Source organism: Ranitomeya variabilis, chromosome 2 (genome assembly GCF_051348905.1).
Source record: "Ranitomeya variabilis isolate aRanVar5 chromosome 2, aRanVar5.hap1, whole genome shotgun sequence".
NCBI lineage: Eukaryota > Metazoa > Chordata > Amphibia > Anura > Dendrobatidae > Ranitomeya > Ranitomeya variabilis.
In genome coordinates this window covers 192,036,291-192,180,469 of record NC_135233.1, presented here as the reverse complement: position 1 = coordinate 192,180,469, position 144,179 = coordinate 192,036,291, and the positions used below count along the sequence as shown (strand labels likewise).

General features: G+C 46.5%; 1 protein-coding gene across 1 annotated transcript; it reads right to left on the bottom strand.

The window, feature by feature from the left end:
• Positions 1 to 24,520: 24,520 nt before the first annotated feature.
• On the bottom strand, positions 24,521 to 112,942 carry LOC143804848 (adrenodoxin-like). Its single transcript, XM_077283347.1, has 4 exons — positions 112,713 to 112,942; positions 30,634 to 30,761; positions 30,375 to 30,504; positions 24,521 to 24,940 (listed from the first exon to the last, which is right to left on the bottom strand). Exons 1-4 carry the CDS (start codon positions 112,874 to 112,876, stop codon positions 24,823 to 24,825), a joined length of 540 nt encoding a protein of 179 aa, XP_077139462.1. The 5' UTR covers positions 112,877 to 112,942; the 3' UTR covers positions 24,521 to 24,822.
• Positions 112,943 to 144,179: the final 31,237 nt, after the last annotated feature.

The window sequence follows — 144,179 nt, the reverse complement described above, 5'->3', positions numbered from 1 at the left end:
CAGGACCTAGAAGACTTGCTGTGGTAAATGGAACCATGAATTCTACTGTCTACCAAAAATCCTGAAGGTGAATGTCCGGCCACCTGTTTGTGACCTCTAGCTGAAGTGCACTTGTGTTGTGTTGCAGCAGGACAATGATCCAAAAGCACACCAGCAGAAAAACAAAATTAAGTATTTGGAGTGGCCTAATCAAAGACCTGGCCTTAATCCAATTGAGGTACTGTGGCATAACCTTAAAAAAGCTGAAACCCTCCAATGTGGTTGAATTACAACAATTTTGCAAAGATGAGTGGCCAAAATTCCTCCAGAGTGTTGTAAAAGACTCATTGCCAAGTTATCCCAACGCTTGATTGCAGTTGTTGCTGCTAAGGGCGGCCCAACCCGTTATTAGGTTTAGGGGGCAATCAGTTTTTCACACAGGATTCTAGATTCTGTAGTTTTGGATTTCTTTTTCCCTTAATAATAAAGACCCTAATTTATAAACTGCATTTTGATGATTACTTGTGCTATCTTTGGTAATCTGAAACATTTATGTGTGACAAACATGCAAAATAATAGGAAATCAGGAGGGGTGCAAACACACAACTGTATGAACATGTACCCCTCTGCCCCCTAGTATCTATATTGTATATATTTATATATGTTTACTACATATTATCTGATCACCTATAGAGGACGCTTGGTCAGTACGAGTAGTGGACAGGCTACATAGGGGCAGTCGGTGAAGGAGCGGGGTCGCCATACCGTTACAACTTAGGGCTTGTGGCTCTTTATTATATCACTGGTTTCCTGTGTAATGTGTGTGCATTTATTTCTTTATGTATTGAGGATTTTAAACTAAATAAAGAGAAATTTTTTAAAGTTTTTTTTTGTTATGATTTACATGAATAAGGGCCCATTGATTGCTTTGGTTGTTGGTTGAGGGGGCTGTGTGGGGACTCATATTGTATGTAGGGGGCTATGTGGGGACTGATATTGTATATAGGGGCTATGTGGGGACTCAAATTGTATGTAAGGGGCTATATGGTGACTCATATTGTACGTAGGGGCTATGCGGGGACTCATATTGTATGTAGGGGGCTATGTGGGGAATGATATTGTATGTAGGGGGCTATATGGTGACTCATATTGTATGTAGGGGGCTATGTGGGGAATCATATTGTATGTAGGGGCTATGCGGGAGCTCATATTGTATGTAGGGGGCTATGTGGGGAATGATATTGTATGTAGGGGGCTGTATGGTGACTCATATTGTATGTAGGGGGCTATGTGGGGAATCATATTGTATGTAGGGGCTATGCGGGGGCTCATATTGTATGTAGGGGGCTATGTGGGGACTCATATTGTATGTAGGGGCTATGCAGGGGCTCATATTGTATGTAAGGGGCTATTTGGGGACTGATATTGTATGTAGGGGGCTATGCAGGGGCTCATATTGTATGTAGGGGGCTATGTGGGGACTGATATTGTATGTAGGGGGCTATGCAGAGGACTCATTGTATGTAGGGGGCTATGTGGGGACTGATATTGTATGTAGGGGGCTATGCAGGGGCTCATATTGTATGTAGGGGGCTATGTGGGGACTCATATTGTATGTAGGGGGCTATATGGTGACTCATATTGTATATAGGGAGCTATGTAGTGGGTCATACTTTATATAGGGGGATGTCCTCATACTTAATTCTGCTCAATGTTATGTCATACAATTATTTATAATTATTTTTTATATTATATTAATATTAAGCAGAATTCATTTCAGCCTATTGGTTCGGCCTCCACAATAGTCACAGTCTGTCATGTGGCCCCTAAGGAAAATTAATCTCCCATCCCTTTTCTATCTTGTATAGTGCTGCACATAAGGTAAAATTAGCGCTGCTTGCATCACTATCTCTGTCATTTTCCTTGTACGGATGTGCACTAGATCACCTGTGTGTTACTCGCATGACTTATCACATGATCTATTTGGAGGTTATGTGGCATGTCACATGATACAACAGGTACCTGGGGGGCCCTCATGACTTCTAAACTGCCCGAGGGCCCTGGCTACTCTTAATCCACCCCTGGGTTGGCCACTTACAATGTCTGGCCTACTGGACTATCAAAGCCCAGGGTGCACTTTTTAAAGCAGCACCTTTGCGTTGTCAGTGTTTAGTTTAGACTGGTGCGTTTATGTATACCTGAGATATATTGTCACTCAAAGTGCTTCCTTTATTGCCTTCAGGTTGCCTTTTCGGCAGGCTAGGGATCCCTGAACAAAGTTGCTGCCCGGTTTCAGCTGACTGTGGTTCCCCTTCTGTTTGCTGGTAATTAAAATAAAATTATTGCAAGATTTATTTTGATGTCTTAACAGGATTGTCCGGGACTCAACAATTCAAGCCTTATCAACAACCCTTAATACTTACGTTCCCTGCAGGGGTGGGCTTGTGCCCATGTGGGGTGGGCGGGCTGCTTAGCTCAGCTTGCAGCTGATTGGTTCTTTTGCTGCAGTAGGATTGAGCCTACTGCTATTGGTCTATTGAGCCGAGCCTCTCAGCTCAGACTTTACCAATAACTGGAGGAGTGAAGTATGGAGTATTTAAAGCCAACAGCTGTAATGCTAAAGGCGGTTAAGAACCTCGCTACAATACCGACTCATCTGAGAATTGGATTACTGCTTTGGCTAGGCCCTGATGATACAAGGCAGCTATAATGTTAGGATGTAGGGGCTGACTGGCCCAGGTGGCAAAGAGGCAAATGCCCCCCGGGCCGCTCCACCAGCAGCTGTTCAGGGCCAGCTGCCTGGTGGTGGCTACAGCCACACAGCAAATTGTGCGCAGCCGCATCACAGTTAGCACACAAGTCTGCACTGGGGCCAGGAGCTATGCTTGGCTGTCACCTTGACGGCTGCGCAGCTACTGCTCCCTTCATGTTCTCTATACTTCCAGGTTAGGTGTTGGGCATGCGCAATGGCGTCCTCACGCACACGCCGACATGACCCGGATGTTAGAAGCAGAGAGGCACTGCAGGGGAGCGACTGGTGAGGTAAGTATGAAGAACTTTTTTGTTTTCTTTATAAAATACATTTTATGGTGGGTAACTGCAAGTTATGAAGTGGGGGGTGTAAGGAGGCTGCACATGATGGAATTTGGGGGTTAAAGGAGACTGCACATGATGGAGTGAGGGGGTAAGTGGGGCTGCACATGATGAAGGTTGATTGGGGCTGTACATGATGGAGTGGGGCTGCACATGATGAAGGGGGAGTGGGGCTGCACATGATAGTTTAGTGGATAAAGGAGACTGCACATGATGAAGTGGGGAGAGTGGGGCAGCACATGATGATGTGGGGGTAAGGGGGATTGTGCATGATGAAGGGGGAGTGGGGCTGCACATGAAGTGGGGGTAAGGGGGACTGCACATGATGAAGTGGGGGTAAGGCTACTGCACATGATGAATTGGGGGTTAAAGGGGACTGCACATGATGAAGTGGGGGGGTAAGGTGATCTGCACATGAAGTGGGGGGTAATGGGGACTGCACATGATGAAGTGGGGGTAAGGGGACTGCACATGATGAAGTGGGGGGTAAGGGGACTGCACATGATGAAGTGGGAGAAGGGGACTGCAAGACTGCACATGATGAAGTGTGTCTGATGTGGGACTGCTCATAATGAAATGGAAGGGGGATAGGGGGGTGCAAATGATGAAGGGGCACTGCAGATGAAGTGAGGGGGTGATAGGGGACTGCAATGAATGAAGTAAGGGGACTTCAAATTAAAGTGGGGGGACTGCAAAATGATAAATTCAGTGTGAGGGACAGGGGACAGCAATTTAATTGAAGGTGGGGGTGGGGAGAGCAAATGATCAATTGAAGAGGGGGTGGGGAGAGCAAATGATGATCTAGTGGAAGAACAAATAATGAATTTTAAGGGTGGGGAAGTAAATGATGTATTGAATGTGGGGTAGATGAGTTGATAATGAATAGAGGGTGGGAGAGAAAGACATGACAATGAATTGGGGTGGGAGGGGCATGTAACTATAATGAATCGGGGTTAGGGTTAGAGTGGTAGGTACATAGTGGGGGGCGTTGAGGATGAAGTGACTGGTAATGAATTGGGGGAAAGAGTACAGGTGCTAATTAATTTATATATTAAATGGGGAAAGTGGCTATTTATAGTTAGTGGGTGCACAGTGGTGGATTATTATTTATATTTGGAATGGTCGGTTAATAATAATAATTATGATAATTTTATTTCTATAGTGCCAACACTTTACATTTTAGAGGGGACTTGTACAGACAATGGACATTAAGTATAACAATAAACACGTCTATGAGGCTGCATAATAACCAATTATATATTGTTTGTGTTTGTGGGTGCGCCTCTGTATTCAGATGTCTAGTGTACCCCATATTCCAAATTATTATGCAAATTGGATTTAAGTGTCATAAAGATTTAATTGTTTTGTTTTTCAAATAAACTCATGGATGGTATTGTGTCTCAGGGCTCAGTGGATCACTGAAATCAATCTTAAACACATGTGATCATTAGTTTTCCAGGTGATTCTAATTAAAGAAAAACTACTTAAAAATTATGTTCCACATTATAAAGCAGACCACAGGTTTCAAGCAATATGGGAAATAAAAAGGATCTCTCTGCTGCTGAAAAGCATTAAATAGTGCAATGCCTTGGTCAAAGTATGAAAACATTAGATATTTAACGAAAACTTAAGAGTGATCATCATACTGTGAAGAGATTTGTGACTGAAACAGAGCACAGACAGAGTTCATGCAGATAAAGGCATAATGAGGAAGGTTTCTGCCAGACAAATTCATTGGATAAAGAAAGCAGCTGCCAAAATACCATTACAAAGCAGCAAACAGTTATTTGAAGCTGCTGGTGCCTCTGGAGTCCCTCAAACCTCAAGGTGTAGGATCCTTCAAAGGCTTGCTGTGGTGCATAAACCTACTATTCGGCCACCCCTAAACAGTGTTCACAAGCAGAAACGGTTGCAGTGGGCCCAGACACACATGAAGACTGATTTCCAAACAGTCTTGTTTACTGATGAGTGTCGAGCAACCCTGGGTGGTCCAGATGGATGGAGTAGTAGATGGTTGGTGGATGGCCACCATGTCCCAACAAGGCTGCAACATCAGCAAGGAGATGGAGGAGTAATGTTTTGGGCTGGAATCATGGGGAAACAGCTGGAAGGGCCCTTTAAAGTACCTGAAGGTGTGAAAATGACCTCTACAAAGTATATAGAGTTTCTGACTGAAAACTTTCTTCTATGGTATAAAAATCAGAATTGTGCCTTCAGGAGCAAAATCATCTTCATGCTGACAATGCACCATCTCATGCTGCAAAGAATTCCTCATTTAGTCATTGGCTGCTATGGGCATAAAAGGAGATAAACACATGGTGTGGCCACCATCTTCCCCTGACCTCAACCCTATAGAGAACCTTTGGAGTATCATCAAGCAAAAGATCTATGAGGGTGGGAGGCCGATCACATCAAAACAGCAGCTCTGGGAGGCGATTCTGACTTCATGCAAAGAAATACAAGCAGAAACTCTCCAAAAACTCGCAAGTTCAATGGATGCAGGAATTGTGAAGGTGATAACAAAGAAGAGTTCCTATGGTAACATGTAACTTGGCCTGTTAGGATGTTTTGGAGTTAAATAGCTTTTTTGTTCAGTGAATGTGACCTCCTAATGCTGCAAATTCCACAAATGAGAATTTTCAGTTCTTTAAAACAGATCAAATGTTTAGAAATTCTACTGTGCCTAATAATTTGGAACAGTGCATTTTGAGTTTTTATTCATTTTGGAGATTATACTGTTATCATTGGGAGGTTTCTCCAATAAAATTCGATGTATACTCTAACGAGTGATGACTTTTATTAAACTGACTGTCATTTGCACCGACCATTTAGGAAAATCCGCGAAAAATATAATTTGCATAATAATTTGGAACATGGTGTAGAAGAAAGGGAAAAAGTGGGGAATGTGGTCTGGAAGCTGTGCTCTAGGTAACTGTGTTATTTTATGCAGAGACGAGCCCTGGCTGGAAGAACTGATGCCAGTCTGTGCTGGATGAAAATGAAAAGCAAAGATGAAGGACTTCAGCTAGAGACATCACTAGTGAGTCAGTGTATTACCTGTACACTGACACTATACACTGTATACTATATACAAAGCTCCTGTGTATAATGTCACTGGCAGTGGTGATCACTGTATTACCTGTACACTGACACCTTATACAGATCTCCTGTGTATAATGTCACCAGTGATCACTGTAGTATCTTTACACTGACCGTAAATACAGAGTTCCTGTATACAATGGCACTTAGTGTTTTTTAAAATTAATGATCAGTATTGTAGTATACTAGTAGTAAAAGTTGTACACTCCCTGACAGAAGTAATGTCGCTTATCCATGTTATGTAAATAAAAGCTTATAACCTGATGTTAAATTCATCCATTGGTTGTATAAATTATTCTTTTGAAAGCTGAAACCTTCCAAAATGTGGGTTAGGTTAAGAAAATAAATTGACATTAATGCAGAAATATTGATCAGTTAATGGACACAGAATGGTCAGATTTTAGCACGACAAAAGTTTTGTCGCCTGGTCATATAATGCACCCAATCCTAGTTTACATCCTCACCTGTGCTCAGTAAATGATTGGTTATTTAGTGTGTGTGTATATAAAGAAACCCAGCACCCCAGACCTTCATTTGAACTGCAACTTGAGCTCTTGACAACATGCCAAAAATCCACCCTGCGACCAAAGCCTGGATTATCAAGAGGCTGAAGACCAGATCCACTGCAGAGGTGGCGGGTACCTTTAATGTTTCTCAGCGTCAAGTAAAAAGAATTAAAAAAAAGATTTGAAGAGACTGGAGATGTGTTTGACTAGCCCAGGTCCGGCAGACCCCGCAAGACAACTGCTCAGGAGGAATGTTTGTTGGTTAGAAAATCCAAAGCAAGCTCCTCTTCCACTGCAGCAGAGCTCCAACAGGCCTGGTCACCTCAAGTCCTTGTGTCAACTAGTAAAAGTTAAATTCACCGCACGTGACACGCCGATCGTTAGCAAGGCGCGGGAGCGCCGCTTGTCATAACAGACACTGCAGGTCCACACTACTGGACAGGATCTTCCATAGGCGGACATTTAGATTACAATAGAGCTTATATTGCACCGCTGGGACTTTCCGCCTTCTCTGTATATCACTATCTTAGCTGGAACAAGCGATTACGTGACAAAGGCTCTGGTTGAGCCGAAACGTTGTATATAAAAAATCACAGATGCTGTAATATTATGTTACGCTCCCAGTTTATGTATAATAAATTTATTCCAGACTTTGCATAAGAAACCCAGAGAGAGTGCAGTGAATATAACTTTTACTGTTATTCTGGGCCATTGGTCCGTTACACCAGCACCTCGCCATATTAAGGCTGAGTGCACACCTAAACCTTTACCTGTGTCAACTAGAACAGTTTGTAGGATTCTGTCTCAAAATAGCCTCCATGGTCGAATCAGTGCCCAGAAGCCAGCACTAAACAAAAGGCAAATAAAAAACCGTGTGGCATTTGCAAAGTCCCGCAGCCTGCTAAACAGATGGACACTGGAAAAGTGGCAGAAGGTGGATTTCTCTTCAGTAGAATTACACCACAGCTGCCACAAACACTGCAGGAGACCTACTGGAGCCCGTATGGATCTAAAATACACGCAGAAGACAGTTAAATTTGGTGGTGGAAAGATCATGGTCTGGGGTTACATTCAGTATGGGGGTGTGCGAAACATTTGCAAGGTGGAAGGCAATATCAATAGTCTAAAATATCAAGAAGTATTAGCTACCGCTTATATTCCAAATCATAAAAGAGGTCAAATTCTGCAGCAGGATGGTGCTCCATCTCATACATCCATCTCTACAACAAAGTTCCTCCAGGCAAAAAAGATCAAGGTGCTCAAGGACTGGCCAGCCCAGTCACCAGACATGGACATCATTGAGCATGTTTGGGGTAGGATGAAAGAGGAAGCTTGGAAGACAAAACCAAAGAATCTAGATGAGCACCACAACTTCATTCACCAATGTTATGCAACATATATTTGTATCATAAGTTAATTATTTGTCTGTGGGCAACAAAAATGTTGTCTTGCCAAAATCTGACCATTCTGTGTCCATTAACTGATCAATATTTCTGCTTTGATAACAATTTATTTTCTTAACCTAAATCACATTTTGGAGGGTTCCAGCTTTCAAAAGAATAACTTATACAACCAATGGATAAATTTAACATCAGGTTATCAGCTTTTATTTACATAACATGGATAAGCGACATAACTTCTGTCAGGGAGTGTATGGTGGCATCATTGGTCTTTGTATAGAATGTAGTTTCATGTAGAGGTAATGGTGATATTATAATATGTATTCTCTGTGTAGTGGTGATAGTACTAGGCACTGTGTAGCTGTATTGTTGTGTGTATGTTTGTAAGTAAGCTCCGTTATGGCACCATATCTAAGCAGTAAGCTTGGTTCTGGTACTCTATCAATGTAGTAATCTAGATTATGGTACTGTATGTATGTCGTAATCTCAGTTCTTCTCCAGTTTCTATGTAGCAGACTTGGTTCCATGTAGTAGACTTATTAAGCTCGGTTCTGCTCCCTTATCTCTGTAGTAAGCTCGGTTCTGCTCCCATATCTCTGCAGTAAGCTCGGTTCTGCTCCCATATCTCTGTAGTAAGCTCGGTTCTGCTCCCATATCTCTGTAGTAAGCTCGGTTCTGCTCCCTTATCTCTGTAGTATGCTAGTGTAGCGCCCCCACCGCCGCAGGGCCGAGGGGTACCCGGTACCAGGCCTACGAGTCTCTGCTTCTGGGGGTTGTCACGGCGGCTAGGCCCCGGTCCGTGACCCTGCCGTGGGGCGCACAGTAAATAATAGGTGTGGATGTTGGTGGTGCAGTTGTGGGGTGCAGGTCGCGGTAAATAACGAGGACACCAGGTTGCAGTCTCTTTACCTCTTTACTGGAGATCTCTGAGTCCTCAGTCCAGAATACGGTTCACCAGGCTGCGCAAGTCCGGCCGGTCCAATGGCACCTCCAGAGTTCACTTCACAGGTGGAAATCGGTGCCTTCCTTCTTAGCGCTATGTGTTGTAGTCCTTCCCTGCTGTGCTTACGGAAAGTACCCCACAACCATTGTGTCTGTTTCTTAAGTTCCCTCACAACTCGATTAAATGATGTTCTTCTAATCTTCCGTCCCTTCCTGATATTACAGTTAGAACGGCACCCGTTTGTCGGATAGGCCTGGAGTTCTTCCGGGACCCTAGAGACGCCCCTCTCCCGCAATTGCCTCCCAAGACTTCATAGGTGATATGTGTTAGACAGCCCGCCTTAAACTGACTGTCCTGCCGCTGTTTAGAGTATTGCTTGAAGCTGGTTATTGTAATACTCCCTCGGCGTTCCGGCCACCGGTAGTGCGCCTCAGTAGGATGTTGCTCCGGTCTTACAGCACGACCCCTACTGGTATTCTCCTATTGCTTGATCTCGTTTCTCACTCAGCACAATCTATCTCGCTTCTAGTCCTTTCTTGGGTCCCGCCGCTTCCCGGAGCTGGCGCGGACCTGTTACGTTCTTTCAATGCCAAGCCTCTGTCAGGATCCCACCCCTGACAGAGACCCTACTGTCTCTTCCTCCACAACACCCTCTGCCACTAGGTGTTGCTTCGTCCAATCCAGTCAGCTTTCTGATCTAACTTCCTGCCTGACCCCCAGTTTACCCACTATGGTGGGGAGTGGCCTAATGAATAGCACCCTTAGCTCCCCCCGGAGGCCCAGCTGTGAAATGTATTGGTGTCTGTGATACCTGATCAGATGAACTCCTTCAGTGCCATCGGACGCACTGTAGCTCCCCATAGTGGCGGAGCCACAGTACTGCAACGACCAGGACTCTGGGGCGCTGCACTAGGTTCTGCTCCCATATCTCTGTAGTAAGTTTGGTTCTGCTCCCATATCTCTGTAGTAAGGTCGATTCTGTTCCCATATCTCTGCAGTAAGCTCGGTTCTGCTCCCATTTCTCTGCACTAAGCTCGGTTCTGCTCCCATATCTCTGTAGTAAGCTTGGTTCTGCTCCCATATCTTTGCAGTAAGCTCGGTTCTGCGTCCATATCTCTGTAGTAAGCTTGGTTCTGTTCCTATACCTCTGTAGTAAGCTCGTTTCTGCTTCCTTATCTCTGTAGCAAGCTCGTTTCTGCTCCCATATCTCTGTAGTAAGCTCGGTTCTGTTCCCCTATCTCTGTAGTAAGCTTGGTTCTGCTCCCTTATCTCTGTAGTAAGCTCGTTTCTGCTGCCATATCTCTGTAGTAAGCCCCATTCTGCTCCCATATCTCTGCAGTAAGCTTGGTTCTGCTCCCATATCCTTGCTGTTAGCTCGGTTCTGCTCCCATATCTCTGTAGTAAGCTCGGTTCTGCTCCCATATCTTTGCAGTAAGCTCGGTTCGGCTCCCATATCTCTGAATCTAGTAAGTTCGGTTCTGCTCCCATATCTCTATAATAAGCTCTGTTCTGCTCCCATATCTCTGTAGTAAGCTCTGTTCTGCTCACATATCTCTGTAGTAAGCTCCGTTCTGTTCCCATATCTCTGGAGTAAGCTCGATTCTGCTCCCATATCTATGCAGCAAGCTCCATTCAGTTCCCATAACTGTGTACCAGCCTGTTTTTAAAGCCTGTTATCTCTGCTACTTTAATGCAGTGGCCAGATATAAGCAGGGAAAAGGAGGGCCACCGCAACTCGAGGGCCACTGCCTTGTGATTGCCCCCCAGGCTGAAAATTGCCAGCCAGCCCCTGTTAGGATGAAATGCGTTATTGGTGAAGACAGATTTATTGTAGTGTGTTCTTTATCTTTATTCAGCTTTTCTCTATCAGTCTTTTCCTATCTGTGACTCGTCAATAAAAATGGCTGATAATAGCTAGTTAGCGATCACTTGTCAATAGAGAGGAAGAAATGGTGATTTATATATAAGAAGGCGCCATGTAAGAAGTAACAGACTGCTCTCCCATTACTTTTGACTTTATACATTTCATGCATTCTCATCCTGGTTAGCTTTTTATGACTTGAGAGACCCCTATGTAATAAATAGTGAGCCCCTAGGCAGTACACACATTGCATAGTCTTATCTGCCTTATAGTGCAAATATTTGTATGATCATTATACCTTCAACTTTGTCTTTAGATTTCTGACTCACTATGTACTCACATAAATAATAAGGGGATCCTGTCACCAGAAAAACATTATTAACCTGCAGATATGGGGTTATTCTGCAGGTCAATAGTGTTATTAGCTAGTGATGAGCGAATAATGAAATATTCGGATACGGGAAAATCGGCACAAATAATTTCTAATATCCGTGTATTCGTACCGAATAACGAATCCAATGCAAGTCAATGGGAAAGCCGAATATTTTTCTGCTCGACCCAACAAACAGGTCTGGGGGCCTGAGAAAAAAGCTGAAATGGATGGGAAAGAGCTAAAACTAAATGGGAACAGCATGGAGAAGATGCCTGCATGCCTTTCTGACTCACATATGGTATCTGGGAATAATGTTGTCTGAGTATTGCATCAGTTTTACAGATTTTTAAAAAGACCTACCAAACCAAACCTAATTTTTTTTAAAGAAACATTATTTCCTTCATAATTACATGTATATAATGCAAAATTAAAAAAAAAAAATTATCCCTCCACTTTAGCATATGTTCACACGGTGCGTTTTTCCTTTAGTTTTTCCTTTTACATTTGTGAGGGCTCTCACTCCTACATTTGGGAGGTCCCTCCCTCATTCCATATAGTTAGCAAGATAGTGGAATACATATTCCCCATCCCTTTACAATGCCATTTCAAATGTGTGGCCCCCCCAGGAGTCTGGTTGCCACAGTGGCATTGCCTCCCTCACAGGGAGTAATGTGATGCCTGGAAGCAAGGAGGGGTCTCCTTACAGGTGTCAGTAGGAGAGAAGTAGAGCAGAACCTGGGGAGTGGAGCTGTGATTAAACTCGCCCCAGAGCTGAGCACTAGGAACTGGATACCAGAGTCCATGGTTGCGTGGGTACTGAAGTCTCGGCAGCTAAATCCGGAGGGCCCCCTGCAGGTCTCCTGGCCCAATCTAATACGCGGCAGCACAGTAGCATACCAGAGCCTGGAGCCAAAACAAAGGTGCGGCACCTGTGATAGGCTCAAGCGGCCTGCCATGCGGAGACTGTTAACAGCAGGAGGGTGAGCTGTGAGGCAGCAAGGAAAAAGGGAGGACAGCGCAGAAGGAAGGCCTCTGTACCTACCTGGCCAGGTGTATCTAAAATTGCTTCTAGGCTGCCCGGCTTTCCATCACGATCTGTTACCAGTGCACCGGTCTGTACTATCAACCATCAAGTAAAGGAAAAGAAAACTACAGCCCTTGTGTCATTCAGTGATCTCTTGCGCCCTGAGTCCTGCACCACAAGGTACACGAAGCCTGACATAAATGGGACCAGTAGCTCTGGGGCCCCGCTCAACCTGTGGGGAGCAGAACCATCCCATCTGTGTCAACATCAGCCCCAGCGGTCTCCTTTAGCAGCGTCGGCCATCCGTTGCCGAACACCACAGGTGGCGTCACATTAAATCCCATATACATATTCCCCATTTTACGGCACAGCCAGGGCCATGGAGTCGGGTCACGGCCCCGTGACTTCCACAAAGAACTGTCTGACCCAGTTCCAAGTACCCCAAGGCCCTGGTAGGCATGTCACACGCCCATTTGAATTTTGGGCATCGCTTGCCACTAATACCATGTCCACCGCCAAGTCATGCGACCCTCGCTGACAATTAGCAGAGGGCCAGCAGGTGCTGTGAAACCTGAGTTTGGTAAGGGCCCTCAGGTGGCCCTGTATCATAGATTAGGGAGTGCTTACACTCCTACATTTGGGAGGTCTCTCCCTCATTCCAAATAGTCGGATAGTGGAATAGATATTCCCCATCACTGTACAATGCCAGATAAAACATGCCCATTTGAATTTTGTCCTTTTCCAGCCACTACCATGTCCACCGCCATGTCATCATGCAGTCCTCGCTGACAATTAGCAGAGTGCCAGCAAGTGGCGTGAAACCTGAGATTGGTAAGGGCCCTCAGGTGGCCCTGTATCATACATTTGTGAGGGCTTTCACTCCTACATTTGGGAGTTCCCTCCCTCATGCCAAATAGTTAGCCAGATAGTGGAATACATATTCCCCATCACTTTACAATGCCAGATAAAGCATGCCCATTAGAATTTTGGGCTTTGCCCACCACTACCACCATATCCACTGCCATGTCATTATGCGGCCCCCGCTGATAATTAGCAGAGGGCCACCAGGTGCTGTGAACCTGGCATTTGTGTACTCTAATGTCTTTGAGGTGGTACCGTACCTTCTGCTGGATTAAGCAGATGACATTTAATGGAGAATTTGTGGTATTCTGACCATGTCATCCGTCATTGGATTTTCTTATGCAAATACTTCAGAGAATAAAGCAAACTGCTGTCCATATGGTCAATGGATCTTAGTGTTGCAAGTTGCTCAATTAGTTCCAGTACTTGGGCTCCCAAATGCTGAATGTGCACAGATCTGGCACAGCGTTATGCACCTTCTATGGCTGGTCAAGGCATACAAGCTGTAGACTTGATGGCACAGACATTGATGGAGCTCATTTTCCTGATTAGAATGGCACAGATAACAGACAGGAATTCATGCTAAACAATCAGTGAACAAATACAATTCACTCCCTCCTAAATTCCTGGAAAGGCTTATACTATGTGCACATGCAGTTTTTCAAGGAGATTTTGGAACAGAAACTGAACTCAAAACTCCTCAGAACTTTCTGCTACAAAAACTCAGCAAAAAGCTCTGTGTGCAGATAGCCTAAGAGTTGTGCACCCACTACGGTGAACCCACCGAGTCAAGAAGAAGATGATTTCAGAAATCTTTTGCGCCATTTTCTCAGTCTTGAATATTTTTCTGCCAGTTTGGAGCAAGTGGTGTTTTTTGTAAGAGTCCTCCCATTGCTTTTTCCTGTCTATTTTTACTGTATTTTTCCAATAATTCTTTTTTCACTCTATATAATAATGAAGAAGCTGCTAGCGTTTTTTTTTTTAAAAACTATGTCAAACCGAGCACAATCAATAAAAAATATTTCATGTCCAATACAAAGATTTGAACAATAATCACCGGGAGTGACAAGAGCCAGACGCCAATCAATCTAATATCGATCTCCTATACCACCATCCATGTTTATGCAGCGCACCAGGGTCCTGGGAGAGTGCAGCGCCCCAGGGTCCTGGTTATTGCAGTAATGTCATTTTCCTCTAGTGGGGAGTGATATTACGTTTGGAGGCAAAGAAGGACAACTGAATCCAGGTATCGCAAACATGCAACACATTTCGCACTCCAAGCCACCAGGGGGAGCTATGCTCCTATTTATTAGGGCACTTCTCACACTTAGGTGAAACTGCTTGCCTGGGGAGGAAGTTAGTTAGTTGCTGGCTGAGCTTCGTAGTTGGTCCCTGACAGGGGTGGTATCCTGTCAGAGATCGAGACAGAAGGACACGGAGCTGTGCCTGCCCTGAGTGTGGCAGCTTCTAGAAAGAGACATTGAGGGAGAACTGTATTGTAGAGAGGGTGAAGAAGTCATAGCAAAGGAGTGGATATCAGAGGAGTTCTGCCCTGCACAGGCTGCCTCCTTCTGAGGCGCAAGATCCCGGTAGCCGGAACACCAAGGGAGCAACAGTCCTTTATGCCTTGCTCCAGAGACCGGCAGAACAGCTAATTTCACGTTACCTGTCCGCCCCTATACCCAGGAGGCAAGGTGGCACCCCTTAGAGGCTGGACCATGATAGAGTCCCTGTAAAACGCCTCAAGCCACCGGTCATACGGGTTTGTCCTATCCATCTGGGGGACAGAGAGAGAGACATAACATCTACAACATCTGTGAGGACCTTATGAGACGCTTAGCAGTAAGGTACTACAGCACCACGGCGCTAGAGGAAGGCTACTGATTTCCACCTGGATAAGGGGACTCTGGATTTGCCTCCAAACCGGCCAGACTCTACCTGCCCTGTGGTCTGGTACCCTGGACTGTGGATGCTGAAGGCTTCAGTAAAGGTAAAGAGACTGCAACCTTGTGTCCTCGTTCTTCACTGCGCCTCTCACCATCCACCATCTACACACTGGGAATCCTTGGGGACATACTTCACCTGTGGGAAGGTATACCATCTAGCTGCCATTACATCACCCCAGCGGACCCCTTAAAGCAGCGTCGGTCACCCTGACCGAATACCACAGGTGGCGTCACGAACGTTTCCCCTTTAAAGACCTTTCCCTTTTACACGGATGTCCCAGGGCCTTCGACCGGGTCAGCCATCGTGACATCCCCACTGCCTATGGGGGCGCTCCAGTTTTGGCATCATGAACTGGATCTACTTAAGCCTGAAAATCGGGTCATGTGCGCCTAAAGACTGTGCCAGAATTGTGCTTGAACTGTGATTTATTGAAGGACTGTGTATTGCAAAAGACCACCAAATATTCCTTCCAAAACTGCCATTACCGCACCACGAGGAGCGCTGGAGAAGAACGGCGTGCCATCGTGGGCGTGAGCTAACTGAGAGCGTGAAAAATAATGGCCGCCCAGTCTAACTATTTCTGTACCTTGAGGACATGTCTATCAGCAGCCGAGATCCGCCTCCTGATCCTCAATGGCGGGCAGAGACAAAGAAAGAGAAACCGCCCCCAGAGGAGAGAGTGGGAAAGGGATGAGGACCCAGCAAGAAGGAACATGGAGGACAAGATGGCGAGTGGCCAGGACCCGGAGCGTGGGGTGGAAGCCAAGGACTCCCCCAGCTACCAGGATGGAAGCCACAGCGAGCCGTCACCAGAGGTCTTGGAGTTCCTGAAAGCGGAGGTGGAAGAACTCACCGACCAACTTCTGTGGACACAGCTGAGCACCGTAACCGGGTGGAAGAAGACCTTCATCGGGAGCCTCACCAGACGTCCGTTGGCAGCCTCATCTGGTTCAGAGCAAAAAAGAAGTTCCGGTGCTCCGAAGCCAGAAAGCAAGGCCCTGCCGGAAAGCGAGATGCTGCAAACAGAAATGACAACGCCAGAGCACAAGGCCCTGCAACCAGTGTTCCAGACCCTAGCGGAGATAGAGCAGACCGGCACCAGAGGAACCACATCTGAAGCAGGTATGAGGAACGACCCTGTCCCGGTTGCCGACCCCGCTCCCGCAACTGCTCCTGCCACAGCTGCTGACTCTGTTCCAGTGACTGATCTTACAGCGGCCCCTGACTGTGCTCCACTGCAGGTCGACGAGTCACTGGTCGGTCCACTTCCAGCATAAGAGAAAGTAAAAGAAGCATCTGAAAATGACTGTATATAGTTAACTATTAACTCTTTGCTGCTACCGTTTTCAAGTTCTTAAACCCAACCAGGGTTTCTTCTTAAAGGGGTCCCTCATTTAAAAGGATCCTCTGTTTACAGAGTTTCGTTTTGCTTCAAGGACATTGGAATCATGGACAGTGAATGATTCACAAACTGTTTTGTATATAGTTTGCGCCTTCTTAAAGGTGCTTCCTACTGGTTTTACAACGGAGGCTTTTACAGAGATTGCCTCCAACAGAGACTGTTGCTAATCTTGTTGTGAGAACTGCTTTGTTTTTCAGAGACCTGAAGAAAAACCCGTTGGTGTGGAAGAATTCCGGGTCAGGATACACGCCTTGTAGCCTGCCCAAGCCAACGTTGGGGGTTCGTAATGGGTCCCTTTCATCACGTGACTTTTGTTGCTAAACTGACTTGAATATTGATGTGATTGATATTGCACTACCTCATTGAGTTATCAGAACCCATAAAGGGTTCAATCTTTGATAGCTGTACTTTGCCAGAAAATTAATGTATTACAGGGTTAAAATGGCAGATAAGGTTAAAAATTTAAATCTAGATAGAATTGTGTTTACATAGTCGATAGTATGTAACTGGCGATATAGAGAACGATAATAAAATTGAGATTGAGTTAGATGATAAGGAAAATGTTTAATGATGCACTTTTGAATAAATTGACAAAAATGCAGTGAGCCAGTGGGGTTGAGAGACTGTTCTGCATCTGAATAAAGTAAACCCATGGGGAGTGATATTATGTTTGGAGGCAAAGAAGGACAACTGAATCCAGGTATCACAAATATGCAACGCATTTCGCACTCCAGGCCACCAGGGGGAGCTATGCTTCTATTTATTAGGTCACTTCTTGCACTTAGGTAAAACTGGTTGCCTGGGGAGGAAGATAGTTAGTTGCTGGCTGAGCTTCGCTCTGGTAGTTGGTCCCTGACAGGGGTGGGATCCTGTCAGAGATCGAGATAGAAGGACACAGAGCTGTGCCTGCCCTGAGTGTGGCAGCTTCTAGAAAGAGACATTGAAGGAGAACTGTATTGTAGAGAGGGTGAAGAAGTCGTAGCAAAGGAGTGGATATCAGAGGAGTTCTGCCCTGCACAGGCTGCCTCCTTCTGAAGCGCAAGACCCTGGTAGCTGGAACACTGAGGTAGCAACAGTCCTTTATGCCTTGCTCCAGAGACCGGCAGGACAGCTAATTTCACATTACCTGTCCGCCCCTATACCCAGGAGGCAAGGTGGCACCCCTTAGAGGCTGGGGCATGATAGAGTCCCTGTAAAACGCCTCAAGCCACCGGTCATACGGGTTTGTCCTATCCTATCCGGGGGACAGAGAGAGACATAACATCTACAACATCTGTGAGGACCTTATGAGAAGCTTAGCAGTAAGGTACTACAGCACCACGACGCTAGAGGAAGGCTACTGATTTCCACCTGGATAAGGGGACTCTGGATTTGCCTCCAAACCGGCCGGACTCTACCTGCCCTGTGGTCTGGTACCCTGGACTGTGGATGCTGAAGCCTTCAGTAAAGGTAAAGAGACTGCAACCTTGTGTCTTCGTTCTACACTGCGCTTCTCACCATCCACCATCTACACACTGGGAAGCCCTGGGGACATACTTCACCTGTGGGAAGGTATACCATCTAGCTGCCGTAACTGTCAGGGGAAAACTAGGTGAGCGAGAGCTAAATACCCGGGCCCCTGCAGTTTCCCTCAGACTAGGGAAATCCTGACTGACCCTCTACCTGGAGTTTACACTGATGGTGTGCATGTCCAGGCCTCGAACCTCACCCTAACTCCTGTAATAACCCTAGGCTGATACCTCCGCCCTCCACCAAGTGAAGGGGTAATATTCCAATCCCCACAGAAAGAACAGACAAGGATAAAGGAAAATATTCACCACGCCGCAGTCACTCAGGAATACACTATAAATGTGCAGGGCAAAATAAATACAAATATAGGAAGGAGTAAATAAGACAGAGGAAAATACACCACCAGCAACGAATCTCCAAACCAGCTCTCCACTCCAGACCGAGATAACAACGCACAAGAGAGAAGCTATAATCGGCGACGCCCAATGAACAGGAGAACTATTTAAAGGCCATGGGAATGGCCCAGCTTCCAATCCGAGGATCAGGTAAATTAACCCCGGAACAGCTAGACAAAATCTAGCAGACGCCATTGAGCAAATAGTGGTCAACAGCGGAATTACCGCTGTCTGTCGGACGACCTAGTCTGAACAGCGTCCGACATGACAGTACCCCGCCTTCTACGAGGGACCCCAGGGCCCTCACGGCTTATAGGACCCGGCTTGTCTGGATGCCGACGATGAAAAAACCTGACCAGCCGATCCGCATGAATGTCCGAGGATGGTACCCAGGACCTCTACTCAGGCCCATAACCACGCCAGTGTACCAAGTACTGTAAAGTGCGACGCACTACACGAGAGTCAACCACCTTGGAGACTTCAAACTCCAAATTACCATCCACCAAGACTGGAGGTGGCATAGGCGCCGCGTCCACAGAACCCACCACCTTCTTTAGAAGAGACCTGTGGAACACGTTGTGTATCTTATACACCATAGGGAGCTCCAATCGGTACGCTACTGGGTTAATGACGGCGGTGACCCTTATATGGACCAATAAACCGTGGACCCAATTTAAGGGACGGTATTTTGAGTCTTATGTTTTTTGTGGATAACCACACCCAGTCATCCACACTCAGGTCCGGACCTGGCACACGCCTACTGTCAGCCACACGCTTGTACCTAGCACCCACACTCAACAGGCGCTGCTTAACTCTCCTCCAGACTGATGACAATTGTGTCCCCAACTGGTCCTCCTCCGGAACGCCGGAAGAACCCCTCTGACTCAAGGTACAAAATTGAGGATGTAGCCCGTAAACACAAAAAAATGGAGACTCCCCAGACGACTCCTGGCGGTGATTATTGATGGCAAACTCAGCCAAAGGAAGAAAAGTAGACCACTCCTTCTGGTTATCAGAGACAAAACAGCGTAAGTACTGTTCCAAATTTTGGTTCATACGCTCAGTCTGACCATTTGATTGAGGATGAAACGCCGAAGAATGAGATAACTTGATCCCCAGACGTGCGCAAAATGCTCTCCAAAATTTTGCCACAAACTGAGACCCCCTATCGGACACGATGTCAGATGGAACCCCATGAAGTCTGACCACCTCCTGCACAAATACCTGAGCCAGAGTCTTAGCGTTAGGCAACGAAGGCAAAGACACAAAGTGCGACATTTTAGAAAACCGATCAACAATCACCAAGATGACCGTGTTCCCAGCTGATGAGGGCAAATCAGTGATGAAATCCATGGAGATTTCCGTCCAAGGCTTACTAGCTACCTCAAGAGGAAGTAGTGTGCCAACAGGACGGGGGCGGGGCGTCTTAGCCCTAGCGCACATGGTACAAGCTGACACGTATGAGACCATGTCCTGTCGGATCTTGGGCCATCAAAACTGACGTGACACCAACTCCAAGGTATCTCTAAGTGGCCAGCCAGGACAGCATCATGATGCTCCGCCAAAACCTTTAGTCGGAGATGAAGCGGTACAAAAGATTTGTTGACGGGAAGCTCAGATGGTACCTCCTCCTGAGCCTCGGCAATCTCAGCCTCAACCTCGGTAGTGAGAGCCGAAACCACAACACCCTTTTGGAGGATGGGTACTGGATCCTCCTGAGGTTCTCCCCCCGGAAAACACCTGGACAGAGCATCCGCCTTAGTGTTTTTAGACCCCGGTCTGTAGGTGACCACAAAATTGAACCGCGTGAAAAACAATGCCCAGCGAGCCTGCCTGGGGGACAGACGCTTGGCTGACTCCAAATACAGCAAATTCTTATGATCGGTAATAACAGTAACCTGATGTACTGACCCCTCCAAGAAGTGTCGCCATTTCTCAAAGGCCAACTTAATAGCCAACAACTCCCTGTTGCCGATATCGTAGTTACGTTCGGCGGACGACAGTTTCTTGGAGAAATAGGCGCACGGACGTAAACCACTCAAAGATGAGCCTTGAGATAGTACTGCCCCCACACCAACCTCAGACGCATCGACTTCCACAACAAAGGGTTTAGATACGTCTGGCTGCACAAGAATGGGGGCTGAAACAAAACTGTTCTTAGGAAATTCAAATGTGCGTACAGCAGCCTTTAGGCCAAACTGAGAAATTGGTACCCTTTTTAGTCATGTCAGTTAGCGGTTTAGCAATGATGGAAAAATCCTTGATAAATTTCCTATAGTAATTAGAAAACCCAAGGAACCGCTGAAGAGCTTTCAGGTTATCAGGACGTTCCCAATGCAACACCGCCTGCACCTTAGCGGCGTCCATTTTAAACCCAGAAGCAGACACAATATAACCCAAGAAAGGCAACTCTTGAACAGAAAATACACATTTCTCAAGTTTAGCATACAGCTTATTCTCTCTGAGAAGCTGTAACACCTGCCTGACATGATCTAAATGAGCATCACAGTCGCAAGAATATATGAGAATGTCATCTAGATACACGATAACGAATTTCCCCAAAACATGCGAGAACACATCATTGATGAAATGTTGGAACACTGCAGGTGCGTTAGTCAACCCAAACGGCATCACCAAATTTTCAAAATGACCCTCAGGAGTATTAAGGGTACCGTCACACAGTACCATTTACATCGCTACGACGGCACGATTCGTGACGTCGCAGCGATCGTATGATTATCGCTCCAGCGTCGTAGACTGCGGTCACACGTTGCAATCACGGCGCTGGAGCGATGCCGAAGTCCCCGGGTAACCAGGGTAAACATCGGGTTACTAAGCGCAGGGCCGCGCTTAGTAACCCGATGTTTACCCTGGTTACCAGCGTAAAAGTAAAAAAAAAAAAAACGTACATACTCACCATCTGATGTCCGTCAGGTCCCTTGCCGTCTGCTTTCCGCTCTTACTGTCTGCCGGCCGGAAAGTGAGAGCAGATCACAGCGGTGACGTCGCCGCTGCACTCTGCTCTCACTGTACGGCCGGATCTCAGTCAGAGCAGGAAGCAGACGGCAAAGGGACCGGACGGACATCACATGGTGAGTATGTACGGTTTTTTTTTTTTTACTTTTACGCTGGTAACCACGGTAAACATCGGGTTACTAAGCGCGGCCCTGCGCTTAGTTACCCGATGTTTACCCTGGTTACAAGCGAACGCATCGCTGGATCGGTGTCACACACAACGATCCAGCGATGTCAGCGGGAGATCCAGCGACGAAAGAAAGTTTCAAACGATCTGCTACGACGTACGATTCTCAGCAGGGTCCCTGATCGCTGCTGCGTGTCAGACACTGCGAGATCGTAACTATATCGCTAGAACGTCACGAATCGTGCCGTCGTAGCGATAAAAATGCCACTGTGTGACGGTACCCTAAAATCCGTCTTCCACTCATCACCTTGACGGACTCTTATGAGGTTGTACGCCCCCCTGAGGTCAAGCTTGGTAAACCACTTAGCACCTGCCACCTGGTTGAACAAATCTGGTATCAGAGGCATAGGGTATGGATCACGAACCGTAATCTGGTTCAACTCCCTGAAATCCAAACACGGGCGTAATCCGCCATCTTTCTTCTTCACGAAGAGGAACCCTGCTGCCAACGGCGAGGATGACGGCCTGATGTGCCCTTTGCTCAAGCTTTCAGCAATGTAATCTTTTAACGCTTGTCTCTCCAGACCGGAGATGTTAAACATCCTTGCTTTAGGCAATTTGGCCCCTGGTTTAAACCTGATAGAACAGTCATAAGGACGATGTGGCGGCAACTCTGAACAACCCTTCTCAGAGAACACATCCACAAAATCCAGAAGTGACTCCGGAGCGCTTGAAGTCACCTCAGCCACACATGTGGCCAGGCAATTCTCCTGGCAGAACTCGCTCCACCGAATTATGTCCTGAGTTTTCCAGTCAATTACCGGGTTGTGCATAGACAACCAAGGAAAACCCAAAACCACCTGAGCAGGAAGATTCCTGAGCACCTTACACGTAACCCGCTCGGAATGTAGAACTCCTATGTGGAGTTTCACCTCAGCCACAAATTCAGTTATCTCCCCCTGAGAAAGAGGAGCAGCATTGATGGTGACCACGCGGATAGGATGAGACAGTCTTTCAATCCTAAAACCTGCTGTGCGCGCAAACTCCTCATCAATGAGATTTGTGGCTGAACCACTATCCACAAAAACAGTAATTGGCAGCTCACTGCCAGCAATAAAAACCTTAGCAGGGAGCATGCATTGAGAAACCACCATGGAGGATATACATAAGCTCAGATTCGACTCCTCCACACCCTCTGAGCCTAGCAGTTTTCCGCCGTTGCGTTTTTCTTAGACAGCAGAGGACAGATGTTAATAAAATGACCAGTTTTACCACAGTAAAAACAGGCTCCCTGCTTCCTGAGCTCAGGAGCTTGACACTTGACATGTGACACCCCTGCGATTTGCATAGGTTCCGTGGGCTCACCTGCAGCAACCTCACGTGAACCTAAACCTTCTCCCACATGCGGCGTCTCATGCTCCCCCTGCCGCAAACGACAATCTATGCGGACAACCAGACTCATGGCGGAATCTAGAGACACAGGAGTCTCGTACATCAGAAGAGCTTTTTTAACCCTTCCAGAAATCCCATGTATAAACTGACTCCGCAATGCTGGATCATTCCACTGTGTATTGATCGCCCAGCGACGAAATTCAGAACAGTAATCCTCTGCAACTCGCTCCCCCTGGCGAATAGTGCGTATCTTAGGTTCTGCTAGAGCCATTCTGTCAGGTTCATCGTAGACTGTCCCAAGAGAAGAAAAAAAACTCTCCACAGAGTCAAATGCAACAGAATCAGATGGCAAAGAAAACACCCACGCTTGGGGATCCCCGCTTAACAAAGACAACACCAGACCCACCTGCTGAGCCTCATTACCCGAGGAGATTGGGCGCATGCGGAAATATAGTTTGCAAGCTTCACGAAAAGAAACAAATTTACTGCGTTCCCTAGTAAATCTTTCAGGCAAAGGAAATTTAGGCTCAGCAACTCTTCCTGTCGCTCCAGCCTGCACATTAGCTACTGCTAGTCCCTGTTGCTGCACTGCCCCCCTCAACTCAGTGACCTGTAGGGACAGCGCCTCCAACTGGCGGGTTATGGAAGTCATGGGATCCATGACAAGACAAAAAAAAGAAACCCCTTTTTTTTTCTTTTGTTGTTGGGCCGATTATAATGTCACGGGGGAACTAGGTGAGCGAGAGCTAAAAACCCGGGCCCCTGCAGTTTCCCTCAGACTAGGGAAATCCTTACTGACCCTCTACCTGGAGTTTACACTGATGGTGTGCATGTCCAGGCCTCGAACCTCACCCTAACTCCTGTAATAACCCTAGGCTGATACCTCCGCCCTCCACCCAGTGAAGAGGTAATATTCCAATACCCACAGAAAGAACAGACAAGGATAAAGGAAAATATACACCACGCCGCAGTCACTCAGGAATACACTATAAATGTGCAGGGCAAAATAAATACAAATATAGGAAGGAGTAAATAAGACAGAGGAAAATACACCACCAGCAACGAATCTCCAAACCAGCTCACCACTCCAGACCGAGATAACAACGCACAAGAGAGAAGCTATAATCGGCGACGCCCATTGAACAGGAGAACTATTTAAAGGCCATGGGAATGGCCCAGCTTCCAATCCGAGGATCAGGTAAATTAACCCCGGAACAGCTAGACAAAATCTAGCAGACGCCATTGAGCAAATAGTGGTAAACAGCGGAATTACCGCTGTCTGTCGGACGACCTAGTCTGAACAGCGTCCGATATGACAATAACATCACGCCAGCGGACCCCTTAAAGCAGCGTCAGTCACCCTGACCGAATACCACAGGTGGCGTCACGAACGTTTCCCCTTTAAAGACCTTTCCCTTTTACACGGACGTCCCAGGGCCTCGGAGCGGGTCAGCCACCATGACATCCCCCTGTGAACTGAAGGACCCGGTACCGAGTACCCCACTGCCCATGGGGGCGCTCCATTTACAACCTGATTAATACATTTAATGAGCGCTGGAAAAATTGGTAAAATACAAGTCAGGAGGCTTTAGAGTGGTAGCAACATGTATTATATTCTATGTATTATAAGTCCACACACATAAATTTATCATACACATATAGAATAAAATGCACAGCGTGATAGTGAGCTCGTCCTACAGCGTATCTGCTACTACGTTCACTGATAATATAACATCTACGTTTTTCAAACACTTTTCACATCTTCCATATAAACTGCCTGGAACGGTCGTGTATAATGTCAGACACTGCGACAGAAGCGCTGGAATACTTGTCCCAATCAAGTAGAACATCCGCTGCAGACATCCACTTATATGTGCCGACATATTCCGTCATTAGTTATTGTTTGCTTTGCTGTTCAACTTGGTCTCTTCTTGCATCAGATAAATCTTTTGGAACTCGAACTGTAATTCCATCAAGGGCTTTGGTCATACATATCTGGCATCCCAGGCGGGACCTGTAACATAACGAAGGGACTTTATTACCAAATGTTAACATTATTTTTCTCAATGAATCGATTATTGAACACATTGATATAATGGCGCCTGTGCCGAGCTCACTGTATTCACACCTAAAAACACCACAAAAATTGTTTAGAAAACGCTCAAGTCATATTCATTTCAATGTAATCCTGTTAGTTGTTAAAATATAGATTTTTTAGTGTTTTTTCTTTACCTTTAGAGTTTGAAAAATTCTTGATGGGGGAAAAAAAATGTGCAGGTCTCTTTTTTTTTTAACAGGCTCCTAGTAGGCACCGTCCAATCAAAAGCCTGCAAAAAAACTTTGGGAATTTTTTTTTTTTCAAAAACGCTTTAATACAGCTTCAGTAAAAGAAAAACTCCTCCAAAAACTCCACAAAAAGGAGTGTTTGGTGAAGCAGTTTTCACTTGAAATACTCATAGTTTTTTCAATGCCTCAAAAAAAATCCATATGCACACAGCCTAATGGTGTGTAAGTGTATGTATGTGCAGCACCCCAGAGTCCTGGTCGTTGCAGTAATGTCGTTCTTCCATCAGGGGGAGTGATATTACGTCTGAAGGCAATAAAGGAGATCTCTTTACCAGGTATCACAAACCATACACTACAGTTTACACTCCAGGCCGCCAGGGGGAGCTACGCTCCTATCTATTAGGGCACTCCTCACAATTAGGTAAAACTGGTGGTCTGGACAGAAAGTGAGGCAGAAGGAAGGAGAAGGAGGGAAAAGCTGGCTGGAGCAAGTTCCAGTCAGATCCAGACTGCGGTCTGAGGAGGACGAGGGTCCACGGAGCTGCGTCTGCCCCACGTGCGGCAGCATCCTAAGAAAGAGACATTAGAAGAGAAGTGTATTGCAGAGGGTGACAAACGAAGTCATAGCAAAAAGGAGAGGAAACCAGAAGGAGTTCTGCCCTGTGAAAGGCTGCCTCCTTCTGAGGCGCAAGAATCCGGTGGCCAGCATACCGAGGGAGTAAGGATCTCTACACTTTACTTCAGAGACTGGCAGGACAGTTAATTCCACGTTAGCTGCCTGACCTTATACCCAGGAGGCATGGTGGCAACTTGTGGGGGCGGGGCGTGATAGAGTTCCTGTAAAAAGCCTCAGGCCACCAGTCATACGGGTTTGTCCTATCCTATCCATCAGGGGGACAGAGAGAAAGAGACTTAACATCCAGAATAGTTGTGAGGACCTCACCAAGAAGCTCAGCAGGGAGGTACTACAACACCCAGGCGCTAGAGGTAGGCTATTGAATTCCACCTGGATAAGGGGACTCTGGATTTGCCTTCAGACCGGCCGGACTCTGCCTACCCTGTGGTCTGGTACCCTGGACTGTGGACACTGAAGCCTTCAGTAAAGGTAAAGTGTAACAACCCTGCCGGCATCACTGCATGGCCTTCCATTCCCCACCTGCCTGTTACATCAACTCACTCACCCAGTGCCATGTTGTGAGATAAGTCTGCTGCCGGCTCCATGGCCGCTTGCTCTGTGTACACTTCCTGGCTGTGTGCATAGGGGGCGGCGCCAGCCACTCCGGATTCTTATTGAGACTGTGTGCACCTCCCTAAGGTGTCCCTGGCCAATGGCCTAGAGGCCTCTGATACTTAAGGCATCCTCACCCATTGGAGGATGCCTGAGCAAACTATTTCCCTCAGTTAGCACTTGCTACTGAGCTGCCAGGTCGTGTCTGTTTCCTGTCTCAGAGGGCTGCAGTTAGCAGGCCTTCATCTGTGTTCTGTTTGTGTATCCGTGTCTGTTCCTGTCTGAACTCTGGTCTATGTCCGTTCCTGTTCCTCCTTTGTCATTAGTCATTTCCCACTCTGCTGTGTGTACCTCCGCCTTATCTTTCTGCTCTATTCGCCACTGTCTGTGGCTCTGCTTCTCTCTGCTCAGTTCTGCCACAACCTGTGGTTCTGTGCCTCTCAGCTTTGGTCTCAGCTCTGCACTCTGTGGCCTTGCTCTGCGGCTCCGCTCAGCTCTCGCTCTGCGGCTCCGCTCCTTGCGGTTCTACCTGGCTCCGCTCCTTGCGGTTCTACATCTCTTGCTCTTGGCTCCGCCTCCTGCATTTCTGCATGTGGCTCCGCCTCCTGCTCTTAGCTCCGCCTTCTCCTTCTCTGCTCTTAGTTCCACCTTCTCCCTCTGCTCCACCTTCTCCTTCTCTGCCCTTAGTTCCACCTTCTCCCTCTCTGCTCCACCTTCTCCTTCTCTTCTCTTGCTCCGCCTCCTGTGGTTCTGCTTTGCATCCGCTCTTGCTCTACCTCTCTTCTGCAACTTGCCCTACAGGTCTCTACCTGTTTGTTAATATTCACCAGTCTGAACAGGTTCTTACCTGTTTCCATACATCCGCCTGTATACCAGTTCCTACCAGAGTATCAGCCCTGTCTGCCAGTGCCAGCCGTGCCCGCCTGTCTGCCTGAGTGCCAGCTGCGCCCATCTGCCTGCCTGTATCTCCGTCAAGCCAGTCTGCCTGTCAGGGCCTCTGCCATACCCGTCCGTCAGCCAGTGTCACAGCCGTGCCTGCCTGCCTGTGTCTTGTCCCCGGTGGGATCAGCATCCACAGTCCGACTCCACCCTGGAGTGGTACCTGGTAGCTTCCTATTGCACAAGTGTGACCTCACCATCAGAGGCTCCAGTGAACACCTAGGAAGCTACTTAGTTACGCCCCTTCCAAAGAAGTTTGGTCTGTGGTCCAGTGGGGCCACACCCCCAGGCGCCCGCGCCAACCAGTCTCGGCGCGAGCGTTACATAAAGAGACTGCAACCTTGTGTCCTCGTTATTCACTGCGCCTCACACCATTCACCATCTACACTCTGGGAAGCCCTGGGGATACACTTCACCTGTGGGAAGGTATACCATCAAGCTGCCATAACATCACCCCAGCGGACCCCTAAGCAGCGTCGGTCACCCTGACCAAATACACATGTGGCATCACGAACATTATCCCTTTAAAGACCTTTCCCCCATTTACAACGGACGTTCCCCTAGGGCCACGGACCGGGTCAGCCACCGTGACATCCCCACAGAATACCGAAGGACCCGGTACCGAGTACCCCATAGCCTTACTGGGCGCCACATATGCACGTAGAAGGGCACATGGAAAACGTGCAAGTACAGTACATCCTACAATTTATAATAATTTATCATCATTGTCTTTAGCCTTCATTATAGGGTTAAGGCCAGATTGCTTAGAAGCAGTTTTGACCCAAATTTAAAGGGTTTGAGTCATGAATGTTTAATGGATATGGAACTCGTGGTGGGATATCTTGTGGATTCAAGAAGCAAATGAATAGATGAGGTATGGTCAATGTACGTATTTGTACACCGAATGCTAGAGCCTTCCATCACAAGTACAGCTGTGCTCAAAAGTTTACATACCCCGGCAGAATTTGCAGAACCTGACACATGGTAAACGGCTAATCTGTGGAATATAAGGATTGCTCACCAATATCAAAGTCCTGGACCTTCCCCTTACATATGTACATTTATTAGCAGTAAAATATTTTTTTCTCACTCAAAGAACATGTAGTAATTAACAACTTGCCCAAAGTTTAAACATATTCAGCTGGTCCACATATGACCGCAGGAACATTTTATAATGGTATAGATCCATGGAGTCAGCAGCTGGAGGGAGATCATGCAGCTGCAAAAGTAGGGAGACATCTGGTAGAGTTGGCTGGACTTCCCATCAAAGGCAGAGATGGTTTATTACCATCTCTACCTTTCTGAATGCTGTATACACAGCACTAATCAAAGCCGTGTACACACTTTAGGAAGCAGAAACATTTCTCCTATCCTAGTGATGATATGATCACCTGGCGCCAAGAGTGATCGAGAGCTGCTGGGTCATAGCTGCTTTCAATGAGCTCTATAGCGAAAGCAGAGAGCTGAATTTTCCCTGTAACTACGGACCAACCCCAGTTACAGGGGTGATCAGCATTAACACAAATGTATTTACATTTTGAAATGTGGAATGAAAAAAAAAATTTAAGGGAGGGGGGATGTAGGGAAGGAGGAAGAAAGGAAGGAATGAAGGGACTGAAGGAGTAAGAAAGGCAGTGTGGGAATTAGGAAGGGTAGGAAGGAAGGACTGAGGGAAGGAAAGAAGAGCCAAAGCTAACCACAGTAGATAATGCAAAATAGCCTCATGTACTATGTTTAAAAACAAATGTAATGGTAAGAGAAACACAATTTTAATTATAATTTAATGGCACTTTGTGATCGTAAACTATAGCAAATTGTTAAAAACAAACACATTTAATTTTCTTAAAATTTTTACTAAATCAGCAAAAAAAAAGAATATAAAAAATACATAAAAATAAGGCCCCACATAACATAGAGGCAAATATGATTTGAATGACAAAGTGATAAAAAAAAACAGCTATTCAACTGCATGTATGACAAATATTGAAAACAAGCCTGACTAGTAAGCTGTTAAATTGGTTGTCCGGTCCAAATCAATAAATCTGCAGTCATGCAGTCACTCTGTGTGACTCCAGACTTGTGAATCCCCCCAGGGCACGCACTGTGCACTGCAAGGATTCGCCTGTTTCAGACCCAGGATCGGAGGGTATGTATGAGTTATACATGCTCCCGGGCAGTGGGCATGGCCTCTCTGTCTCCATACACTTGCATTGAGTGAGACTGCGCCCTGCCTAGTGATGTGGTCGACAAGTGGGTGTGGCCAGCTAGAAGGGCATGGCCTCGCTCCGTACACTTGCATTGAGTGAGACCGTGCCCTTTTAGTGACATGGTCGGTGTAACGGGGTCTACCAAGCTTGGGTACCTCTTTCAGTACCACCCCGTGTTTCAGGAGGTCCACTTTGCTTTGGCAGGAGTCTGAATGAAGGACGCTGGCTGGAATTCCTTGATTACATGAGAGCATATAAAAGCTGACTGCTTCTCCACGTATTTCTAGTCTCACCACACTTTATTCACAGCACACAGAATATATAACACAGATACACAGGGCAGGCCAATAGAAAAACAGCAGGCCAGACATACATTACAATAGCCGCAGGGGGCTAGAGCCTGCCGATATTTACTGTGGGAATTACAAAGGTGGGGGAGGTCAGAAGGAGAATATCTTGTCCAGGGGCGCAGCCAGTGATGCATTTCACATGGAACCTATTATACATACAAATACATACATACATATACTGCATAACATATTCTTGGTGCTGGGGGTTTCTGTAACAGTCGGCCAGTGGCCGTGGCTGACTAGAGGACGTGGCCTCACTCCATACAAGTGTATGGAGAGCGAGGCGATGCCCACTGCCTAGGAGCATATATAACTAATACATAACCTCCAGTACCGGGTCTTGAACATGCAAATCCCCGCAGACAGAGTGACTGGAGACTTATCAGTTTGGACAACCCCTTTAAGTATCCTTATATTCATAAATATATGAGAACATACGTTTTAGTCAATCCAAAAGCCAAATCCAACATATCCATCTCCTCATCCGTAATGGGACTGAGCTGGTCAAAGGTCTTCTGATCAAATATGAGGTGACAAGTGGAACAAGCTAAAGTTCCTTCACAGGCACCTAAGAGAACAAAGGATGGAAATAGTTTAGACAATTTGAGCAATTTATTTGGAGGTCAACTACAACATGGTGACTATTCTATTGTCAGTAGCCCCAGTATACAATATCTATGAGACCTGAAAGGCTCACCAAACCCATCAATGCTCAGATGGTGGCGGATAACCAGATCCAGTAGACTCTCCCCTTCTTTAGCTGTGGCTGTCAGGGTCTCGCCATCACGGTTGATGAAATTAACCTTTAAGTTTTCTTCTGACGTTCTGCAAAAAAGTTGTGAATTATTTCTTTGGAATACAAATCTGCATTACATGGATCAGCACCTGTCAGCAGCTGTAAGGGCTCATACCCAATTGCGAGAAAAGACACGGTCCGTAATCTGGACTGAAAAAAATGGACAAGTGTCATGCGAGTACAATGTGATTTTTCTCACATAGCATCCATATGACATCTGTATGACATGCGTATGTAATCCGTTTTTTTTCTCTGCTACTATTTTTCTACAATCATTTACAGTGTTCTATGCCACAGAATGGTAAGGTATCTGTAAAAAACGGATGGCATACGGATGGTCCGTATGCCGTGCGATTTTTTTTTTCTCTCGCACCCATTGACTTGCATTGGCGAGTCTCATCCGAGATACGCAGCAAATCGCAGCATGCTGCGATTTTTTTTCTCAGTCCGATTTCAGCTGAGAAAAAAAATCGCAGATGAGATGTCCTCCATTGAATAACATTGGTCAGAGTGCAATCCGATTTTTTATCGGATTGTGCAGCGCCCTAGAGTCCTGGTCGTTGCAGTACTGATGCTCCGCCGCTAAGGGGGGCTATGGTACGTCTGATGGCACTGAAGGAGTTCACCTGACCAGGTATCACAAACACCAATACACTTCACAGTCTGGCCTCCAGGGGGAGCTAAGGGTGCTATGTATTAGGCCACTCCTCACAGTCTGGTAAAACTGGGGGTTAGAGAGGAAGTTAGTGAGAAGCTGACTGGGAATCGAACAGGCAACATCCTGTGGCAGAGGGTGTTGCGGGGAGAGACTCAGGGGGGTCCCTGTCAGGGGTGGGATCCTGACAGAGGCCTAGCGAACAGAGAGAACGTTACGGGACCGCGCCTGCACTTGATCGCGGCGGTACCCTAAGAAAGGACAAGAAGCGAGGTTTATTGTGCTGAGTGAGAAACGAGATCAACGCAACAAGGAGAAACACCAGTAGGAGTTGTGCTGTAAGACGAGGCAACATCCTACTGAGGCGCACAGCCGGTGGCCGGAACGCCGAGGAAGTATAGAGCTCCAGGCCTAACTTCAAACCTACGGCAGGACAGTCAGTTATAGGCGGGCTGTCTCACTCAAATCACCTAAGAAGACATAGGGGGCAACAACAGGAGAGGGGCGACACTAGGGTCCAGGAAGAGCTCCGAGCCTACCCGTCATACGGGTGCGTCCTAGCCATATCATCTGGGGGACGAAGAAGAACATCATAAACGAGTTATGCGGGAACTTCAGAAACAGACACAACAGTTGTGGGGACTATCCCGTAAGCACAGCAGGGGAGGACCACAACACACAAGCGCTAGAAGGTAGGCACAGATTTCCACCTGCAAAGGGAACTCTGGAGGTGCCATCGGACCGGCCGGACTTGCGCAGCCCGGTTAACCGTATTCCGGACTGAGGATCCTGAAGCCTTCAGTAAAGAGGTAAAGAGACTGCAACCTGGTGTCCTCGTTATTTACTGCGGCCTGCACCACATCATAATATCGTCACCATACCTCCACCTTTATTGTACGCCCCTCAGCAGGGTCACGGACCGGGTCTAGCCACCGTGACAACCCCAGAGCAGAGACTCAGAGGCCCGGTATCGGGTACCCCTCGGCCCTGCGGCAGTGGGGGCGCTACAACTGCACTCATCCGTTTTTCTCACAAATGAGTATGAGCCCTAACCATGCAAAACTGATGGCAGGGATAGGTAGGAGAACTAGTGAGCAGTCACCAATCCGGCAAAGAGTGGAGGGATTGCGGAGCACTCAGTACAGAAACTGGCATGTGATACCGAGCCAGAGCACACATCCAATGCAACCGTGAGAGCAGAAAAACTTTATATCAAAAGTCAGGCTGGCACTAAGTGCTGTTACAGGGGTATTTCTGATCCCCAGTTCTCCCGTCTAACCCGGCCAGGTTCCCTTTAGCAGCATGTTAGTTAATGTAGATACTATATCCTACTATTCTATATCTACAAAAACCACTAGACAAATGGAAAAACTATATCACGGTACCTAGTACAGAAGTTATTACAGTCCCTTCATAAAGCCTAATTTAATATTCTGCATGTTTTTAAAAGCAAATAATGTTTTATTTGGTGCTTCCAAAGCAAAAAATCTATCTAAATTAGTTTAGATATTTGAATCAAACTAAAGGAGGGTGTCCCGTGAGGATAGCTGCTGTGCAGTAAAGAAGACATGTCTGCACAAACTTAGAATCCAAGGTAAAGACATTGTAATAATGGCACTGTAATACAGATATGATATTTTGTGGAAGAAATATATTTTGTCGTGTTTATGTAATCACCATTTGAAGTTTTATGCTAATGGATCGCCCCCCACAGTAAGGGCAATGGGGTACTCGGTACCGGGTCCTTCGGTTCGGGGAATGTCAAGATGGCCCGACCCGGTCCGTGGTCCAATGAAAGAAAGAGTCTTTTATGGTTTTGGGAAAGGTCTTTAAAGGGATAGTTTGTGACGCCACCTGTGGTATTCGGTCAGGGTGACCGACGCTGCTTAGGGGTCCACTGGGGTGATGAGATGGCAGCTAGATGGTATACCTTCCCACAGGTGAAGTGTATCCCCAGGGCTTCCCAGAAGTGTAGATGGTGATGGTGGATGATGTAAGGCACAGAGAATAACGAGGACACAAGGTTGCAGTCTCTTTACCTTTACTGAAGACTTCAGCGTCCACAGTCCAGGGTACAGACCGCAGGGTAGGCAGAGTCCGGCCGGTCCGAAGGCAAATCCAGAGTCCCCTTATCCAGGTGGAAATCAGTAGCCTTCCTACTAGCGCCTGTGTGTTGTAGTACCTCCCTGCTGAGCTTCCCGGTAAGGTCCTCACAGCTCTTGTAGACTCTAGATGTTACTTCTTCCTCTCTGTCCCCCAGATGGTGTGGATAGGACAAACCCGTATGACTGATGGCCTGAGGCTTGTTTATAGGGACCCTAGAGACGCCCCGACCCCCACAGGTTGCCACTGTGTCTTCTTAGGTATTAAGGTCGGGCAGCCAACTTGGAATTGACTGTCCTGCCGGTCTCTGAAGTAAAGCGTAGAGACAATTACTCCCTCGGTATTCTGGCCACTGGCTACGCGCCTCAGAAGGAGGCAGCCTATTTCAGGGCAGAACTCCTCCTGGTGTTTTCTCCTTGTGCTATGACTTCGTTTCTCACCCTCTACAACACAATTCTCTTTGTGTCCGTTCTTAGGATGCTGCCGCACGTGGGGCAGGTGCAGCTCCGTAGCTTTCTGTCTAGCTAGGCCTCTGACAGGATCCCACCCCTGCCAGGGGCCCTCTGTCTGCAGCTCCGATGTTCCTCTTTTCCCCCTGTCTGCCTGACAGGTGTTGCCTGGGCAAAGCCCTGCCAGCTTCTCTCTAACTTTCTATCCAGCCCACCAGTTTTACCCTTCTGTGAGGAGTGCCCTAGTAGATAGGAGCAAGGCTCCCCCTGGTGGTCTGGAGTGTGAAGTGTGGTGTATGGTTTGTGATACCTGGTAGGAAGATCTCCTTTATTACCTTCAGACGTAATATCACTCCCCCTGGTGGAAGAACGACATTACTGCAATGACCAGGACTCTGGGGCGCTGCACTAATTATGTGGAAGTGCATCAGGGGACTCTGCCTGTCTCTGCATTCCCCGGCCCCTGCCTGTCTCTGCATTCTGTGTCCCCTGCCTGTCTCTGCATTAGCCGGTCTCTGCCTGTCTCTGCATTAGCCGGTCCCTGCCTGTCTCTGCATTCCCCGGCCCCTGCCTGCATTCCCCGACCCCTGCCTGTCTCTGCATTCCCCGGCCCCTGCCTGTCTCTGCATTCCCCGGCCCCTGCCTGTCTCTGCATTCCCCAGCCCCTGCCTGTCTCTGCATTCCCCGGCCCCTGCCTGTCTCTGCATTCCCCAGCCCCTGCCTGTTTCTGCATTCTCTGGCCCCTGCCTGTCTCTGCATTCCCCGGCCCCTGCCTGTCTCTGCATTCCCCGGCCCCTGCCTGTCTCTGCATTCCCCGACCCCTGTCTGTCTCTGCATTCCCTGACCCCTGTCTGTCTCTGCATTCTCTGGCCCCTGTCTGTCTCTGCATTCTCCGGCCCCTGTCTGTTTCTGCATTCCTCGTCCCTTGCCTGTCTCTGCATTCCCCGGCCCCTGCCTGTCTCTGCATTTCCCGTCCCCTGCCTGTCTCTGCATTCCCTCTCCCCTCCCTGTCTCTGCATTCCCCGTCCCCTGCTTGTCTCTGCATTCCCCGGCCCCTGCTTGTCTCTGCATTCCCTGGCCGCTGCCTGTCTCTGCATTCCCCAACCCCTGCCTGCCTCTGCATTCCCCGGCCCCTGCTTGTCTCTGCATTCCCTGGCCGCTGCCTGTCTCTGCATTCCCCGACCCCTGCTTGCCTCTGCATTCCCCATCCTGTGCTTGTCTCTGCATTCCCTGGCCCCTGCTTGTCTCTGCATTCCCCGTCCCCTGCCTGCCTCCTGTCTTTGACTGATAGGTCACTGTTTTTTTCAGTGATCTGGGTTCTCTGACTAACATCTTGCACTGAAGCTGTCACTGGCATGAGCGGCACATGGTCAGTTTGGCTTCATGGCTCAATTACATCATTTATAAGTGACTGCACATGTGCTGCCCACAGCAATGACGATGAGGAGGCAGGTCATTGAAAAAGCAAATGACCTGTCATTCAAAGATGGAGTTGGACAGATGAGCCGGATAATCACAGGCAGAGAGGAGAAGGTCCAGTGCAATGTCCAGCCCCGCTGCACTTCCACCTAATTAGCATCTAACTTCAACTGATGATTGCAGAAGAAGAGTAAACCGTCATTCCACAAATGTATCATTTAGTTTAGATTCCATATTGATGCTGTGACAGGTCCTCTTTAACTCTGTTAGGGCATATGGATGGCAAGGGTTCCCTGTTCAGGACTCCCTTCTAAAAGAAAAATTGATAACATCGAAAGCTCCCAGAGAATTAGGCTACCCATTTATAGTTTGAAGATACTTCTATCCCCCCACACAACTCCACATCCATGAATGTGTGAATGAATGAATGAATGATGGATCATGCGCACACGCGCGATGGGTCCAGCTGGCTTAAACAACAGGATAGATATGTCCGTCTTCTTTTGACTTTTAGGAAGGTCGGTTGTGATCTTGACCCCTTTACTTAGGTATATATTTATGTTTGTTGGTAGGCCATTCGTTTCCTCTCCGTTTCAAAATAACTCTGTGGTAAAAAAAAGTGCATATGAAAAATGTATGTAAAGGTGTGTTATGTATGCTGCTTTTGGGGTGGGTGGATATTTCTTGCATTGATGTGGTCACCCCGGACGTTTTATAAGGTTTTGTTTTTGACCTGATACAAGGTTTTGTATGTATTCCGGGATGTTTTTTCCGGTTTTTAATATGTTTTATGTCACGCACATGTTGTATTTTGTCTTGAGGTGCCGGGGATAAGGGGCGTGGGGTGGGAGGTTTTTTTTTTCTCCTACTCACCTATTTATGTCTGCATCACTCCCCTGCACCTCAGACCCGTGGAAGCGCTACCGTAAGCGCGAAACGGCCGTCATCACATCCTGCTCACCTCCTTTTCTGTTTCACTACCCCGAGCCGTGAAGATGATGGCGTTGTTTTACATGTTTCAATAAAAGGATTCAGACCACACTTGGACCGGTGAGTGTTGCCACAACATATAGATACAACGGGATGATAAAGGGAGAGGAACGCCCCAATGGTAGTGAGAGGGGGAATGGGACACCTCCTGACACCAACATGTGCCTGTCCCTAAGCTCTCCTAACGCCCTATGTAGGTCTTTCTCTCCTCCACCGCCATCACGTGCCTAGTCCATGACAGTCAGCTCTAACCCTGGCAAGTACACTGGCCGATTAGGAAACCAGCCTCCCCACTGCAGATGATATAACACAGGGAAAAAGACTAATAAGGGACTGACAAAAATGATGCAACTAGGTCAGAATCTGCTGCTACGCTCCACAGCAGAAGAGAAAACGGCACCAGGAAAACAGGACTCCAACAGTGACCACAACACAAATGACACAGGAGAGCTCCCCCTTCCCCAGCTGGTCTGCATAGAAGTATCTCTATAACCAACGATCAGCTGATGGGTCATGTGACTATGTAAAGGGAGGTGGGAGTGGTTACCAACCAACATCAGCTGACCAGCCTAAAAGAAGCTGCCAGTAAGGCTACTTTCACACTAGCGTCGTGCACTGCACGTCGCTATGCGTCGTTTTGTAGAAAAAACGCATCCTGCAAAAGTGCTTGCAGGATGCGTTTTTTCTCCATAGACTTGCATTAGCGACGCAGTGTGACGCATTGCCACATGTCGCATCCGTCGTGCGACGGTTTCGTCGTGTTGCGTCGGACCGTCGCCACCAAAAAACGTTACATTTTTTTTGTGCGTCGTGACCGTCTTTTCCGACCGCGCATGTGCGGCCGGAACTCCGCCCCCGCCTCCCCGCACATCACAATGGGGCAGCAGATGCGTTGTTAAACTACATCCGCTGCCACCATTGTGCGGCGCTATCACAGTATGCATCGGTACGTCGCAACGTCGCATTGCGACGTGCGTCGTACGACTCTAATGTGAAAGTAGCCTAAGAGACAGACATTAACTCTTGCTAGACCAAAGGAAAAAAAAAACTACATTTAACCCCTTACTCACATTGGACAGAATATTACATCTGACATCAGTACCCCCGCTTTGAGGTGGGCTCTGGCGGTGAGCCCGCCTCAAAGCCGCGACATGTCAGCTGTTTTCAACAGATGACATGTGCCCGCAATAGGTGCGGGCAGAATTGCGATCCGCCATCACCTATTAACTAGTTAAATGCCGCTGTCAAACTCTGACAGTGGCATTTAGCAATTGCTTCCGACCATCGGGCCGGAAATACGTGCACTGCTGACCTCCGTCACGTGATCGGGGGTCAGCAGTGCGTTGGCATGACAACCAGAGGTCTCCTGAAGACCTCTATGGTTGTTGATGCCAGATTGCTGTGAGCGCCCCCTCATAGCAATGTTGCAATTATACTACATAGGAGCGATCTGAGCATCGCTCCTATGTAGCAGAGGCAATCGAGTTGTGGCAGCTTCTAGCCTTTCTAGCCTCCGATGGAAGCTATTGAAGCATGACAAAAATAAAAAAAAATTAAAAAAAATATGAAAAAAATAAAAAAAACATAAAAGTTCACATCATCCCCCTTTCACCCCATTCAAAATAAAGCAGTAAAAAAAAATCAAACCTACACATATTTGGTATCGCCGCATTCAGAATCGCCCGATCTATCAATAAAAAAATAATTAACCTGATTGCTAAATGGCGTAGCGAGAAAACAATTCAAATCGCAAGAATTACATTTTTTTGGTTGCCGCGACATTGTATTAAAATGCAATAACGGGCGATCAAAAGCACACATCTGCACCAAAATGGTATCATTAAAAATGTCAGCTTGGCATGCAAAAAAAAAAGCCCTCACCCGACCCCTGATCTTGAAAAATGGAGACGCTATGGGTGTTGGAAAATTGCGCCAAAATTTTTTTTTAAGCAAATGTTTTAATTTTTTTTCACCACTTAGATAAAAAATAACCTAGACATGTTTGATGTCTATGAACTCGTAATGACCTGGAGAATCATACCGGCATGTCAGTTTTAGCATTTAGTGAACCTAGCAAAAAAAAGCCAAACAAAACACAAGTGTGGGATTGCACTTTTTTTGAAATTTCACCACACTTGGATTTTTTTCCCCATCTTCTAGTACACGACATGGTAAAACCAATGGTGTCATTCAAATTCACAACTCATCCCGCAAAAAATAAGCCCCCACATGGCTATATTGATGGAAAAATTTAAAAATGATGGCTCTGGGAAAGAGGGGAGCGAAAAACGAAAATGCAAAGCTGAAAAAAGCTCTGGGGGTTAAGGGGTTAAAGCATGTCCTACACATAAAAAAAATTGTAGGCTCTCCTGAAACAAAAATATATGCTGATGTAAATGAAAGTATTCCCAATTCACTTCTTAGGACATGGGAAGTGGCAGTATACAAAATGGAGAATATAAATTTACACAAGAAGATTTTTCAAAAAGGTCTGCAGTAGAAACTGGTATCTGTGTGCACAGAGTTATGCACTCATCTGGTGGCGTTATGAAAGTAGTGCAGAACAGCCATAAGGATTTGATGTAAGAAGGGCTTGCTGCCAAGTTTTTTTTTATACTGGTAGGTATGGTTGGATAAGGCAAGGCTCACACATACTAGACAACGTCTAGTCATTAACTACTACGAGGCCTACAGGGTCACTATGAACTTGTCTGGCCTCCATCCCAACAGTGTTATAGGTCATGCTGATGTACATGAAACTGAGTCCAAACATGGACAGCAATGCAGGGACTGTCCACTGATCTTCAGACTCAAGCTCATCAGCCTCATAGGCATATACAAGCTGTCGATTTTCAGTCGGGAATCCCCCAGACACTCCGTGCATTGCAGTCTGTGCTCGGATTGAGTTTGATGGATGTCTGCAGGAGCTCTTAGGGCTCATTTCCACTTGCGAGGAAAACGGACGAGTGCAATCCGATAAAAAATCGGATTGCACTCGGACTAATGTTAGTCAATAGGTGTCTTTTCATTTGCGATTTTTTTCTCAGCCGAAATCGGACTGAGAAAAAAATCGCAGCATGCTGCGATTTGCTGCGAGTCTCAGACGAGACTCGCCAATGCAAGTCAATGGGTGCGAGAAAAAAAAACGCATGGAATACGGACCATCCGTATTCCGTCCGTTTTTTACGGATACATTACCATTCGGTGGCATAGAACACTGTAAATGGTCCTGTAAATGACTGTATTAAAATAGTTGCAGAGAAAAAAAACGGATTGTCATACGGATGTAAAACGGATGGTGCGATTAAAAATTGCATGACAATCGCATGACAATCGCATACGCTAAATCCGTTTTTTCGGTCCAGATTACGGACCGTTTTTTCTCTTGCAAGTGGAAATGAGCCCTTATAGTCTTTTACAGATGTGCACAAAAGCATGGCTTCAGAATAGTGAATGGCTCCTGTTGGGATTTCCTTCAGAATTTTATTTTTTTTCATTTCTGATTGGAAACATGATGCAATGCTCAATGGTCAACACTGTATGTGTGGCCTAGCCTTAGAGGTATCAAAAAATAGGGAAAAATATAAAAAAATATTACCTGTCACTTTCTAATAGTGCTTTCCTTTGAATGCAAAATGGAGTAGATGGATACAGTCGTTAGAGCGGAAAAGAGTGCTTTCCCATTGCGTTTAGTTACACATTCATAGGGGCTTGTGTCTGAACCCTCCTGTAAAATGGGTTCTGGACACATGCACCGATGGGGCCATAGACCATAATGGTACCGACAGAGTGAACATGCCGACAGAGAGAACTGGAGGCAGACACTCAAACGCAGTCTACTACATCTGAGTGTCCACCTCTAGTATGCGTGCACACCCGAAAATGATGCATGGCAGAGTGCACGTTCACTCTGCCTGCACCATTGTAGTCTATAGCCCCGTGGGCGCATATGTACGAAACCTGTTTTACGGAGGTTCAGAAGCAAGCCAAGATGGGGGCTAAACGCAATGTAAAAGCACCCCAAGTCATCAATATCTAAGCAGGGACAACCCATTCAATGTTCTTGACGTTGCTTTATGTAGTACATAACGTATCAGGTTTTGAGGCTGAACGAGCCTCCGCATCAGACACAATAAGGACAAGTGATGGAAATGTAACACACTTTTTAAAAGTAAAAATAAAATACAGACAAACTATTGCGGCAGGCTAAAGGCAGGTGTGAGAGACTGAATTTGAAACATTGATGCATAAAAAATGACCCCAGATTGAGTCTGAAGAATTCATATAATGAAAGATTTGTACAATGAAGGAGAGAACATTGGCGCTGTGCTGGTGTGATGCATGAAGGACACAGCATCCCTGATACATTATATGACCTAGGTACAACCTCCAGACGTCATAAATGATGGAACTTTATTGTAGAGTAGAGTTTGTGGAGATATTCAATGTACCGTATATTGGGTGATTCGATGTATAATACTAATGCTGAGATCAGTAGGGAGAGAGAAATGAGGAGTACACGGAGTAGACTGTGGACTTGTCCAGATATTGGTGGGTAACCATACGGTACGTAACGCTCATGTACGGAATACAGACATATACATAAGGCAAAAATGATGCAAACACCAGACAAAAACAGTCACACACTAAAATTAAATTTAAAAAAACCCAATCAATGTAAAATCCCCAACTTATCCCGTCACATCTTCATCCATAGGAGATCACTATCCTTCTGTCCTACCACCTTGAAGCGATGGCCGGGGGACCACCATGGTGCAGGAAGACTACTGTACACAAGATGAGGTGCAAACAACAAAGGGTTGATTTATTGGAAGGCAAGGAATGAAGTGGATGAGGAAGATGCAAACAGGGGTATGCAATGGCAAAAGATCATTTACAAGTGTTATATTCTTTAGCTTGTCTGTAAAATAGCACGGTGCTCCAACTGTTACAGACTTGATATATGTTACACAAGTAAATGCAAACAATAAACAAAGAATTATGCTATTCTACTTATAACCTCCCTGGCCTTTACTAAGCAGGCCACACGGCTGCCGTGTTCTGACTATTGAAGTCTACACTAGGTCCTGACATGTGCACAAAACAGGAACAATCTCACGGTGATGTTGGGGACTCAGATACAGTCCCGGGGGCCCACAGCAGCCTAGTATGGTGGTGCGCACGGCTCTCTGCCAGCTCAGTGAAACGTGGTCTTCTCCTTGCTTCTGGGTCCTGGAGATGCTCCTGGAAACTGTAAATCCCTTTCTTGCTATCTTCGTGGCTGCTCAAACTAACACAGGACAGCCACACTCGCTGCACCCGGAAAAGTCTGTCAAATCTCACAAGTCCACTCCGTTACAGGCTGGGGGTCCTCTCTTGCAGCTATATCAGGACACAGTTCTCCTCTCTTGCAGCAATCAGCACAAAGTTCTCTCTGCAGCAGCCTCAGCTCACACACACAGTTGAGGCTCCACCCCTACCATCTGCACAGTTCAGTCCATTCATAAATTCTATTGCTGGGGAGAAGCAGAACATCCCATCATGCCAGACAAGGGGGTGCAGTCTCTTAAAGTAACAGCTTGTTCCTTACTGTTCATAACAGCACCACCCTCCTACAGCCTCCCCCAAAGAGCTGCATCATTTTCTTGATCAGTTAACGAGAACATTTTCCAATGAACGTCGCCTTCATCTAAAGGGAAATGCTGAAGATCAAAACAATAAACTTCTGCCTCTAACCAAAGGTTCCACCTACAGAACCCTCTACATTCCAACTTCATGAGAGACAAGCCCCCTTCCCCTCAAAATTATACCCAATCAGATCTACTGACAAAATAGAGGGGGTTTACTACTGTTAGACAGGGTCATCAGACCTATCTTGAAAGAATTTTAGAAATATTTTTTCATCCAGCTTTACGTGGACACAGCATCTTCAGCACTGCTTCTCAGCCACTGCCTTCATTCTTTGTTGACAGGCTGCAGCGGTGACATCACGACTATAAAATGGATCATATTTGAAAGCGACTATAAAATGGATCATATTTGAAGGCAAGTAATAATTGGTATCTAAGACGATTTTGATTACTTCCTTAAATGGTCAAGGTCATCTCAACAAACTTTTGACTTTGGATGTTACCAATATTAATAGTGGAATATTCTTTCATTACCAAAAATATTTTTTAGATTAAAACTTGTTCTGCTATCTGATTACAAACTATTACTATATTCCAACCTACTGACTGCTGCCTGCCTGTCTGCAAAAAGGTACAGTTACCTGTCTTAGGAGATATCCTAGTAGCCTAATACTTATCCCTTATACACAACCTATGGGATAGTTATTTGAGCCAGTTCACATGGCAGATCTTGAAGCAAAAGTTTGGCGTGGACATCCACGGCGACATTCTGCTGAATACCCATGATGGCTGCTTCTTTCATGCCTCCCATTCATCTCCTATGGGAGATAGCAATGAAGATTATGGAACAGCCAGTTTTAGCCACAGCTGTGCCGAGAAAGTACCTGTCTGCACCAAAATTCTGCTTGAAAATCTGCCTTTTGAGCTGGCCCTTGTAATCGAGCGGTTTAATCAACTGCTCTGCTCATTCAGGCGGTGATGAGATTCCAATACCGAGAACAGGGGCCCCATAAGTCTAACCGCCCCTGACATGAATGGAGCACTTGGTCAGTCATATGTGCAGTCGCTCAATTCATTTGACTGGGAGTTAAGGAATAAAGAAAAGCTGATGGCTATGTGATATGGGAACTGTTAATGTGTGATTGGTGAAGACGTGGTTCAGAACTAGAGTTTTTCCAAGAGTGGGTGGTGGGACTGTGGACAGTTCGAGGGGTGGAAGCAGAGCTGGGGTGGAGCCTGAGCGGAATCTCAAGAGGGCATGAAAATGTTGCCAATATGTGACGCTGAAATTCCTGGCAGCAGCCCTGACCACAAAGTGTCTTCCTTGATAAGCAACTCGATGTCCACTGCCTGCTGTAAAGATTGATCTATCTATAGGTACAGACTAGCAGAACACATTAAAGGAGCTGTGCGGTGTCCTTATAAGCCTGAGGCTGCTCTGGAGTCTTAGGCCACGTTCACACTTTGCGGCCTGCTCTGCGGGTTAATCCCGCAGCGGAATTGATAAATCTGCAGGGCAAAACCGCTGCGGTTATCCCTGCAGATTTATCGCGGTTTGTCCGCGGATTCCGCTGCGGGTTTCCACCTATACTATTGATGCTGCATATGCAGCAATATGCAGCATCAATAGTAATGTAAAAAATAATAAAAATTGGTTATACTCACCCTCCGATGTCCGGATCTCCTCGGTGCTGCAGGCGGCTGTGCCGACAAGGACCTTCGTGACGTCACGGTCATGTGACCGCGGCGTCATCACGGTCATGTGACCGCGACGTCACCACAGGTCCTGCTCGCACAGCAACTGAGACCGGACGCCGCGGGCAGCGCTGAGAGGTGAGTATAGCATCATTTTTTATTTTAATTCTCTTTTTTACACCAAAATATGGTTCCCAGGGCCTGGAGGAGAGTCTCCTCTCCTCCACCCCGGGTACCATCTGCACATTATCCGCTTAACTTCCCGCAACGTGGGCACAGCCCCATGCGGAAAGTGAGTGGATCAATGCATTTCTATGGGTGCAGAATCGCTGCGATTCTGCACCAAGAAGTGACATGCTCCTTCTTTTTTTCCGCAGAAAAGCCGCGCGGCTTTTTCCGCGGAAATCCGCAGCGTGGGCACAGCGGGTTTTGTTTTCCATAAGGTAACATTGTACTGTACCCTGCATGGAAAACTGCTGCGGATCCGCAGTGTCAAACCCGCTGCGGATCCGCGGCAAAACCCGCAAAGTGTGAACTGTTATGATCCTTAGTGGCTGAGGATCACAGAATGAACTAGCTAAGTAACTGAACATAGAACGAGCTCTAGGGAGGTGGTAACTGGACTGACCGCAAAACCTGATCCTAACCAAACACACTGAAGGTAGCCGGTGAACGTGCCTAAATTCCTGGACGTCTCGACGCAGCCTGAGAAACTTGCTACCCCTATAGAGAAAGTAAGACCTCACTTGCCTCAGAGAAATGACCCCAAAGATATAGGAAGCCCCCAACAAATATTAACGGTGAGGTAAGGGGAAAATAAAAAAAGTAGAAATGAAAACAGATTCAGCAAATGAGGCCCACTAATACTAGATAGCAGAAGACAGGCAGGGAACTGTGCGGTCAGTAAAAAACCCTATACAAAATATCCACGCCGAGAATTCAAGAACCCCCACACCAACTAACGGTGTGAGGGGAGAAACTCAGCCCCCCAGAGCTACCAGCAAGCAAGGAAATCACATATTAGCAAGCTGGACAAGGACAAGTAAATAACCAAGAAAAATATTGAACACTGATGAGCAAAAAATAACCAAACAGAAAACTTAGCTTCTCTTGAAGAGACTGATAGCGAAGGAATTCAGGAGAGATCAAAATAGCACTGAATACATCGACAGCAGGCAAACACTGAAAGTCCAGGTGAGCTAAATAGGAAACCAGCTAACAGATAACGAGACAGCTGATCCTGCCTCAGACCTGCAGAATGACACAAAGAGCCACCAGAGGGAGCCCAAAGACAGCACTCACACAGTACCACTTGTGACCACAAGAGGGAGCCCAAAAACAGAGTTCACAACAGTGAACGTAGCCTTACACTGACACAGGACCTCATGGTACACACAGCCCCAGCACAGATCACAGTAGGAAAGTTGCAGCACTTTTATCATGTCTCGGTTTATGACTAGATAATCAATTAAGAATATGGCAATTAGCCACATTTATGACCCCGACATTTTTTATTCACAATTTTTTGCTTATTAGATTTCCAAGGTACCCGCTTTCAAAAATGTAATATATATTCATAGCCAAAAATTTTCTAGGAGTGAAAAAAATGGTCAAAAGTCAACTCCTTCATGACATATGGAGATACATTTATGGCATATAATGTGTCACTGACTTTGATCTGGGCTCACATGTCAAGCCCGCCACTTTCCCCGCAGATGATGGCTGGTTTAATCAGCCATCATGTGCCTTTACCAGCTGTGGGTAGATCGGAGCTACCTTGTTAAATTTAGCTGTCAATCTCTGACAGTAGCATTTAGCACACACCGGCAGGGGGGGGCGCATCATTCCTTGCCCCCATTGATGCATGTAACGTGATCGTAGGGTGCTTATGGGTTGCCATGACAGCCAGAGGTCTCCTGAAGACCTCAGTGCTGCTCATGGCTATTCTCCAGTGCTTAGCTGGCATTGATAGGAGATCGTAATTTTTGCTATACAAAGCAGTGCTGAAGAACTGCTACATATAGCAGTAGTAATCAGTCGATCGCAGCTTCAAGTCTCCTAAGTGGATTATTAAATACAGTAAAAAGTAAAACTTTTTAAAAATATGAAAAAAGCAAAATTAAGCACAAAAGTTCAAATCACCTCATTTTTGCCCCATTGAAAATAAAACAATTAAAAATAAAACCACATATTTGGTGTCAATATATTCGTAAAAGTCTGATCGATCAAAATATAAAGTGAATTATTCCATTTGGTAAACAGCATAACAAAAAAAAAATCAAAATGCAACAATTAAGTTTGCAATAAAATGCAATAAGAGGAGAGCAAAACATCAAATGTACCCCATCAAATGTATCAGTAAAAATGTCAACTCGGGGGGCGCAAAAAAATAAGACCTCACCCAGCCTCAGAGCTGAAAATTTAAAGCATTACAGATCTCGGAAAATAAAGACACAAGCAAAATTTTTCCTTTTAAAAAAAAATAAATAAAAATTCCCAGTTTTTTTGTACCACTTCAATTAAAAATACTATGCTTGGTATCTGCGCAATCGTACTGACCTGCAGAATCTTATTGTCAGGTCAGTTTTACCATATAGTGAACATGTTAAATGTATTTATTTTTTTTAAATTTCACTTCTTTTGCAATTTCAACACATTTGGATTTTTTTCCCACTTTCCAGAACATCACATGATTAAATGTATGGAATTGTTCAAAAGCACAACTCGTCCCACAAAAAAACAAGCCTTCTTGAGGCTATATGGATGGAAAAATAAAAAAGTTATGGCTCTTCGAAGAAGGGGATGAAATAACGAAAACGGAAAATCGCTCAGGGGTTAAAAAGGTTAAAGCACTTGCTGAGCAACTTGATTTACACTCACTATTGCCAAAGCTTTAGTTCAATGAGTATTAAATGTGACCAGAACATGATTCTCCAGGTCATTACGATTAGGAAAATACCAAAGTTATATGTAAAATTCAGAACTTTCAAGAAAAAAAGTTGTTTTTTGCCACTAATTTCTGACACCCAGAATATGTGCCTTTATTTTCAGATTGGAAAAACAGAAGCCAGTAAATGTTTAAAATTTTTATTTTTTTAATATTTAAAAGTTCTTAATGAACTTTAACCTGCAAAAGTTTAATTGATTCTACTATACCTTATGATAGGAATAGGACTGCAATTACCAATCTCTCATAAAGCTCAGCATTAACAAGTGTGGTGATACATGACTATCAGATTAATGCATCAGCACAACAATTTAAAGGTAAAGTGAGCTCCAAACTGTGCAAAATAAATAAAATAATAAACTAAGCAGGTGCTAACCCTCCCTGGGTCCTGCGCCAGCTCGTCACATCAACAGTGCCTGTCATCACTATAGCTGGTCTCTGAGCTCAGCAGCTGCACAAGTGTTATGCACCTGTCCCGAATCCGTGCCTTTCTTCCCTCCTCTCTGTCTGCTAAACTCGGTTGTGCTCCCTATTAGGTTTTGCAGATGGCCTAGTGTGATCTCATGTGATCTCATTAGTGATGAGCGAATATACTCATTACTTGAGATTTCCCGAAAACGCTCGGGTGACCTCTGAGTATTTTTAGTGCTCGGAGATTTCGTTTTTATTGCCGCAACTGAATGATTTACATCTGTTAGCCAGCATAAGTACATGTGGGGATTCCCTAGCAACCAGGCAACCCCCACATGTACTTATGCTGGCTAACAGATGTAAATCATTCAGCTGCGGCAATAAAAACTAAATATCCGAGCACTAAAAAATACTCGGAGGTCACCCGAGCGAAATCTCGAGTAACGAGTATAGTAGCTCATCACTAGATTTCATCTCATGGCCTGAGCCTATATAATACTCACCATGACACGACACACACCTGTGTCTTAGTATTAAGACTTTAGTGTTTCTGAGACCTGTCTGAGACCTGTCTGCAGCCTTCAGCATGTCTGCAACCTGTCTGCGTTCTTCAAGATGTCACTTCACTGCTTGTGGCTTCCAGTCTCTTAATCTCCTGTCTGCCTGCGGCCTTCAGTATCTTTGCAACCTGTATGTGATCTCCAAGATGTCTCCTGGCTGCTTGCAGCTTCCTGTCTCCCAATCTCCTATCTGCCTGTGGTCTTCAGTATCTCTGCAACCTGTCTGCAGTCTCCAAGACGTCTCTTGGCTGCCTGTGGCTTCTAGTCACACAGCCTCCAGTCTGCTTGTGGCCTTCAGTATCACTCCAATCTGTCTGCGGTCTCCAATTCATCTCCTAGTGTCCTGCAGCTTCCAGTCCCTCAGTCTCACATACACCTGTGGCCTTCAGTATCTCTGCAACCTGTCTATGGTTTCCAGGATGTCCCCTGGTTTTCTGTAGCTTCCAGTCCTACAGTCTCTGGTCTATGTGCAGTCTCTAGTACCACTGGTATCTGTCTCCAGGGTATCTCACTTACCTGCTGCACCAATGTTGGTGACCTGTTTGCCCACCCAGAGCTTGGGCTTGGAAGAACCACCTCACCAGGTGAGCCTAACAACAAGCACTGAGCTCAGTGACTGGCTAAAGTGCTGACAATTGCTGTTGATGTTACAGCACCACTGTAGCTAAAGCATCAGGACTAGAGCAGCGGTGGTGAGATGGTGCTGCACCAATGGAGGGTGACCACCTCCGGAGTTTGTTATTTTAGGCATTTTACATAGTTTTGGACCCTTTTTGATGAAAGAGGACAACCCCGTTAAATGCCGCTGATGGAGATTGGCAGTGTTCGGAGCCAGCTCCAGTCGCTGGTGCTAGAGGCAAGTGTTGGCTGAATAACACAGCCAGGACCCACCGTGTATGTAGAGCTCATCTTCTGAGCACTGTATACCTGATACAGGACATAGTGGTTTAGATGGTACATACAATACAGATTGAAAATAAGAAATTACAAACTTATCCATCAACTGAGCTGGAGCTTGGAGCAATCTGAGATAAAGCTGTTTAAAGTGCAATGTGCACAGTGTAGGTGAAATACATACAACCAGAAGAATCCCTTCTGATCAAGTTAATCAATTATCAAACTGTCTGTCATGAATCCCAATGGCTAGGGATAGCACAGGACAAGCAAGGTACAAATATATAACGGACGAGCTCTAGGGTGATGGAACCTGGGCTGACCGCTGCCCTACGCCTGACAAACGCAACTAGAGATAGCCAGGGAGCGTACCTACGTTGGTTCTAGACGCCACGCACCAGCCTAAGAGCTAACTAGTACTGCAGAGAAAATAAAGACCTCACTTGCCTCCAGAGGAACGAACCCCAAAAGGTATAGTTGCCCCCCACATGTATTGACGGTGAAATGAGAGGAAGGCACACACATAGAGATGATATATATAGGTTTAGCAAATTGAGGCCTGCTGTAAACTAGAAAGCAGAACGATACAAAAGGGGTCTGAGCGGTCAGCAAAAAACCCTAATCAAAAAACCATCCTGAGATTACAAGAACCCATGTGCCAACTCATGGCACATGGGGAGAACCTCAGTCCACTAGAGCTACCAGCTAGCATAGAGACATAATAAGCAAGCTGGACAAAAAACCAAACAACTGAAAATCAGCACTTAGCTTATCCTGAAAGATCTGGGAGCAGGTAGGCAGGAACAAAACAGAGCACATCTGAATACATTGATAGCCGGCAAGGAAATGACAGAAAGGCCAGGTAAAATAGGAAACACCCAGCCTCTGATGGACAGGTGGAAACCAAAGGCCGCAACCCACCAAAGTCACCCAGTACCAGCAGTAACCACCAGAGGGAGCCCACAAACAGAATCCACAACAGTACCCCCCCCTTGAGGAGGGGTCACCGAACCCTCACGAGAACCCCCAGGGCGATCAGGGTGAGCTCTATGGAAGGCGCGGACCAAATCAGTCGCATGAACATCGGAGGCGACCACCCAGGAATTATCCTCCTGACCATAACCCTTCCACTTAACCAAATACTGGAGTCTGCGTCTGGAAACACGAGAATCCAAGATCTTCTCAACAACATACTCCAATTCTCCCTCCACCAGCACCGGAGCAGGAGGCTCAACCGAAGGAACAACGGGCACCTCATACCTCCGCAACAACGACCGATGGAACACATTATGAATAGCAAACGATGCTGGGAGATCCAAACGAAAAGATACAGGGTTAAGAATCTCCGAGATCCTATAAGGACCGATGAACTGAGGCTTGAACTTAGGAGAAGAGACCTTCATAGGGACAAAACGAGAAGACAACCACACCAAATCCCCAACAAGAAGTCGGGGACCCACGCGGCGACGGCGATTAGCAAACTGCTGAGTCTTCTCCTGAGATAACTTCAAATTGTCCACCACCTGATTCCAAATTTGATGTAGCCTGTCCACCACCACGTCCACTCCAGGACAATCCGAAGACTCCACCTGACCAGAGGAAAAACGAGGATGAAACCCCGAATTACAAAAAAAAGGAGAGACCAACGTGGCAGAACTAGCCCGATTATTAAGAGCAAATTCGTCCAGTGGCAAAAAAGCAACCCAGTCATCTTGGTCAGCAGAAACAAAACACCTCAAATAAGTTTCCAAGGTCTGATTAGTTCGCTCCGTCTGGCCATTCGTCTGAGGATGGAATGCAGACGAGAAAGACAAATCAATGCCCATCATGGCACAAAATGTCCGCCAAAATCTAGACACAAACTGGGATCCCCTGTCAGAAACGATATTCTCCGGAATCCCATGCAAACGAACCACGTTCTGAAAAAATAAAGGGACCAACTCAGAGGAGGAAGGCAACTTAGGCAAGGGCACCAAATGAACCATCTTAGAAAAGCGGTCACACACAACCCAGATAACGGACATTTTCTGTGAAACCGGGAGATCAGAAATAAAATCCATGGAAATGTGCGTCCAAGGCCTCTTCGGGATGGGCAAGGATAACAACAACCCACTGGACCGAGAACAGCAAGGCTTAGCTCGAGCACACACTTCACAAGACTGCACAAAGGAACGCACATCCCTAGACAAGGAAGGCCACCAAAAAGACCTGGCCACCAAGTCTCTAGTACCAAATATTCCAGGATGACCAGCCAACACAGAAGAATGGACCTCGGAGATGACTCTACTGGTCCAATCATCCGGAACAAACAGTCTTTCTGGTGGACAATGATCCGGTTTATCCACCTGAAACTCCTGCAATGCACGTCGCAAGTCTGGGGATACGGCGGACAATATTACCCCATCCATAAGGATACCAGTAGGCCCAGAGTCTCCAGGAGAGTCAGGCACAAAACTCCTGGAAAGAGCATCTGCCTTCACATTCTTTGAACCTGGCAGGTATGAAACCACGAAATTGAAACGAGAAAAAAACAACGACCAACGAGCCTGTCTAGGATTCAAACGCCTGGCAGACTCAAGGTAAATGAGATTCTTGTGATCAGTCAAGACCACCACACGATGTTTAGCACCCTCAAGCCAATGACGCCACTCCTCAAATGCCCACTTCATGGCGAAAAGCTCCCGATTACCCACATCATAATTGCGCTCGGCGGGCGAGAATTTTCTAGAGAAGAATGCACATGGCTTCATCACCGAGCCATCAGAACTTCTCTGTGACAAAACCGCCCAAGCTCCAATCTCGGAAGCATCAACCTCAACCTGAAAAGGAAGTGAAACATCTGGTTGACACAACACAGGAGCAGAAGAAAACCGGCGCTTAAGTTCCTGAAAGGCCCCCACAGCCGCAGGAGACCAATTAGCAACATCAGCACCCTTTTTAGTCAAATCAGTCAAAGGTTTAACAATACTGGAAAAATTTGCAATGAACCGACGATAAAAATTAGCAAACCCCAAGAACTTCTGTAGGCTCTTAACAGATGTAGGTTGTGTCCAGTCACAAATTGCCTGAACCTTGACGGGATCCATCTCAATAGTAGAAGGAGAAAAAATGTACCCCAAAAAAGAAATCTTCTGGACTCCGAAGAGACACTTTGAGCCCTTCACAAACAGAGAATTGGCCCGCAGAACCTGAAACACCTTCCTGACCTGTAGAACATGAGACTCCCAGTCATCAGAAAACACCAAAATATCATCCAAATACACAATCATAAACTTATCCAGATATTCACGGAAAATATTGTGCATAAAGGACTGAAAGACTGACGGAGCATTGGAGAGTCCAAAAGGCATTACCAAATACTCAAAATGGCCCTCAGGCGTATTAAATGCGGTTTTCCACTCATCACCTTGTTTTATCCGCACCAGATTATACGCACCGCGAAGATCTATCTTAGTGAACCACCTAGCCCTCTTAATGCGAGCAAACAAGTCAGTCAATAATGGCAATGGATACTGATATTTGACTGTAATCTTATTCAGAAGGCGATAATCTATACAAGGCCTCAGGGAACCATCTTTTTTTGCCACGAAAAAAAAACCTGCTCCCAGAGGGGACGAAGATGGACGAATATGTCCCTTTTCCAAGGACTCCTTAATATAATTCCGCATAGCAGTATGCTCTGGCAGTGACAGATTAAATAAACGACCCTTAGGGAACTTACTGCCAGGAATCAATTCTATAGCACAGTCACAATCTCTATGAGGAGGGAGCGAATTGAGCTTAGGCTCCTCAAAAACATCCCTATAGTCAGACAAAAACTCAGGGATCTCAGAAGGAGTAGATGAAGCGATTGAAATCGGAGGTGCATGATCATGAACCCCCTGACATCCCCAGCTTAACACAGACATTGTTTTCCAGTCCAGGACAGGATTATGAGTTTGCAACCATGGCAGCCCCAGCACCAGTACATCATGTAAATTATACAGTACAAGGAAGCGAATCACCTCCTGATGAACGGGAGTCATGCGCATGGTCACTTGTGTCCAATACTGCGGTTTATTCATAGCCAATGGTGTAGAGTCAATTCCCTTCAGAGGAATAGGAACTTCCAGAGGCTCCAGACTAAAACCGCAGCGTTTAGCAAATGACCAATCCATAAGACTCAGGGCAGCGCCCGAATCCACATAGGCATCAACGGAAATGGAAGACAGTGAAAAAATCAGAGTCACAGACAAAATGAACTTAGGCTGCAGAGTACCAATGGCAAAAGATTTATCAAGCTTTTTTGGCGTTTAGAGCATGCTGATATAACATGAGCTGAATCACCACAATAAAAACACAATCCATTTTTCCGCCTATAATTTTGCCGTTCACTTCTGGACTGAATTCTATCACATTGCATAGTCTCAGGTGCCTGTTCAGAAGACACCGCCAACTGGTGCACGGGTTTGCGCTCCCGCAAACGCCGATCAATCTGTATGGCCATAGCCATAGACTCATTCAGACCTGTAGGCGTAGGGAACCCCACCATAATATCCTTAATGGCCTCAGAAAGACCATTTCTGAAGTTTGCAGCCAGGGCGCACTCATTCCACTGAGTAAGCACCGACCATTTCCGAAATTTTTGACAATATATTTCCGCTTCATCATGCCCCTGAGAGAGGGCTAACAAAGCCTTTTCAGCCTGAATCTCCAGGTTGGGTTCCTCATAGAGCAATCCCAATGCCAGAAAAAACGCATCCACACTGAGCAATGCAGGATCCCCTGGTGCCAATGCAAATGCCCAATTCTGAGGGTCGCCCCGTAGGAAAGATATTACAATCCTGACCTGTTGAGCAGGGTCTCCAGAGGAGCGAGATTTTAAAGAAAGAAACAATTTACAATTGTTCCTGAAATTCAGGAAGGTAGATCTATCTCCAGAGAAGAACTCTGGAATAGGAATTCTAGGTTCAGACATGGGAGTGTGAACAACAAAATCCTGTATGTTTTGAACTTTTGCCGCGAGATTACTCAGGCTGGAAGCCAAACTCTGGACATCCATGTTAAACAGCTAAGATCAGAGCCATTCAAGGGTTAAGAGGAGGTAAGAAGCAGCTAGACAGCAATTAAGGGCTAGGCAGCAAAACTCTGAAGGGAAAAAAAAAAAAAAATTTCCCTTAAACACTTCTTTTCCTCCTGCTTCAGCCCAAACATTTAACACTTTGTGTCCGGCTATACTGTCATGAATCCCAATGGCTAGGGATAGCACAGGACAAGCAAGGTACAAATATATAACGGACGAGCTCTAGGGTGATGGAACCTGGGCTGACCGCTGCCCTACGCCTGACAAACGCAACTAGAGATAGCCAGGGAGCGTGCCTACGTTGGTTCTAGACGCCACGCACCAGCCTAAGAGCTAACTAGTACTGCAGAGAAAATAAAGACCTCACTTGCCTCCAGAGGAACGAACCCCAAAAGGTATAGTTGCCCCCCACATGTATTGACGGTGAAATGAGAGGAAGGCACACACATAGAGATGATATATATAGGTTTAGCAAATTGAGGCCCGCTGTAAACTAGAAAGCAGAACGATACAAAAGGGGTCTGAGCGGTCAGCAAAAAACCCTAATCAAAAAACCATCCTGAGATTACAAGAACCCATGTGCCAACTCATGGCACATGGGGAGAACCTCAGTCCACTAGAGCTACCAGCTAGCATAGAGACATAATAAGCAAGCTGGACAAAAAACCAAACAACTGAAAATCAGCACTTAGCTTATCCTGAAAGATCTGGGAGCAGGTAGGCAGGAACAAAACAGAGCACATCTGAATACATTGATAGCCGGCAAGGAAATGACAGAAAGGCCAGGTAAAATAGGAAACACCCAGCCTCTGATGGACAGGTGGAAACCAAAGGCCGCAACCCACCAAAGTCACCCAGTACCAGCAGTAACCACCAGAGGGAGCCCACAAACAGAATCCACAACAACTGTCTACATTTCATTCTCAACATAATAATTTTTAACAAATCAGGGAATCTACTGTGATGTTTGTTAGGTGTTGAGTTCCCGCCGCTGCACAGGAGGAATCTCAAACCATGTCTGCTGTGGTCTCCCATTCTACATCAGCCGCAGTGGAGCCTGCTCAGCAGAGACGTCGGTCCCAGCATCTCACTCAGCCTCATACTGTGCAAAGAGTTACTGCTGTCTTTCCAGGCTCTGCTTTTGTAGCCAGCACTGGTCAGCACAGTGAGCAGGCTTTTCTGGGACTAAGTCCTGCTTCGCACACACTGAGCATGCCCATGGGAGGACCTCTCATTGGAGGTTGGGGGTCACACACTCAGGTCCTGTAGCAGCTCCTATTGGACCACTAGGAAGGTCCTTGTCTGCTGCAGCTATAAAAGATTTGCATGGCCGCACGGCCATGCCCTAGTATCAATCTATATTATGAGCTTTGCTATCTTGTGGTCATGAATGCATGTGGTCAGGGTTGGCTGAATTAAGCCCCTAGAATACCGGCACCCCTGGTGAGGAGTTTTGTGTATATGGATTCAGGGCGTATAGCCACTAGAATTCCAGCTCCACCGGAGAGGAGTTGTTCATGTGCTAGGCTGACTGCATGACCACTCTTTGCTTTTGCTCAGTTAGGTAGCTGTGATCCTCTGTGAGCTTAACAGGGCACAGCGTTTTCATATCTTTTGCGATTCTGTGGAGTTAACAGAGTTCGCTTATACCGCCATATAGCTCCGCCATTTGCTAGCAGCAGGTTTCTCTCCTGCACGGTGGACCCCGGGTTGCGAACGCACCTATTTAACACATATATTTACTCTGCGTTCTGCCAGTCCTAACAATGTTGAGTCACTACTCACAGGCAAGTGGTGAGACAGGGTAGTCAGGAGGTACAATGTCAGACACCAGAAGGGCTCATTGTACAGAGGGGCAAGACAAAGGCATGGTCAGGAAATAGTCCATGCCTTATGCTTTTGAAGTGGGAGAGGGTAAGGTCGCCCATGTATATCCATGATCTGGCCCAGCAAAACTTCCACACTCAGATTCCATCTTAACAAACGTATCTTTACTGTTATACATTTTCCTTAACACAGCGGAACACAATAATAGACAATACAAAAATATGCCTATTCACAGAGATAACGTGTAATAACAAACTATCCCTCACTGTCCCTATCCACACGTTACCAGTTCCTTTGCTCCAGGAAGTTATCTTCCCACGTCGCAGGCCTGTCTGTCACTGCAGGGGGACGCTCCAGCCGAAGAGGAAACAACAGGGATTAAACAAAACTCTGTCTCTCAGGTCCAGACTATTGTCCTTGGGGTTCAGCCGGTAAGGGTGGAATGTTCGGCCTCTCAACAGAGGACCCGCTTACAGTTCATGGGCTCCAGGATCTGTGAAGATGTCACTGCTCAGTGCTCCGCAGTGTGGGAGCTGGGAACAATCTGGATGTCAGCTTCCGAGAGAGAGAGGTCATCCAGGCAATCTTCTATATCGCATCTACGGGAGGACGCCAGCACACACCGACCTCTCTCTGCACACACCAGTTTCCCGGGCTCTCTTTTTCCCTCCCCTTCCTGTTCACATGACACAACAGGGGGAAGTTTAGCCAATACAGTTTGTTTCTCTGTAATCACATTCGGCATAGGTATAACTTCTGGCCACATGGGGGCAGTGTCTGTCACAGATTCTATGTCAATGATAATAGAACAGTCACAGCCGGCCAGCTCACTACACGCCCCCCCACTTAAAGGTTGGCAGTCCCTGTCAACGACTGACTCCAGGGCGGCGATGGCTGTGGAGGTTGTAGGACCCGGCTGTGAAGAGGGCCACACATATTGGTCTCTATAGGACTGTCCCGGGGGCACTCCCGCGGTGGTCCTCGCCGTCCGCCTAATGGGTGCTAGTCTCTCTCCCCGATCGGTCACCCCACTCTCTACCCCAGTCGGTAAGTCAGTCAGGCGAGCAGGGGTAGGGATGTCTTTCACCTCTACATCCCCGGTATTAGTGTCTGTTGTGAACTCCGTTTTCGGGCTCCCTCTTGTGGTCACAGATGGTATTGTGTGACTTTGGTTTTTTGGCTCCCCCTGGTGGTTTGGTTTATTATCCTGCGGGTCTGGCTGGATCAGCTGCCTCGTTATTCACCAGGGAGGCTCCTATTTACCTCTGCTTCACTTCCACTTGTTGCCGGCTGTCAATGTATTCAGTGCTATTCTGATTACTCCTGATTATCTCGTTTTCTGCCTCTTCAGGATAAGCTAAGTTCTGTTTGAATATTTTTTGCTCATCTGCCTGCAATATGATTTCTGTGTATGATGAGTCTAGTCCAGCTTGCTAACATGTGATTTCTTTTTGCTGGTAAGCTCTGGGGTACGGAGTTGCTTCCCCCGCACCGTTAGTTGGTGCGGGGGCTCGAGCAATCTCTGCGTGGATATTTTGAATAGGGTTTTTTTATTGACCGCACAGTTCCCTTAGTCCCTTCCTATTTTCTGCTATCTAGTATTAGCGGGCCTCATTTGCTAAATCTGATTTCATCTCTGTGTTTGTGCTTTCCCCTTAACTCACCGTTAATATTTGTGGGGGGCTATTCTATATCTTTGGGGTCATTCCACTGAGGCAAGAGAGGACTTTTCTTTCCCTCCAGGAATAGTCAGTTTCTCAGGCCGTGAAGAGACGTCTAGGATTTTTAGGTAACGTTCCACGGCTGCCTATAGTTGTTTGCGGATAGGATCAGGTTGCGGTCAATCTAGTTACCACTTCCCCAGAGCTAGTAGTCTGTTCAGTTACTTAGCTAGTCCGACCTGCGATCCTTGCCACTAGGATCATAACAGGTGTCTCCCACAGTATTAGTGATATCCATGTCTCTAGGTATCACAGGAGGGGAGTCAGGCTGAGAACGACAGGGGCGCAACATGTTACGGTGCAGGGTGCGGAGGCTGCCGCTGTCTTCACCTTGTACTTGGTAGACGGGGCCACCAGGATACGGGTGTCCGATTATTCGATAGACTTCGGTCTCCCACTTGGGCCGGAGTTTTCCTTGCGGTTTCTTTATACGAACCAGGACTAGTTGACCCACATTCAGTAGGTCTTCTTGTACTGGAAGTGGATCAGCGTGGACCTGGTCATGGATCTGCTGTTCCACCAGCCGGTAGACAGTCTCCATCCTTTGACGGTGTGCTTGTAGCCAGGAAGGATAGGTACCACAGGTGTCTTTGTCAGAGTTAGACAGGTGTAGCTCATGGATGCCTTTGCCTGGGCGGCCAAAAAGGAGAGTGTAAGGCGTGTATCCGGTGACAGAATGGACTTGATTGTTATAGGCCCACAGCAGTTCTGGGAAGAATCGAGGCCAGTCGGGTTTTTTGTCTTCTGCCAAGGTTCAGTATCAGGATCAGTTGTAAGAGGGTCCGGTTGAAACGTTCACACGCGCCATTCCCTTGTGGATGATACGGGGTGGTCCTGGACTTCTTGATTCCATACATCTGCTGAAGTTCTTCAATGACTCGCCCTTCGAAACACGCCCCCTGATCAGAGTGCAGCCGCTCCGGACACCCGTAAACCCGAACGAAGTGTTGACAGATGGCCTGTGCAGCCGATTCAGCAGTCTGATCTTTGGTAGCAACAGCGACGGCGAATTTCGTGAAGTGGTCCACCATCACCAGACAGTACTGGTAGCCACTATTCGCCGTTCCGATCAACAGATATTCCACCATCAACAATTCGAGGGGCCTGGATGTGCTAATAGTCTGGACGGGTGCACGCTGCTCAGTAGACTTGTGGAGTTCACATGTACGACATCTTAGGCAGATGTTTTCAACCAGCTTACGGAGTCCTGGGCAAAAAATGAATTGCTGGGTCCACCGGAGGGTCTTGTCTACGCCGAAGTGGCCATTCCTTCTGTGGGCTTCAGCCACCATCTCATGGGCCAGCTGCACCGGGACGACAATCTGCAAACATTCTTCCAGCATATGGGATAAAAGGGCCCTGCGATACAAGTCTCCATCCTTCATGATCAGCCGATCCCATTGGGCAAGTAAGGCAGAGGCCCTGGTTGATAGTCGGGCTCTTATTTCGGAGGGTGGTTTTTCTTGTGTCTTCACGTACTGCTTCAGTAGGACGTGTTCAGGGTCTCGATCTTGAAGCATGGCCCATTCTTGTTGGGACAGGGGGGACCCCACTACAGCTTCGATCCCGCCTACAGCATACTGGCGGCTATCTTCTATTTGTTTAGCTAGCCGGGCAAAGTTGGGCAGTTCATCTTCCTCCAACTCTTCATCCCGGTCCCCCACTGGCGGGGATGATGTCACTCTGGAAAGGCTGTCAGCATTCTGATTCTCCGTCCCCGCTCTGTATTTAATTTTGTATTGGAATCTAGAGAGCCTTGCCATCCAGCACTATTCCATTGCCCCTAGTTTGGCATTTTCTAGGTGGGCGAGAGGATTGTTGTCTGTCACGACCAGCACCTCCGCCCCTGTCAGGTAGCCAGCAAATTTCTCTGTCATGGCCCAGGTCAGGGCCAGGAGTTCCAGGCGGAAAGAGCTGTAGTTGACGGGGTTCTTTTCGGTGTCACGGAGGGACCTACTGGCATAGGCTATTACGCGTTTCTTGTTATCTTGGACTTGGGAGAGGACCGCCCCGAGACCTTGAATACTGGCGTCGGTGTATAACTGGAACGGCAAGGTGTAGTCAGCATATGCCAGAACAGGGGGTGATGTCAGAGCAGCCTGGAGCGCCCGGAAGGATTTTTCTTGGTCAGCCCCCAGCTGATGCGTCGTCCTCTGGGACTGTTCACGGTCCCTCGTAGGGTCTCATGCAGTGGTTCCGCAAGCCGGGCAAAGTCCTTGACAAATCGGCGGTAATAGCCCGCTAGCCCCAGGAAAGCCTGGACTTCTTTGATGGTAGTTGGTTGTGGCCACTCTCGGACAGCTGCTATCTTCTCTGGAGAGGGTTGGACACCTTCGGCCGAGATCCGGTGTCCCAGGTAATCGATCTCCTGCTGGAATAGACGGCACTTGCTGGGCTTCAACTTCAAGCCGTGTCTCTTCAAGCGCTGGAACACTTTGCCAAGCTTGTGAAGATGATCCTCAAAGGTGGCGGAGTATACCACGATGTCATCAAGGTATATCAGCGTGAATTCGAAGTTGAAATCTCCCAGACAGCGTTCCATCAGTCTCTGAAAGGTCCCTGGTGCGTTACTCAAGCCGAATGGCATCCGGTCAAACTCGTACAGGCCCATGGGAAGGATGAAGGTGGTCTTTTCTCTGTCCTTCTCACTCATGGGGACCTGCCAATATCCACTGGCCAAGTCTAGAGACGAAAAATATTTGGCCTTTTTCAGGGCGGTCAGTGACTCTTCGATCCGGGGGAGTGGATAGGAGTCCCGGATCGTGCAAGCGTTCAGCCGACGGTAGTCTACGCAAAATCTCAGGGATCCATCTTTCTTTTTGACTATCACCACGGGTGCAGCCCATGGGCTCTGGCTCTCCCGCACCACTCCGGCGTGTAGCATAGATTCCAAGAGGCTTTTCACCTCCTGGTATTCTTGAGGTGGTATTTGTCGGTACCTCTCGCGAATAGGGGCAGTATCGCCCGTGGGGATCTCGTGTTGGATACTGGTGGTGTACCCGAAGTCGGTGTCATGCTTTGCAAAGGAGTCTTGGTGTTCTTGCAGTAGTTTCTCCACTTGAGACACTTCCTGTTTAGTGTACTGGGACGGGTCCAGTTGCACTTTTTCCAGTAGTTTTCGCCCAATGTCTTCATCATCTACTTGAGCATTTATGGCTGAGACAGTTACCGTCCAGCCATCTTCTGTAGACGGGGTGAATTGTAAGGGTCCCATGGGGTTCACTTCTGTGGGTAGAGCATATACTCTGGCAAGTTGCGTGCCAGCTTCAACGGCTACACCTACGTCTGCGGTGTTGTTCAGCCTGACAGGGACTCTTCCGTTCCTCACGACGGCTAGGGTGCGGGCGACTAGTGGGTTTAGCTTACTCCCACTTGGAGCCCTCGGCTCGATTAACACTTCAACTTCTTCAAGCTGTCGGTTGGTGTTAAGAGGCAGGGAAATGACTGTCTCTTTTTCAGCGGGCAAAGTAATCCGGGTACAGCGGGGCACTTTAATGGCTGCTAGGGGTAGTTGTTCCCTTGCCATCTGTTGAAGTCCAATGGTCCGGATTACGCGCTGGAACGCCAGACGAGTCGGTTTATGTTTGGTAACTTTCTGCCAGTACTTGGGTCCTTTTCTTGTCAACAGCATAAGATCCAGGTCTTTCAAGATATTCATTCCGATTATTACTGGGGTCTCGGAGCCAAAGCCTTCCTTGACAATGACGATTCCTCGTTTCCCTAGGTCTTGTCCGCAGGTCTTCGTATCCATCCAGGCGACTCCGGTTACTGGAATGGGTAGGTTATTAGCCGCAATTATCTTAATGGTGGTATCTGGATCACAAGCAGTTCTTGGTTTGAGGTACTTTTCATAAAACTGTTCAGAGATCGTGGTCACTTGCGACCCAGTGTCCATCAATCCTTGCACTGCAACTCCCTCCAGAATAACTTCAAGTGTAGGACTACTCGAGGCAAGAGTACTCCGTTGCTGGCTCTGTTTTTCTACACCCCATTCTCTGCCCCCCCCCTGCTGCTCGAACCTCAGCTGCAGGGGTGTCTAGCTTAACGGCGGCCATTGTGGTGAGACCTGGTGTGGCGGCTCTGCTCGTGGATGTAGCTGATATTCTGTTCGTCGTGGTAACTGATGGTTTGTTTGTTGAGGACAACGATTCGCCCTATGACGAGGGTCACCACATGACCAACACGGTCCCGCGGGACGGCTAGGTTGCATCCGCTGGTCTCTCTGTCGTTCTAGTGTTAACTGTGACACCTGTTGCTGTAAATCTGCTACCATCTGTTTCAGCTCCTCGGTGTCACTGTTGGGCTGTTTAATGTCTAATATGGATCTGCACGCAGCTCTTTGAGTCCCCACATCCATGACGGGTCCCCTAGAACGTTCTATGGCTTCCTGCTTGACTTCAGCGAAGGTGAGAGTCGGCGTCATCCGAATCAAGTCCTGTAGGGTACGGATAAGATACTGGTCTCTCAGCCCTATAACGAATTGATCTCTCAGTACCAGATCACGAGGAGCTATGTTAGCCAGTTGTTCCCCTTTTGCACAGACTTGTTCAAGGAGTACCTGAAGGGCATTTGCATATTGGGGAATGTCCTCCCATTCAAGCTGTGTCCGTCTAAAGAACAGGTATCGCAGTGTTCCCTGGTACGTAGTAGGCCCATAGGTCTTTTCCAGCACTCGCACCAAATCCTCCAACGCACGCTGCCCACTGACCGTCTCCAGTCTGACTGTCGTCCATGCCTCCCCCTCTAGCGTCAGTACCGCCATTTCTGCCAAGGTCTTAGGGTCAATATTATACATTTCTCCCAGTATCCGCACTTGTTCCGCCCACTCTGGTACGGGGTAGTTTCGTCCGCCAAACTTCCTGACCTGGTTTACAATGGACACCGGCGGCGGTTTCTGACTGTACACTGGGCCTGGGTGGGAATCTTGCTGGGCACAGATCCTGCCGACTACGCCAGATGAAGTGGGAGAGGGTAAGGTCGCCCATGTATATCCATGATCTGGCCCAGCAAAACTTCCACACTCAGATTCCATCTTAACAAACGTATCTTTACTGTTATACATTTTCCTTAACACAGCGGAACACAATAATAGACAATACAAAAATATGCCTATTCACAGAGATAACGTGTAATAACAAACTATCCCTCACTGTCCCTATCCACACGTTACCAGTTCCTTTGCTCCAGGAGGTTATCTTCCCACGTCGCAGGCCTGTCTGTCACTGCAGGGGGACGCTCCAGCCGAAGAGGAAACAACAGGGATTAAACAAAACTCTGTCTCTCAGGTCCAGACTATTGTCCTTGGGGTTCAGCCGGTAAGGGTGGAATGTTCGGCCTCTCAACAGAGGACCCGCTTACAGTTCATGGGCTCCAGGATCTGTGAAGATGTCACCGCTGAGTGCTCCACAGTGTGGGAGCTGGGAACAATCTGGATGTCAGCTTCCGAGAGAGAGGTCATCCAGGAAATCTTCTATATCGAATCTACGGGAGGACGCCAGCACACACCGACCTCTCTCTGCACACACCAGTTTCCCAGGCTCTCTTTTTCCCTCCCCTTCCTGTTCACATGACACAACAGGGGGAAGTTTAGCCAATACAGTTTGTTTCTCTGTAATCACATTCGGCATAGGTATAACTTCTGGCCACACGGGGGCAGTGTCTGTTACAGATTCTATGTCAATGATAATAGAACAGTCACAGCCGGCCAGCTCACTACACTTTTAAAAGCTTTTTTTCCTTTTTACTTGCTTCAATAGTCTCCATGGAAGACTAGAACCTGTGATCATCCGATCGCTTGTGCTACATAGAGCGGAGCTGGTCAAATGCCAGGCGCAAACGTCAAGATCAGGGAGAACAAAAAATGGATAGTCAGAGGCCAAGTCCGAAGTCAGATACCTGAAGTCATCATGTCAAAAGCAGAAGGGATAATCCACATCATTAGTCAAAGAAATCTGAGGTCAGCAACAAGATCAAGAAGTCAGACACAGAGCAAGTACACACACCTAACCAAGCAAAGTTACCACAGACACTGGACTGCAGACAGCAATCCAGCTACATAGTTTGCAAATAACTAAAGACGGGAGTCAGCTGGGGCTGGGCTGTCAATTAAAGTGCCGACTGCCCAGCATGCCCTAGAATCAGATTGCAGAGGTGGCTTAGCTATCAATCAAGAGGTCCCTAGGCCACAGTCAAATATGAAACAATGACAACTACCATGAGAACGATGGTGGTGCTTTTTTATATAGATATGTTTTTATAGCAATACATACTCAATAATGATACTTATACCATGTGATGGAAACATAGATAATTTACTGCAATTACTTGAAAACCTTAAAAAATAAGATCCGGAATATCTTATTCCCAAAAAGCTCCTTATATATGATATGTGTGAATAAAATATTCACAATGAAACTAGAATTGAATTGCTAGATCTATTTTTTCCTTTTCAAATCATCCCATTTATTATCTGACGCAGACAAAAAAATATGAAAAACATTCTTGAAATATCCCATAGGAACTGCCTGAAAAGGCCTGAAAGAAAAGATCCTCACTAGGGCTGGAGTCAGACACAACATATAAGATAGCAGTCTGATTTTGGCTGTCGAGAATCGCACACATGTTCTCTGTATGATCCGTATGTCATCCATGTGCAATGCGAGGATACGATTTTCTCGCATCGAAGCATCCGTGTGACATCTGGGAGACATTCGTATGGCATCCGCATGGCGAGATTTTCTTGCCGACTTGCAAAATGGACATATAATGGATCCCGGCCCCGAAAATCATGAATAAATAATGTGGAAGCCTATTTATTGGCTCGACAAGTTCCATCCTACAAGCAAAAACAAATTGTGTGGTCTCCGGCTCAATTTTCTTCGCCAGAGAGGGAAAGCCGACGGCTGGGGACGATATTTGTAGCCTGGGAAAAGGTTAATACCCATGGATCTTCCCAAGCTATGAATATCAGCCCACAGCTGTATATTTAGCCTTTTCTAGCTATTCTAATGGGGGGACCTCCCCAAAAAATGATGTGGGGTCCCCCTATAATTTATAGCCAGAAAGGCTATGCAGACAGCTGCAGACTAATATTCATAGCCTAGGAAGAGGCCATGGATATTGACCCCTTTGCCTAAAAATACCAGCACCCAGCCGCCCCAGAAAAGGTGCATCTATAAGATGCAGCAATTCTGGCACTTAGTCTCTCTCTTCCCATTGCCCTCTAGTGGTGGCATATGGGGTAATAAGGGGTTAATGTCACCTTGCTGTTGTAAGATGACAATAAGCCTGATTAACAATGAAGAGGTGTCAATAAAATACCTATTCATTATTAATCCAATAGTATGAAAGGGTTAAAAAAAATACACACACATTAAGAATAAAGTCTTTTAATGAAATAATTAAACACACAGGTTTTACATCTTTATTACACTCTCAATCCAAGCGAAGCCCTCATTCTCCTGTAAAAAAAAAATAAATAAAACCGCAACAATATCCCACACCTGTCCACCGAACAGTCAAGTCCCACGCTGCAATCCATCTCAAGGGGTTTACAACCGGGAGCTGTGCTAATGCTACCGCCACGACTGTAAACCTTTGAGGAGTGAATGAGCAGCTGCCTGCGCAGCCTCCCTGCCTGACCGGACATGAACTCATTGGCGTGGGAATGTTTCTGAACATTTTCCCACATAAATTAACATTGGGCCGAGTGCTATGCGATTTATTCTCGCATAGCACTCGTCCGTATTACACAGTAGTGTGACTCCGGCCTAATATAAACTTCTGAAATGTCTGGATGTTGTACTGAATTGATAAAACATGATCGCTTTCTTCCAGAAACTGTAGCGCCCCCTATCGGCCTATGGCATTTCAGTCCAGCTCCACTAAAGTGAATAGAGTGAATAGAGCTGAGCTTCAATATCACGCAGGACTCACATACATGTCTAGAACAAAGCAGAAATGCATTTTATGAACTTTATTTTACATGAAAATTAGCCATAGGAACAGCATTAGGCCAGGGTCACACTTGCGAGTTCAATGCGAGAAACTCACGCAAGTCTCTTGCATCAATACATGCAGCCGCACGTTCCGGTCCTGAGTGCAGGTGGCAGCGCCAAGCACTGATGCTAGAGACTCATGCAAGTTTCTCGCATTGAACTCGCAAGTGTGACCCCAGCCTTAGAATCAGAATTTTAATTTAAAAACCTCCCCAAAGTCAAAACTCAAGAAACAGAGAGGACAGAGAGAAGATATAAAATAATGAGAAGAGGTCCCACTATATCAAAAGAAACAGTCCTCTTAACAGTTGAGTGGCAGAAATTGCTCTCCAGTCAGGGACTGCATTACTAGATTACATTATGCAACTTACGTGCCATAACTTTTCATGAATTTTATGGGTGAAGTCACCCCCTGTTCTCCCTATGCTCCACTTACAGTATATTGGTGCAGGACTGATGTGAAAAAGCCAAGTGTCACAATATTTTTGGACAAATTTAGAGTTGCACAAAAATATTGTTCCTATTTAAGGTGTTTTACTCCACGATTCTGATGTAATCACCTTAATAAATGGGCCCCCTTAGTGTAACTTCTCACTTTTTCAGCCTTGGTTGAGACCAAACCCCCAGTGTGGCTAACCACACATATTGAAGCATCAGCGGGAACCGAGACCATCAATTTTTCCTAGATTTTTGTTAATATATTTGACCAGTACTCGCTAATAACTAAACACTACCATACAGAAGTAAAAGCCACAACTACAATCAGATCCTACAACACTATCCCAAATATTCCAAAATCCACTACAATTATTGGTGTTGTACCTAATGCCTATGATTATCTAGGTTGAATTTGTTATGCAACTTTAGCTTTTTACATGTGTTACTATTCTATGCATTGTTTTTACTCTAGGTTGTATTTCTGATCTAAAATCTATTTTCTCTCTGCAAGTCTTCAAACATGAAAATCATTTAATAGTTGCCTCCCTGTGAGATATAACCTTGATGTTGTAAGGTTTGATATAACTTCTTTTCTGTTTCCTTCAAAATAAATAAGTACAAGATGTTCGGGACGCTAAGATGTGGCAAAGATTGGGCCAAGAAATGTCTAGCCAAGAAGTAGATGGATCGCCCTCCATAGGGCAGTGGGGTACTCGTACTGGGCCCTTCGGTTCTCAAGGGGGATGTCACGGTGGCTGACCCGGTCCGTGGCCCTAGGGACGTCCATGTCAAAAGGGAAAGGTCTTTAAAGGGATAGAGTTTATGTTCGTGACGCCACCTGTGGTATTCGGTCAAGGTGACTGACGCTGCTTAGGGGTCCGCTGGGGTGATGTTATGGCAGCTAGATGGTATACCTTCCCACAGGTGAAGTATATCCCCAGGGCTTACCAGTGTGTAGATGGTGGATGGTGTGAGGCGCAGTGAAGAATGAGGACAAAGGGTTGCAGTCTCTTTACCTTTTTACTGAAGGCTTCAGCATCCACAGTCCAGAGCACCAGGTCACAGGGTAGGCAGAGTCCGGCCGGTTTGGAGGCAAATCCAGAGTCCCCTTGTCCAGGTGGAAATTAGTAGCCTTCCTCTAGCGGCTGGGTGTTGTAGTACCTTACTGCTGAGCTTCTCATAAGGTCCTCACAACTGTTGTAGATGTTTTAGATGTTATGTCTCTTTCTCTGTCCCCCGGATGGATAGGACAACCCGTATGACCGGTGGCCTGAGGTTTTTCACAGGGACTCTAGCACGCCCCGGCCACCATGACTCCTGGTTATGGGGCGGATCAGTAACGTGAAATTAGCTGTCCTTCCGGTCTATGGAACAATTCATAAAGGACTGTTGCTCCGTCGGTGTTCCGGCTACCGGGATCCTGCGCCTCAGAAGAAGGCAGCCTGTGTAGGGCAAAACTCCTTCTGGTTTCCACTCCTTTTGCTATGACTTCTCCTCACACTTTACAATACAGTTCTCTGTTCGTGTCTCTTTCTGGAAGCTGCTGCACGTGGGGCAGGTGCAGCTCCGTGGCCTTCTGTCTACGCCTCTGACAGGATCCCACCCCTGTCAGGGACCAACTAACTGAGCGGAGCTCAGCTAGCAGCTGCCTGAGCGAAGCTCAGCCAGCATCTGCCTTCTGCCTAGCTTTCTATCCAGACCACCAGTTTTACCTAATTGCGAAGAGTGCCCTAATAAATAGGAGCATAGCTCCCCCTGGTGGACTGGAGTATGGAGTGTGTTGTGTGTTGGTGTTACCTGATAGTGAGATCTCCTTTATTGCCTCCAAATGTAACATCACTCTCCCCTAGAGGAGAATGGTATTACTGCAACGACCAGGACCCTGGGGCGCTGCATTTATCTCATCCATAATCATCCCAGCCAATAGCAGGATCCTACCTTCACCTTGCTGGCGTCTGTGTCAAAGTGGATGTCTGTGCCAGTTACTGATCCAACCACGGGCCCATCCATCCAGTCCGTCTAAAGTTACTTTCATCTCATCAATCCATAAAACCTTTTAAAAAAATCTATCTTTAGATATTTCTTTGCCCAGTCTTGATGTTTCAACCGCTGTGTCTTGCTCAGTAGTCATCAGGCTCAGCCTCCTCACCTTGGCCGTGTCACTGAGGACTGAACACCTTGTACTTCTGTGTCTTGCTCAGTGGTGGTTAGGCTCAGTCTCCTCACCTGGGCCGTGTCTCTGAGCACTGAACACCTTGTACTTCTGTGTCTTATTCAGTGGTGGTCGGGCTCAGCCTCCTCACCTGGACCATGCCTTTGTGCACTGAACACCTTGTACTTCTGTGTCTTGCTCAGCCTCCTCATCTCAGCTGTAGAATGCCGTATATCAGCCCGGAAAGGTGGTGGCCCTACTTCATATCGGCCAAAACTGATGACAGGTTCCCTTTAAAGGGTTTGTCCAGGCTTGGGGCTCAACCTTGTGAATCCTTACAGCGCTCAAAGTATTCTCTAGTGCTGGGGCCGGGAGAAGGCAGCCATGTAACTTCAAGTATGTGATTTGCATGCTCTCTGCCAAATTCCAAATAGAATTGTCCAGCCTCGCTCTTTTCATCTGTATGGAGCAAGGCTGCACACATCTAGCCGGTACGTGACTGCATGTATGCAAATCACATACTTCTGGTCACGTGCCCTTCTGTAAATGGGGCAGGTACCTGAGAGTGCTGACAGAGTGCAGACTGCTCGGGGTGAGAATTCACAAGTCTGCAGTGTCACACATGGTGTCAGCAGACAAAAAACCCCAAGCCTAGAAAATCCCCTTAACAATAAAAAAAAATTAAAAAAATTAAGAAGCATAAATATTTAATATCAACATCAGATCTATGAAAATATAAAATCAATTAAACTGATCTGTAAAACCTGTAAAGGAAAGAATTGAAATGTCAGAATGCCTTAAGAAGTGTCATGTCCCATGACTTGTGAATCATAAAGTTTTGTATTATTATAGTTTTGTTGTTATACTGCTATGTAATCAGGTTTGCCTTTTGAGGTTTGTCATGACTCTTCCCCTGTAGTCCAGCTCTGATGTAATAACCCCTCGCTTTTTCCCCAGTTAGTGTTTGTCAGCCATCATTCAAGCTCTGTACATCTCTGGTTCAGAATTATGTTTTCACCTGCTGCAGATATTACAGCTACTGCTGTTACTATTGTGCATACTATAAGAATTCAGCCTGAGAAGAAACTTCTTGTGGAATCTTCATTTGTGCCTCTGTAGTAGAGTTAAGCATGAAATCACTTTGCGTGAGTACTGATACATAGAGACATCCATAGAAATGCTGTCTAAGGCCACTTTCACACTAGCGTCGGGCTTGGCCCGTCGCTGTGCGTCAGGCCGACGTTCCCGATGCTAGCGTTGTCTCCGCCGCAAAACGGGGGCAGCGGATGCATTTTTCCAGCGCATCCGCTGCCCCATTGTGAGGTGCGGGGAAGTGCGGGGAGGTGGGGGGCGGAGTTCCGGCCACGCATGCGCGGTCGGAAAAAGCGGACCGTCGTGAGCAAAAAATGTTACATGTAGCGTTTTTTGCTCCCGACGGTCCGCCACTGCACGACGCATCCGTCGCACGACGGGTGCGACGTGTGGCAATCCGTCACAATGCGTCGCTTCATGTTAATCAATGGAGAAAAAACACGTCCTGCAAACACTTTTGCAGGATGCGTTTTTTCGGCAAAACGACGCATTGTGACGGAATGCAGTTAACGCTAGTGTGAAAGTAGCCTTAGAAGCCTAGTTATGGAGTCAGAAGAAGAAGCGATCAAAGTGTTATATATTCCTCAAAATAGAATCAATAAAAGCATCAGGTCACCACACAAAAAACAAGTCCTCAGACAGCTCCATCAACCAGAAAATACAAATGTTACTGGCTTTCTCAAATACACGTATGGTATTGTCGTAATTGTACTGATCTGAACAATTGTATCCCAAGGTCATTTTTACAGCAGAATGAACGCGAAAAAAACAAAACCCATAAAATTAATTGTAGAATTGGTTTTTTTTTGTAGTTTCACAGGAATTTTTTTCCCCATTTTCCACTAAACTGTATAATATAATGGATGGTGTGCTACTGGTCTCACAATAAACAAGTCATCATATGGTTTTCTTAGTGGTAAAATTGAAAAACGTTACAGCTCTTGGAAAAAAGGTCAGGCAAAAATGAAAAATTGCTTGGTGCTTAAGGGGGCTTAATCCCTCAGCTACCATGTCAACCCATTTCCAACAATGAAGTAATAGAGCAAGTTACTGACCGCAACAATCCTATGGGGTTAAGCAGCCGGGATCAGCATTATCTCTCATCCAGGCATCACCAGTCTGTGGTTGTGTTTGAGAGTTGGTACCGGCTGTAAAAGACACTGAGCTTGCATTATGTCCACTTTGTAAGTGTACGTGGAATTTCCCAAATTCAATCATACCCTTGATGTGCAGTTAAATTGTGGTGCAGGAAGGGAATTTAGCCCCTTAATGGCCTATGACATGCAGTGTCCATCATAGGTCACCTTCTCCTCATCGCCAGAGCCTGCACATTTTCCGGCACATGACAGCTGATCTGATCAATTATCATGTGCCCCTAACAGCCGCAGGTAGAATCGCGATACACCCACGGCTTTTAACTAGGTAAATGTGCGGCGCCCCAGTGTCCTGGTCGTCGCAGTGATGTCATTATCCTTTCAGGGGAGAAGTGATGTCATGTCTGAAGGCAATGAAAGACAACCACATTCAGGTATCACACACATGCAACATGTTCACACTCCAGACCAGAAGGGGGAGCTCTAAGCCTGTTTAGGGTGAGCTCCCCTATTTACATCCTGATCTGGAGGAAAAGGAGTTGAGTTCCTGTCAGGCAGCCAGGACGAGAGGAGCTCTGCTGGCCTGAAGTGCTGCAACTCCTGGGAAAAGGACTAAAAGGTGGACATACTGCAGAGAGTGTGCAGAAAAGCAGAGCACAGGAGAGGAATATCAGAGGGAGATCAGCCAGGAACAAGCTGCTCCTTTCTGAGGCGCAGAAGCCGGTAGCCAGGAACACCGAGGGGGCAACTGTCTCTAAGCCTTGCTCCAGAGACCGTCAGGACAGTCAATTCCAAGTTGGCTGTCCGACCTTAATACCTAAGAAGACTCAGTGGCAACTGTGGGGGCCGGGGCATCTCTAGGGTCCCTATAAACAAGCCTCAGGCCATTAGTCATACGGGTTCGTCCTATCCACACCATCTGGGGGACAGAGAGAGGAAAACATAACACCAAGAACATCTACAAGAGTTGTGAGGACCTTACTGAGAAGCTCAGCAGTGAGGTACTACAACACTCAGGTGCTAGTAGGAAGGCTACTGATTTCCACCTGGATAGGGGGACTCTGGAATTGCCTTCAGACCGACCGGACTCTGCCTGCCCTGTCATCTGGCGCTCCGGGCTGAGGATACCATCTGAAGTCTTCAGCAAACAAGGTAAAAGACTGCAAACCTGTCTCCTCGTTCTTTATTGCACCTGGCCCATACATAAACTCTTTTACTGGACGCCCCTGAGGGCCACGGACCGGGTCAGCCACCATGATATACCCCGAATCGCAGGACCAGGTACCGAGTACCCCATTGCCCTATTCTGGGGGTGATCCAAATGCCGCTGTCAATCTCTGACAGCAGCATTTAACTCGCGCAAACTGGATGCACGTCTTATCTTTGTCCATCAGTGCCAGTGTCACATGACCGCATGTCGCAGATGGGTTGGCATGGTTGGGATGCAGCCCTGCTCTGTGTAACACAATCGATCAGATGATCACAGCTTCTAGTTTTCTTCCATGGACACTATTGAAGCATGCAAAGAGGAAAAAAAAACTTTTAAAAACATAAAAAAATAAAGTTCAAGTCACCCCCCTTTTGCCCCATTCAAAATAAAACAATTTAACCCCTTCATGACCGTGGGATTTTCCGTTTTTCCGTATTCGTTTTTCACTCCCCTCCTTCCCAGAGCCATAACTTTTTTATTTTTCCGTCAATTTGGCCATGTGAGGGCTTATTTTTTGCGGGACGAGTTGTACTTTTGAACGACATCATTGGTTTTACCATGTCGTGTACTAGAAAAAGGGAAAAAAATTCCAAGTGCGGTGAAATTGCAAAAAAAGTGCAATCCCACACTTGTTTTTTGTTTGGCTTTTTTGCTAGGTTCACTAAATGCTAAAACTGACCTGCCACTGTGATTCTCCAGGTCATTACGAGTTCATAGACACCTAACATGACTAGGTTGTTTTTTACCTAAGTGGTGAAAAAAAATTCCAAACTTTGCAAAAAAATAAATAAATAAAATTGCGCCATTTTCCGATACCCGTAGCGTCTCCATTTTTCGTGATCTGGGGTCGGGTGAGGGCTTATTTTTTGCGTGCCGAGCTGGCATTTTTAATGATAGCATTTTGGTGCAGATACGTTCTTTTGATCGCCCGTTATTGCATTTTAATGCAATGTCGTGGCGACCAAAAAAACGTAAATCTGGCGTTTCGATTTTTTTTTCATTACGCCGTTTAGCGATCAGGTTAATGCTTTTTTTTTATTGATAGATCGGGCGATTCTGAACGCGGCGATACCAAATATGTGTAGGTTGGGTTTTTTTTTAATTGATTTATTTTGATTGGGGCGAAAGGGGGGTGATTTAAACTTTTATATTTTTTTTATTTTTTTCACATTTTTTTTTACTTTTTTTTTAACTTTTACCATGCTTCTATAGCCTCCATGGGAGGCTAGAAGCAGGCACAGCCCGATCGGCTCTGCTACATAACAGCGATCATCAGATCGCTGTTATGTAGCTAAAATGCAGGTGTGCTGTGAGCGCCGACCACAGGGGGGCGCTCACAGCCACCGGCGATCAGTAACCATAGAGGTCTCCAGGACCTCTATGGTTACTTTCCTGACGCATCGCCGACCCCCGATCATGTGACGGGGGTCGGCGATGTGCTCATATCCGGCCGCACGGCCGGATGCGGTAGTTAAATGCCGCTGTCTGAGTTTGACAGCGGCATTTAACTAGTTAATAGCGGCGGGTGATCGCGATTTCACCCGCCGCTATTGCGCGCACATGTCAGCTGTAAAAAACAGCTGACATGTCGCGACTTTGATGTGCGCTCACCGCCGGAGCGCACATCAAAGCGGGGGTCCCGACATGTGACGTACTATCCCGTCACATGTCGGGAAGGGGTTAAAAAATAAATAAAAAAAACACATATTTGGTATTGCCGCTTTCAGAATCGCCCGATCTATCAAGATATGAAAAGAATTAATCCAATCGGTGAACGGCGTAACAAGAAAAAAATAAAAACACCAGAATTATGTTTTTTTGGTTGCAGCAACATTGCAATAAAATGCAAAATATCGTATCTATCCTAAAATAGTTTCAATAAAAACGCCCAACAAATAAATCTTGGCGCCCAACAAATAAACCCTCACCCAGCCCCAGATACTGAAAAATGAAGACGGTACGGAAAATAGCGCTTTTTTTTTTTTTAGACAAACTTTGGATTTTTTTTCACTCCTTAAATAAAAAAGAACATATATATGTCTGCTGTCTCTGAACTTGTAATAACCTGGAGAATCATAATGGCAGGTTGGTTTTAGCATTAGGTGAATATGGTAAAAAAAAAATTGTGAAATTGCACTTTTTTTGCAATTTCACCGCACTTAGATTTTTTTCCAGGTTTCCAGTACACGATATGGTAAATTAAATGGTGTTGTTGAAAAGTACAACTTGTCTTGCAAGAAACAAGACCTCACATGGCCATATTGATAGAGAAATAACAAAATTATGGACTCTGGAAAGAAAGTGAGCAAAAAACGGAAAAACGGAAATACCTCTGGTCCTTAAAGGGTTAAACTTTGAATTTGCTGAAACTTAATGAACCCTGTTATTATTTCTGTAGAACCTTGAATCTCCTGACATCGATGTTTTGTAGCAGTCTGACCTTGGTGTATTATTGCAACCCTGAATTCTTTATCTGTAATATGCTTGTACATTGCAGGAGAAAAATACAGTAAAAAACAATGTATATAGTTGTTAATTGGGTTCTTTACTGTATACTGGTTCTATACCTTAAACTTTCTCATTGGCCATCATGAATTAATCGAGTAAGTGTTAGCAAATATTCACCTGTCAAGCACAAAAAACATTGCTATAAGAAATGATGGGATCGAACCACAAAATATCAAATTTGAGCTTTGGTTGCAAAAAAAAAGCACTTCACCAATTCCCACACTGCTGATGCATTAGACAGCAGGATAATGTCATCTTGTTTCCCCATAATGCCCTGCAGCGGACATCTTACTGATTATCATACCTTGTACAGTTTGTGGCGATACGCTACCTGAGTGTGTTGGGGGACACTCGCTTGGCATGGGATTTAAGCACTCAGGCACGATTTCTCCACTTAAACAGTCTATTCCGGTTTATTAAACGTCATAAACCATAACACAAACAGTTCATTATACCGCCATATCAGCATATCACATACGGTTTTACATTGCCTTCAGTGGTAACACTGGTATCTCTCTCCATTACAGTTCATTACATGCATCAACGGAACATATTAACCCCTTCACCCCCAAGGGTGGTTTGCACGTTAATGACCAGGCCAATTTTTACAATTCTGACCACTGTGCCTTTATGAGGTTATAACTCTGGAACGCTTCAACGGATCCTGGTGATTCTGACACTGTTTTCTCGTGACATATTGTACTTCATGGTAGTGGTAAAATTTCTTTGATATTACCTGCGTTTATTTGTGAAAAAAATGGAAATTTGGCGAAAATTTTGAAAATTTCGCAATTTTCCAACTTTGAATTTTTATGCAATTAAATCACAGTGATATGTCACACAAAATACTTCATAAGTAACATTTCCCACATGTCTACTTTACATCAGCACAATTTTGGAACCAAAATATTTTTTTGTTAGGGAGTTATAAGGGTTAAAAGTTGACCAGCAATTTCTCATTTTAACAACACCATTTTTTTTTTAGGAAAAACATCTAATTTGAAGTCATTTTGAGGGGTCTATACAGGGCCGGACTGGCCATCGGGCACTTCTGGCAAATGCCAGAAGGGCCGGTGCCAGTAGTGGGCGGCTCGACCCGCCTCCCCCCGCCCCCGCCGACTCCCCCCCCCCCTCGCCGTCGCATTCAACTATACCGGCGTATAGACGCCGGTACAGTTGAATGCAATGATGGAGGAGAGCGTCTACAGACGCTCCCTCTCCCATCATTCCCCGCTCTGCCTCTGACACTGCGGGTGCGCGATGACATCATATCATCGCGCACCTGCTGTGTCCCGGGCAGACTGCACGCTGCTGAGACCAGACAGGAGCAGGAACCAGGAAGCAATGCGGGGCACGAGGAGAGGTGAGGAGAGTTTTTTTTTGTTTTTTTTTTACTGGACTGTGTACTCATTACATAGAGAGCCATTTGCAGGGCTCTTGGCCAGAATCGGGGTCCTGAGAACCTTTTTGTTCATCTCTACACGAGTTACTTTATAACTTTTTCATTCTTGATGGAGGCCTGGATACATGTAGATTTCTAAGACTATAATTCTTCTCCCTCGCCGAGCTTCCAATATGAACAGTCAGAGCTGTAGTGTAAAGCAAGGAGGGTGACTGAGCCTCAGAATGGGGCTCTGACCAAACATAGGTGGCTTTCCATATATCCATATACTTCAGCCTTCCATAGGCAACGCGGTTATGCTTTAGTCACTCCACATAGACGTTGGTTAATATAGCAGTGCTGCAGTATAAATCATGAGGGTGAGGACCTGCAGTCGCCTGAACCTTTATAGGGATTTGGTTCGGATTTTCTGCGACCTCAGACTAACAGACGATGCAGCTCGGCTGGAGTCAATGATTACGTCCGTGCCCTAATGGAACAGAGCCGCCATAATGACGGGGGTCCGAGCTGTTGGTAAAGTCTCTGATAAGACAGGAGATGGATTGGAGCTGTGCTGCAATGTAAAGCATGGGAGAAGGGACAGGCAGCAGTGCAAGTATCTTATGAAATAGGAGATGGATTTCTGACAGCCGCTGACTCCAGCAGACAATGTGGCTGAGATCAGGTCACCGAATGACTAAAATGAGTATTTCAGCCTACTGCAGACTCCAATAGACAAAGTAGCTGAGCTGGAGTCATTAATAGCTGCGCCCTGATACCAGCAGGGGGGACAAAACCTTAGAAAAGTCAATTTTCGACAACTTCACACTGCGGGCTGTGCTCTGTGCCGTATACTACTGTGTGAGCTTTGCTGTATATAGTACTCTGGGCTGTGCTGTATATAGTGCTCTGTGGGCTGTGCTGTATATAGTACTCTGCGCTGTGCTGTATCATACCTCCCAACTTTTGAAGATGGGAAAGAGGCTTCGCGCGCCGCGGCAAATTTTAGGCCGCGCCTCTGACCACACCCATTCATAATTAGTCACACCCATATCCACGTCCCAACCACACCCATTTAGCACTGCTGATCACACTGTTTCATATACAATAGTTCTAAACAAAAAAATATGGCCACACAGTGCTCCATACCGTATAATGACCACACATGATGCCCCATACTGTATAATGGCCACACATGACGCTCCATACTGTATAATGGCCACACATGATGCTCCATACTGTATAATGGCCACACATGATGCTCTATACTGTATAATGACCGCACATGATGCTCCATATTGTATAATGACCGCACATGATGCTCCATACTGTATAATGAACACACATGACGCTCCATACTGTATAATGACGGCATGCATACCGTATAATGGCCACACATGATGCTCCATACTGTATAATGACTGCACATGATGCTCCATACTGTATAATGGCCGCACATGATGCTCCATACTGTATAATGACGGCATGCATACCGTATAATGGCCGCACATGATGCTCCATACTGTATAATGACTGCACATGATGCTCCATACCGTATGACCACACATGATGCCCCATACTGTATAATGGCCACACATGATGCTCCATACTGTATAATGACGGCATGCATACCGTATAATGGCCGCACATGATGCTCCATACTGTATAATGACTGCACATGATGCTCCATACCGTATAATGACCACACATGATGCCCCATACTGTATAATGGCCACACATGACGCTCCATACTGTATAATGGCCACACATGATGCTCCATACTGTATAATGACCGCACATGATGCTCCATATTGTATAATGACCGCACATGATGCTCCATACTGTATACTGGCTGCACATGATGCTCCATACTGTATAATGGCCGCACATGATGCTCCATACTGTATAATGACCGCACATGATGCTCCATACTGTATAATGACCGCACATGATGCCCCATACTGTATAATGGCCACACATGACGCTCCATACTGTATAATGACCGCACATGACGCTCCATACTGTATAATGAACACACATGACGCTCCATACTGTATAATGACCGCACATGATGCTCCATACCGTATAATGGCCACACATGACGCTCCATACTGTATAATGAACACACATGACGCTCCATACTGTATAATGACGGCATGCATACCGTATAATGGCCGCACATGATGCTCCATACTGTATAATGACCGCACATGATGCTCCATATTGTATAATGGTCGCACATGACGCTCCATACTGTATAATGACTGCACATGATGCTCCATACTGTATAATGACTGCACATGATGCTCCATACCGTATAATGACCACACATGATGCCCCATACTGTATAATGGCCACACATGACGCTCCATACCGTATAATGGCCACACATGATGCTCCATACTGTATAATGACCGCACATGATGCTCCATATTGTATAATGACCGCACATGATGCTCCATACTGTATACTGGCTGCACATGATGCTCCATACTGTATAATGGCCGCACATGATGCTCCATACTGTATAATGACCGCACATGATGCTCCATACTGTATAATGACCGCACATGATGCCCCATACTGTATAATGGCCACACATGACGCTCCATACTGTATAATGAACACACATGACGCTCCATACTGTATAATGACAGCATGCATACCGTATAATGGCCGCACATGATGCTCCATACTGTATAATGACTGCACATGATGCTCCATACCGTATAATGGCCGCACATGACGCTCCATACTGTATAATGACTGCACATGATGCTCCATACTGTATAATGACCGCACATGATGCTCCATACTGTATGATGACCACACATGATGCTCCATACTGTATGCTGGCTGCACATGATGCTTCATACTGTATAATGACCACACATGATGCTGCATACTGTATAATGACCGCACATGATGCTCCATACTGTATAATGGCCACAGTTCTCCATACTGTATAATGACATACAGGCACGCAGCTCACACACACGCTCACACACATGCACACGCACACAGCTCACACACACGCAGCACACACACAGCTCACACACGCACGCAGCTCACACACATGCAGCATCACACACACACAGTATCACACATACACACGCAGCATCACAAACGCAGCTCACAAACACATGCAGCTTTGACACAAATGCATCACATACGCAGCCATCACACACACACACACACACAGCCATCACACACACACGCAGTCATCACACACACACACACACACGCAGCCATCACACACACACACACGCAGCCATTACACACACACGCAGCCATCACACACACGCAGCCATCACACACACACGCAGCCATCACACACACACACGCAGCCATCACACACACAAACGCAGCCATCACACACACACACAGCCATCACACACACACACAGCCATCACACACACACACGCAGCCATCACACACACACACGCAGCCATCACACACACACACAGCCATCACACACACACGCAGCCATCACACACACACGCAGCCATCACACATACACACGCAGCCATCACACACACGCAGCCATCACACACACACACACCCAGCCATCACACACACACACAGCCATCACACACACACACACCCAGCCATCACACACAGACACCCAGCCATCACACACACACCCAGCCATCACACACACCAGATACCTCATACACACGACACACACACAAATGCAGCATCACACACACACAATGACACACACATGCAGTATCAGACACACACACACATCTCACACACACACACACACACATCACACACACACATCACACACACACACAATCTCCTCTGTGGTGCAGGGGCGGCTGATCTGTCCATGTGCAGCTCTTCAGTTTCTCCGGCTGCTCACAGCTCTGCACTGTCCCGGCACCTCCCCCGTCTCTCCCTCTCTGCCGGGATAGCAGCTAAAGGTACCTTCACACGAAACGACATCGCTAGCGATCCGTGACGTTGCAGCGTCCTGGCTAGCGATATCGTTTCGTTTGACACGCAGCAGCGATCAGGATCCTGCTGTGATGTCGCTGGTCGCTGAATAAAGTCCAGAACTTTATTTGGTCGTCCGATCGCTGTGTATCGTTGTGTTTGAAAGCAAAAGCAACGATACCAGCAATGTTTTACACTGGTAACCAGGGTAAACATCGGGTTACCAAGCGCAGGGCCGCGCTTAGTAACCCGATGTTTACCCTGGTTACCAGCGTAAAAGTAAAAAAAACAAACAGTACATGCTCACCTGCGCGTCCCCTGCCGTCTGCTTCCTGACATTACTGAACGCCGGCCCTAAAGTGAAAGTGAAAGCACAGCGGTGACGTCACCGCTGTGCTGTTAGGGCCGGAGCTCAGTCAGTGTCAGGAAGCAGACGCTGGGGGACGTGCAGGTGAGCATGTACTGTTTGTTTTTTTTACTTTTAAGCTGGTAACCAGGGTAAACATCGGGTTACTAAGCGCGGCCCTGCGCTTAGCAACCCGATGTTTACCCTGGTTACCCGGGGACCTCGGCATCGTTGGTCGCTGGAGAGCGGTCTGTGTGACAGCTCTCCAGCGATCAAACAGCGACGCTGCAGCGATCGGCATCGTTGTCGCTATCGCTGCAGCGTCGCTTCGTGTGAAGGTACCTTAAGAGCAGGAGAAGCCGGAGCTCCGTGCACACACAGGAGGAAGTGAGTCGCTGACCTCTCATCTTGATCGCTGCTGGCTCTCTGCCTCAGCGTGGCAGCGCCGCACACACAGGGGGCGGGGGCGGGATCGGTCGGGAGGAGACCCAGCATGTATAAGAAAAAAAAAACAGCCACAAACCTAAGCTACTCAGGTGCCGCCCCCTGCATTGTCCCCGCCCTAGGCACGTAGTGCGGGACATTAGTGTCCCGCCCGGGATCCCGGGGCTGACCGTCAAAATCAGGACAGTCCCGCGGGATCCGAGACGGTTGGGAGGTATGCATAGTGCTCTGTGGGCTGTGCTGTATATAGTGCTCTGTGGGCTGTGCTGTATATAGTACTCTGGGCTGTGCTGTATATAGTGCTCTGTGGGCTGTGCTGTATATAGTGCTCTGTGGGCTGTGCTGTATATAGTGCTCTGTGGGCTGTGCTATATATAGTGCTCTGTGGGCTGTGCTGTATATAGTACTCTGTGGGCTGTGCTGTATATAGTACTCTGGGCTGTGCTGTATATAGTGCTCTGCGGGCTGTGCTGTATATAGTGCTCTGTGGGCTGTGCTGTATATAGTACTCTGGGCTGTGCTGTATATAGTGCTCTGTGGGCTGTGCTGTATATAGTGCTCTGTGGGCTGTGCTGTATATAGTACTCTGTGGGCTGTGCTGTATATAGTACTCTGGGCTGTGCTGTATATAGTGCTCTGTGGGCTGTGCTGTATATAGTGCTCTGTGCTGTATATAGTACTCTGTGAGCTGTGCTGTATATAGTACTCTGTGAGCTGTGCTGTATATAGTGCTCTGTGGGCTGTGCTGTATATAGTGCTCTGTGGGCTGTGCTGTATATAGTGCTCTGTTGGCTGTGCTGTATATAGTACTCTGGGCTGTGCTGTATATAGTGCTCTGTGGGCTGTGCTATATATAGTACTCTGTGGGCTGTGCTGTATATAGTACTCTGGGCTGTGCTATATATAGTGCTCTGTGGGCTGTGCTGTATATAGTACTCTGGGCTGTGCTATATATAGTGCTCTGTGGGCTGTGTTGTATATAGTACTCTGGGCTGTGCTGTATATAGTGCTCTGTGGGCTGTGCTGTATATAGTGCTCTGTGGGCTGTGCTATATATAGTGCTCTGTGGGCTGTGCTGTATATAGTACTCTGTGGGCTGTGCTGTATATAGTACTCTGGGCTGTGCTGTATATAGTGCTCTGCGGGCTGTGCTGTATATAGTGCTCTGTGGGCTGTGCTGTATATAGTACTCTGGGCTGTGCTGTATATAGTGCTCTGTGGGCTGTGCTGTATATAGTGCTCTGTGGGCTGTGCTGTATATAGTACTCTGTGGGCTGTGCTGTATATAGTACTCTGGGCTGTGCTGTATATAGTGCTCTGTGGGCTGTGCTGTATATAGTGCTCTGTGGGCTGTGCTGTATATAGTACTCTGTGAGCTGTGCTGTATATAGTACTCTGTGAGCTGTGCTGTATATAGTGCTCTGTGGGCTGTGCTGTATATAGTGCTCTGTGGGCTGTGCTGTATATAGTGCTCTGTGGGCTGTGCTGTATATAGTGCTCTGTGGGCTGTGCTATATATATTGCTTTGTGGGCTGTGCTTTTTACTACTGTGGGCTTTGCTATATATAGTACTCTGTGGGCTGTGCTGTATATATTGCTCTGTGGGTTGTGCTGTATATATTGCTCTGTGGGCTGTGCTATATATAGTACTCTGTGGGCTGTGCTGTATATAGTGCTCTGTGGGCTGTGCTATATATAGTACTCTGTGGGCTGTGCTATATATAGTACTCTGTGGGCTGTACTGTATATAGTACTCTGTGGGCTGTGCTGTATGTAGTACTCTGTGGGCTGTGCTGTATATACTACTCTGTGGGCTGTGCTGTATACTACTGTTTGGTCTGTGCTGTATACTACTGTGTGGTGTGTGCTGTATACTACTGCGTAGGCTGTGCTGTATACTGCTGTGTTATCTACTACACGCGCTGTGCTATATTATGCAGGCTGTGCTATATACTATACGGTTTGTGCTATATACTATGCGGGCTTTGCTATATACTATGGGGAGTATATTATATTCTATGGGGGAGGCCATGTTATGTACTATGTGGCTGTGTTATATACTATTGTGGGGGTATATTATATTCTATGGGGGAGGCTGTGTTATATACTAGGGGGAGGCTCTGTTATATACTATTGGGGGCTGCTGTCATGATTCTCAATGGCGAGAGAACATAGCCCAGCATATATGAGAACTAGCTCTTGGAAGATGGAAACTATACTGACCATGAACTAAACCTGCCGCACAACTAGAAGTGGCCGGGTAGCATGCCTACGTTTTTTAACCCTAGATGCCCAGCGCCAGCCGGAGAACTACCTAATCCTAGCAGAGGAAAAGACAGTCCTGGCTCACCTCTAGAGAAATGTTCCCAAAAGGCAGACAGAGGCCCCCACATATATTGGCGGTGATTTTAGATGAAATGACAAACGTAGTATGAAAATAGGTTTAGCAAAATCGAGGTCCGCTTTCTAGATAGCAGGAAGACAGAAAGGACACTTTCATAGTCAGCAGAAAACCCTATCAAAACACCATCCAGAAATTCCTTTAAGACTCTAGCATTAACTCATAACACCAGAGTGGCAATTTCCGATCACAAGAGCTTTCCAGACACAGTAACGAAACAGCAGCTGTGAACAGGAACAAAATGCAAAAACACACAAGGACAAAAGTCCAACTTAGCTGGGAGTTGTCTAGTAGCAGGAACAAGCACAGAAGGCTTCTGATTACATTGATGACCGGCAAGAAACTGACAGAGGAGCAAGGTTATATAGCGACTCCCACATCCTGATAGGAGCAGGTGAACAGAGGGGATGATGCACACAAGTTCAATTCCACAAGTGGCCACCGGGGGAGCCCAGAATCCAATTTCACAACAGTACCCCCCCCTCAAGGAGGGGGCACCGAACCCTCACCAGAACCACCAGGGCGATCAGGATGAGCCCTATGAAAGGCACGGACAAGATCGGAGGCATGAACATCAGAGGCAGTGACCCAAGAATTATCCTCCTGACCGTATCCCTTCCATTTGACCAGATACTGGAGTCTCCGTCTGGAAACACGAGAGTCTAAGATCTTTTCCACAACGTACTCCAACTCACCCTCAACCAACACCGGAGCAGGAGGCTCAACGGAAGGCACAACCGGTACCTCATACCTGCGCAACAATGACCGATGAAAAACATTATGAATCGAAAAGGATGCAGGGAGGTCCAAACGGAAGGACACAGGGTTAAGAATCTCCAATATCTTGTACGGGCCGATGAACCGAGGCTTAAACTTAGGAGAATAAACCCTCATAGGGACAAAACGAGAAGACAACCACACCAAGTCCCCAACACAAAGCCGAGGACCAACACGACGACGGCGGTTGGCAAAAAGCTGAGTCTTCTCCTGGGACAACTTCAAATTGTCCACCACCTGCCCCCAAATCTGATGCAACCTCTCCACCACAGCATCCACTCCAGGACAATCCGAAGATTCCACTTGACCGGAGGAAAATCGAGGATGAAACCCCAAATTACAGAAAAACGGGGACACCAAGGTGGCAGAGCTGGCCCGATTATTGAGGGCGAACTCCGCCAAAGGCAAAAAAGCAACCCAATCATCCTGATCCGCAGACACAAAACACCTCAAATATGTCTCCAAGGTCTGATTAGTCCGCTCGGTCTGGCCATTAGTCTGAGGATGGAAAGCAGACGAAAAAGACAAATCTATGCCCATCCTAGCACAGAATGCCCGCCAAAATCTAGACACGAATTGGGTCCCTCTGTCAGAAACGATATTCTCAGGAATACCATGCAAACGAACAACATTTTGAAAAAACAGAGGAACCAACTCGGAAGAAGAAGGCAACTTAGGCAAGGGAACCAGATGGACCATCTTAGAGAAACGGTCACACACCACCCAGATGACAGACATCTTCTGAGAAACAGGCAGATCCGAAATAAAATCCATCGAGATGTGCGTCCAAGGCCTCTTCGGGATAGGCAAGGGCAACAACAATCCACTAGCCCGAGAACAACAAGGCTTGGCCCGAGCACAAACGTCACAAGACTGCACAAAGCCTCGCACATCTCGTGACAGGGTAGGCCACCAGAAGGACCTTGCCACCAAATCCCTGGTACCAAAGATTCCAGGATGACCTGCCAACGCAGAAGAATGAACCTCAGAGATGACTCTACTGGTCCAATCATCAGGAACAAACAGTCTACCAGGTGGGCAACGATCAGGTCTATCCGCCTGAAACTCCTGCAAGGCCCGCCGCAGGTCTGGAGAAACGGCAGACAATATCACTCCATCTTTAAGGATACCTGTGGGCTCAGAATTACCAGGGGAGTCAGGCTCAAAACTCCTAGAAAGGGCATCCGCCTTAACATTCTTAGAACCCGGTAGGTACGACACCACAAAATTAAACCGAGAGAAAAACAACGACCAGCGCGCCTGTCTAGGATTCAGGCGCCTGGCAGACTCAAGGTAAATTAAATTTTTGTGGTCAGTCAATACCACCACCTGATGTCTGGCCCCCTCAAGCCAGTGACGCCACTCCTCAAAAGCCCACTTCATGGCCAAAAGCTCCCGATTCCCAATATCATAATTCCGCTCGGCGGGCGAAAATTTACGGGAAAAAAAAGCACAAGGTCTCATCACGGAGCAGTCGGAACTTCTCTGCGACAACACCGCCCCAGCTCCGATTTCAGAAGCGTCGACCTCAACCTGAAAAGGAAGAGCAACATCAGGCTGACGCAACACTGGGGCGGAAGAAAAGCGGCGCTTGAGCTCCCGAAAGGCCTCCACAGCATCAGGGGACCAATCAGCAACATCAGCACCCTTCTTAGTCAAATCAGTCAATGGTTTTACAACATCAGAAAAACCAGCAATAAATCGACGATAAAAGTTAGCAAAGCCCAAAAATTTCTGAAGACTCTTAAGAGAAGAGGGTTGCGTCCAATCACCAATAGCCTGAACCTTGACAGGATCCATCTCGATGGAAGAGGGGGAAAAAATGTATCCCAAGAAAGAAATCTTTTGAACCCCAAAAACACACTTAGAACCCTTCACACACAAGGAATTAGACCGCAAAACCTGAAAAACCCTCCTGACCTGCTGGACATGAGAGTCCCAGTCATCCGAAAAAATCAGAATATCATCCAGATAAACAATCATAAATTTATCCAAATAATCGCGGAAAATGTCATGCATAAAGGACTGGAAGACTGAAGGGGCATTTGAAAGACCAAAAGGCATCACCAAATACTCAAAATGGCCCTCGGGCGTATTAAATGCGGTTTTCCACTCATCCCCCTGCTTGATTCGCACCAAATTATACGCCCCACGGAGATCAATCTTAGAGAACCACTTGGCCCCCTTTATACGAGCAAACAAATCAGTAAGCAGTGGTAACGGATATTGATATTTAACCGTGATTTTATTCAAAAGTCGATAATCAATACACGGCCTCAAAGAGCCGTCTTTCTTAGACACAAAGAAAAAGCCGGCTCCTAAGGGAGATGACGAAGGACGAATATGTCCCTTTTCCAAGGACTCCTTTATATATTCTCGCATAGCAGCGTGTTCAGGCACAGACAGATTAAATAAACGACCCTTAGGGTATTTACTACCCGGAATCAAGTCTATGGCACAATCGCACTCCCGGTGCGGAGGTAGTGAACCAACCTTGGGTTCTTCAAAAACGTCACGAAAGTCAGACAAGAATTCAGGAATCTCAGAGGGAATAGATGATGAAATGGAAACCAAAGGTACGTCCCCATGAGTTCCTTTACATCCCCAGCTTAACACAGACATAGCTCTCCAGTCGAGGACTGGGTTATGAGATTGCAGCCATGGCAATCCCAGCACCAAAACATCATGTAGATTATACAGCACCAGAAAGCGAATAACCTCCTGGTGATCCGGATTAACACGCATAGTCACTTGTGTCCAGTATTGTGGTTTATTACTAGCCAATGGGGTGGAGTCAATCCCTTTCAGAGGTATCGGAGCCTCCAGTGGCTCCAAATCATACCCACAGCGTTTGGCAAAGGACCAATCCATAAGACTCAAAGCAGCGCCAGAGTCGACATAGGCGTCCGCGGTAATAGATGACAAAGAACAAATCAGGGTCACAGATAGAATAAACTTAGACTGTAAAGTGCTAATTGAAACAGACTTGTCAGGCTTCTTAGTACGCTTAAAGCATGCTGATATAACATGAGTTGAATCACCACAATAGAAGCACAACCCATTTTTTCGTCTAAAATTCTGCCGCTCGCTTCTGGACAGAATTCTATCACATTGCATATTTTCTGGCGTTTTCTCAGTAGACACCGCCAAATGGTGCACAGGTTTGCGCTCCCGCAGACGCCTATCGATCTGAATAGCCAACGTCATGGACTCATTCAGACTCGCAGGCACAGGGAACCCCACCATAACATCCTTAATGGCATCAGAGAGACCTTCTCTGAAAATTGCCGCCAGGGCGCACTCATTCCACTGAGTAAGCACAGACCATTTGCGGAATTTTTGGCAGTATATTTCAGCTTCATCTTGCCCCTGAGACAAGGACATCAAGGCCTTTTCCGCCTGAAGCTCTAAATGAGGTTCCTCATAAAGCAACCCCAAGGCCAGAAAAAACGCATCCACATTGAGCAACGCAGGATCCCCTGGTGCCAATGCAAAAGCCCAGTCTTGAGGGTCGCCCCGGAGCAAGGAAATTACAATCCTGACCTGCTGTGCAGGGTCTCCGGCAGAGCGAGACTTCAGGGACAAAAACAATTTGCAATTATTTTTAAAATTTTGAAAGTGAGATCTATTCCCCGAGAAGAATTCAGGCAAAGGAATTCTAGGCTCAGACATAGGTGCATGAACAACAAAATCTTGCAAATTTTGTACCTTTGTGGCGAGATTATTCAAACCTGTAGCTACACTCTGAAGATCCATTTGAAACAGGTGAACACAGAGCCATTCAAGGATTAGAAGGAGAGAAAGAGAGGAAGGCTGCAGTATAGGCAGACTAGCAAGTGATTCAATTAAGAGCACACTCAGAACTAGAGGGAAAAAAAAAAAAAAAAAATTGTAGCAGACTTCTTTTTTCTCTCCTTTCTCAGCCAGTAATTTAACCCTTTTTTGGGCCGGTCAAACTGTCATGATTCTCAATGGCGAGAGAACATAGCCCAGCATATATGAGAACTAGCTCTTGGAAGATGGAAACTATACTGACCATGAACTAAACCTGCCGCACAACTAGAAGTGGCCGGGTAGCATGCCTACGTTTTTTAACCCTAGATGCCCAGCGCCAGCCGGAGAACTACCTAATCCTAGCAGAGGAAAAGACAGTCCTGGCTCACCTCTAGAGAAATTTTCCCAAAAGGCAGACAGAGGCCCCCACATATATTGGCGGTGATTTTAGATGAAATGACAAACGTAGTATGAAAATAGGTTTAGCAAAATCGAGGTCCGCTTTCTAGATAGCAGGAAGACAGAAAGGACACTTTCATGGTCAGCAGAAAACCCTATCAAAACACCATCCAGAAATTCCTTTAAGACTCTAGCATTAACTCATAACACCAGAGTGGCAATTTCCGATCACAAGAGCTTTCCAGACACAGTAACGAAACAGCAGCTGTGAACAGGAACAAAATGCAAAAACACACAAGGACAAAAGTCCAACTTAGCTGGGAGTTGTCTAGTAGCAGGAACAAGCACAGAAGGCTTCTGATTACATTGATGACCGGCAAGAAACTGACAGAGGAGCAAGGTTATATAGCGACTCCCACATCCTGATAGGAGCAGGTGAACAGAGGGGATGATGCACACAAGTTCAATTCCACAAGTGGCCACCGGGGGAGCCCAGAATCCAATTTCACAACAGGCTGCATTATATTCTATGGGGGGCTACATTATATATTATGGGGAGGTGGGCTGTATTATATTCTATGGGGGTTACATTATACTCTGTGGGGTGGCTGCATTATACTCTGGGGTGGCTGCATTATACTATATGTGGGCTGCATTATACTGTATCGAGGACTATGGGGAATACGTTATACTATATGAAGAACTATGGGGTGCATTATACTATGGGAAGTGAATTGTAGTACATGGATGACTATGGCGGTGCATTATACTATATGGAGCACTATGAGGAGTGTATTATTATGTGGAGGACTGAGCAGTGTATTTTAATATATGGAGGACTATAGGGAGTGTATTATACTATATGGAGGACTGTGGAGCACATTATAATATATGGAGGACTATGGGGTGTATTTTACTAAACAAGTAAAATGCATATTCAGATTGTTTTTGCTGGAACAAAAATCATTGTTCTCAGCAGCACATCGCGGGTGTAAACTGTAGATGTGCTGCTTATAACATGATACTGTATGGTGATCTGTTAGTGATCTGTTAGTGATCGTTCTGTCCCATCATTATTCCTCAGTTGGTGGAAAGAGGTCGGGAAACAAGCGTTAAACAACTTCCGTATTGTCGATCAAACTCATTTAGCGGCCTGAACTCAGCGCACGTAAATACAACAGAAATGCTTTTGTGTGATGCGCAATATGTTAGCATTTGGGGCCCCATTTTAAACTTTACCTAGGGTTCCACTTTGCCTAAAACCGGCCCTGCCTACAAGTGTACAAAGATATTTTACAGTCACCATGTGACAAGTGGGCCTGTGTAACTTCAAATGCCAGGGCTGAATTTTAGTCCCAGTCCGGCCCTGGGTCTATATGATAGAAAATACCCAAGTGTGACACCATTCTAAAAACTGCACCCCTCAAGGTGCTCAAAACAACATTCAAGAAGTTTATTAACCCTTCAGGTGTTTCACATGAATTTTTGGAATGTTTAAATAAAAATGAACATTTAACTTTTTTTCACACAAAATTTATTTCAGCTCCAATTTGTTTTATTTTACCAAGGGTAACAGGAGAAAATGGATGCCAAAAGATTTTGTACAATTTGTCCTGAGTACGCTGATACCCCATATGTGGGGGTAAACCACTGTTTGGGCGCATGACAGAGCTCGGAAGCGAAGGAGCGCCATTTGACTTTTCAATGCAAAATTGACTGGAATTGAGATGGGACGCCATGTTGCGTTTGGAGAGCCCCTGATGTGCCTAAACATTGAAACCCCCCACAAGTGACACCATTTTGGAAAGTACACCCCCTAAGGAACTTATCTAGAGTTGTGGTGAGCACTTTGACCCACCAAGTGCTTCACAGAAGTTTATAATGCAGAACCGTAAAAATAAAAAATCATATTTATCTTTTCGCCAATTTTTTATTTTCCCAAGGGTAAGAGAAGAAATTGGACCCCAAAAGTTGTTGTACAATTTGTCCTGAGTACGCTGATACCCCATATGTGGGGGTAAACCACTGTTTGGGCACATGGGAGAACTCGGAAGGGAAGGAGCGCCGTTTGACTTTTCAATGCAAAATTGACAGGAATTGAGATGGAACGCCATGTTGCGTTTGGAGAGCCACTGATGTGCCTAAACATTGAAACCCCCCCACAAGTGACACCATTTTGGAAAGTAGACCCACTAAGGAACTTATCTAGAGGTGTGGTGAGCACTTTGACCCACCAAGTGCTTCACAGAAGTTTATAATGCAGAGCCGTAAAAATAAAACAAACATTTTTTCCCACAAAAATTATTTTTTAGCCCCCAGTTTTGTATTTTCCCAAGGGTAACAGGAGAAATTGGACCCCAAAAGTTGTTCTCCAATGTATTCTGAGTACGCTGATACCCCATATGTTGGGGTAAACCCCTGTTTGGGCGCACGGGAGAGCTCGGAAGGGAAGGAGCACTGTTTTACTTTTTCAACGCAGAATTGGCTGAAATTGAGATCGGACGCCATGTCGCGTTTGGAGAGCCCCTGATGTGCCTAAACAGTGGAAACCCCCCAATTATAACGGAAACCCTAATCCAAACACACCCCTAACCCTAATCCCAATGGTAACCCTAACCACACCTCTAACCCAGACACACCCCTAACCCTAATCCCAACCCTATTCCCAACCGTAAATGTAATCCAAACCCTAACTTTAGCCCCAACCCTAACCCTAACTTTAGCCCCAACCCTAACTGTAGCCTTAACCCTAGCCCCAACCCTAGCCCCAACCCTAGCCCCAACCCTAACCCTAGCCCTAACCCTAACCCTAGCCCTAACCCTAGCCCTAACCCTAACCCTAATGGGAAAATGGAAATAAATACATTTTTTAAATTTTTTAATTTTTCCCTAATTAAGCGGGTGATGAAGGGGGGTTTGATTTACTTTTATAGCGGGTTTTTTAGCAGATTTTTATGATTGGCAGCCGTCACACACTGAAAGACGCTTTTTATTGCAAAAAATATTTTTTGCGTTACCACATTTTGAGAGCTATAATTTTTCCATATTTGAGTCCACAGAGTCATGTGAGGTCTTGTTTTTTGCGGGACGAGCTGACATTTTTATTGGTAACATGTTTGGGCACAGGAGATTTTTTGATCGCTTTTTATTCCGATTTTTGTGAGGCAGAATGACCAAAAACCAGCTATTCATGAATTTATTTTGGGGGAGGCGTTTATACCATTCCACGTTTGGTAAAATTGATAAAGCAGTTTTATTCTTCGGGTCAGTACTATTACAGCGATACCTCATTTATATCTTTTTTTTTATGTTTTGGCGCTTTTATACGATAAAAACTATTTTATAGAAAAAATAATTATTTTTGCATCGCTTTATTCTGAGGACTATAACTTTTTTATTTTTGCCCTGATGATGCTTTATGGTGGCTCGTTTTTTGCGGGACAAGATGACGTTTGCAGCGGTACCATGGTTATTTATATCCGTCTTTTTGATCGCGTGTTATTCCACTTTTTGTTTGGCGGTATGAGAATAAAGCATTGTTTTTTGCCTCTTTTTTTTTTTTTTACGGTGTTCACTGAAGGGGTTAACTAGTGATATAGTTTTATAGGTGGGGTCGTTATGGACGCAGCGATACTAAATATGTGCACTTTTATTGTTTGATTTTTTTTTTATTTAGATACAGAAATGTATTTATGGGAATAATATATATTTTTTTTCTTTATTTAGGAATTTTTTGTTTCTTTTTTTTTTACACATGTGGGAATTTTTTTTTAAACTTTTTTACTTTGTCCCAGGGGGATCATCACAGATCGCTGATCTGACAGTTTGCACAGCACTCTGTCAGATCACCGATCTGAGTTCCAGTGCTGCAGGCTTACCAGAGCCTGGTCTGCACCCGGAAGTAATCCCTGCAGGACCTGGATGCAGCCCCGCGGCCATTTTGGATCCAGGGCCTGCAGGGATAGGAGGTAAGAGACCCTCGCAGCAACGCGATCACATCGCGTTGCTCCGGGGGTCTCAGGGAAGCACGCAGGGAGCCCCCTCCCTGTGCGATGCTTCCCTGTACCGCCAGCACACCGCGATCATGTTTGATCGCGGTGTGCCGGGGGTTAATGTGCCGGGGGCGGTCCGTGACCGCTCCTGGCACATAGTGCCGAATGTCAGCTGCGATAAGCAGCTGACACCCGGCCGCGATCGGCCGCACTTTCCCCGTGAGCGCGGCCGATCGTGCTGGACGTACTATTCCGTCCTTGGGAATTAGGGCCCACCCCACATGGACGGAATAGTACGTCCAATGGCAGAAAGGGGTTAAACCCCGACAGTCTGTTCCAATGGCAGATACGTCTCTGCCGTATATCACAGGTTTTTCCCATACCAGGGATTACCTCACAGGAACTTCGGCTCCACACACTGACTCCTGCCAGTGCTGGTTCACAGGGAAACTGCCTCACTGGGATCACCGTCCTAGTGACCAGGGCACCTCGGATAGTCCAGATCCACAGTATTAACTGTAGCTTCCCCAACACAGAAACCGTCTCAGGCTCTGTAGATGCAGCCTTTCCATGCGCTTCCAGGAAGTCCAATCACAGGCACTTCCAACACACAGGCCATCAGTCCATGATCTTACCAAGTGCTTGCAGGACTCCAGTCCATCCGTGGACAATCCAACACTCTGACCACTCCAGGACTCACACTCTTACCAGGTGCTTGCAGGACTCCAGCCCATACCAGGACAATCCAACACCTCAAGCATTCAGTCCATAGCCTCAGCAGTGCTTCCAGGACTCCAGTCCATCCCAGGACAATCCAACACTGACCGTACATCAGGTCCACGGTCTCAGGTGCTTCCAGGACTTCCCCAATACCACGAGTCTCCAACACCGACCGTCCACGACCTTGCACATGGACCAAACGGATCCATACACAGGAACCACACAGGCACGTGACCCACACCCTGGTCACATTACATACCTGTAACCACTCCCCTGGGTGGGAGTGTGGGTGTGTGTGGCTAGTCTGACCCTCCCATCTCTCATAACTAGCCCTGCCAATCTCCCATTAGCATTACACAACTACTTGTGGGACTACAGGTCCCAGCACACCAACCAAACTTCAGATTGACAGCACAGAGTGTCTTCCTCTGCAGCACACACACCGGCCATTAACACTCCTGCCGGACTTAGTCTCATCACATTTATGCCTCCAAGCGCATCTTGAAGCACACACACAGCGCCCCCTGGCTGTAACATGGGTCACCGCACCACAAGTTGTAAGGAGAAGACCCGGACCAGGCCTACCTACTCCGTGACGGATCCGGAACTGTCGGGGCTGTCACCCAGGTTTCATGGGGGAAAGCTTAAAGCTCCGGACCGACCTCTGCACCTAGTAGTAGGAGACGTGGCTAAGATAAAAGGGCCACAGCACACGGCAAATCAGTTAGTTGCCGTGGGAGCATGCATTGCGCAGGAGGGCAGTGTCAGGGCTTCTGCGGGGGTGCCAACTACCAGAGCGGGCAAAAACCAGCGGAGGGAAAAAGCGGTTATCAGAGACTGCTGACAACTAAGTACTGTACCTGGTCCTCGATGACATCGTTGACTGTGAGTGACAGGACGCCCAGTCAGGACATAAACCTGTGCACACCCCGACGGGAGAATTGGGACACCCGCTGTGAGGGGTTTCCCTGTGTACCAGAATCGAGTTGCTCACTGTCCCTGTACGCGGACAGGGGGAATGACTGTGCTCTGTCCGGCTCATCGTTTCCTGACACACCGATCACCGACCGGACCACGAGGAATCACCGCCACTGCCAGGATCCAGGATGCCATCTTTTCCAGGACCATACTGGACCTCTTATGTGCCACTGCTTTGGCGACAACATCCACATCCTGAACTAACCGCATTCTGAAGTCGTCAGACTGATAAGCTTGCTATCCTTGAACTTCCTACCCTATGCTTCACACCCGCTTCCCCTGAGTTACGTCCCCTATGTTCCTTTATATTGTGTTATCTGTTTTCTCCCTGTGAGAAGTATATACCTGTTAAATTAAACCCCACATTAACACTTGCTCTGCCTCTGACCCGTTACTGCATCTTCCTACCTGCTCACGCTGTGGTGGCCATCCCTGCGAACATCACAGATCAGTGGTTCTTGTTGGAACACAGTTTGTTCGGCAGAGTTATGTTCCATCTCCAGAGTCACTGGGCAAGTCTCTTCTGTAAAGTGTAAGCTCTTATGGTCAGTGGGGTCCTCTCTCTCCTGTAGAGTGTAAGCTCTTATGGTCAGCGGGGTCCTCTCTCTCCTGTAGAGTGTAAGCTCTTATGGTCAGTGGGGTCCTCTCTCTCCTGTAGAATGTAAGCTCTTATGATCAGTGGGGTCCTCTCTCTCCTGTAGAGTGTAAGCTCTTATGGTCAGTGGGGTCCTCTCTTTCCTGTAGAGTGTAAGCTCTTATGGTCAGTGGGGTCCTCTCTTTCCTGTAGAGTGTAAGCTCTTATGATCAGCGGGGTCCTCTCTCTCCTGTAGAGTGTAAGCTCTTATGGTCAGTGGGGTCCTCTCTCTCTCTCCTGTAGAGTGTAAGCTCTTGTGGTCAATGGGGTCCTCTCTCTCCTGTAGAGTGTAAGCTGTTATGATCAGAGGGGTCCTCTCTCTCCTGTAGAGTGTAAGCTATTATGGTCAGTGGGGGTCCTCTCTCTCCTGTAGAGTGTAAGCTCTTATGGTCAGTGGGGTCCTCTCTCTCCTGTAGAATGTAAGCTCTTATGGTCAGTGGGGTCCTCTCTCTCCTGTAGAGTTTAAGCTCTTATGGTCAGTGGGGTCCTCTCTCTCCTGTAGAGTGTACGCTCTTACTGCCAGAGGGGTCCTCTCTCTCCTGTAGAGTGTAAGCTCTTATGGTCATTGGGGTCCTCTCTCTCCTGTAGAGTGTAAGCTCTTATGGCCAGTGGGGTACTCTCTCTCCTGTAGAGTGTAAGCTCTTATGGTCCGTGGGGTCCTCTCTCTCCAGCAGAGTGTAAGCTCTTATGATCAGCGGGGTCCTCTCTCTCCTGTAGAGTGTAAGCTCTTATGGTCAGTGGGGTCCTCTCTTTCCTGTAGAGTGTAAGCTATTATGATCAGTGGGGTCCTCTCTCTCCTGTAGAGTGTAAGCTCTTATGGTCAGTGGGGTCCTCTCTCTCTCCTGTAGAGTGTAAGCTCTTGTGGTCAATGGGGTCCTCTCCTGTAGAGTGTAAGCTCTAATGATCAGCGGGGTCTTCTCACTCCTGTAGAGTGTAAGCTCTTATGGTCAGCAGGGTTCTCTGTCTCTTCTGTAGAGTGTAAGCTCTTATGGTCAGTGGGGTCCTCTCTCTTCTGTAGAGTGTAAGCTCTTATCATCAGTGGGGTCCTCTCTCTCCTGTAGAGTGTAAGCTCTTATGGTCAGCGGGGTCCTCTCTCTCCTGTAGAGTGTAAGCTCTTATGGTCAGTGGGGTCCTCTCTCTCTCTCTCCTGTAGAGTGTAAGCTCTTATGGCCAGTGGGGTCCTCTCTCTCCTGTAGAGTGTAAGCTCTTATGGTCAGCGGGGTCTTCTCTCTCTTGTAGAGTGTAAGCTCTTATGGTCAGTGGGGTCCTCTCTCTCCTGTAGAATGTAAGCTCTTATGATCAGTGGGGTCCTCTCTCTCCTGTAGAGTGTAAGCTCTTATGGTCAGCAGGGTTCTCTCTCTCTTGTAGTGTGTAAGCTCTTATGGTCAGTGGGGTCCTCTCTCTCCTGTAGAATGTAAGCTCTTATGATCAGTGGGGTCCTCTCTCTCCTGTAGAGTGTAAGCTCTTATGGTCAGTGGTGTTCTCTCTTTCTCCTGTAGATTATAAGCTCTTATGGTCAGTGGGGTCCTCTCTCTCTCCTGTAGAGTGTAAGCTCTTATGGTCAGTGGGGTCCTCTCTCTCTCTCCTGTAGAGTGTAAGCTCTTATGGTCAGTGGGGTCCTCTCTCTCCTGTAGATTGTAAGCTTTTATGGTCAGTGGGATCCTCTCTCTCTCTCCTGTAGAGTGCAAGCTCTTATGGTCAGGGGGGTCTTCTCTCCCCTGCAGAGTGTAAGCTCTTATGGTCAGTGGGGTCCTCTCTCTCCTGTAGAGTGTAAGCTCTTATGGTCAGTGGGATCCTCTCTCTCTCTCTCTCCTGTAGAGTGCAAGCTCTTATGGTCAGGGGGGTCTTCTCTCCCCTGCAGAGTGTAAGCTCTTATGGTCAGCGGGGTCCTCTCTCTCCTGCTGAGTGTAAGCTCTTATGGTCAGTGGGGTCCTCTCTCTCCTGTAGAGTGTAAGCTCTTATGGTCAGTGAGGTCCTCTCTCTCCTGTAGAGTGTAAGCTCTTATGGTCAGCAGGGTCCTCTCTCCTGTAGAGTGTTAGCTCTTATGGTCAGCAGGGTTCTCTCTCTCCTGTAGAGTGTAAGCTCATATGGTCAGTGGGGTCCTCTCTCTCCTGTAGAGTGTAAGTGCAGCGCCCCAGAGTCCTGGTCGTTGCAGTACTGTGGCTCCGCCACTAAGGGGAGCCACGGTGCGTTCGATGGCACTGAAGGAGTTCCTCCAATCAGGTATCACAGACACCAATATGTTTCACAGCTGGGCCTCCGGGGGGAGCTAAGGGTGCTATTCATTAGGCCACTCCCCACCATAGTGGGTAAACTGGGGGTCAGGCAGGAAGTTAGTAGAGAAAGCTGACTGGATCGAACGAAGCAACACCTAGTGAGAGAGGGGGTTGTGGAGGAAGAGACAGTAGGGTCTCTGCCAGGGGTGGGATCCTGGCAGAGGCTTGGCATTGAAAGAACGTAACGGGACCGTGCCTGCTCAGAATAGCGGCGGTGCCCTAAGAAAGGATTAGAAGCGAGATAGATTGTGCTGAGTGAGAAACGAAATCAAGCAGAAGGAGAATACCAGCAGGGGTTTTGTTGAAAGAGGCAGCACCTTGCTGAGGCGCATTACCGGTGGCCGGAACGCCGAGGGAGTGGAATAATATACAGCTTTAAGCCATACTCCAAACAGCGGCAGGACAGTCAGTCTCAGGCGGGCTGTCTACCACATATCACCTATGAAGTCTTGGGGGGCAATTGCGGGAGAGGGGCGTCTCTAGGGTCCCGGAAGAACTCCAGGCCTACCTGACAAACGGGTGCCGTTCTTACTGTAACATCAGGAAGGGACGGAAGATTAGCAGAAGATCAGTTAATCGAGTTGTGAGGGAACTTAAGAAACAGACACAACAGTTGTGGGGTACTTTCCGTAAGCACAGCAGGGAAGGACTACAACACAAAGCGCTAAGAAGGAAGGCACTGATTTCCACCTGTGAGGAGAACTCTGGAAGTGCCATTGGACCGGCCGGACTTGCGCAGCCTGGTGGACCGGATTCTGGACTGAGGACCGAGAGATCTCCAGTAAAGAGGTAAAGAGACTGCAACCTGGTGTCCTCGTTATTTACCGCGACCTGCACCCCACAACTGCACCGCTATACCACCGTTAACAGCACCTATTTGCAACGGACGTCCCCCACTGACAGACAGGGCCACGGACCGGGTCTAGCCACCGTGACAACCCCAGGACTGAGATCCCAGAGGCCCGGCTCCGGGTACCCCTCGGCCCTGCGGCGGTGTGGGGGCGCTCCATAAGCTCTTATAGTCAGTGGGGTCCTCTCTCACTCTCTCCTGTAGAGTGTAAGCTCTTATGATCAGCAGGGTCCGCTCTCTCCTGTAGAGTGTAAGTTCTTATGGTCAGCGGGGTCCTCTCTCTCTCCTGTAGAGTGTAAGCTCTTGTGGTCAGTGGGGTCCTCTCTCTCCTGTAGAGTGTAAGCTCTTATGGTCAGCAGGGTCCTCTCTCTTCTGTAGAGTGTAAGCTCTTATGGTCAGCAGGGTCCTCTCTCCCCTGTAGAGTGTAAGCTCTTATGGTCAGCAGGGTCCTCTCTCTCCTGTAGAGTGTAAACTCTTATGGTCAGTGGGGTCCTCTCTCTCCTGTAGAGTGGAAGCTCTTGTGGTCAGTGGGGTCCTCTCTCTCTCTTGTAGAGTGTAAGCTCTTATGGTCAGAGGGGTCCTCTCTCTCCTGTAGAGTGTAAGCTCCTATGGTCAGTGGGGTCCTCTCTCTCTCCTGTAGAGTGTAAGCTCTTATAGTCAGTGGGATCCTCTCTCTCTCTCTCTCCTGTAGAGTGCAAGCTCTTATGGTCAGGGGGGTCTTCTCTCTCCTGCAGAGTGTAAGCTCTTATGGTCAGCGGGGTCCTCTCTCTCCTGCTGGGTGTAAGCTCTTATGGTCAGTGGGGGTTTGTTTGGGGTCCATCATACGGTAGTAGGTCATTATATTGTGTGGAGGGCTGTACTCGGGTCACAGTTGGGGCATAATATGATGTTGGGATCACCATACCTTGCCGGGTAGGTACAGACGGGTCATCATGCTGTGCATCTGGGGGGGTGTTGTGTAGGAATTCACCGTGTGGGTATCATACTGTTTTTGGGGGGCACTTACTTTTTAGTGGCTGCAAAGTTCTGCTCTTCTGTGCACCACCGAACATTTTTTTTGCAGGGGTGTTTGTGTGTGTGTGTGTATGTGTTTCTGCTATGGGGCCCCATGATTTTTATGTACGCCCCTGGCTTTTCATGATTTGCACACTAAAAACAATTTTTTTCACAACATAATTTGCATATGCATCGAGGTATTCTGAGAACTACACCTATTTTTCCACTGATAATGCTATGTGGGGTCTGTTTCTTGCGGGATGAGTTGACATTTTTGATTGCTTTTTATGTGAATTTTTATTTATTTTTGACTTTTACGGTGATCACACGTACAGTACATGTTAAATATTGTCAGTTTTATAGCTCACATTGTTCTAGATACCAAATATGTACATGCTTTTATTATTTTACATGTCACCTGCATTTCTAATGTTGACACATTTTTCTGAGATTGTTCCAAGCTTTTTATCAACAAATGTTGCAGATTTTTTATTTTATTTTTTTACTTAGTTCTAACTGTGGAAATTGAACTTTTTAAACTCTGATCACTAAGTGTATCAGTTTTATACTGGAAGGAGGCTTATTAGACCCTGCTTATGTCAAGACATAACAGTCAAACATAGATGGAAAACCTCGAGGACATTATTTGGCCTTGGGTTGACCGGGGTGAAAGAAGAAGCACCCTGCCTGTTAACCATCTAGAGGCTGCTGTCAATCTTGGGCAGGTCAACCTTTATGCAGCATTGTATGGGCCTAATGTTTCTATGGATCATCTTATGGGGCCTTAATCAACCTTTATGCAGCATTGTATGGGGCAAATGTTTCTATGGTGCATCTTATGGGGCTATAATCAACCTTTATGCAGCAATGTATGGGGCAAATGTTTCTATGGAGCATCTTATGGGGCCCATCATAAACTTTATGGAGCATTATATGGGGTGTATTTTGTATGGAGCATTATATGGGGCCCATCCTGAACTGTATGGAGCGTTATATGGGGTGTATTTTGTATGGAGCATTATATGGGGCATATTTTGGTCCTCCTCACCACATTCCCCCATTCATTTCTACCTCCCTTCCACGCTCTATCACAACTTTCCGTAACCTCTCTAACCTTATACCCATTTGCCCAGCCCCCGCTTCCCCAGTCCCACTAACCGGAGCACTATGGAATGCTCGCTCTGTCTGCAACAGACTTTCCTACATCCACGATCTTTTCATTACTCACAAACTTTCCTTCCTCGCCATCACCAAAACCTGACTCACCCCCTCTGACACAGCCTCTCCTGCTGCACTCTCGTATGATGGATTCCACCTTTCTCACACTCCCCGCCCCAGCAGCAAGCATGGTGGAGGAGTTGGTTTTCTCCTGTCAGATAACTGCTCCTTCACCCCAATCCCACTGCCACCCTCTGTTACCCTCCCTTCCTTTGAGGTGCACTCTGTGCTCATCTATTCCCCTCCAACCTCCAACTGGCTGTCATTTACTGCCCCCCAGGGCCAGCCACCACCTTCTTTGACCACGTCACCACCTGGCTACTTCATTTCCTTTCTGCGGACATCCCCACTATCATCATGGGTGACTTCAACATACCCATTGACACTTCCCTCTCAGCTGCCACTAGCTTCTATCTCTCACTTCCTCCTTCGGCCTCGCTCACTGGTCTTCTGCAGCCACTCACAAAGATGGCCACACACTGGACCTCATCTTCACCAATCTCTGCTCCCTATCTAACCTCTCTAACTCGCCTCTCCCTCTTTCGGACCACAACCTACTCACATTCTTTTCCCTCTCCACTCCTTGTCCACAATCCCCACCCCACAAACTTGCACACCCTCGCAGAAATCTTAAACACCTCAATCTACACTCACTGTCTGAATCCCTTCTCCCTCTTTCAGACATAAGTTCCCTACACAATGACGATGCCGCTGCCGCTTTGTATAACACCACAATAGCTATAGATCTGGAATACCAAAGCTTGCAAAATCAACAGACAACCCTGGCACACCAGCCTGACCAAAGAACTGGGCGAGCTTCCAGGGCTGCTGAGTGGAGATGGAAAAGATCCCACTCCAATGAGCACTTCATCGCATTCAAACAGTCCCTCATTACTTTCAAGGCCTCACTCGCTGCAGCAAAACAAACCTACTTCTCATCTCTCATATCCTCCCTGTCTCACAACCCTAAACAGTTATTCAACGCTTTCAATTCTTTCCTCCGTCCCCCAGCACCCTCCTCCCTCTCCACTCATCTCAGCTGAAGACTTTGCCTCATTTTTCAAGCAGAAGATTGATAACATCAGAGACAGTTTTGGTCAACAACCACCAGAGCCCTTTCTACTAACTGCCCAGCCCTCCTCCTCCAAAACCAACTTCTCCACTATTACAGTAGATCGACTCTCCACTCTACTCTCAAGATCGCATCTCACCACCTGTGCACTTAACCACTTCATCCCAAATCTCATCACAGTCTTCATCCCAACCCTAACCCATCTCTTCAACCTATCACTAACAACTGGTGTCTTCCCCTCAAGCTTTAAACATGCCTCAATCACACCTATCCTCAAAAAGCCCTCTCTTGACCCATCCTCTCTATCTAGCTATCACCCTATATCACTTCTCCCCTATGCCTCAAAACTACTGGAACAACACGTCCATCTTGAACTGTCCTCCCACCTCTCTTCTTGCTCCCTCTTCGACCACTTACAATCTGGCTTCCGGTCACACCACTCCACTGAAACTGCCCTAACTAAGGTCACCAATGACCTATTAACCGCCAAGGCTAAGCGACACTACTCTGCCCTCCTCCTCCTGGATGTGTCCTCTGCCTTTGATGCAGTGGACCATTCCCTATTATTACAGACCCTCTCATCCCTTGGCATCACAGACTAGGCCCTATCTTGGATCTCATCATACCTAAGTGACCGAACATTCAGCGTCTCCCATTCACACACTACCTCCTCACCTCGTCCCCTATCTGTCGGAGTCTCACAAGGTTCAGTCCTAGGGCCCCTACTCTTCTCCATTTACACCTTCGGCCTGGGACAGCTAATAGAATCTCACGGCTTTCAGTATCATCTCTATGCTGATACACAGATCTACATCTCTGGACCAGATATCACCACCCTGCTAACCATAATCCCACAATGTCTGTCTTCTATTTCATCCTTCTTCTCCGCTAGATTTCTTAAACTTAATATGGACAAAACAGAATTCATCATCTTTCCCCCATCTTACTTGACTCCCCCAACAGACCTATCCGTTAAAGTAAATGGCTGTCCACTCTCCCCTGTCTCACAAGCTCGCTGCCTCGGTGTAATCCTTGACACTGATCTCTCCTTCAAACCACATATCCAAGCCCTTTCCACTTCCTGACGACTTCAACTCAAAAATGTTTCCTGGATCCATACATTCCTCAACCAAGAATCTGCTAAAACCCTAGTCCATGCCCTCATCATCTCCCGCCTTGACTACTGCAACCTCCTGCTCTGTGGCCTCCCCTCTAACACTCTCACACCCCTCAATCTATTCTAGGCTCTGCTGCCTGACTAATCCACCTGTCCCCCCGATATTCCCCGGCCTCTCCCCTCTGTCAATCCCTGCACTGGCTCCCCATCACCCAAAGACTCCAGTTCAAAACCCTAACGATGGCATACAAAGCACACAATTTCTTCACATTTAATCGCAGGACCTACCACCAGCTGAGGGGGACGGCCATGGGCAGCCCCTGTGCCCCGGCCTATGCCAACCTCTTCTTCGGCTGGTGGGAGGAGACTGTAGTTTGGAATGGTAACTCTGAAGAGGGTGATTTCTTTATGTACCGTGTCTCAAAAATCTGGACCCGCTACATAGATGATATTTTTTTGATTTGGACAGGTTCTAGAGGTGACTTTGAGGGTTTTGTGGACGGGCTCAACCAAAACAACATTGGTCTTTTTTTCACATCAGTGATTGAATTTTCCTCATTACCTTTTTTGGACATCCTTATTACCAAAGGGACGAATGGTAACTTAGTCACATCAAATTATAAAAAGCCAACAGCTACCAACGCCCTTTTACACTGGAGTAGCCATCATCCAGAACATCTCAAGAGAGGGATTCCCAAAGGGCAATACCTTAGGGTTCGCGGGAATTGCTCTGATGATGTTACTTTTGAGTCTCATGCCAAAGAGTTGAGGAGGAATTTTCAGGATAGAGGATATCCATCCAGAATCCTTAAAAAAGCATATCATGATGCTAAGAGCAGGGATAGAACCACATTGTTGAATCCTACTGTTAAGGCACAGGATAACGATGTGGTACGTTTTATTACCACCTTTGATAATGGTGCCACCCATGTAAGAGACATCATTAAAAAGCATTGGTCCATCTTACAGATGGATTCAGACATTTCAAACTATCATGGCGATACTCCTGCGATTACTTACAAAAAAGCCAGTTCACTTAATGACAGATTGGTTCATAGCCACTTCACAAGACCTTCAAGTGAAACCTGGCTTTTAACGGGCTGTTATAAGTGTGGACATTGTACAGCCTGTCAATACATTGACACAGGTAATAACTTTGTGAGCAATGTTACAGGCAGGAACTACAACATCAAACAATTCATCAACTCTAGTACCAAAGGGGTTGCCTACAAGGTATCTTGCTCTTGTGGAATTGAATACGTTGGCAAAACCATCAGAGAATTTAAGAGAAGAGTTGGAGAACATGTTGGGGATGTGGAGCATGGGAGAGATACCCCCATTTCTCGGCATGTCAATCACATGCATAATGGCCAACCAAAGCATCTTAAATTTATGGCCATCGAGAAGGTTACAAAACATATACGGGGGGGGGGGGGGCGATTGGGACCAATTGCTATTGCAGCGAGAGGCCAAATGGATTTTTTATCTTAATACTGTTGTTCCATATGGCTTGAATGACCAAATTAATTACAGTTGTTTCATCTGAATTAATCTTCTGTGTCTTTTCTTGAGTCATCTTTTGGTATCACACAGACATTTGATTTTTTCATTGTGCCTAAATCCTTTATTATTGTCACCCATATTTTCCATGGGATTTGTGTTGTGAATTTGGATTCTGGGCTCCCCCGGTGGCTACTGGTGGAATTGAACTGGTGTCTTCATCTTCTCTGTTCACCTGTTCCCATCAAGATGTGGGAGTCGCTATATAACCTTGCTGCTCTGTTAGTTGCTTGCCGGTCAACAATGTTATCAGAAGCCTCTCTGTGCTTGTTCCTGCTCCTAGACAACTACTAGATAAGTTGGACTCTTGTCCATGTTTGTTTTTGCATTTTTGTTCCAGTTCACAGCTGTAGTTTCGTTACTGTGTCTGGAAAGCTCTTGTGAACAGGAATTGCCACTCTGGTGTTATGAGTTAATGCCAGAGTTTTAAAGTAATTTCTGGATGGTGTTTTTGATAGGGTTTTCAGCTGACCATGAAAGTGTCCTTTCTGTCTTCTGCTATGTAGTAAGTGGACCTCAAATTTGCTAAACCTATTTTCATACTACGTTTGTTATTTCATCTCAACTCACCGCCAATACATGTGGGGGGCCTCTGTCTCCTTTCGGGGTATTTCTCTAGAGGTGAGCTAGGACTAATATTTTCCTCTGCTAGTTTTATTTAGTCCTCCGGCTGGTGCTGGGCATCTAGAATCAACGTAGGCATGCTACCCGGCCACTGCTAGTTGTGCGTTAGGTTTAGTTCATGGTCAGCTCAGTTCCCATCTTCCAAGAGCTAGTTCCTATATATGCTTATGCTATGTTCTCTTGCCATTGAGATCATGACAGTTTGACCGGCCCACAAAGTGTTAATTGTTTGGGCTGAAGCAGGAGAAAAAGAAGTGTTGAAGGGAATTTTTTTTTTTTTTTCCCCTCAGAGTTTTGCTGCCTAGCCCTTAATTGCTGTCTAGCTGCTTCTTACCTCCTCTTAACCCTTGAATGGCTCTGTGTCCACCTGTTTGTAATGGATCTTCAGAGTGTAACTGCAGGTTTGAATAATCTCGCCACGAAGGTACAAAATTTGCAAGATTTTGTTTGTCATGCACCTGTATCTGAGCCGAGAATTCCTTTGCCGGAATTTTTCTCGGGGAATAGATCCGGGTTTCAGAATTTTCGAAATAATTGCAAATTATTTTTGTCCCTGAAATCTCGCTCTGCCGGAGACCCTGCACAGCAGGTCAGGATTGTGATTTCCTTGCTCCGGGGCGACCCTCAAGACTGGGCTTTTTCATTGACACCAGGGGATCCTGCGTTGCTCAATGTGGATGCGTTTTTTCTGGCCTTGGGGTTGCTTTATGACGAACCTCATTTGGAGCTTCAGGCAGAAAAAACTTTGATGTCCCTATCTCAGGGGCAAGATGAAGCGGAAATTTACTGCCAAAGATTCCGTAAATGGTCTGTGCTTACTCAGTGGAATGAGTGCGCCCTGGCGGCGACTTTCAGAGAGGGTCTCTCTGATGCCATTAAGGATGTTATGGTGGGGTTCCCTGTGCCTGCGGGTCTGAATGAGTCCATGACAATGGCTATTCAGATCGATAGGCATTTGCGGGAGCGCAAACCAGTGCACCATCTGGCGGTGTCCACTGAGAAGTCGCCAGAGAATATGCAGTGTGATAGAATTCTGTCCCGAAGCGAGCGGCAGAATTTTAGACGGAAAAATGGGTTGTGTTTCTATTGTGGTGATTCTACTCATGTTATATCAGCATGCTCTAAGCGCACTAAAAAGCTTGGTAAATCTGTTTCCATTTGCACCTTACCGTCTAAATTTATTCTATCTGTGACCCTGATTTGCTCTTTGTCATCTATTACCACGGACGCCTATGTCGACTCTGGCGCCGCTTTGAGTCTTATGGATTGGTCCTTTGCCAAACGCTGTGGGTATGATTTAGAGCCTTTGGAGACTCCTATTCCTCTGAAGGGGATTGACTCCACCCCATTGGCTAATAATAAACCACAATACTGGACACAAGTAACTATGCGTATTAATCCGGATCACCAGGAGATTATTCGCTTTCTGGTGCTGTATAATCTACATGATGATTTGGTGCTAGGATTGCCTTGGCTGCAATCTCACAACCCAGTCCTCGACTGGAGAGCTATGTCTGTGTTGAGCTGGGGATGTAAGGGGGCTCATGGGGATGTACCTGTGGTTTCCATTTCATCATCCATTCCCTCTGAAATTCCTGAGTTCCTGTCTGACTATCGTGACGTCTTTGAAGAATCCAAGCTTGGTTCGTTACCTCCGCACCGAGAGTGCGATTGTGCCATAGATTTAATCCCGGGTAGTAAATACCCAAAGGGTCGTTTATTTAATCTGTCTGTGCCTGAACATGCTGCTATGCGAGAATATATAAAGGAGTCCTTGGAAAAGGGACATATTCGTCCATCGTCATCTCCCTTAGGAGCCGGTTTTTTCTTTGTGTCAAAAAAAGACGGCTCTTTGAGACCATGTATTGATTATCGGCTTTTGAATAAAATCACTGTTAAATATTAATACCCATTGCCGTTGCTGACTGATTTGTTTGCTCGCATAAAGGGGGCCAAGTGGTTCTCTAAGATTGACCTTCGTGGGGCGTATAATTTGGTGCGAATCAGGCAGGGGGATGAGTGGAAAACCGCATTTAATACGCCCGAGGGCCACTTTGAGTATTTAGTGATGCCTTTTGGTCTTTCTAATGCTCCGTCAGTTTTCCAGTCCTTTATGCATGATATTTTTCGCGATTATTTGGATAAATTTATTGTGTATCTGGATGATATTCTGATTTTTTCGGATGACTGGGACTCTCATGTCCAGCAAGTCAGGAGGGTTTTTCAGGTTTTGCGGTCTAATTCTTTGTGTGTGAAGGGTTCTAAGTGTGTTTTTGGGGTACAGAGGATTTCCTTTTTGGGATATATTTTTTCCCCCTCTTCCATTGAAATGGATCCTGTCAAGGTTCAAGCTATTTGTGATTGGACGCAGCCCTCTTCTCTTAAGAGTCTTCAGAAATTTTTGGGCTTTGCTAACTTTTATCGTCGATTTATTGCTGGTTTTTCGGATATTGCTAAACCATTGACCGATTTGACTAAGAAGGGTGCTGATGTTGCTGATTGGTCCCCTGATGCTGTGGAGGCCTTTCGGGAGCTTAAGCGCCGTTTTTCCTCTGCCCCTGTGTTGCGTCAGCCTGATGTTGCTCTACCTTTTCAGGTTGAGGTCGACGCTTCTGAGATCGGAGCTGGGGCAGTGTTGTCGCAGAAAAGTTCTGACTGCTCCGTGATGAGGCCTTGTGCCTTCTTTTCCCGTAAATTTTCGCCCGCTGAGCGGAATTATGATGTTGGGAATCGGGAGCTTTTGGCCATGAAGTGGGCTTTTGAGGAGTGGCGCCATTGGCTTGAGGGGGCCAGACATCAGGTGGTGGTATTGACTGACCACAAAAATTTGATTTATCTTGAGACCGCCAGGCGCCTGAATCCTAGACAGGCGCGCTGGTCATTATTTTTCTCTCGGTTTAATTTTGTGGTGTCATACCTACCGGGTTCTAAGAATGTTAAGGCGGATGCCCTTTCTAGGAGTTTTGAGCCTGACTCGCCTGGTAACTCTGAGCCCACAGGTATCCTTAAGGATGGAGTGGTATTGTCAGCCGTTTCTCCAGACCTGCGGCGGGCCTTGCAGGAGTTTCAGGCGGATAGACCTGATCGTTGCCCACCTGATAAACTGTTTGTTCCTGATGATTGGACCAGTAGAGTCATCTCTGAGGTTCATTCTTCTGCGTTGGCAGGTCATCCTGGCATTTTTGGTACCAGGGATTTGGTGGCAAGGTCCTTCTGGTGGCCTTCCCTGTCACGAGATGTGCGAGGCTTTGTGCAGTCTTGTGACGTTTGTGCTCGGGCCAAGCCTTGTTGTTCTCGGGCTAGTGGATTATTGTTGCCCTTGCCTATTCCTAAGAGGCCTTGGACGCACATCTCGATGGATTTTATTTCAGATCTGCCTGTTTCTCAGAAGATGTCTGTCATCTGGGTGGTGTGTGACCGTTTTTCTAAGATGGTCCATTTGGTTCCTCTGCCCAAGTTACCTTCTTCTTCCGAGTTGGTTCCTCTGTTTTTTCAAAATGTTGTTCGTTTGCATGGTATTCCTGAGAATATCGTTTCTGACAGAGGGACCCAATTCGTGTCTAGATTTTGGCGGGCATTCTGTGCTAGGATGGGCATAGATTTATCTTTCTCGTCCGCTTTCCATCCTCAGACGAATGGCCAGACCGAGCGGATTAATCAGACCCTGGAGACATATCTGAGGTGTTTTGTGTCTGCTGACCAGGATGATTGGGTTGCTTTTTTGCCATTGGCGGAGTTCGCTCTCAATAATCGGGCCAGCTCTGCCACTTTGGTGTCCCCGTTTTTCTGTAATTCGGGGTTTCATCCTCGATTTTCCTCTGGTCAGGTGGAATCTTCGGATTGTCCTGGAGTGGATGCTGTGGTGGAGAGATTGCATCAGATCTGGGGGCAGGTGGTGGACAATTTGAGGTTGTCCCAGGAGAAGACTCAGCTTTTTGCCAACCGCCACCGTCGTGTTGGTCCTCGGCTTTCTGTTGGGGATTTGGTGTGGTTGTCTTCTCGTTTTGTCCCTATGAGGGTCTCTTCTCCTAAGTTTAAGCCTCGGTTTATCGGCCCGTATAAGATATTGGAGATTCTTAAACCTGTTTCCTTCCGTTTGGACCTCCCTGCATCCTTTTCTATTCATAACGTTTTTCATCGGTCATTATTGCGCAGGTATGAGGTACCGGTTGTGCCTTCCGTTGAGCCTCCTGCTCCGGTGTTGGTTGAGGGTGAGTTGGAGTACGTTGTGGAGAAAATCTTAGACTCTCGTGTTTCCAGACGGAGACTCCAGTATCTGGTCAAGTGGAAGGGATACGGCCAGGAGGATAATTCTTGGGTGAATGCATCTGATGTTCATGCCTCCGATCTGGTTCGTGCCTTTCATAGGGCCCATCCTGATCGCCCTGGTGGTTCTGGTGAGGGTTCGGTGCCCCCTCCTTGAGGGGGGGGTACTGTTGTGAATTTGGATTCTGGGCTCCCCCGGTGGCTACTGGTGGAATTGAACTGGTGTCTTCATCTTCTCTGTTCACCTGTTCCCATCAAGATGTGGGAGTCGCTATATAACCTTGCTGCTCTGTTAGTTGCTTGCCGGTCAACAATGTTATCAGAAGCCTCTCTGTGCTTGTTCCTGCTCCTAGACAACTACTAGATAAGTTGGACTCTTGTCCATGTTTGTTTTTGCATTTTTGTTCCAGTTCACAGCTGTAGTTTCGTTACTGTGTCTGGAAAGCTCTTGTGAACAGGAATTGCCACTCTGGTGTTATGAGTTAATGCCAGAGTTTTAAAGTAATTTCTGGATGGTGTTTTTGATAGGGTTTTCAGCTGACCATGAAAGTGTCCTTTCTGTCTTCTGCTATGTAGTAAGTGGACCTCAAATTTGCTAAACCTATTTTCATACTACGTTTGTTATTTCATCTCAACTCACCGCCAATACATGTGGGGGGCCTCTGTCTCCTTTCGGGGTATTTCTCTAGAGGTGAGCTAGGACTAATATTTTCCTCTGCTAGTTTTATTTAGTCCTCCGGCTGGTGCTGGGCATCTAGAATCAACGTAGGCATGCTACCCGGCCACTGCTAGTTGTGCGTTAGGTTTAGTTCATGGTCAGCTCAGTTCCCATCTTCCAAGAGCTAGTTCCTATATATGCTTATGCTATGTTCTCTTGCCATTGAGATCATGACAGATTTGCATGATTAATAATTACTCTTTTTGTTTACCATAGTATTTGTGGTATGGGTTTTTTTTGTGTGGCAATAATTTATAGAAACTGTCATTATTGTTATATATCTCATGCAATGTGTTGCTTTATGTCATAACCTTTTGCAACTATTCGGTAATGTACAACTTTTTGCGCTACATGCATTATGGGTTCTGCGCAAGCGCTGTTACCTCTTTTGTTGCTGTTGTTTGAGTAATTTGTGGCGTTCGGTTGCTTAGTTACGGCTACTTCTGGTCAGCGTCTTCCCATATAGGAACATATGGGCGCCGTGCTGTGTTCTTTTACATTAGCGCTATCGTAAGGTATGGGCATTTATATATATAGTGCATGTCATATTGCCTTTGCATTGTAGTAACCGCTGATCTTCTGATATTACACAGCATCTTGCGTCTTGGTTACCTAGCAGCAGCAACTTCCGGTGACCATTACGCATGACAGGAAGTGCCTGTTCTTTCTATCCACGCACGAGCTCTGCACGTTACTCTAGTTTCGGCGTGTGACATCATTCAAACTGTGAGTTTTTCACCTTGTCTGTATTGTAGCGTATTTATAACGCTGTGCATGGTATGCATTATTGACTATACAGAGTGCGGGGATTTGACAGTGGGCACTCCATCTTCCATTGCCCACTGTCTTGTTTTATCATTGACCCACAGTTGCCATATATCAGTATCGATTGCCCCATAGCAAGTGGCTGCTTTTTTTCAGCATACCACTTCCTATTTAAAGACCGGCCCTACGCTTCTACCACTCTCTGCAAGACAGCATAGAGGGTGGCAGGACTTATTGTCCCCTTATTCTAGCACTTAGGCACCTTATCTCCTTATACAAGCAAGTCCCCTGATGATTTAGCTTGGAAGAAACGTGTCGGGACTATCGAACAGGGAGAGTGCAGGGCATGTGTGTGCAGGGGTAGATGTGGACTGCCCTTGTAAGGGCAGGAGCTTTGGGGATAGCTTATCGGTAGCCCCATAGGGTTTGACAGGGTATTGTCATCTCCTTCCATCTATTTCCGGATTACCCCCTGACCAGAGAATATCCGGCGCTCCTGTGCCTGTACCGTGGAATTGGTGAGACCGTTCCTTTTTGATATTTAATAATCACCAATGGCACTGTCATGTGCTACAATTGTTATATAAAAATTGTTTCTACATGCAACCAAGTGTATGTTAACTTGTACTGCTGATTATATGAGGATTTTTTTTCGCAGTTTTTTTATACATCATACCTTGGTCTATATTTATTCCCGCAGGTGCTATTGCAGGTGGAATTCTTTGAATCCTAACGGGGGTTTCTAAGTCTCTATGGCCATTATACTATATGGATGAGACTGTACCCCGGGTTTTATTTTTTCACTTTGGGTGACTTTGTTTGACTTTTTCTTTTTTAAATAAGTATTAAAAGTTAAGTTTTATAATCCCACTCACGCTTTGTTATAGACATTTTCAGTGGTATTATCTGTATGAATGCCAATCAAACTACAGACATTGCTATTTTCTCGATGGCATACAAAGCCATCCACAACCTGTCTCCTCCATACATCTGTGACCTCGTCTCCCGGTACTTACCTGCACGCAACCCCGATGCTCACAAGATCTCCTTCTCTACTCCCCTCTTATCTCCTCTTACCACAATCGCATACAAGATTTCTCCCGCGCATCCCTCATGCTCTGGAACTCTCTACTCCAACATATCAGACTCTCATCTACCGTGGAAACCTTCAAAAAGAACCTGAAGACCTACCTTTTCTGACAAGCCTACAACCTGCAGTAAACACCGATAGACCAAACCGCTGCACAACCAGCTCCACCCTCACCTACTGTATCCTCACCCATTCCTTGTAGATTTTTTGCACTATATTTTTCGGGGTGCAGCCAAGCCCAAACACGTTCGGTCTCGCATGAGGGGTGTTCGAATTGGGATGCATTGAGAAGTGTACTGGCCAGCCTGCCTAATCGAAAAGTAGGGGCGTGACTAATAGGCTGTGGACCAGACACTGTGCAGTACCCTTGTGTGAACAACGCCCTGTGTGGGCCTTCATTGTGCAATTGTATACTGGGCAGTCACCCCCTCCAGGAATGGGTTGCTAATGCTAACATCTTGCTTTATGGGATGGCTGCGCCAAGACCTGGGCAGGTAAGTGTTGCTGCCTTTTTTTTGGCTCCTGATTCAATATGGATATTCCAAAACACTTAACCTACTGATGTCTCGATTAATTTTACTTTTATTGGTATCTATTTTTATTTTTGAAATGTACCAGTAGCTGCTGCATTTCCTACCCTAGGCTTATACTCGAGTCATTAAGTTTTCCCATGTTTTTTTGGCAAAATTAGGAGTCTCGGCTTATACTCGGGTCGGCTTATACTCGACTATATATGGTAAGTCCTTGCAGATGATGTCCTTGGTGGGATTTGAATCCAGAACCCCAGTGCTATAATCCTGAAGTGCTAACCACTGAGCCACCCTACAGTGCTAACCACTGAGCCACCATACTATACCTATAGGCTAGGACTACACATGAAATTTATAACGATAGTCGATAGGGTTTCAGTCACCAAGCGACCATAGCACAACTTTCACACATAATCCTACCATTTCACTATTTCAGGTGGCTTTGTCCCTGTAGGCCCCCATGTAAATTAAATGCATCTTGTTACCTTTATGCAATTTTATTGTTATATAACAGCCGTATTGCAGACAAAAAATAAAGATAAAATATCTGTTTGACAGCAAATTGCAGACAACTTGTACAAATGTTTTTGTTTGTGCAAATGGTTGGCCTTACATTGTCTGTTCAGGAATACACTGGTTCCAAGCCATCCATCTTCCAGATTGTGAAAGGGTAGGCCCTCCTGCTTGGTTGACAGTCCAGACAGTGGCAGAGTTGTACTGCTGACCCAAACTGTGTGCTGTTAAAGCTGGCCACTATACCTTTGGAGCAACAATGGTGCTGAAGCTGGCCAGAATCAGGAGCTAGCAGTGCGCTCTAGTCATCCATACCATCTTCAGTGCAGTGCCTACAAGTTACTCATGTGCTGTTGGGAAGACCTTGTAAGTGTTACCGCCTTACCGGTACTCTGTTCGTGGAATCCTAGCAGTTGTTAATAGGTCTTCCACGCACAGGCTTAGCACAAGGTACTCCGCTTACCTGATCCCAGCGGCTTCCCTGGATGTCAACCTGTAGCTCTCTACAGAGATCTTGACTTACTCATGGACCCAAGTGTAGGGGCCACAGAGTCAACTACTGACCGATGGAGCAAACTAGAGGCAGGAGGTCAAGTCAGGGATAATATCGGAAAGCAAAATACAAGCCGAGGTCAGAAAACAGAGCATACCAAATAGCACACAGGAGCATGGGATCAGAGTGACCAGGTCACAGCTGAACTAAATAACTGAAGCTAGAGACTGTCTGCTGGGGTTTATATGGAAGGAGCCTCGCTCAAGGCTCCAGCAGAGTGTATTACATACCAGCTCAATGCAGTAAAACACAGGAGAACAAGAAAGTGACAACTATTCTCAGCAGTCTAAAAGGTAAACTGTCACACACTACCATCGTCTCATGACTAGGACAGGGGGGTTCAGCGTATTCAGACACAGATGTGACAGTTTGCACTGCTGATGTTTGCCCACTGCTGTTAGATATAACCCAAAGCAATACAATACATGATTGTAATTATCATGGAGACAGAGGGAAACTTTAACCCTTTCTAATCCAACATCTGACCTCATCCAACATTATTATTCTCCTGTTCTGTCCTGTTCTGCTTCGACATAGGAAGACATCTGATACTTTTTTTTTTTGTTGCATTTGTTTTGATTAGTACTGATTGTGTTGCTTAGCAGAGATTTGACTCTTTTTGTATCTCAGCAGGCCATGTGTTTAGGAAAATCACTAAAAAAGTTGTAAGTTAGTAATGTGCTTGTGTTTACAAGCAATTTTCCAACAATATCCATCATAGAAGATGGAAATAACCACTGAATTAAATTACATTTAGCATAACATCCTAAAAAGCTCATGGACAGGGATTTTTATGCACTGACATATTTATCCTTCATCACTTCCTTGGATCAATTTTTGTCTCTTTCAAAACATCCCATAATACTAAAAAGGCCCAGGGTGTAAATAAATAATCTGTATTAGTTAAAAATACAGAAATGTTTGTCTTGGTATACCTTACTAAAAAGAGCACAACAATATACAGCAGTTATATATAATGACCATAAAAAGGAAAAGCCAGGGGAGTGATACAAACTCTTCTGTACAGTTTTCCGAGTCATTACAGTATTGATTCTTCCCCAGTTTTGGACTTTGCATCTTGGCATTCAGCAGAAGTAGTAAAGCTAATAATCAGAAAAAGACAACACAAAGAGGAATGCTACAAATGCATCCGGAAAAGCTTTCCCAGTCATTATAGAACAGTGTCTTACCCATGGTTGGACTTTGCATCCTCATATTTGGCAGAAGTAGTGAAGCTTCTTGTGTAGTTCTTGGACAGTGCCTGTGTTGATATATAACTCTTACAACACATAGGGCCATGAATTCGGCTATAAAAGGTCCTCAAGAGCGTTGAGACTGAGCGAGCCATGATCATAGGGCAGAAATCTTGACTGCAAGGTGTCTCTGCAACCGTATGAAAGCTGAGCTATAAAGACTAGCAGATACTTGTCGGACTGGGTCATCCTACTATGGGTGTGACTTCATGTAGGATGCGTCCATCTAGCATAGAAACTTACACACAATGGCAGCGGCATGTGCATTATCTACTTGTACACTAGTACACTTTTCAGTAAAAATGCTGAGCTAAAGAAGCAAACTCAATTTTATATATGCATGTACATTCACACACAAATTATACAGTATATATATATTTATATATACACGGTGTACACAGTTATTGGGTAATTAGTAGTTTTGATGAGAAATTTTATTTTTAAACAGCACAAAGCCCTCACAGCACATCACAAACACCAAGCCAGGACCCACTCTTTCATGTAGCACGCCGGGGCGTAAAAGGAGGAGATGAGTGCCTTGCCGGCGGCTACCGCTCCATGCCACGCTACTCTTGACGTATACTGCAGGATACTGCAAAAGCAACGCAATGCAAAGAAGACTTGGGTGACAAGGAAAATGGTCTGGAGGTGACACATGGGTCAGGGTGCAAGTGAGCAGTCCTGATGGAGAGAAGTTGGCCTGACAGATGACCCGAGGCACAGTGAGGCATTATGACTGCGTGCAAGGCTTTGGTTTTGTCATGGAGGAGGGAAGCGAACACAAAGTCAACATAAATACACGTTCCCTTTGCAAGGGACTTAGCTTACAGGAAGAGGAATGCATTCAATTACTCAAAGAAAAAGGACAGAGGGGCTTGTTCATGGTCACAGTTTCCCTGATCTGGACCGAGGGAAGAGAAGAGTCGGTGACTATCAAGGCTCGCCAAGAGGAGACAATATCTAGGATTGTCTTACCACTGAGAACAAGAGCCAGTCCCAATATGGAAACGGATTCTGACTCTTGTGCAGGATCTGCAGAATGCACAAATATCAGGACTACCAGAGATATAAGGTATTGCAATGGTGATGTATGTGGCCCAGGGAGCTCACTTGGCCGAGTATGTAAGGAGGATGGAGGCCAAGGAGACCTGGATCTGAGCACAGCCATTTGAGGCAAAAGGAAGAGTCGGAAGTCTAGCGGACTCAGTTGTGTCGGTTGCACAGGTGGGTGTTGGCCCCAAGCTCGAGTGGGTTAGGAGACCCACAGGATTTGGGATGCCCTACTGTTGATGGCTGTGGACGGCCAAGGAAGTTATTTTTTTTCCCATTTACCATTTCTATTGTGCTCATTGCACATCCCCCCTGCTGGATTGCAGAGATGCTGCAGCCACTTGAGGGTACTATACCCTCAGTCAAGGACTGTGAGTCGCCCACCAGGGCAGTGGGGTACTCGGTAGCAGGTCCGGTCGCTCTTAAAGGGGATGTCACGGTGGCTGCGACCCGGTCCGTGGCCCTAGGACTCAACAAAAGGGGAAAGTCTTTAAAGGGTTTTTGGTAATAAAGTCTATTTGTGATGCCACCTGTGGTCAGAGGGGACCGACGCTGCTTAAAGGGGTCCTCTGGGGTGATGGTGTTGCAGCAAGATGGTGATGCTTCCCACAGGTGAAGCGGGGTCCCCAAGGCTCGCAAGGTGTATGGCAGGGATGGTGGGTTGCCAGTAAATAATGGATGACACAGAGTTGCAGTCTTTACCTGGTTTACTGATGGTAACAGGCCTCAGTCCAGGGTACCGGCAACAGGTGCACAACTAGTCCAGGCAGCCTGAAAACAAGTGGTAATCTCCCTTGGCAGGTCAGGTTGGGAGCCTTCCTATATGCGCTGGTTTTCTGGTCCGTTGCTACCTGTGGTTCACTGGCAAGGTACTCCTTTATCTCTCCTGTCCTGGGACAGTGCCTCCATGGTGGGCAGCTTGAGCTGTTCTCTTGGGGTCTCTGACATGGTGACTCTAGGCTCTAACTGCTGCTGTACCTCAGGCGTTGAATGGGCAATTTACGTATAGACCTATGCCCTCCAGCTCTGCTGTGGACCTTACAGCTATCTCACCCACAAAGCTCTCCACAGTGTGGCACCCCCATACATTTCCTCCCTCATTTTGGTCTATCGGCCTTACCGACCTCTGCGCTCTGCAAATGACTTTCGACTAACCTCGGCTTTAATCCGTACCTCCTACTCCCGACTCCAAGACTTCTCCCGTGCTGTGCCAATCCTCTGGAATGCTCTACCACAAGATATTAGGACCATCCACAACTTGCATAGTTTTAGGTGCTCCCTCATAACACATTTGTTCAGAGCTGCCTACCACGTTAACTAATCAAGGTCATTTTATGTTTGTGTGTGTGTGTAGCTCTTTCACTATCTCCATCTATCCCCCACCCCCTGAAGATGGCTGGACCATCATTGTTAATACATCATTGTAAATACACACCTGTACTTTGTATCTCCCCCACCTCATTGTAGATTGTAAGCTCTCACGAGCAGGGTCGTCTTATTTTGCTTTATTATTGTATTGCTAACATTGTTACCTATGATTGTTGTTTGAAACTGTTAAACTGTAAAGCGCTGCGGAATATGTTGGCACTATATAAATAAAGATTATTATTATTATTATTATCCACAACCTCGGGCTCCCGGTGCCCAGTTTCCACGCTCTGGCTAACAGGAGGCCTAATTGCAGCCTCCCTGAGCTCTTAATCACTCCTCTCCCTTCACTGTCTGCTCCTGACTGAACTAACTCCTCCAAACCAGGATGGAAATCAGGGAAGTTCCCCTAAAACAGGGTTCTGAGCTCCCCCTTCCAGCCTCGAGTTAGAATATGTTGTGTGTAAGATTTACCTGCCAAAGGGATCGCATTTGTCTCCAGGCATGGCACTACCCTCCCTGAGAAGAAGGCAGCATCACTGTAGTACCCAAACTCCTGGGGTGCCACATTCCCCCCCCCCCCGTTAAGTCCAGTACTCCTGGACTGGGAAAAAGAAACATAAACAATAGGTTAAATAGTGCACAAACATTTTGAAATACATTTGAAACAGGTAGATAAACTTTTTCTTCCCTTACGGGACGCACTTTGGCTTAAAACGTTGCAAGCATATTTACAATTGCACAACTAGTTCTATACCAGGGTGTCCTTGTCTATATTTAAGAGTACTGATGCGAGGGACCTGTCATAAACCCCCAACGTAGGCTTGGGCGGGCTACAAGGCATATCCAGAACCAGTGTTCGCCACACCAGACGGTTTTAGCTTCAGGTCTGTGAAGTGAAGAAACAAGCCCCTACCCACACTGGCAATGTGGGCAGAACCAGGGTGCACCTTGAGGGTGCCAACTATGTACAGTGACAGATTTTGGGTAATTCGCTGTCCATTACCCTACTGTCCATTTTTAAACCTGCAATAAACATAGTCAAACATTTTTACACAGGTAACAGCAATTATTTACATTTCACATTTTTAGTCCCTGTAACGAGCTGGTATTTGACCTCTGGTACTACGGGTTGACCTGCACAGTACAGGGATTGATAGTGACCGAACCGGTCACTAGTCTCGCTAGCACTGGTGTAGTGCACTCTTTTATGGCTACGCTTCTGGTGAGTCTATGTAACACAGGCATACTAGACCTTCTGGGACTACTTCTACTCACTGTGGGTATGACAGATTCACCAATAGCAGGGGTGGATTCTCTGGTTCCACTGCTGGTATGACGTCTGTTGCTTGAGCCCGCTGTTGTAGAGTCTCTTCTGGTTCAGGATGGTTTTGAATCACATTTTCCTCTGGCATTTCCAACTAGGGAAAAGTCAAAACAGGTACCACTATGGCTTGATGTACTTGAGTCCAAGACTGTGGAAAATCTCCAAGAACAGTATGGATTCTCTTTTCCTCTTCTTCCATGGGTTGAGAAGTACTTGGATCTTTTTCTTTGTCTCTCAATTTGTCAGGGCATACTTTAAGATGATCCCTTGATACCGCAGTTGAAGTTTCTCCTCCATCTTTGATTATAAGACACACTTTAGCATTGTCAAAGTTTGATGGTAAGATGGTATATGGTTCTGCTTCCCACTGTTCATCAAGTTTATGCATTCTCCTTTTACGCTTTAGCACTCGTTCACCTGGTGACAAGATATTTGCAAGGGCATGCTGATTGTAGTTTCTCTCTTGTTTTAGTCTTGCCTGAGACAAGCTTCTTTCTACACTCTCTTGTACTTGGCAGTATTTCTGTTGTTGCTCAGTATCCCAATCTGCATCTGGTGATGTTGCTTCTGGTGTGAGGACTCCCATATCAAGATCAAAAGGTAATTTGCTAGTTCTTCCTCTCATCAGGTATGCTGGAGTGCAGTTGGTGGAATTCACTGGGATGTGATTGTATAGATCTACCAATTCTGGCAACTTTTCTGGCCATAAGTTTCTTTCATGCAAAGGCAAAGTTTTTAACAGATCGATTACCACCTGGTTCATCTTTTCACACATACCGTTTGTTTGTGGGTGGTACGGCGTTGTTCTGATCTTCTTGCATCCATACAGGTTGCAGAACTCCTGGAACACTTCTGCTTCAAAGGCTGGGCCTTGGTCGGTAAGTACCTTCTCAGGGTATCCGTGTGGTCGACAAAAGTGTTGTTGGAAGGCTTTGGCTGTCTTCTTCGCTGTCTGGTCCTTGACAGGCACGACTACCAGGAATCTGGAGTAATGGTCCACATTGGTCAGAGGATAGACATAACCTGACCCGCTTGGAGTTAGCTTCACGTGGTCTAAGGCCACCAGTTCAAGTGGCTGTTCGGTGACTATGGGCTATAGGGGAGCCCTCTGGCTGTCACGGTCCTTTCTGCGCAGGTTGCATGGGCCACACTCTCGGCACCGCTTTTCAATGGCTTTTCTCATGCCAATCCAGTAGAACCTTCCACGGAGTAGGATCTCTAATTTCTTCCATCTAAAGTGTCCTGCTCCATCGTGGTACACTTCCAGAACCATTGGCACATTTTGTCTCAGGACTACTATCTGCCAGACCAAGTAAAAAAGGCAGCACACTGCAGCGCTAAGACATGCAAACATGAAACATGAAAACTGAACTGCAATACTGCACTAGAAATATGAAAAATGAGAGCGTTTAGCGCATAAAAATGGCCAATTTTATGTGTACCTGATAGCCCCTTTACGGCATCTCTCGTATATCAGGTCCTACGCTTGCCTACCTCGCTGAGAATAAACGTCTCCATGTGAATGGGTACCTGTGAAAACCTCTTCCTAGACTCATATTCTCTCTCTCTGTGGAGGGGTACTGGACCTGCTGCGATTAAAACGTAAAGGGGCTATCAGGTACACATAAAATTGGCCATTTTTATGCGCTAAACGCTCTCATTTTTCATATTTCTAGTGCAGTATTGCAGTTCAGTTTTCATGTTTCATGTTTGCATGTCTTAGCGCTGCAGTGTGCTGCCTTTTTTACTTGACTAAATATGAGTTGGTTACTCTAGGTTCAGCACCTGTTCACACTTAGTCTATGTATGGATGTGACGGTCAGTTTTTTCAAATATATTATTTAGCCTTCTGACTGAGCACTCCGCCTCCTAGCCCAGGTGTTTTAATCGCAGCAGGTCCAGTACCCCTCCACAGAGAGAGAGAATATGAGTCTAGGAAGAGGTTTTCACAGGTACCCATTCACATGGAGACGTTTATTCTCAGCGAGGTAGGCAAGCGTAGGACCTGATATACGAGAGATGCCGTAAAGGGGCTATCAGGTACACATAAAATTGGCCATTTTTATGCGCTAAACGCTCTCATTTTTCATATTTCTAGTGCAGTATTGCAGTTCAGTTTTCATGTTTCATGTTTGCATGTCTTAGCGCTGCAGTGTGCTGCCTTTTTTACTTGACTATATATGAGTTGGTTACTCTAGGTTCAGCACCTGTTCACACTTAGTCTATGTATGGATGTGACGGTCAGTTTTTTCAAATATATTATTTAGCCTTCTGACTGAGCACTCCGCCTCCTAGCCCAGGTGTTTTAATCGCAGCAGGTCCAGTACCCCTCCACAGAGAGAGAGAATATGAGTCTAGGAAGAGGTTTTCACAGGTACCCATTCACATGGAGACGTTTATTCTCAGCGAGGTAGGCAAGCGTAGGACCTGATATACGAGAGATGCCGTAAAGGGGCTATCAGGTACACATAAAATTGGCCATTTTTATGCGCTAAACGCTCTCATTTTTCATATTTCTAGTGCAGTATTGCAGTTCAGTTTTCATGTTTCATGTTTGCATGTCTTAGCGCTGCAGTGTGCTGCCTTTTTTACTTGACTATATATGAGTTGGTTACTCTAGGTTCAGCACCTGTTCACACTTAGTCTATGTATGGATGTGACGGTCAGTTTTTTCAAATATATTATTTAGCCTTCTGACTGAGCACTCCGCCTCCTAGCCCAGGTGTTTTAATCGCAGCAGGTCCAGTACCCCTCCACAGAGAGAGAGAATATGAGTCTAGGAAGAGGTTTTCACAGGTACCCATTCACATGGAGACGTTTATTCTCAGCGAGGTAGGCAAGCGTAGGACCTGATATACGAGAGATGCCGTAAAGGGGCTATCAGGTACACATAAAATTGGCCATTTTTATGCGCTAAACGCTCTCATTTTTCATATTTCTAGTGCAGTATTGCAGTTCAGTTTTCATGTTTCATGTTTGCATGTCTTAGCGCTGCAGTGTGCTGCCTTTTTTACTTGACTATATATGAGTTGGTTACTCTAGGTTCAGCACCTGTTCACACTTAGTCTATGTATGGATGTGACGGTCAGTTTTTTCAAATATATTATTTAGCCTTCTGACTGAGCACTCCGCCTCCTAGCCCAGGTGTTTTAATCGCAGCAGGTCCAGTACCCCTCCACAGAGAGAGAGAATATGAGTCTACGAAGAGGTTTTCACAGGTACCCATTCACATGGAGACGTTTATTCTCAGCGAGGTAGGCAAGCGTAGGACCTGATATACGAGAGATGCCGTAAAGGGGCTATCAGGTACACATAAAATTGGCCATTTTTATGCGCTAAACGCTCTCATTTTTCATATTTCTAGTGCAGTATTGCAGTTCAGTTTTCATGTTTCATGTTTGCATGTCTTAGCGCTGCAGTGTGCTGCCTTTTTTACTTGACTATATATGAGTTGGTTACTCTAGGTTCAGCACCTGTTCACACTTAGTCTATGTATGGATGTGACGGTCAGTTTTTTCAAATATATTATTTAGCCTTCTGACTGAGCACTCCGCCTCCTAGCCCAGGTGTTTTAATCGCAGCAGGTCCAGTACCCCTCCACAGAGAGAGAGAATATGAGTCTAGGAAGAGGTTTTCACAGGTACCCATTCACATGGAGACGTTTATTCTCAGCGAGGTAGGCAAGCGTAGGACCTGATATACGAGAGATGCCGTAAAGGGGCTATCAGGTACACATAAAATTGGCCATTTTTATGCGCTAAACGCTCTCATTTTTCATATTTCTAGTGCAGTATTGCAGTTCAGTTTTCATGTTTCATGTTTGCATGTCTTAGCGCTGCAGTGTGCTGCCTTTTTTACTTGACTAAATATGAGTTGGTTACTCTAGGTTCAGCACCTGTTCACACTTAGTCTATGTATGGATGTGACGGTCAGTTTTTTCAAATATATTATTTAGCCTTCTGACTGAGCACTCCGCCTCCTAGCCCAGGTGTTTTAATCGCAGCAGGTCCAGTACCCCTCCACAGAGAGAGAGAATATGAGTCTAGGAAGAGGTTTTCACAGGTACCCATTCACATGGAGACGTTTATTCTCAGCGAGGTAGGCAAGCGTAGGACCTGATATACGAGAGATGCCGTAAAGGGGCTATCAGGTACACATAAAATTGGCCATTTTTATGCGCTAAACGCTCTCATTTTTCATATTTCTAGTGCAGTATTGCAGTTCAGTTTTCATGTTTCATGTTTGCATGTCTTAGCGCTGCAGTGTGCTGCCTTTTTTACTTGACTATATATGAGTTGGTTACTCTAGGTTCAGCACCTGTTCACACTTAGTCTATGTATGGATGTGACGGTCAGTTTTTTCAAATATACTATCTGCCAGACCAACTCATGAGTGTGTGGGTTGATATTCCTCTGGCACAGCTTACCGTCATAGAAAAACAATTTGCCCTTCTCCTTCCACAGCTGTTGAGTCTCTTGTGGAGCCTCTGGACCAGGGTGTGAATCTGCTTGCGTCAGCTGCTCTTTTACTAGATGGACTGCTGGGTCATTATCCTGCATCTCTGCCCATCCATGGTGGGGCAATGGGTTCAGCATGGCTTCTTGCTTGTTATTGCGCTTGTTCCTCACATAATGGGAATACTGAGTCACCCAGGGGCGATGGAAAGCTGGTAACTCAATCTCTTCAAGTGCTTTCAGATCTTCCCCCACCTCTGGTAAGTTGGGCATCCTGGACAGCACATCAACATTTGCATTCTTGTGCCCTGCACGGTACGTGACGGTGAATTCATAGTTGGACAACTGGGCCATCCATCGCTGTTCCAATGCACCTACTTTTGCCGTCTCCAGGTGTGTCAGCGGGTTGTTGTCCGTGAAAACTGTGAATCTTGCTGAGGCCAGGTAGAGATTGAAGCGCTCTGTTACCGCCCAGACTTTGGCGAGGAACTCCAGCTTGAAGGAACTATATTTTTTGGGGTTCCTTTCAGTGGGACGAAGCTTCCTGCTGGCGTAGGCAATTACTCTTTCTTTGCCTTTCTGCACCTGGGAAAACACTGCTCCCAATCCCACGTTGCTGGCGTCCGTGTACAGCACAAAAGGTTGGTCGTAGTCAGGGTAGGCCAGTACCTCATCTCCCATGAGAGCCAACTTCAATCGAGTGAAGGATCCTTCCAGCCTGTCGTTCCACTCAAACGGAGGGCCCTTGCTCCTGGTCTTCTTGGATTGGCCCACTAACAGGTCTTGCAAGGTGCGGCTATCTTAGTGAAGTCTTTAATGAACCTTCGGTAGTAGCCTACCAACCCGAGTAACTGCCGGATTTCGTGGATGTTGCAGGGTTTCGGCCAGTCCCTGATCACGGTGACCTTGTCAGGGTCTGGTGCCACTCCTTCAGAGCTTACCACATGGCCCCGGTACTGCAATTTGGGCTTTAACAGGTGACACTTAGATGGCTTTACCTTTAGGCCAAAGTTAGACAGAGCTTCAAACACCTCGGCCAGGTGTTTCAGGTGGTCTTCATAGGTCTTGGAGAAGATGATGACATCATCCAGGTACAACAGGGCGGTTTCAAAATTCTTGTGCCCGAGACAGCACTACATCATCCTCTGAAATGTTCCTGGTGCATTGCACAGTCCGAACGTCATGTAGTTGAATTCAGAGAGGCCCATCCGTGTCGTGAAGGCGGTCTTTTCTTCAACCACCTCTGCCAATGGAATCTGCCAACACCCACTAGTGAGATCTAAGGTGGAGAAATAGTTGGGAGATTTTAAAGCAGCTAATGACTCTTCTATTCTGGGCAATGGGTATGCATCCTTGTGTGTAATGTGGATTATCTGCCTGTAATCAACACACATCCTCATTGTACCATCCTTTTTCCTGCCGAGAACTAATGGAACTGCCCAGGGGCTACAACTATCTCTGATTACCACAGCCTCCTTCATGTCTCGTAACGTACTCTTAGCACATTGGTAGTGAGCTGGAGGTACAGGGCGGTAACTTTCTTTAATGGGCAGATGACTTCCCATGGAGATATAATGTTGAACCCCTTTTACCTGCCCAAAATCTAGTGGGTGTTTGCTGAATACCCACTCATACTCATGGACCACTCGGTAAGCCCCTTGTTTTTGGTGTGGTGGGGTAGAATCAGTGCCAACCTGTAATTTCATTTGTCCTGCAGAGCCATTGTCCTCTGTCCGATTAGACGGGACCAAGAGTTCTGTTGCCGGTATAGCATTATTATTAACAGTAAACAGTTTAGCAAGTGTGGCATATCTGGGTAAGTGGACATACCGGTATTCTCCCCTTGCAGACATCAACACCCCTCTGGCTGTCAGGATTGTGGGCTTACTGTCTGAATACACAGGTTCTACCAGGGCCTGATAGTCTTTACCTCTGAGGCCTATTGCTGCCCAACACCATATTAACATTTCACTCCTGGGGGGTATTGCAATGGGGATCGGGTCACTCACTGTGACACATCCAACTTCTCCAAAAGAGAATTCTACCTGTTGTTTCTGCACCAGGGCTCTGATTTCTTTTTGCAGGACACGCTGCTCACTGGAACCAGCAGTCTCGGCCACCTGTTGTAACAAGACAATGACCTCAGCAAGACAATTTTCAATGACATTAGTACCAATGGTCATCATGGGGTTACATTCACGTCGGTCAATATCAACAATCACCATTCCTTCAATTCTACCTGCCCCACCTTAATGGTGACCTCCTTGTACCCCACCTGTGGCAAAGGCTGACCATTACTGGCTACTATTGTCAAATCACTATCTGGGCCACGGGTAATGTCTGAGTCAGCCCAATAACGTTTATAGAGAATGTAAGGCATAGTCGTCACCTGAGAGCCAGTGTCCAATAAAGCATTCATCAGGATACCGTCGATCACAGTGGGGAGAACAAGTCGTCCTCCGACGTATTTGGCTCACCAATTTTGTGGGCCTGGTCGTCCTATTCCTGGGGGTTGGCCCTCTGCCCCAGGGGTCGCTTGTTGAAATAACAGTACCTTGCAATATGTCCTGCCTGGTTGCAGCAGGAGCAGATGGGTCATCCGTAGTGATGAGCGAACGTGCTCGCTACTACTAGTTACTCTCCCGAGTATCACTATGCTCGGTGTACTCGGCGAGCACCGAGCATTTCCGGGATTATTCGGCGGCAACTGGTGTATCCATCCAGCATTTTTGGCAGACTTTAGAGACCCAATCACAATGAAGGGATTGTCTGCCAGGCCATGAAATGCCGCAGCCATCTTTGTTGTGGTCATGTAGTGATTGGCTTGGCCGCACAGCATCATCCCGAGTATAAGAGACCTGGCGCCGCCCTGCTCGCCGAATTCTGCTCCGGATTCATCGAGAGTAGGGAGAGCTGTTGCTGAGATAGGGTCAGAATCGTGGTTTCTAGAGTTAGTGTAGGTCTGCAACTCTTAACTCCACAGCTCCTGAGAAACCAACAGTCCTTTTTAGGGCTAATTCGTGGGTCCCGATAGTGCAGCGCTAGGTAGGCAGGGCACAGGATGTCCACATCAGTGCAAGGCCTGCAGGCACTGTATGTGCGTCCATTGCTCCCACTGCATCCCACCCAAAGCTCCATAACTGTCTGCTGCAGCTTCTCTACTATATACCTAGTTGCATTTTTTTCCCCAAAAAATTCCCCCCCCCAAAAAAAACAAAACATTGTGTTCTGTCAGACTGAGGCCTGTTTAAAAATCATAGTTTGTCAGGCATACGTAGCATAGTTGTGTGTGCTAGCCTTGTGCTACTTTTTTGTTTTTTTTGGTGTTTTAAATTTACCAAAAAAGACCTCATATACCTGCGTGCTCCAAGTTTTTGCATTTTAGGCCATTTTGCCACTGTTTTTGCTGTCTGTTACTCTAATTATATACAGCACTATTTGGCATTTCTAAAAAAACAGGCCACATATTTGCCAGTGTGGTATTTCCGTGACAGCCCTCATATATTTGCATACTTCAAGTTTGGGCATTGTAGGCCGTTTTGCCACTGTTTTTATTGTATGTTACTCTAATTATATACAGCACTATTTAACATAAAAAATATAAAAAGGCCACATATTTGCCAGTGTGGTATTTCCATGAGAGCCCTCATATATCTGCGTGCTCTAAGTTTGGGCATTGTAGGCCGTTTTGCCACTGTTTTTGCTGTCTGTTACTTTAATTATATACAGCCCTATTTAGCATAAAAAATATAAAAAGGCACATATTTGCCAGTGTGGTATTTCCGTGACAGCCCTCATATATCTGCGTGCTCCAAGTTTGGTCACTGTAGGCCGGTGTACCACTTTTTTTGCTGTCTGTTACTCTAATTAAATACAGCACTGTTTAGCATAAAAAAATTATAAAAACGCCACATATTTGCCAGTGTGGTATTTCCGTGACAGCCCTCATATATCTGCATGCTTGAAGTTTGGACATTGTAGGCTGGTGTACAACTTTTTTACTGTCTGTTACTCTAATAATATACAGCACTATATAGCATAAAAAAATATAAAAAGGCCACATATTTGCCAGTGTGGTATTTCCGGGACAGCACTCATATATCTGCGTGCTCCAAGTTTGAGCATTTTAGGGCGTTTTGCCACTGTTTTTGTGTCTGTTACTCTAATTATATACAGCATTATATAGCATAAAAAAATATAAAAAGACCACATATTTGCCAGTGGGGTATTTTTGTGTCAGCCCTCATACATCTGCGTGCTCGGTGTTTGGACTTTGTAGGCCGGTGGACCACTTTTTTTGCTGTCTGTTACTCTAACAATATACAGCACTATTTAGCTTTAAAAAATATAAAAAGGCCACATTTTTGCCAGTGTGGTATTTTCGTGTCAGCCCTCATACATCTGTGTGCTCCAAGTTTGGGCATTGTAGGCCGGTGGACCACTTTTTTTGCTGTCTGTTACTCTACTTATATACTGCACTATTTTGCATAAATTAACTTCCCAAAAAGCCCCCAAAAATTGAATACAGTCTGTTATGTCAAGCTGAGGCCTGCCTGGTGTTTGGGTTTGAAAAATCGTAGATTTGCATGCATACTGATCAGATATTATTTTGCTACAAATAATTACATTTGTGTTGCGCATTTGAAATAGTGCAGTAGTCCATTTAAAATGGGAAAGGCAAAAGGCAAGGGATGGGGAAGTGGATGTGATGCTGATGGTGCATGCAGAGGACGAGGCCGTGGCCAAGGTGAAAGTGGGCAACAATAAAGACCCACATCGTCTCGTTCAACCATCCTGTCCCAGTTTCTAGGGTACCGCAGCACACCACTATTGAAGCCAGAGCAGTGGGAAAAGGTTGTTGGTTGGATAGCGGATAATGCTTCCAGTCACTTAGCCACCACCACCAACACCATGTCTTCCACACGGTCAAATCAGAGTAGCCATGAGTGTGGCCTGGATATTCCTCACCCTGATCCTCTTTCCTCCCAACATGCCGAGTGCCCTGAGACAACTGATCCCACACTTGGACACTCTGTAGAGCTGTTCAGTTTTCCATTTCAAGATTCTGAACTCTCGGCCTGGCAACTTTGACCAGCCCCGGTCATACGAAGGCGATGGTGGGAAAGTGTCAGAAGAGGTGGATGATGATGAGACACAATTGCCAGAAAGTCAGGAGGAGGAGCAGGGTGCGGATGTGGAAGAAAAGGTGGTGGATGACTATGTGACTGACCCAACCTGGCAAGGGGACATGCAGAGCGAGAGCAGCAGCAGACATGGGGAAGGAGGCATATCACCCCAACAGGCAGGAAGAAGCAGTGTGGTGGCCACAGACAGAAGGCGTGCATCCGTTCCCTGTAACACCAACATGAGGGAAGTTACCATTCCAACTGTTAGATCTTCCCGAGTCTGGTTATTTTTTTAAGACTCTGCCGATAACCTCAAACAGGACATTTGCAGCACCTGCCATGCCCGCATCAGCAAAACAACCAGCCTGACCACCACCACCATGATCAGGCACATGTCAGCAAAGCACCCCACTTTGTGGGTCGAACCCCAGGCTTCAGGACTACTGTCTGCAGGTGACACCACTGCTTCTTCCACTGTTTTGCGTAGAAGCCAAACCCCAGTCCACCGTGCATGTGAGGATGCCTCTAGCTCTGCACCTGTTGTGGCCCACAGTCAAGCAGCACCATCATCAATCCCGTCCACATCCTTGTGTCTGTAGGATAGCTGCGGAGACACCATCACGTGTTTCTCGACGCAAGCAGTGAATAGCCAGACCTTTCCCCGGGAGGGAACAACCACAGGAAGGGCAGCATCCAATAAAGGAAAACATCCAATACAGGAAAACCACCTATGCCAAGAATGGTATCCATCCACAGACAGCTGTTTCGGGGTGTTTGCCCCTCATCAGTGTGGAGTAGGAATCTGGCTATTAGGAGCAGTGCCTAGTAAAAGGCTGTGAAGGAACAGATGATTGGCCTCGGGGAGACCAAAACATCCAACACCGCGGAGACACCATCACGTGTTTCTCAACGCAGTGATCCAGAACACTGCCCCCATCCCTTATGGGAAATATGCAAATGCATGTAGGATAGCTGCGGAGACACCATCACGTGTTTCTCGACGCAAGCAGTGAATAGCCAGACCTTTCCCCGGGAGGGAACAACCACGGGAAGGGCAGCATCCAATAAAGGAAAACATCCAATACAGGAAAACCACCTATGCCAAGCATGGTATCCATCCACAGACAGCTGTTTCGGGGTGTTTGCCCCTCATCAGTGTGGAGTAGGAATCTGGCTATTAGGAGCAGTGCCTAGTAAAAGGCTGTGAAGGAACAGATGATTGGCCTCGAGGAGACCAAAACATCCAACACCGCGGAGACACCATCACGTGTTTCTCAATGCAGTGATCCAGAACACTGCCCCCATCCCTTATGGGAAATATGCAAATGCATGTAGGATAGCTGCGGAGACACCATCACGTGTTTCTTGACGCAAGCAGTGAATAGCCAGACCTTTCCCCGGGAGGGAACAACCACGGGAAGGGCAGCATCCAATAAAGGAAAACATCCAATACAGGAAAACCACCTATGCCAAGCATGGTATCCATCCACAGACAGCTGTTTCGGGGTGTTTGCCCCTCATCAGTGTGGAGTAGGAATCTGGTTATTAGGAGAAGTGCCTAGTAAACGGCTGTGAAGGAACAGATGATTGGCCTCGGGGAGACCAAAACATCCAACACCGCGGAGACACCATCACGTGTTTCTCATAAGGGATGGGGGCAGTGTTCTGGATCACTGCGTTGAGAAACACGTGATGGTGTCTCCGCGGTGTTGGATGTTTTGGTCTCCCCGAGGCCAATCATCTGTTCCTTCACAGCCTTTTACTAGGCACTGCTCCTAATAGCCAGATTCCTACTCCACACTGATGAGGGGCAAACACCCTGAAACAGCTGTCTGTGGATGGATACCATGCTTGGCATAGGTGGTTTTCCTGTATTGGATGTTTTCCTTTATTGGATGCTGCCCTTCCCGTGGTTGTTCCCTCCCGGGGAAAGGTCTGGCTATTCACTGCTTGCGTCGAGAAACACGTGATGGTGTCTCCGCAGCTATCCTACATGCATTTGCATATTTCCCATAAGGGATAGGGGCAGTGTTCTGGATCACTGCGTTGAGAAACACGTGATGGTGTCTCCGCGGTGTTGGATGTTTTGGTCTCCTCGAGGCCAATCATCTGTTCCTTCACAGCCTTTTACTAGGCACTGCTCCTAATAGCCAGATTCCTACTCCACACTGATGAGGGGCAAACACCCCGAAACAGCTGTCTGTGGATGGATACCATGCTTGGCATAGGTGGTTTTCCTGTATTGGATGTTTTCCTTTATTGGATGCTGCCCTTCCCGTGGTTGTTCCCTCCCGGGGAAAGGTCTGGCTATTCACTGCTTGCATCAAGAAACACGTGATGGTGTCTCCGCAGCTATCCTACATGCATTTGCATATTTCCCATAAGGGATGGGGGCAGTGTTCTGGATCACTGCGTTGAGAAACACGTGATGGTGTCTCCGCGGTGTTGGATGTTTTGGTCTCCTCGAGGCCAATCATCTGTTCCTTCACAGCCTTTTACTAGGCACTGCTCCTAATAGCCAGATTCCTACTCCACACTGATGAGGGGCAAACACCCCGAAACAGCTGTCTGTGGATGGATACCATGCTTGGCATAGGTGGTTTTCCTGTATTGGATGTTTTCCTTTATTGGATGCTGCCCTTCCCGTGGTTGTTCCCTCCCGGGGAAAGGTCTGGCTATTCACTGCTTGCGTCGAGAAACACGTGATGGTGTCTCCGCAGCTATCCTACATGCATTTGCATATTTCCCATAAGGGATGGGGGCAGTGTTCAGGATCACTGCGTTGAGAAACACGTGATGGTGTCTCCGCGGTGTTGGATGTTTTGGTCTCCCCGAGGCCAATCATCTGTTCCTTCACACATCCTTGTGTCAGCACAGCCTTCAATTGTCTATACCCCAGTCTTTGGAACGCAAGCGGAAATACCCAGCCAACGGCCCACAGGCCACAGTCCTAAATTCTAATATTTCTAATCTGCTTGTGCTAGAAATGCTGCAACCTGATGGCAGTGGCAGTCCCAAGGTACTCGGTCCCCAGCTGCCACTATTTCTCCCGTGTGCCATTACCGGCATTACACCAGCATGTGTCCCACAACATTACCCGTGCCCTCAACAATGCTGTAACAGGGAAAGTCCACCTAACTACGGACACATGGACAAGTGCTTGTGGGCAGGGATGGTACATCTCACTGACGGCACACTGGGTTAACATAGTGGAAGCCGGGACCCAGTCAGACCTTGGGATGGAACACATCCTCCCCACGCCGAGGATAGCTGGCCCTACATCAATCAGGGTTGCCACCACAGTCTACAGCTCCTGCACCTCCTCCTCTTCTTCATCCTCCATCTCTGAAATCAACACATCAGTCAGAAGCTGGAAGCACTGCAGCACTACCTCAGCTAAGCGACAACAGGCTGTGCTGAAGCTTATCTGCATAGGTGACAAACCGCACAATGCAGAAGATTATATAGGTCACCAGTATATATACACACAAAGATATAAAAAAATACAAACTCAAAAAGATCAATTGAATATAAGGAGAACTTGAGTCATAATGTATATCAAAATATAAATATTTTATTAAGGGTAAATATTTACCACAGACTAAATACAATTACATGTAATAGAACATGATAAAATAGTGTGATCCCAAAAAAGAGTAGTAACAGTCACAGGGTGGATCAGGACAACATATTATGCTAAATAATTACATATACATGTAAAAAGCAATGTACATAAGCAATGTAACTTAAACAGGTAGGACAATCAGTTAGTCACTTGGTTGTACCAAGACTAATCAGTTCAACCTATATCTATCTCCATGTTTAGTACTAGCATGCATTACTAAAAGCAATTACAATGTATCAGACATAAGTAGCATAAGATATGCATCAATAAATCAAGGGTTAATTACCCATATTGTATCTTCTCTTGTCCACTATGTGACCACAAACCCGTTGTATGTTTCGCGAGTATAAAGACTCGCTTCCTCAAGGGGGCAGAAGAGTTGTGGACAGCGCTGAAAGAGCAGGCAGATGTTTGGATGACACCACTGAACCTACAGCCAGGCATGGTGGTGTGTGTCAATGGCCGTAACCTAGTGGCGGCTCTGAGGCAAGGTGAGCTCACACACTTACCTTGCTTGGCCCATGTGCTTAACCTCTTGGTTCAACGTTTCCTGAAAAGCTAGCCGGAGCTGCTGGATCTGCTAGTGAAAGTACGCCATCTGTCTGCCCATTTTAGAAAGTCAGCAACAGCTTCAGCCGCCCTTGCCGTGCTTCAGCAGCGTTTGCAGCTTCCAGCTCACCAGCTTTTGTGTGATGTCTGTCATGAATCCCCAATGGCTAGGGATAGCACAGGACAAGCAAAGTACAAATAAATAACGGACGAGCTCTAGGGTGATGGAACCTGGGCTGACCGCTGCCCTACGCCTGACAAACGCAACTAGAGATAGCCAGGGAGCGTGCCTACGTTGGTTCTAGACGCCACGCACCAGCCTAAGAGCTAACTAGCACTGCAGAGAAAATAAGACCTCACTTGCCTCCAGAGGAATGGACCCTAAAAGATATAGTTGCCCCCCACATGTATTGACGGTGAAATGAGAGGAAGGCACACACATAGAGATGATATATATAGCTTTAGCAAATTGAGGCCCGCTGTAAACTAGAAAGCAGAACGATACAAAAGGGGACTGAGCGGTCAGCAAAAAACCCTAATCAAAAAAACCATCCTGAGATTACAAGAACCCATGTGCCAACTCATGGCACATGGGGAGAACCTCAGTCCACTAGAGCTACCAGCTAGCATAGAGACATAATAAGCAAGCTGGACAAAAAACCAAACAACTGAAAATCAGCACTTAGCTTATCCTGAAAGATCTGGGAGCAGGTAGGCAGGAACCAAACAGAGCACATCTGAATACATTGATAGCCGGCAAGGGAATGACAGAAAGGCCAGGTAAAATAGGAAACACCCAGCCTCTGATGGACAGGTGGAAACCAAAGGCCGCAACCCACCAAAGTCACCCAGTACCAGCAGTAACCACCAGAGGGAGCCCACAGACAGAATCCACAACAGTACCCCCCCCCCCCCTTGAGGAGGGGTCACCGAACCCTCACGAGAACCCCCAGGGCGATCAGGGTGAGCTCTATGGAAGGCGCGGACCAAATCAGTCGCATGAACATCGGAGGCGACCACCCAGGAATTATCCTCCTGACCATAACCCTTCCACTTAACCAAATACTGGAGTTTGCGTCTGGAAACACGAGAATCCAAGATCTTCTCAACAACATACTCCAATTCTCCCTCCACCAGCACCGGAGCAGGAGGCTCAACCGAAGGAACAACGGGCACCTCATACCTCCGCAACAACGACCGATGGAACACATTATGAATAGCAAACGATGCTGGGAGATCCAAACGAAAAGATACAGGGTTAAGAATCTCCGAGATCCTATAAGGACCGATGAACCGAGGCTTGAACTTAGGAGAAGAGACCTTCATAGGGACAAAACGAGAAGACAACCACACCAAATCCCCAACAAGAAGTCGGGGACCCACGCGGCGACGGCGATTAGCAAACTGCTGAGTCTTCTCCTGAGATAACTTCAAATTGTCCACCACCTGATTCCAAATCTGATGTAGCCTGTCCACCACCACGTCCACTCCAGGACAATCCGAAGACTCCACCTGACCAGAGGAAAAACGAGGATGAAACCCCGAATTACAAAAAAAAGGAGAGACCAACGTGGCAGAACTAGCCCGATTATTAAGAGCAAATTCGGCCAGTGGCAAAAAAGCAACCCAGTCATCTTGATCAGCAGAAACAAAACACCTCAAATAAGTTTCCAAGGTCTGATTAGTTCGCTCCGTCTGGCCATTCGTCTGAGGATGGAATGCAGACGAGAAAGACAAATCAATGCCCATCTTGGCACAAAACGTCCGCCAAAATCTAGACACAAACTGGGATCCCCTGTCAGAAACGATATTCTCCGGAATCCCATGCAAACGAACCACGTTCTGAAAAAATAAAGGGACCAACTCAGAGGAGGAGGGCAACTTAGGCAAGGGCACCAAATGAACCATCTTAGAAAAGCGGTCACACACAACCCAGATAACGGACATTTTCTGTGAAACCGGGAGATCAGAAATAAAATCCATGGAAATGTGCGTCCAAGGCCTCTTCGGGATGGGCAAGGATAACAACAACCCACTGGCCTGAGAACAGCAAGGCTTAGCTCGAGCACACACTTCACAAGACTGCACAAAGGTACGCACATCCCTAGACAAGGAAGGCCACCAAAAAGACCTGGCCACCAAGTCTCTAGTACCAAATATTCCAGGATGACCAGCCAACACAGAAGAATGGACCTCGGAGATGACTCTACTGGTCCAATCATCCGGAACAAACAGTCTTTCTGGTGGACAACGATCCGGTTTATCCACCTGAAACTCCTGCAATGCACGTCGCAAGTCTGGGGATACGGCGGACAATATTACCCCATCCCTAAGGATACCAGTAGGCCCAGAGTCTCCAGGAGAGTCAGGCACAAAACTCCTGGAAAGAGCATCTGCCTTCACATTCTTTGAACCTGGCAGGTATGAAACCACGAAATTGAAACGAGAAAAAAAACAACGACCAACGAGCCTGTCTAGGATTCAAACGCCTGGCAGACTCAAGGTAAATGAGATTCTTGTGATCAGTCAAGACCACCACACGATGTTTAGCACCCTCAAGCCAATGACGCCACTCCTCAAACGCCCACTTCATGGCCAAAAGCTCCCGATTACCCACATCATAATTGCGCTCGGCGGGCGAGAATTTTCTAGAGAAGAATGCACATGGCTTCCTCACCGAGCCATTAGAACTTCTCTGTGACAAAACCGCCCCCGCTCCAATCTCGGAAGCATCAACCTCAACCTGAAAAGGAAGTGAAACATATGGTTGACACAACACAGGAGCAGAAGAAAACCGGCGCTTAAGTTCCTGAAAGGCTTCCACGGCCGCAGGAGACCAATCAGCAACATCAGCACCCTTTTTAGTCAAATCAGTCAAAGGTTTAACAATACTGGAAAAATTAGCAATGAACCGACGATAAAAATTAGCAAACCCCAAGAACTTCTGAAGGCTCTTAACAGATGTAGGTTGTGTCCAGTCACAAATAGCCTGAACCTTGACGGGATCCATCTCAATAGTAGAAGGAGAAAAAATGTACCCCAAAAAAGAAATCTTCTGGACTCCGAAGAGACACTTTGAGCCCTTCACAAACAGAGAATTGGCCCGCAGAACCTGAAACACCTTCCTGACCTGTAGAACATGAGACTCCCAGTCATCAGAAAACACCAAAATATCATCCAAATACACAATCATAAACTTATCCAGATATTCACGGAAAATATTGTGCATAAAGGACTGAAAGACTGACGGAGCATTGGAAAGTCCAAAAGGCATTACCAAATACTCAAAATGGCCCTCAGGCGTATTAAATGCGGTTTTCCACTCATCACCCTGTTTTATCCGCACCAGATTATACGCACCGCGAAGATCTATCTTAGTGAACCACCTAGCCCCCTTAATGCGAGCAAACAAATCAGTTAATAATGGCAATGGATACTGGTATTTGACTGTAATCTTATTCAGAAGGCGATAATCTATACAAGGCCTCAGGGAACCATCTTTTTTTGCCACGAAAAAAAAACCTGCTCCCAGAGGGGACGAAGATGGACGAATATGTCCCTTTTCCAAGGACTCCTTAATATAATTCCGCATAGCAGTATGCTCTGGCAGTGACAGATTAAATAAACGACCCTTAGGGAACTTACTGCCAGGAATCAATTCTATAGCACAGTCACACTCTCTATGAGGAGGGAGCGAATTGAGCTTAGGCTCCTCAAAAACATCCCTATAGTCAGAAAAAAACGCAGGGATCTCAGAAGGAGTAGATGAAGCGATTGAAATCGGAGGTGCATAATCATGAACCCCCTGACATCCCCAGCTTAACACAGACATTGTTTTCCAGTCCAGGACAGGATTATGAGTTTGTAACCATGGCAGACCAAGCACTAGTACATCATGTAAATTATACAGTACAAGGAAGCGAATCACCTCCTGATGAACGGGAGTCATGCGCATGGTCACTTGTGTCCAATACTGTGGTTTATTCATAGCCAATGGTGTAGAGTCAATTCCCTTCAGAGGAATAGGAACTTCCAGAGGCTCCAGACTAAAACCGCAGCGTTTAGCAAATGACCAATCCATAAGACTCAGGGCAGCGCCCGAATCCACATAGGCATCGACGGAAATGGAAGACAGTGAAAAAATCAGAGTCACAGACAAAATGAACTTAGGCTGCAGAGTACCAATGGCAAAAGATTTATCAACCCTTTTTGTGCGTTTAGAGCATGCTGATATAACATGAGCTGAATCACCACAATAAAAACACAATCCATTTTTCCGCCTATAATTTTGCCGTTCACTTCTGGACTGACTTCTATCACATTGCATAGTCTCAGGTGCCTGTTCAGAAGACACCGCCAACTGGTGCACGGGTTTGCGCTCCCGTAAACGCCGATCAATCTGAATGGCCATAGCCATAGACTCATTCAGACCTGTAGGCGTGGGGAACCCCACCATAATATCCTTAATGGCCTCAGAAAGACCATTTCTGAAGTTTGCAGCCAGGGCGCACTCATTCCACTGAGTAAGCACCGACCATTTCCTAAATTTTTGACAATATATTTCCGCTTCATCATGCCCCTGAGAGAGGGCTAATAAAGCCTTTTCAGCCTGAATCTCCAGGTTAGGTTCCTCATAGAGCAATCCCAATGCCAGAAAAAACGCATCCACACTGAGCAATGCAGGATCCCCTGGTGCCAATGCAAATGCCCAATTCTGAGGGTCGCCCCGCAGGAAAGATATTACAATCTTGACCTGTTGAGCAGGGTCTCCAGAGGAGCGAGATTTTAAAGAAAGAAACAATTTACAATTGTTCCTGAAATTCAGGAAGGTAGATCTATCTCCAGAAAAGAACTCTGGAATAGGAATTCTAGGTTCAGACATGGGAGTGTGAACAACAAAATCCTGTATGTTTTGAACTTTTGCCGCGAGATTACTCAGGCTGGAAGCCAAACTCTGGACATCCATGTTAAACAGCTAAGATCAGAGCCATTCAAGGGTTAAGAGGAGGTAAGAAGCAGCTAGACAGCAATTAAGGGCTAGGCAGCAAAACTCTGAAGGGAAAAAAAATAAAAAAAATAAATAAATTTCCCTTAAACACTTCTTTTTCTCCTGCTTCAGCCCAAACAATTAACACTTGTGGGCCGGCTATACTGTCATGAATCCCCAATGGCTAGGGATAGCACAGGACAAGCAAAGTACAAATAAATAACGGACGAGCTCTAGGGTGATGGAACCTGGGCTGACCGCTGCCCTACGCCTGACAAACGCAACTAGAGATAGCCAGGGAGCGTGCCTACGTTGGTTCTAGACGCCACGCACCAGCCTAAGAGCTAACTAGCACTGCAGAGAAAATAAGACCTCACTTGCCTCCAGAGGAATGGACCCTAAAAGATATAGTTGCCCCCCACATGTATTGACGGTGAAATGAGAGGAAGGCACACACATAGAGATGATATATATAGCTTTAGCAAATTGAGGCCCGCTGTAAACTAGAAAGCAGAACGATACAAAAGGGGACTGAGCGGTCAGCAAAAAACCCTAATCAAAAAAATCATCCTGAGATTACAAGAACCCATGTGCCAACTCATGGCACATGGGGAGAACCTCAGTCCACTAGAGCTACCAGCTAGCATAGAGACATAATAAGCAAGCTGGACAAAAAACCAAACAACTGAAAATCAGCACTTAGCTTATCCTGAAAGATCTGGGAGCAGGTAGGCAGGAACCAAACAGAGCACATCTGAATACATTGATAGCCGGCAAGGGAATGACAGAAAGGCCAGGTAAAATAGGAAACACCCAGCCTCTGATGGACAGTGTTATGACCCCAATGGCGAGGGTCTCAGAGGAACGTGGAAGTCTGCAGAGTACAAAAATCCAGCTCATAGGGCAGTGGTAACTGGGTTGACCATATATCTACTCCTAACGCCAACACTAGAAGTAGCCGGGGATCATTCCTACGTTGATTCTAGATGACACGCGCCAGCCGGAGAATCTAGCTACCCCTAGTAGAGGAAAACAAAGACCTTTCTTGCCTCCAGAGAAGGGGACCCCAAAGCTGGATAGAAGCCCCCCACAAATAATGACGGTTAGGTAAGAGGAAATGACAAACACAGAAATGAACCAGGTTTAGCACAGAGAGGCCCGCTTACTGATAGCAGAATAAAGAAAGGTAACTTATATGGTCAACAAAAACCCTATCAAAATCCACACTGGAAATTCAAGAACCCCCGAACCGTCTAACGGTCCGGGGGGAGAACACCAGCCCCCCTAGAGCTTCCAGCAAAGGTCAGGATATAGATTTGGAACAAGCTGGACAAAAATACAAAACCAAAACAAATAGCAAAAAGCAAAAGGCAGACTTAGCTGATATAACTGGAACCAGGATCAGTAGACAAGAGCACAGCAGACTAGCTCTGATAACTACGTTGCCAGGCATTGAACTGAAGGTCCAGGGAGCTATATAGCAACACCCCTAACTAACGACCCAGGTGCGGATAAAAGGAATGACAGAAAAACCAGAGTCAAAAAACTAGTAACCACTAGAGGGAGCAAAAAGCAAATTCACAACAGTACCCCCCCCTTAGTGAGGGGTCACCGAACCCTCACCACGACCACCAGGGCGATCAGGATGAGCGGCATGAAAGGCACGAACTAAATCGGCCGCATGAACATCAGAGGCGACCACCCAGGAATTATCCTCCTGACCATAGCCCTTCCACTTGACCAGGTACTGAAGCCTCCGCCTGGAGAGGCGAGAATCCAAGATCTTCTCCACCACGTACTCCAACTCGCCCTCAACCAACACCGGAGCAGGAGGCTCAGCAGAAGGAACTACAGGCACAATGTACCGCCGCAACAAGGACCTATGAAATACATTGTGAATAGCAAACGACACAGGAAGATCCAGACGAAAAGATACAGGATTAAGGATTTCCAATATCTTGTAAGGCCCAATAAAACGAGGTTTAAATTTGGGAGAGGAGACCTTCATAGGAACAAAGCGGGAAGAAAGCCATACCAAATCCCCAACGCGTAGTCGGGGACCCACACCGCGGCGGCGGTTGGCAAAGCGCTGAGCCTTCTCCTGTGACAACTTCAAGTTGTCCACCACATGATTCCAGATCTGCTGCAACCTATCCACCACAGAATCCACCCCAGGACAGTCAGAAGGCTCCACGTGACCCGAAGAAAAGCGAGGATGGAAACCAGAGTTGCAGAAAAAAGGCGAAACCAAGGTGGCGGAACTAGCCCGATTATTAAGGGCAAACTCAGCCAACGGCAAGAATGTCACCCAATCGTCCTGATCAGCAGAGACAAAACACCTCAAATAAGCCTCCAAAGTCTGATTGGTTCGCTCCGTCTGTCCATTAGTCTGAGGATGGAAAGCAGACGAAAACGACAAATCAATGCCCATCCTACTACAAAAGGATCGCCAGAACCTGGAAACGAACTGGGATCCTCTGTCTGACACAATATTCTCAGGGATGCCGTGCAAACGAACCACGTTCTGGAAAAACACAGGAACCAGATCGGAAGAGGAAGGCAGCTTAGGCAAAGGAACCAAATGGACCATCTTGGAGAAGCGATCACATATCACCCAGATAACGGACATGCCCTGAGATAGCGGAAGATCAGAAATGAAATCCATGGAGATATGTGTCCAAGGTCTCTTCGGGACAGGCAAGGGCAAGAGCAAACCGCTGGCACGAGAACAGCAAGGCTTAGCTCGAGCACAAGTCATTCCGGCGTCTATGAATTTTCCGCTCATTTCTAGTCAGGATTCTATCACATTGCATTAAATCAGGTGTCTGTTCAGACAACACCATGAGGGAATTTGCAGTTTTTCTATCACATTGCACCGAATTAGGTGTCTGTTCAGACAACACCATGAGGGAATTTGCGGTTTTGCGCTCCCGCAACCGCCGGTCAATTTGAATAGCCAGTGCCATAGTATCATTCAGACCTGTGGGAATGGGAAAACCCACCATAACATTCTTAATGGCTTCAGAAAGGCCATTTCTAAAATTAGCGGCCAGTGCACACTCGTTCCAATGTGTCAGCACGGACCATTTCCGAAATTTTTGGCAATACACTTCAGCCTCGTCCTGCCCCTGAGACATAGCCAGCAAGGCCTTTTCTGCCTGAATCTCAAGATTGGGTTCCTCATAAAGTAAACCGAGCGCCAGAAAAAACGCATCAAGATCAGCCAATGCCGGATCTCCTGGCGCCAGCGAAAAAGCCCAATCCTGAGGGTCGCCCCGTAAGAACGAAATAACAATTTTTACTTGCTGAGCAGAATCTCCAGATGAACAGGGTCTCAGGGACAAAAACAATTTACAATTATTCACGAAATTCCTAAACTTAAACCTGTCTCCGGAAAACAGTTCAGGAATCGGTATTTTAGGTTCTGACCTAGGATTTCTGATAACATAGTCTTGTATGCCCTGCACACGAGTAGCCAGCTGGTCCACACTTGTAATCAAGGTCTGGACATTCATGTCTGCAGCAAGCATAGCCACTCTGAGGTAAAGGGGAAGAAGAAAAAAAAAAAAAAAAAAAACTCAGAATCTTCTTTCTTATAATCCCTCTTCTGCAATGCATTAAACATTTAATACTGGCCTGGCAAACTGTTATGACCCCAATGGCGAGGGTCTCAGAGGAACGTGGAAGTCTGCAGAGTACAAAAATCCAGCTCATAGGGCAGTGGTAACTGGGTTGACCATATATCTACTCCTAACGCCAACACTAGAAGTAGCCGGGGATCATTCCTACGTTGATTCTAGATGACACGCGCCAGCCGGAGAATCTAGCTACCCCTAGTAGAGGAAAACAAAGACCTTTCTTGCCTCCAGAGAAGGGGACCCCAAAGCTGGATAGAAGCCCCCCACAAATAATGACGGTTAGGTAAGAGGAAATGACAAACACAGAAATGAACCAGGTTTAGCACAGAGAGGCCCGCTTACTGATAGCAGAATAAAGAAAGGTAACTTATATGGTCAACAAAAACCCTATCAAAATCCACACTGGAAATTCAAGAACCCCCGAACCGTCTAATGGTCCGGGGGGAGAACACCAGCCCCCCTAGAGCTTCCAGCAAAGGTCAGGATATAGATTTGGAACAAGCTGGACAAAAATACAAAACCAAAACAAATAGCAAAAAGCAAAAGGCAGACTTAGCTGATATAACTGGAACCAGGATCAGTAGACAAGAGCACAGCAGACTAGCTCTGATAACTACGTTGCCAGGCATTGAACTGAAGGTCCAGGGAGCTATATAGCAACACCCCTAACTAACGACCCAGGTGCGGATAAAAGGAATGACAGAAAAACCAGAGTCAAAAAACTAGTAACCACTAGAGGGAGCAAAAAGCAAATTCACAACAGGACAGGTGGAAACCAAAGGCCGCAACCCACCAAAGTCACCCAGTACCAGCAGTAACCACCAGAGGGAGCCCACAAACAGAATCCACAACAGATGTCCTCACGCGCTGGAAGTCTATGCTGTATATGTTGGAAAGGATTTGTTGAGCAGAAGAGGGCAGTTGTTGACTACCAACATCAACAAGGCCGTCAATATTCAGTTCAGACTCCACACATAAGAACTCAGTAGTGGACATGGATGTCCGACATATGTACCATCCTCCAAAACTTTGAAGACTGCACCAAGATGGTGAGCGGCGATGGCGCCATAATTAGCATCACCATCCCACTTCTCAGCATTCCGAAAACCTCTTTGCTCACAATTAAAGAGGATGCATTGCAGGCAGAGCATGAGGACATGGAGCAAGGAACCATACAGGGGGATTACACTCAGCCCAGCCTCATGTCTTCTCAACGTAGATTGGTAGTCAATGAGGAGGAGGAGGAAGAACAGGAGCTACTTTCATGCGCTATAGACGGTACTACAAACACAGCTGTCATACCGTCTGTTCAGCGGGGATGGCCTGAGGACAGGGAGGAGGAGGATAAGGATGAGGAAGAGGAGGACAACATGGTCAGTCGTCCTGTTGGTGAGGACACGGAAGTCTTGCCTGTTAGCAGGCTGGCACGCATGGCTGACTTTATGTTGCGCTGCGTTTCACGTGAACCTCACATTATAAAAATTTTGGATGACACTCATTACTGGTTGGTGACACTTCTAGACCCACGCTACAAGGAGAACTTTCAATCTCTTCTGCCAGAGGCAGAGAGGTGTACTAAATTTTGCAGTACAAGAGGGCCCTTGTAGCCGAATTACTTAGAAAATTCCCATGTGAGAACACAGGCAGCAGACCTCAGAGTTTGTTATATAACCAAGGAGTCCAAGCGAGAGAGACAGAAGTAAAATCCAGCTCAGGCAGGGGAACAATGGCAAAGTTCTGGGACAGTTTTCTCAGACCTTCCATCGTGCTGGCACAGAGGCAAGGGGTGCTGTCACAAGAAGTGCAGTGTTTGGGAAGATGCTGAGGGAGTACCTTGCAGATAAATCAAACATCCTCTGGGATTCCTCTGTGCCTTTTAATTATTGGGTATCCAAGCTGGACACATGGCATGAACTGGCTCTCTACGCCTTGGAGGTCCAGGCCTGCCCTGCTGCTAGCGTTCTGTCAGAGCGGGTTTTTAGTGCCGCTGGTGGAATTATAACAGATAAGGCATCCGCCTGTCAACTTAAAATGCTGACAGGCTGACTCTTATAAAAATGAACAAGGGCTAGATTGGGAAAGACTTCTGTGCACCACCAAGTGAAAACAGCGAAACATAACCTCAAATACATTCTCTCTTTTGGGGAGGTGTATTCTCATACACCTCTTCACAACCACACATGGGTATACACTTCCAGATTTGGTCTGTTTGTTGTTATCCTCCTCCTTATCCTCATCCTCATCATCCATAAACAGTAGAGCACCAAAGTGAAGGGATTCCGTGATGCCAAAAGCACAATTTTTTTTTTGCAAGGGTGTAAATATTATGCCCGTAACTAATTGGACACCAAAACAAATGTTACTCCCACAGGGGGAAATATCATAAACAAAAGGTATGTAAGTCAATTTATCCCCTGTATTCTTATATTTTCCATTTTCCCAATCTCTGGACAGTCCTGTTATGAGGTAGTGTATACCTCAACAATAGAAAATTATTCAAAGACTTTTAACCCCTTAATGACCGCCAATATGTCTTTTAACTGACCTGAGATATAAGAGAATAGCATCCCCATACAGGTGACAATCCAGCAGCTGTCGGCTGTTCATTATAGCTGACAACTTGCTGCATCAGCCACGATCAATGTTTGCACTGTCCAAATCTGTATAACCCCTTAGATGCTGCTGTCAATAGTGACTACATCATATAAATGGTTAACAGAATGTGGGGGCTTCCTCTTTATCCCAATTGGTGCCCTCAGATCATGGTTTTGTGGTCCTGATGTTTGCAATGGCAATACACGACCAAATAACGGCCTTAAATTCTGATGGCTGTTGTAACCTGTTCAGAAGTTACCGACGTTTAGGTGGTAAAAATACACATTTTCAATTCTGTCATGCCACTTTGAATTAATTCCAGAAAATCACCTGAAGGGTTAATAAACTACCTGACTGCTGTTTTCAATATATCAGGGGGTGATGTTTTTAAAATGGTATAATTTTGGGGGGGTTTCCCAATATATGGGACCCCTAAAGTCACTTCAAACATGGATAGAGCCCTAAAAAAATGAATTTTGTAAATTTCCTTGAAAAAATAAAAAATTACTGCTACATTTTTAAACCTCCTAAAATGCTAACAAAATAAAATAACATTTTACAAACATTATTTATTAATGTGTTTGCTGTGGTATGACTATCTGGATTAAAGGGATAATCAATCAAATTTTGAAAATTGCTAATTTTTTTTACATTTTTCTCAAACTTCTGATATTTTTTTTATAAATAAACACAAAACATATCGACCTAAATTTACCATTATCATTAAGTATAATGTGTCTTGAAAACACAGTCTCAAAATTACTTAGATTTGTTGAAGCGTTCCAGAGTTATTACCACATAAAGTGATACTGGTCAGATTTCAAAAATTTGGCTCCGTCACTAAGGGGTTAAATTTTATTTTTATTTATAGACCTGTCTCTGAGCTTTTGCTAGGGACAAACATATCTCTTTGGACACGTTCAGGCTTCATATTTATGAACCTGTGTTTGCCCCTCCCTTTTGTTATTTCCTTTCATCGATGGATTTGCATTTTTTATTTCTTTGTTTAATTTCATTATGATTTAGCTTTATGTCTCCTCATTCTCCACCACTAGATCACCAGGGTTCACGTGTTCTGTGCTGCTACAGACAGTCAATTTTTTGGCAAGGGTGTCTCGGATGCCCATAGTATGTTTTTCATCAATGTATCCCCCTTGGGGAAATGTTTGTCAGCCCATAGGCACTTAGTGTATTGGCATTACAAGTGTAGGAGACACAATCCTTTATATTGGCCCTAGGTTTGTAATGAGGCCTTCAGCAATGTCTCCTCATTCTCCACCACTAGATCACCAGGGTTCACGTGTTCTGTGCTGCTACAGACAGTCAATTTTTTGGCAAGGGTGTTTATGATCCACATGAAATATTTAAAAAACAAAATTACCCCCCATGAGCAAATGCTTGTCAGGGCAGGCACTCCATTACATGTTTCAGAGACCCACACCCCTACATTGGGCCTACTTCTTAACTCTGTCTACTGCAATGTCTCTTCTTTACCTGCCACTAGATGACCAGGGTGAACGTGCTCTGTACGGTGAATTTTGGGCAAGGGGGCTGTGATGGCACTATTTTATTTAGGAAAAAAAGGACCCCACATTGGGGAATTGGGCATTACATTACATTGTGCCTACTTCTTAACTCTGTCTTCTGCAATGTGTCTTTTAACTGCCACTAGATCACCAGAGTGAACGTGCTCTGTACGATGAATTTTGGGCAATGGGGCTGTTATGGCACTATTTTATTTAGTAAAAAAAGGGCCCCACATTGGGGAAGTGTTTGTCAGCTCATGCCCTCCATTACAAGTCTCAGAGACCCACACCTCTACATTGGGCCTACTTCTTAACTCTGTTTCCTGCAATGTCTCTTCCTTATCTCTGACGACATGACCTGGGTGAATGTGTTCTGTACTTTTATAGGCCACAAAATTTTGAGCAAGCAAGGGGGGCTGTGATGGCAATAGTATATTTTTAAAAAAGGTACCTCCCATTGGTGAAACCACATCCTTGTTGGCAAAGACTTCATAACATTTGTGTACCTTAAAGAACTCACTTGAAAAGCTCCTTTTTGTGTTGCCTGGTTGCTCACATTGGACACAATACACTTCATATACACTCACCGGCCACTTTATTAGGTACACCATGCTAGCAACGGGTTGGACCCCTTTTGCCTTCAGAACTGCCTCAATTCTTCGTGGCATAGATTCAACAAGGTGCTGGAAGCATTCCTCAGAGATTTTGGTCCATATTGACATGATGGCATCACACAGTTGCCGCAGATTTGTCGGCTGCACATCCCAAAGATGCTCCATACAAGGCAGGATGGATCCATGCTTTCATGTTGTTTACGCCAAATTCTGACCCTACCATCCGAATGTCGCAGCAGAAATCGAGACTCATCAGACCAAGCAACGTTTTTCCAATCTTCTACTGTCCAATTTCGATGAGCTTGTACAAATTGTAGCCTCAGTTTCCTGTTCTTAGCTGAAAGGAGTGGTACCCGGTGTGGTCTTCTGCTGCTGTAGCCCATCTGCCTCAAAGTTCGACGCACTGTGCGTTCAGAGATGCTCTTAGGCCTACCTTGGTTGTAACGGGTGGCGATTTGAGTCACTGTTGCCTTTCTATCAGCTCGAACCAGTCTGCCCATTCTCCTCTGACCTCTGGCATCAACAAGGCATTTCTGCCCACAGAA

What these genes read in the sequence shown, in the direction of transcription:
- LOC143804848 (XM_077283347.1), bottom strand. Translation starts at nt 112,876, where the DNA reads ATGATCATGGCTCGCTCAGTCTCAACGCTCTTGAGGACCTTTTATAGC. An exon ending in GATGCAAAGTCCAACCATGG is followed by an intron (nt 30,762 to 112,712) that starts GTAAGACACTGT and finishes ACTTTTTTGCAG; the next exon opens with AACGTCAGAAGAAAACTTAA. An exon ending in GCTTTTGGATTGACTAAAAC is followed by an intron (nt 24,941 to 30,374) that starts GTATGTTCTCAT and finishes GTTATGTTACAG; the next exon opens with GTCCCGCCTGGGATGCCAGA.